The sequence below is a fragment of the Hirundo rustica genome, chromosome 15, assembly GCF_015227805.2.
Source record: "Hirundo rustica isolate bHirRus1 chromosome 15, bHirRus1.pri.v3, whole genome shotgun sequence".
In the NCBI taxonomy this organism is placed as follows: Eukaryota; Metazoa; Chordata; class Aves; order Passeriformes; family Hirundinidae; genus Hirundo; species Hirundo rustica.
The window spans coordinates 10,349,469-10,493,647 of NC_053464.1; the positions used below are offsets into that span (position 1 = coordinate 10,349,469).

The 144,179-nt window shown below is 44.4% G+C and overlaps 2 protein-coding genes across 3 annotated transcripts; both read left to right on the forward strand.

The window, feature by feature from the left end:
• The first annotated feature begins 47,425 nt into the window (after nt 1-47,425).
• Nucleotides 47,426-105,368, forward strand: FAM20C (FAM20C golgi associated secretory pathway kinase). The gene is given in 11 exon segments (XM_040079339.2): nt 47,426-48,877; nt 48,879-49,121; nt 50,846-51,021; nt 59,746-59,824; nt 92,147-92,239; nt 93,967-94,082; nt 100,916-101,096; nt 101,616-101,725; nt 103,204-103,285; nt 103,384-103,443; nt 104,205-105,368. Coding segments are annotated over 11 exon segments (1,671 nt in total). The 5' UTR covers nt 47,426-48,599; the 3' UTR covers nt 104,458-105,368.
• A 27,837-nt stretch (nt 105,369-133,205) lies between these two features.
• On the forward strand, nt 133,206-137,676 carry FOXL3 (forkhead box L3). 2 transcript variants are annotated; one of them, XM_040079251.2, is made up of 4 exons: nt 133,206-133,339; nt 133,468-133,596; nt 134,305-134,473; nt 134,826-137,676. In XM_040079251.2, the coding sequence occupies exons 2-4, from the start codon at nt 133,490-133,492 to the stop codon at nt 135,306-135,308; spliced, it is 759 nt and encodes a 252-aa protein (XP_039935185.1). In that variant the 5' UTR covers nt 133,206-133,339; nt 133,468-133,489; the 3' UTR covers nt 135,309-137,676. The 2 variants fall into 2 exon arrangements, with proteins under 2 accessions (XP_039935185.1, XP_039935186.1); XM_040079252.2 differs by having other exon boundaries at nt 134,407-134,473.
• The last annotated feature ends 6,503 nt before the right edge of the window (nt 137,677-144,179 follow it).

Genomic DNA, 144,179 nt, shown 5'->3' on the forward strand with positions numbered 1-144,179 from the left:
TTGTGAAGGTGATGCTGCTCCCTCAAATTTCCAGTCATGGGATGATGGCATCCCTCTGCAGACAAAGGATGACCCTGACCTTTGTTAGAGTTGTCTCTCTAACCTGCACTGCCATTTGGATCTCGTCCCACACACTCTGAAACCTGTCCCTAGCACCAGCAGCACAGACAAATAGCATTCCCAGCCTTCCAAGAGAAAGGGAATGAAGGACAAAAATGTCCCTTCATTTTTCTTTTGCATGCTGGGCCTTACTGCAGATTTATTAATGTCTGGGCACAATCATTAGCATTGTTTAAAAAGCCTAACTCTCCAGCCAAAATTAAAATTAATTTGATAAATTCTCCTTGACTCTCAGTTATTAGGTGAGTGCAGAAAATGCTCATAAACACGAAGGACCTTGACATTGCATTCTGAAAATTGCCCGCATAATAAATTAAAGATTACTAATATAATTTCTCATTGCACATTTTGCCCTGCTCCTTCTACCAAAGAAGGTTTTTGTATATATTTCAAGCTCCCTCACTTTGTCACAGTTGCGAGAACTTTTATGTGACTGAGCTGTGTATTTTGAAATCTTATCTTTGCCAAATAGTTCTAACAGCAAATGTGAAATAACAACGTGAGCGGCACTGCTCAGCATCACTTCAAGACTTCACAGTGTGCTACAGTTTGGTTCAGATGTTCACAAAGATATTCTAATTAAAAATCCCAGTGGATTTGCTTTCTAAGGAAAATACCATTTACATAATAATGTTTTATGTCTCAGCAAGAAACTGCACACAGGCACTGAAAAGAGAAAGAAAAGATGCCAGTGCTGCAAGGACATTTATATATGAAAACTGGGTCAGAAATAATTTACAAAGATTATAACTGTTTTAAATACTGTGTTTTCAGCTGGAAAATTTGGTTTATCCAACCGCTTTTTAATTCTGACGATGTGATTGGAAATCTGACTTTGTGACCTGAGAACGACATCCTTCAGTCCTTCCATTTCCATGCAAATGAGAAGAGAATTTAGCACCATGAGAGTGAGTTTGTCTTAAAAAGAAATGGAGGTTGTGGTCCAACATGAGACAGATCTGAGGGGGCAAAGCAGCATCTTGCTGGGCACAGAGATGAGATGTTGTCACTAATGTCATCCTGAGAGACATTTTCCTGAATTTAAAAGAAATTGCGCGGTGTAGCCACATGCATTTTACTAGATCATGCCAAAACCCCTATAAGCAGCTATTTTTTGTTTGTTTGTTTCTCTTTCTATGTATTATCCTTGGTGATAGCATCCATATGCCTCAATTGTAAGATAATTTTTCATACATTATTTTTTCTTTTTATAGATATTTAGATTCTCTCATTGTGCTGCTTCTTTTGTGTAAGTAACACGGTCTCTGTCTCACTGTTGATCACACTTTCACTGCTTGTAAATCTGCACAACATTTTCACACATCAGGTGAAAGTGATAAAATGCCTCTTTTACTGGTGTGGAGCACATTAATTCAATTTTTATTTTTTTTCCCCACAGATTTCAACAGCTAATAAATATCCATTTTTTCTTTAGAGAAACTAAATATTTGGCTTTCTCTGACAGTGCTCAAAGCCACCCTGAGATCTGCTGGCCTAGGTTGAGATACACCACTCTAACAACAGAAACCTGCTGCAAAAATCAACATTTCCTACAAATGCAGTACAATGAACTTAAAAGCTAAACAGGGAACCTTTTCTTTTACTGCCTTTTTTTACTGCACAGGCCATGCATAGGGATCCCAAATAATCACGGTGACCCACAGTCTTCCTACGGCTGACTTAGCAGCTGACAAAACACCCCAGGAAAAAGGCTTAAGCTTTCAGCTTGGACATCTATCATATAGTTTCATTACATTTTCAATGTTTTTTCCACAGTGAGGACTCATACTATGATGCTTTTGTCTTGGGCCATTTTAGCACAACCACTCTAAAACAAAATTGAATAACATATATTGACAGAAGTTCAACATACAGAAGTTCAGCGCATATATATATATATGTATGTATGTATGTATGTGAAAATTATCCTTTCTCCAGGATCTGCAGTCTTCAAAGTGCCTGAATTAGTTTAGTTCAAGTTGCCAGGAATACCTTTTCAGGCTCACAGAGAGCCTGTGCAACCGCAGGTGAAGTTTTGAGTGATGGCAGCAGGGGATTGGGACCAAAGTTGCTAAATAACCTCTGTGCTGGTGCTCCCACTGGGATTCCCCAGACAGCTGTATTGGAATGAGGGCCCAAAGCCCACACCTCCCTTGCTCCAGCAGTTCTTTGAAATCTGCAGAACTCAGAAAACAAATAGGAAAAATATTAGTCTGGTGACGCATTGTATGATTAATTGTTCTGTAATCGTGGTTACAGGGCTTTCCTCTCAGGTGACAGCAATTAGCAATTAATTCTTCTGCACAAATTTGTGATACCAGAGCAAATTCACTGCAATAGCACTGGAGAGGCCACATGCAATGCCCCTCTCTATCATCACCAAGCAAGCCCTAAAATCTATAATCAAACACATGGTTTATTGAAAAGAGGCATTGACTCAGTTTATGCAGTGTCTAAGCCCTAAGGAGATGGAGCCTCTCTGCCTGCACAACCAGAGGTCTGGGGGACAGAGGGAGTTAAACTGGTTACCCCAGTCATGTGTATCAGGCTACTAATGCAAGAAAACTAGAAGGGAGGAGGGTGAAGCAAAGCATGGGAAAGCACAAGGGAGAAAATAAAAAATAACCCAGACTATAACTGCTTAGTAAACATATTTTTTTTCTCACCCTGGGAAAACCCTGTTTTTCTGAATGCATTCTACACCATAATGGCACATGGAACAAATTAACTTGCAGTCATGACCTACATTAGGATCAGAAAGAGACTGTTCTAAAACAAAGTTGTGAGTTGATGTTGTCAAAATACTGAGCTGTTGTTTCCTTACAACAAAATACTGAGCTGTTTTTCTTCTTTAGGATGATCCCCTGCAGCAAAAGGCTTCAGTGCATTCAACAGCAAAGCTCTCTTAATAGTTTTCAACCATTTGAGTCCTCAAATCCCTGGGAAGCATGCCTATCCCTCAGTCATTAGCCTCATTTGATCTAAGGACAAGCACAAACAAGAGCAGAAACCAGGAACTGCAGGAGTGGAAACAGCATTTCCCAGCAACATTCAGTAGGTGTGAAATATTTGGAGTCCCCAGCACAACCACATCAAACCAGTGAGATGTATATGTACTTGGCACACCCCTACTAGCTTTGAAATTGCTTTAGCCCTTTTGGATCATATCCAAAGTGGGGGAAAGCCAGGAGAGCCTACTTTTCTGCAGAAGAGGCAAAGCAATGTTTGTTCAAGCAGCCCGTGCTCATAATGAGTGAAGCACACAGAATTTGCTGGTAGAAGGGCCAGATTCTGGCTTTGAAGCCGTATTTTTTGGGACCTGAAGAAGGCAGAGATGGGTTTCAACCGGGATGTTGGGCCCCAAGCCCTCAAGCAAGCCCAGAATCTTCCCCTTCCCCTGGCTGGTTTTAGTTTCTGTTTGCAGTCTGGCTCCTGCCTTTGCTCACATTCCCTGCGTCCCAAATTCAGGCTACACCCTGCATGTGGGAAGGAGCTTCTTGTGAAGGGCTCTGCAGAGCTCTCCCCTGACAAAAGCTCCAGGAGCTCTCCCTGCCACTGCACTCTCCGAGGCTTTGGGAGCACAGACTGACCCACGAGCAACCCTTGCCAAGGAGCTTGAATGTCAACTTGCAGTCGGGAGGCCGCAGTTGACAACGAGCGACACAGGGAAGTCTGACAAGACTGACAAGGCTGAAGGAGTGCCACAAAATGTCACCAAGCATTATCAACCCCTGTGGGGCCTGGAGCTTTCCTGGGGAAGGCTGCCAAGGAGGCAGGAGAGCACCACGGCCGCGACTCGGTGGCAAGCGGCCTCAGAGAGTGTGAGAGACCCAGAGCTGTCGTGTATAAATCTCTGCAGGGTGGTGGAAAACAGCTCATGAAAGCGAGCGAAACAGCAGGGAGAGAGCTCTGGAGGCAAATGTTGGAGCATCACTGAACCATATGCAACCCTACAAAGATAATGGCCCTAAATTACCCCTCAGTAGCCTTGGTTCATTAAGAATTTGATAGGGCTCTACCGGTGGCACTGGAAGCCTGCTCAGGGAGCCAAGCAGACTCTGGATCAGTCCCTAGGACTGGAAAATATATTAGGTCATGAAGTACTGCTACATATTTTATAAGGGAACAGCTATCAATGTCTGCTCCACCCGGAGAATGTACAAAAACCAGCTGGGAGCACAAACAGCTGTGCATGTCGCAGCCTCTCTTCAGCTGCAGCTTCTTTCAGATGGTCCTAAACTCATGTTAGAAAGACATTTCCACATCTCCCTGTCTCTAAAAGGACTCTTAAAACACGGAGAAAACAATTATGTTTGGTGACATATGTGAGTAAAGGTAATTATAGCATAAATAAGATATGCTTGACATTATTGTCAGTTATTTGAGCTAACCTCTGGGTATGCAAAATGGGGATGATGAGAGCTGTGTTTGCAGGCAGCTTTAACAAGTGCTCCCGATATCACAACTTTTCAGTCAAGATTTTGGCATTTGTTAGCCTCATTTAAAATGATTCTATGAATGCAGCCCAAATCAGAGCATCCATTGCTTGTGCATAAGATTCTTCCCAGAGCAACGGGCAAAAAGGGATATGTAGTGATTGGAGATACTGTTAATGAGACTACTACTTATTCCTGAGACAGAGATTTTTAAACCTGCTCTAAATTATCAGATTCCTTGGGAAATTCTTCACTTTCACTCAAAAATTTGGTTTTGATGGCACATTCTGTGCTACAGATCCATTTGCAATTCTACCACAGTGTCACTGGCACTTCCAAGAAGGAAGAGAATCTGTAGATGGATGGTTCCATGGTGAATCTGGACAATTTTGTGTTTAATTTTTTTTTTTTTTTTTTTTTTTGAGCCCAGATGGTGAATCTGGTATAATTTTCCTCCTCCTTTAGCCATATAAACAAGAATATGTGTTTCATTGAGCTGTCTTCTTGATTACTGGATCTAAATACCCAGCAACTGATGAAAAGATTGATTTACTTTTCTGGCATTATACCCCCAGCTTCATGAGAGTAACAGATGGGTATTTAATTGTTATAAGGACTTCTATTTATTTTCCTCGAGATAAATGATAAAAAAAGAATGCTGTACTTCACAGGGTGCCCTTAAAATATAATGTCTCTGAGTGGAAAGCTTGCCCGGAGTTTTCCATAACACACCAAATTAAATAGAAGCTCTGTTTGAAAGGCTCACAGAGTGCCTGGGGCTGTTTTTAGTGCTGCTCACATGGAAACGTCACAGCACAAGTCTCCACTGCAGCCCACGCAAGGCCAATATTGCTCCCCAGGAAGGCAGTCATGGCCAGTGCTGGTGGAGAGATGGATGTGGGTCTGCATGGATCACTGGGAGATTCCTGGTGGCTGAGCTCTCTGGAGTAAAGCTAGCCTCAGTACAGGACAGATTCGAGTGATTCACTGCCTCTGACTGTGGCACAACTGCAGAAATCCACATGCGGGAGATGACTTTTGGAGACTGCTGGATGCTACAGCTCGTGTATTTCACATACTCCATACTGGAGTTTCAGCTGAAATGCTTCTACCCTCGGATTTTATCCACACAATAAGAAGTAGAACCAAAACAATCACCCAATAACAACAGAAAAGCCCAAAGGTGCTAACATCTGCCAATTTAACGTGAAAGTTGCCATGATGTAGAGGAACTCCTGGGTGACGGTGCTGTGATGACAGTTCCCCCTCCCAACACTTATTAGGAAGGCTATTGCCTCTGGAGAGGAAGGGCACAGAGAACAGCAGTGACATTAAATGTCTGAGCCACAAAGATCGAGCCTGCTGAAATTAGTTGTAATAAATATGCTAACATGGAGGAAATTCCTGAAAAGTGGACGACAGCTCATGTGGTGCCAAGAGTCAAGTGGAGCTCAAGTGTGAGCCAGCTGGCCTGCATCAATGCCAGGCGAGGCAAAGCTGATAAAAACACCGATTAATAAAGATAATTAATTAAAATAATCTAGTATAGAAATATAATTAACGCCAGTAATCATGGCTTTATGGTAAACAGGCCTCATCATATAAATTTGATGTCACTGTCTGATGAGATTACAAATTTGCTTGATAAAGACAACCACAGAGATGCAACACGCGGAGTTTGGTGAGTCACAGGACCCAGCAGAACACAACATGCTGGTTATAAAACCAGAATGAAACATCTGTAAGATGTAAGAAAGGTTGTTTGTAGCACGACATGGTTGCAAGGCAACCACAGCCAGTGGTTGCAAAGCCCCAGCAATCTGACATGCAGGATGAACTTGAGAAAATAAGGGGTTAATCACGGAGGTTATCGTGCATTATTTATCAGTTTTGGGCACTGAAAACAAGGTATGTTTAATTCAACCAAATCCAAAGTTTCACAGCTGCCAGTGAGGAATGCAGGTCGTTGTGCAGGCAGCAAGGAGGACTGCAGGAAGCAGAGGGTTGGGAGAGAGTTAAGCAACTGAATGTGAGCCCTCATTCTAGAAAAGAGAAAAAAAAAAGGCAAATAAGCAAATCTGACCTTTGGATATTCTAAAAGAAGAGAATTGGGGGTGGATTCTTACCTCTGCACACAGCACCAGCAAAACTGTCCTGTTTTAGCGCTTGCATTTTTTTAAGGCTGCTGAAAACTTGAATAAGGAACGAGTCTAAAGTAATTTAGTAAAATGTCATATACTTTTTATGGAATTCAATCAATCTGGTTAAGCAGAAAACAATGGAAAGGTGATTGCAGTGTGTTTATACACACAAAAGGAGAAAAAACTGGAGGACCCTTTCATCTAAAGCAGCAAAGCATGACAAGAAGCAAGATCTGAAATGTGGAAGCAATTTTAAGGGAGCACATTTTAATTGGGAAAGTTATAAATTGCTCATAGAAAATACAGAGGAAAGGGTGGGTTCTGCAGTTCTCAGTCTATACAAGTCAAAACTGGACACTATTTGTGTTTCTGGAAAAAAAGTTAACCAAATATAGGTTTTCAGGCTAAATATAGGGGTAACTGGCCTTCATTAAACAAAATGCCAGAGTAAATGATCTAAAGGTCCTTTCTGGCCTTAAGCCAAATGAATCTGAAGTAACAGAGACTGCCTTTTCTTTAAAAAAAAAAATCACATGATGGCTTCTGGTTTTCAGCCATTTGAGACCATGCTCTAAATTTTTCAGAGTTTTGACTGTTTTTTCCATTCTGCCTTTAGTACTTCAAGCAGAGCAGCATAAATATTGATAAAATATTTCCCACCAAAAAGGAGATTGCTCAGTCAATAATTTCCATTGGCATTCATATATTCTTATATGTTTATGACTGGCTTTACAAAGTGCTGGATTCCTCTCAGCGTTTCTTGGTGCAAAACAAAACATTTTGTCATTTAAACATGCACACAATTTTGGTTTGTACTATTTCTCTTACTTACTAGCTACTATTCTTACAACTATTCTCTACATCTTTCTAGCACTACAGTCACAAAATAAAAAGAAAATTAATGTTTTGTGAGTAATCAACAGAGTGAATGAACTTGACATATGAAGTTGATGCTTATTCCTATCTTTGCAGCAGAGTTACATCAGTGCCATCTGGTAAAGTTTTTTATTTCTGTAGCACATGATAGGATCATGCTAAAGTAGAGCAGTTTCTCTCTGCAACCCTGTGTGTGGTGGGACATTATTTGCACATCTCCATTGCTGCACGACACATTGGATTAACAGACAACTGCACAGATTTGTGCAAACTTCAGATCCAAAAATAACAGAAAATACAGAAATTTAATTGGACCTAGTAGGATGTGACCTCAAGGGCCAGTTCTTCCCAGCACTTCTTATGGTGTGTCCTCCTAGTCTTTCCCACTGTTTTCCCACCATGCTGGGAAGGCCTCCTGTGCTGCTGGACCTCGTGGTGCTGATTCACTTGGTCCAAAGGGCTCAGCATAGCTCACACCCACGCAGCAGAGAGCTGAAGAAACAACATCCTTCTGTTACACCACCAAGATCAAGGCTGGTGATTTTTTTTTTTTTTTTTTTTTGAGTGATAAGACCAGTTATGAGTTGGTTCAGCTCATTGGGGAATTACACTTTGGGAAAACAAAAGATGAAGTGGAGTGTTCTAATGAAAAGCATACACTGCTGCAACCTACAGGCCGCAGCCAGAATGCATCTGCCAAGAAACACCTTCTTTTGGGTGGGAAGACACTTTTTCACTCTGTTTTCCTCTCAATGTTGTACTGACTGCCGTGGAGTTATCCCTAAATTGTACAATATCAACAAAATGAGAATTAGAACTCTGTTTCCAAAACTGGTCTCTAACAAGCACCAACATGTCTTCCATCCCTCCCCAACCCATGCCAGGTGTTTACAGCTATTCCTTTATCTTTCTAGCACTATAGTCACAAAGTAAAACAGATTAGATCCTGCTCCACACACTTGTTTAAGGTATATTTGAAGCACGCACACGGCAGAGTCTCAGTCAGAGCTGCGAACTGCACACCAGCCTCCCTCCAAGTGAAAGGAAGGACTCAGGGGGACTCAGTTTGGAGTAAACTTGGGCACCTTCCCTAGATTTTCCCCATCTACCAACTTTTGAGAGCATAGTTTGTCAAGCAGCTACATCTAACTCAACTCCTCTACTATAGACATGTGAAGGAGCAGTGGAAACACTTGGAAACATCTCCTCCTCCACCCACCGGGAGCTCACAGCCCCTCGGTTCTGCTGCTGACAGTCAAAACTGCTTCCACATTGCTGACCAAAGCTTGCTGTAATTACAATGTCATTCTGGGACGCCAAGGAGCACAATGCAGGCTTTGCCTGGCTGGTGGTGGTCGCACTCACCATCTGCTCTTCCCTTCGCATCATTTTCCTGCTGTAACCATCAAACCACAAAGTCAAAACCAAGGTGGCTGATTACACTCCACAAACAGTAAATAAATTACACTCCACAAAGAGTAAATTACCAAGTCCCCTAAAAGTTTGTACATATAGGACATGGATATTGAGCTTTTCCGGTCTTTCAGTGCTTTTTGTCACTCAGGAAGCACCTCCGTGCTTTAGAACATCTCCCTTTGGACAGGAACACTTCTGTGCTGTCAATGATTTGCTTGAATTATACACATTTCCAAATAACTACATGGTCTAGAAACTAATGGTAAGCTCAGAAACCAGCAGCAGTTTGTAAATCATTCACAGATCAACCAGGGAACAGAGCCTTGAAAGGACAATTCAAACAGCTATAATGTACTTAATAATATTGCAATAAAATTTTGGCACTTGGAAATCAATAGGTCTGACAGACTAAGTATAACTCTGTGGTCAAAAACAGGAGTTTAAGTAACTTCAGAAATACTGTCTATGCTGGATAAAGATGAACATTGGCCTTTCCCTTTAGTGAGGGAGGAGAACAAGGCTCTCCTTGGTCATGCAGAGATTTCAGCTCCCTGCTGCCGCACCACTCTCCTGATAAGAAGCTGTTTAATCTCCCTGACCCTGCGAACACCAATTCTACTGATTCTCCAAAAGAAGCCAGGACATACAACACGCCTTCATCTCACCCCAGACGTGTCTGGGGCCCTGAATGAGCAGCGTGACAGGGCATGCACCAGAGCTGCAGCGAGCCATGAGTCAGCCTCCTCCGGCCCGAGTCATTGCAAAACTCCCTCCCATTTAATCCAGCTGATCCTCTCCCCTGATTAATTTTGCAACGGCGCAGTTTTAAAAGAACTGTTATTCTCCCTGAAGAAGGTACGGAGTCTCTGGGGAGTCTTGCAGCAGTATTGCCAGCTCACATGATTTTTATCTTGAGTCTTATGGTTTCTGAGCGTTCTCCAGCCTTGGCTGCCAGAAGCATGCAATGACATGAGAAACTCCGCGAGCTCCTCTCTTAATTTTTATTAACAGTAATTTTCTAGACTTTATGGTTATACCCTAAAGACCCAGAAATCAGAACACAAAATGAAAAAGGGACCAATTTAGCCATTTAAACTGTGATTTTTAAGATTACTGTGTAATTCATGAAAACCTGACTCAATATATTTTTCTATTGAAGTTGGCAGCACGGTTTGCTTTTCATCCTTGCTAAACTGCCCTTTAATATTCTAATTTAACTGTCTAGATTATTAAAGAAATTGGGAATACAAACTCTGTATCTGGAGGCAGAACAGCAACCTGAGTAATTTTTTCAGGTAGAAAGGACTTGTTGGCACAGGATGAGAAACAGCCATGGGGATGGAGGGGAGGAGAAGGGAAGGAGATAGGTCCCAACTGGAAAGGAAGAGAGAGAAAGAGGAGTTTCCTTCCCTTAAGGAAATGCCCCTCCATGGATCCTCCCAGAGGAAGAACAGATCTTTGGCTGAGATGGGCTGGCAAGAAGCAAAGACATCCTCTGCACAACAGGTCCCCGAGCACATGGCTCATTGACTTCTCCTCTGATTCCCACAAGACTGCAACCAGAGCCAGCTCTGAGCCAAGGAAATGCTGTTCTTGGGACAAAGAGCAGCCTGTATTTAACGAGCCTTGAACCCAGAGGGGCAAATTTTACACATACATGATGCAATTGTTGCAGTTACCCTGCTCCCAAGCTGGGCTCCTCCTCTGCCTGTCCAGGTGCCAGGGGCCGTGTGTGCAGTGGGTGCCTCCACTGCTCTTCAACCCATCCAGGCTTGCAAAGGAACAGAGGGTTCCAGTTCCCCCCTCAAGCATTCAGAAAGGGTTTGCCGAGGTCTGCTGTGGCCAAGTGATGCTGCTGACAGTGCCAAAACCTCTCTGCTGCTCATGGAGCAGCCAAGCTCGCATGAAGGGGCGCTTTGTTGGGGACAGCTGTTGTGACGCTGAGGAGGCACATGACCCCCAGAGCTGCTGTGCTGCAGGGGGTGGGCAGGAGGTTGTGCACAAGCTCTGCCTCTCTAAGAAGGGCTGCTTTGACAGCAGTCAGACAATGGCTCTCTTGCTCCTGGAGGAAGTGCCTCTGCCCAAAAACACCGTGGCAGACGCTCTGTGGGTGAGTGTTCCCTTGCCGAGCTGTGGCGTGGTCACTCTCCGGTGGCCACAACACACCTCCTGTGTTGCTTGGCATCTTTATAAAAGTGTTACCTACTGGAAGCATTTAATTAGCTGATAATTTTAACCATCAAAACAAACAACTGTTTTCTCTGATGACTTTGGAGGAAACCTCAAAAACACAACCCGGGCATTCCCTGTAGGCACCAGAGGCAAGTGGAAAGGTTGCCAGAGTCTGTATTTTGCTTTCAGAGACTGTGGTTGTAAAGTCAACCTCCTGCTTTTAGAGAACCTGACATAATTTTTGCATGGGAGGAGCCAGTAACAGCTTCTCTGGGCATTATCTTCGAGAGAAAAATCATTTAGCAGATATTAACTATCTCTGGATAGTAATGGGCCAGTGAAGAAAAATGTGTTTTGCTTAAGTGTTCATTACCACTGCAAGTTTCACTTGCTTTGAAACAACTTGCATATTAAGTAGCAATAATGTAAGGCTCATTAGGGGCTTCCCATATGTCTGGCAGTGAAAGGATTCATAGCCCTGGTACTGTGAAAAAAAATCAAAGCTATTCCCAGCCTCTGGCAATCCCACCCTGCCACAATCCTGGGCTGACCTGCAGGCGTTCCTCCTCCCCTTTATGAATAGCTACTCACACATTTTCCCATCTGTTAAGAACTGCATTACCCTGTAAGTGCAAAATAGGTGATTGGTATGTCCATTACTCGACTGGACTGCTGGTGAAATAAATGGATATTCAAGGGAGATGAGTAAATGTATCAAAATGCAGCACTAAGGAAGCATTCATCCCACCACAAATGGAAAATTATGCTCAGCTGTGCTGAGCTTGGTCCCAGAGAGAGGAGGGAAGAGACCCGAAGCACTAAGCCTGATAATATATATGTTAATATCGATGGGGATAGGGCTTTGACAAATTGAACACTTAAATATGCAAATACGCATTTGTCTATTTGCAAATGTAAATTTGCACACAAAGACGTGGATTTCTAAGTGTAGTGAGCATTTTTGAAATGTGGAGATTTGACTCTCTCTGAGGGAAAAGAAAAAGAAAATTAACAAAGAATCAGGATTTTGTGTAGCAATAGCCAGACCCCACCAATAATGGAAGGATTTTACCCCAAACTGTAAGATGTCTTGTATTTTCAATCTATAGCACAAAATAACTAATTTCTTTGAAGAACTCATTTTTATTAAGTTAAAGGAATAAAAATTCTGGCTTTGAAACACAATCATATTTATAATAACAAATGACAAAATACATACAGTTCAGTTTATCATTGAGCCTCAGTTAGATGAGATTAGCTAATCAGGCAGTTTATTTTCTACCTATATGCTGCTATTGTTTGTTTGTTTGTTTGCAGTTCTGGCAGACAGGCTTTACAAGGATGCACAACATGATTAAGGATTTATTTACATTTTCCTAAACTATCAGCAGCATTATGCTATAAATGACACTTCTAATCACCAACACAATTCTGTGTTTATAATGCCCATAAATTTAGAGCACCGATTTGGTTTTTTTGACAAAACTTTGCTGCTTTTATGTACAGACCTCTGGAGCCTGATCTAACCCTCATTAAAGAATCAATGGCTCCCACAGACATCTGGGCATTCAACCAGGTCCCATCAGTACTTTTTCAATCACTGGCAATAACACAAGAGCAACAGAGAACTTGCAGCTTCACCTCAAAATATAGTCTGTGGTTTTAAAGCCAGTCCTTGGAGAGGCAGAGGTGAATGCACTCGCTTTTACAAAGAGCAGATCTCCTCTTGTGGGTGGCATTTTAGCAGTAGCTCTGAAATCCCTCAGTTTCAGCCAGGCAAACACCGTGTGAAGTTACTTGGTGCACCTGAGCACATCCACTGGCTGCCGTGGCTAAAGGTAAGAACCTTGCTCCCTCCTCCCCTCAGCCCCTGCTCCAGCCTCCTCCCTGCACAGCCTGGCCCTTGTGAGACATCCCACCGAGCCAGTCCCACCCCCTAAACCAGCAGGAAACCGTCCACGTTTCCCACCCAGCTGGCAATCTCACCACAGTTACCCCAAACCCACACTTCTGCACCCCTAAAGACAACTTACTGCCAGGGACTGCCACGATATTACCACAGCATTATGTGAAATGATCAGTGCCAAATGCCTCGAGCCTGATCTTAACCCCACACAAATCAAAAGGAAGCACCCTGGAGCGCGAAAGAGCCGCAGGTGAGGGGAGATTCAAGGCTTCAGGAGCCCTGGGTACCCCAAATTGCTCCTGCCTTTGTGGCTGCACCCAGGCTGCCCGCTCAGCACCTTGGATGCTGCCTCTGAGAGGGAAAAGAATCAAAGGCTCAGAACACAGAAGGTCATTCAGCAGCTGTTTCAATCCTATCTTTTAAGCACAGCTGCCAAATACTAAGAGCTGGAAAGGCTGAATAGGTCACCCTAGTCAACACTCTGTAGTATTTTCTTGAGGGCTTTTATCCAGTTTCTATTTAAATGATTTAAGCAATGGGGGTTCCACAATCGACCAGACTTTGCTGTTTGGAAAAAAGCACACTGCCAGCCAGCTTACATTTCCTTCTGCTCATTTTTCATCCCATCCCCACTTGCCATGCCTCCATCTACCAACCAACACAATTTTTCCTGTGCTTGCCCTGTCCCTGCCATGCTACGCTCAGGCTGGGATGAAGCAAAGGGAAAGGTTGAGTCGTGTAAAATGCAGCTTGAAGCACAATTTTTTCCTCAAGATCTTGGGAATATTTGCTCCTTGGCTGCTTGCATAAAGCACAGCAGTCCTGGGAATATCCTGAGAGATTTATGGCACAAACTGGTGATCTTAACAAACTAGATACCCTGCCCTGCCCTGCTGGCTGTCTCCAGTGTCACTATTGTTATCTGAATTACACCCCTCCCCTGAGCTTTCATTTAAGCACTCAGGGTTCCTTTCAGCATCCCTCTATGTAAAGCCCTCCCACCCCTCTGACATCCTTCCAATCTGTCCAAGGGACCCTTTGTTCTCCCGACACACTCCAGAGAAACTAGGCCCTTTACAAATTGCAGACTATCCCTTCAATTATATTTCTATAGCAATGCTGGCACATTAGTTCAACTTATCCTTGGTTAATAGTTCAGCTTATATTCAAAAAGCCATTAACATAAAATCAACACAGCAATTTTGTATGAATTCTCATATCATTAATCCATTTAAAGTGGATACACAGTTCACACTCCAAATTCACTTAATTATTGACTTAATAACATTTAAAGAGACCATGCTCTTTGGCTCCACTGGAATGCAATGTAGTTTTTATTCCTCTTTCCCTACTTTTATAGGTTTCCTGCAGAAGTTAGCTCTGCAAGATTTGAGTGGAGGTGTCTCACCTCACCTCACCTTTCTGTCAGAACTCCCCCCGCAACCACAGAGAGTTTCAGTCTCATGAGGAAGAGCCTGCTGGCTGGTTTGCTGGAGGAAAGAGGGAAAATGTCCATGATGGGATGCACAAAATGGGCCCCATCTGCCCAAACCCCTCTCAGATGGCAGCCCTGGGCATCCCAGCATGGAGCATCCTGGGGAAATTCCTTTCAACCTTCTCCATTGGCATGGATTGCACAAAGCCCTCAGGTTCCCCTGCTCCAGTGGCAGCCATGAGGAAGGGAAGAGAATTTCTCCTTCCTCAGTATTTGACATAACAAGTTTCCTAGCTCTGGCACGGGCAGTGAATATATCACGATAATTTCTAATCATACACATGAAATTAATAGTTTGATCAAGACTGTCTATAATGAAGCTGGTTTGCCTCCATAATTTGATTCAATACTTTTTTTTCTCACTTCTTCCCCATTCCTCTTTTCTTTCCTTGTCATCATCCATGGCAAATGATGTTGTTTGCGCTTCAGCTGCTGTTACAGGCCAAAAGCAATCAGCGAGCGGCGGGTCCTGCATTTCACTTTGAAAAATGTCAGGTTAGGACTTGTTTGAATCCTCACATAATTTGTGTCACTGTTGGAGGCCTTTCCCTGTGACTTGTTTTCCTCCAGCGGCTCTGGCGGGGTTTTGGAGCATGAACAAAGGTCTGGGGAGGATCAGAAAAGCATCTGGGAGCCATGGAGAAAACATTCATGGCTGACACAGACCACTGTCCCTTCCAGCCTATCCATGTAGCACTTCCCTGGGTGCCTCTGGTGCAGAGGAAAGTCCCAGCACCACAGGGTGCCCCAGCTGGATTGCACCTTGCTGTCACACAAAGCAGGACTATCAGTCTCAAGCCATAGGTAAGGACATCCATGCTGGATGTGCTGTTTGCCAGAAGTCCTTGAAAACCCCTTTGAGCCATCCCTGTGGGTACAGGAACTCATTGGATTACCTTAAAGGCACTTCTGCCTGCCCTGGCCATGTGGGGAGCTGCACCCCACAGCACAGACACATCCTGGACACCCTTTGTCCTCTCCAAGTCAGCAGGAGGAGCATCCCCACTGCTCATGGTACATTCACAGCACAATATTGGCAGGAAAATTCCACTATAATAGACTCAAGTAGAGCCTAATTGCATCAGGTTTTGTGCTGGAAATGGTCATTGGAGCCTATGAGGCTACTCTGCCTCTCCCAGCCTTTCACAGAGAAGTGAATTCTTGGAAGATCACACCGGTGGAAAGGAGCCAGATTTTACTAATGTACTCTTGCCACAGACACCAGCAAGAGCAGAATCATCAGATGCATGGTGCTGCAGGTGATAAGCAAACATTTTAGTCTGGATAGTGGAGTAGAAAAAGAGCAGAACCTCCCAGCACAGACAATAACCATAGTGTGTGGTTTCTCCTTCTCAATTGGGCCTTGGGGTGCTTCCAACATCTTCACCATACTTAACACTCTTTCCTCTCCATTCAGGCACGTGGGAATTTCCAGGTAGCATTTGCTTGGGATTGCCTTTAAAAAACTGCATTGGTACTTGATAAAGCTTAGTGCAACTTTGCATCCACAGTACTTGCTTGGTTATAGTTCTGAGAATGGATATGGTTTCCTATTTGAGATCCAAGATGTATCTGCACCACTAAAAACCATCCTGTCTTTGTTTAATATCTACTGCTGCATCTATTTATTTCATAAACTAACACTGCAACCCTGCTTTTACTATAAAATGCAATAAAAACATTGAAAGGAGTCACGAAACTGCCCCTGAAACTGTGACATTTCACAAACCCTGGCAGACATCCCCACGATGCCCTGCCTAAATTTGCCACAGACTTTCTAAACACTGAGCTTAGCAAACACAGCCCTAGAAAACTCCTCTGAACAAGATCCAGAGCCTGGCTCTGGGCATTCAGCAGATCAGTGCTCTCACTGCAGGCACCAACGTGTTCCTTGGGATCACAGCTGCCCCTGGGACTGCTGGGGAGATGAAGAAACTCAGCCCTTGCCTGTCCCTACCTGCACAGCCAGCAGGGATCACCACTCCTGGCAGTTTGGAGGGTATGACAGGACAGCAGGAATCTCCCACCACAGCTGGATTCAGGCTGGGATATCCATTATATCAGCCAGGTGGGGCAGAGCAGTGTGTGACCGCAGCAGGGGCTGGGCCCTGCAGTGGCCTCAAGCTCAGCCCGGTGCCTGTGGCACCTGGGACACCTGGGAGAGCCACGGGTTTTGGAACCACAACAGCCTTGTTTTCACACGGCATTTCTGAGGGAAAAACACCCTAAAAAGCTCATGTTGTTTGGGAGCAGCACAGGGATGGGTCAGGGTGCAGAGGGCACCCACAACCTGTCCCTGGCCAACGCCCATGCTGACAGAAGGGTCAGTGCACCTGCTGCTGGCTCAGGCAGCTGCTGGGCAGGCACTGATGGTGTCCCTGTGCTGCTGCTCGCACTCAAACACCCAGCCTGGGACGTGTCTGGACTAACAGGGCTGCTGAGCTGAGCTCTCACCTCGAGGCATCACGGGCTGAGCAGCAGGAGTGGAAAAATACCTCCTTTGCATGTGTACCCATCCATGTCCCTGGCTGCTGCCCCCTGTTCCACTCCATGGGACACACCAGTTAATCCAAAGCACCTTGGAGGGCTGCCCTGCTCTGGGGATTCACATCATGCTTCCTGTTGGGCGCCTCGCCACCCTGATAAATACGTGCTGGAATGATGGTCCTTGTTCCCAGAATAGATCACATCATAGTCAAATCTGGAGCAGTGTGGTTAAACATTGCTTACCGGGTCCAGATATTTGCTGTGGAAAATCACAACTGCAAGGGATAACTTAAGGTGAGGGGATCACAAATTTAACACACACACACTTTTCCATGAAGGAACTTCAGAGAAAGAAAGGAACTGAGTCACTCCTCTGGGGCATGTGCCAGCAATCCCCAGCTGGAGGGATGTACCTGTGGATGTCTCAGCTGGAGCCAACTCCCAGACACAGCTTCCCTCCTCCAAGGAGAGCTAGTTTCAGAAATAAGGCGAATTTCCAGATGTCTACATGCCCATTGACTTGGGGGATGAAGTGAAGGCTCAGAGCCCAGATGTGGGCCTGGAGATCATACACAGCTCTAAATCAGAGAATGAACACCAAGAATTGCCTTTACCTGTGGAAGCAATGCAGACACATTCTTACACCTGCCAAGAGCATTTGCACATGGCAGGCACTACACAGAAGATCTTACAGCAGGATCTGCTTTGTCTTACTTGCTGAAACAAGACAAAGAAAAGACAAACTTTGTTTAATTTCAATACTTGTATGAAAACAACATAATCCTGATTACTGTATATTCTTGTTGAAGGGTAGGATGCATCTATGCTCACATCTTTCTTCAGTACAGATGAAAGAAAAATGAGAAAACATGTTCATACCAGCCATTGAGGCAGATTAGGATTTTATTCAGTGTATGTTTTAGACAGATGGGCTTCTCTTAATGCCTTGCACTTCCCATCTCCACATATCTTGCAGTTAAATGCCCAGAAACCTATTGAGTATCTTTCTATCTGTGCTGAGCCCTACCCACTCCACAGAAAAAAAAAGAGTCCCACCCAAAAATCCCACGTCCAGCCCTGCTTCCCAGAGCAGAGGGTTCACCCTCATTTGTAGAATTCACCCATTATTTGTAGAATTATGTTTCTTTGGTAACTCAGCTCTACCTGAAATCTTTAGACCATCTCATGATTTTCATCTACAGCTCTATGATCTGCTGAGTCCTGATCATTTCTGCATAGATAAAAGGTGGAGGAAGACTGAACTATTTGAATATAATAAAGTCTATGATAATAAAAGGATTTAAGGCCACATCCACCAAATCCTTGATGGTGCTTAGACCACTGGAATTTTATCAGTTAGAGCATTTTAATGCAGTCCTGGGTCACAACTGTGCATCTTGTTTCATGGAGAATATGTTCAGATGAATTTCTCTTTCACATTATAACAGACCAACATTCCAAAATTCCTGGCAAAAGAAATTTTTTTTAGGAAATAGTTGCTTTGCGCTTATCAAAACATTTGGTTTCTGCATGAATTACTTCTTATTTTTGACAGTTTCTATGACAGTAAGAAAAATAAAATTTGAAATTCCCCAAAGGGAAATTGAAGTTTCTTGTTCTACCAGAAATGGTGACATAGACCATACCCATGTTGCTGTAATTTCCCTGTCTTTTCTTTTTTTTTTTTTTTTTTTTTTTTCCTTTTCTTTTCTTGTTTCTTTTCCAACAACAGCAACATTAAAATGACTAAACAACACAATTTCACAAGCAGTTTTGGTTCTGGCAGAATTCAGCACCCAACAGAAAGAGACTCAATGAGCATCCCTAGGAACAGTCCATTTGAGCTGTCAAAGGTACCAATCCACACCTGCAGCTGAGCAAGCAGGTTTTGCTCTGCCTTCTCTGCTTGCAGATGTGCCTGTATTCTTTCCCACAGTTTTTTTTTTCCTCCTTCCTGTGCTCCATCAACACAATCTTTCTGCAGCAAGGCAGGATGTAAAGTTTGAGTTGGCCAAGCTGCAGCTCACCACAGGACTCCACAAGTTCTGCTCTGGACTTCTCTGATCCTGAACAAGGATTTCAGATGAGAGATATTTGCTGTCATGTGAGGCAGACACAGTTTAAATTGATTTTTTGGAGACGATCAGGAACTTCTGTACCTCTTCAGGAAAAAAAGTCCATCTAAATTGTTACACCAGTTGTGCAAGGGGGTTTCACAAAACTCATCAACTACCTTGGGGAGGGTGGGGTGATTATTTTTTTTGCTCTGCATTAAGTACAAATTGCTGTTCATGTGGGGTTTTGCTTTAGGCTGCTACATATTTTGCTATTGTCTCTTCCTTCCCCCAAAGACATTGAGAATTCCTCCGCCTCATGTTTTATTTACAAGTTTTTGTGGTTTTTGTGCTTTATCAGCTTGAGTGGGTGGGAGAAGCTCAGTTTTATGGGTTTTTAATAGAAAAACAGAGAATAGCTCACCTCAAAATCTTACACTAATGGTTTGTAATGTGTCAGGCACTACCCTGCTTTCTGGAAGACAGACTGTATATTTCTCTGGTTTGGGTCCTGAACTGAAACAAACTTTCCTCTGAGGAGGCTCAAGCCTGAACACCACACAAAACAAAAGAGCACTCCAGTTCTGATCCCACAGTAATTTGAGGCTGACAGCTTTTTTTCCACTGTTGGTTTTGCTCGATTAACTGGATCAGGGTAAAGCTCCTCCTGTCTTACTCAGGCGTCAAAGATGGGAGGCAGATTTCTACCCTCAGAGGATCAGGATCCAAGGAAACAACAACTGTGTGAAAAAACATTGTACATGAAGGGCTTAGAAAACACGAAAGTGTGCAGAACTCTTCCCTTTTCCTGGAGTAAAGGTTGTGCATATCATGATTATTTCCTTTCTTGGTCCAATCCTTCTTATCAGAGACCATGGCTCCACCTTGGCACCAGGTGGATCTCTGAGTGATTCTTCCAAGAGGAACAGCCCTCCCTAATCAAAACATGGAAAAAAGCAGCTCTTTGACCCCTCATGGACTGGGAACAAGCAAGACTCAGAAACATTCACCTCTTGGAGCTAACAAGGGGAAGGGGTCTGCATGAAATATTCTGTTCGTGCAGGTGAACAAAAAAAGCGCCTTGCTCTAGCTGAGAATCCACCCATATTTTTTCAGCTGCATTCAATACAGTTTTATAATTGCATTTAAATCAGCACCCTTGGAGCAGGGTGGGGCCCAGGTTTGAAAGCCAAGAGTCATTTGAAAACATCTTTCTCTGTGAGCCAAACACTTCTCCTATTTGATAGGGCCAGAAGGATGGGAAAAGCTTTAAAGGGGCCTTGGAGAGGCGCTTGTTGTGAAGTGTCCTGTGAGTCAGAGTTCACAAAAAACACTCCTGCTCGACACCCTCTGCCCCTCTGGGTGTCCTCAGCAGCAGAAAGGCCCCTGTCCCTGTCCCTGTCCCTGTCCCTGTCCCTGTCCCTGTCCCTGTCCCTGTCCCTGTCCCTGTGCAATTTCTTGCCCCAAGCCTGGGACTGGCTTGCATTAGCAAGGATGTGCTGGTACAGCTCAGCTCCACACACCCCTGAGGGAAATACAGCTCACGCCCATAAAAGAATTCATCTGTCAGGATAGCTCGGGCTGGCTCTCTGAGCGAACCAGCTCTTGCAGAAAAAGGATGGTGTTGCTGCGTAAGCATGTCTCCATTAAGGCTTTTCTCCAAAATGAAAACAAAAGGATATGTAGAAAAATCATGCTTCTGTGAAGCGGTGAAGTGAGGGTCAGCATTTGGAAAATAAAAAAAAGACTGGTTTTGCAAAAACAAAGGTTTATAATCCTGATCATTTTTCATTGAAAGAAAACAGGGGTGGATACTCCTATGAAACAGGTTTAAAGAGAGGTCACAGAAAAATAATGGAAATTGGCTATTTAGAATTAGAGAGAAAAACTCATGGTTTTAGGTATGGCATGATTTTACTCAAGCAACTGAGATGGGTGATAAATATTAAATAAAACATAATAGCATTTTATTATTTATAATGCTTACTGCAAACATGAGGATTTGAAATAGAAAATGGAGCCAATTTTATAATTACTAGTGATAAAATGCTTTAACCTCTGCATTAGCTGGTACCCATACTGGACCTTTGATTCCACTAATCGATCTTAATTGATTAAATGAAAGCACTTCATCTTTGGATTTTATTGCCAGCATATTCTGCCACTTTCTATTTCAATCCATTTTGGAAGACACCTGATGATCCTGCTCTTCTCTTTTCTTCACACTTTCATCCTCTCATTAATTATCTGCTGGCGGCCCAGCTTTCTTGCAGCAAAGGACTCCGGCACAGACACACCTAAACTGCAGCACATCCAACACAACCAAGTACAAATAATCTTTTCTACTCAAGTCTCTGCCTCAGTCAAGCTTTACTCTGCACAGAAGAACCCTTCGGCTCATCTGTTTTTTTCCCTTGAAGGTTCTTTGGGCATTTTTTAACAAGGACTCGGTGTAGAGCTGCTTAACGAAGAGTTTTGTATGTGCCTCAGCATTCTGTTTAAATCTAGTTAATATGAAGGTGTTTTTCCTCTGAAATTTACCCAGGGTTTGAGGGTACGATTCTCCTCTAGAGAACCTGCAGTGTACCTAAGTGAAGGTGAGGGTAGTGGAGAAAACTCCACAAACTCAGATAACATGAAAATTGTAACTGTGTTTGTCAAGCTAAGGAATTTATTCACCTAGAAGGGAAATATTCCCTGAGCAAGCAGAGAGTGGAACACCTAAATTATATTTTGCATATCTTTAATCATGAAGGGATAGGTACTCAAGCACTCACAGATGAGAAGTGTACTACAACCAAGTTACTAGAGGAACACAGGCCTGTATTTGGGTTATTTGTCCCTAGGTGCTTCAGTCAGAGCTCATCAGGCAAACTCAGAATGTAATGTATAATCTGACCCATATATGCTATTAGAGCACTGGAAAAGCGCAGAGCAAGGGGAAATGTGTGAGCACAATCCCTGGAATCTTTATTCATGAGAGCCAGTGAGGTAGATAATGCGCTGCTGTGGTTTAACCCCAGACAGAAACTCATCCCCAAGCAGCTTCTCGCTCACTCTCCCCTCGTGGGATGGGGAGAGCAGCAGAAGGGTAAAATTAAAAAAAAAAAAAAAACAAAAAAAACACCAAAACCCACCTTAGACAGTTAATAGATAAAGCAAATTCCCCATCCACAAGAAAAGTAAAACAAGGAATTCTTTCACCATTTCCCATGGGCAGGAAGGTTCAGCCACCCCAGGGAAGCAGAGCTCCATCACCTGTAACAGTGACTTGGGAAGGCAAAAGCCATCATTCTGGTTGTGTCCCCCCTTTCTTTATTTCTTAGCTCAGCTTTAGACATGGAGCATGAAGCTCCGTGGTCTGGGATATCCCTTGGCTCGGTTGGGGTCACCTGTCCTGGCTGTGTCCCTTCCCAGCTCCTCAGGCACCCACATCCTCCTGGCTGCTCGGTGGGGTGAGGAGCAGGAAAGGCCTTGACTCTGCCTGGGCTCTGCCCTGCAATAGCTAAAACACTCCTGACTTACCAACAAATCCAAAACACAGCCTCAGACCAGCTACTGTGATGAGTATTAACTCTACCCCAGCCAAACCCAGCACACAGGCAGAAACCAGTGGTGCAGATAATTAGGAGAAAATGGAAATAAATTCTTCAAGGGGGAAAAAAAATTGGACAATTCCTCTTGCTCTGTCACTGCTTTGAAAAGGCAATGCTCCCAGAAGAGAAAAAAACCCTGCGTGATTTTGAGTTGTCCTAATGACTGGGAATGCTGCCACCACAGTGACTAGGTAAGGCTCAGGAATGATGACCCTGTAAAAGGCATTTTTCACCTCACTGTAAGAAGGAAATTCAAGAAATACTCATCCACATAAGACACAAGCCTTGCAGCCCACTAAGGTCAGCAGTTTTTGCAAATGATTGCCACGCATGTTAACGTGGCATGAAGGCTGTCTCTGAGCAAACTGAACTTCCCCAGCTCCAAAAACTCCAGAGGGGAGAATTACAACCTGCAGATGATGCCTTGGTTACAATCCAGTCTCCAACAGAAAATACACTGAGCCAACAACGAGGCTTTGCTTTTATTAGAATGCGGTACAAATCCATGCCTATTTTGTTTTTTATAAACCGATGCCTGCTAAGCTTTTTTCCTCCTAGAAAATGGCTCTTCCAAGTTCCTGCTGCACTTAAGTTTTATCTCATATATAGATATTTATCTTATCTACTGCCTGAGTCAAGTATGGGAGGAGGCTTTCTTATCTATCTTAGCCTACAGGGAAGAGCTTAATGAAAAAAATTTTATTGTTCCTCAGTGACAATCTGCTCCCAGCTCCCAGCCAGGCACTGATACCCGATGGAGATACACTGATACCCATCACACTGCTACAAACATTCCTTTAGATCCAAATCACACATCTGAGTTATCCTACAAGGGCCCAGATGGCATTTCACCATATTTTTTCCCCCTTCTTCCGGACGTCTGAGCGTGCAGGTGTTACTGGATTCCTCAGCTGGAAACTTGCTTCATGAATGTTAAAGATTGCAAAGTGTGATAGAGTTCACCGTGTTTATACCTGAAAGCTGCTTGGGATTAAAACAGCAGTCTGTAATGGTTGTTTCTCACTAACTCCTTGTGCAGACAGCTGTCGTTCCAAAACATCATCTCCAGGGCAGACCTTCATTTGGGGCATGTGTTTATTCAGAAGATTTCTGCTCTCCTCTCCAAGGAGAACTTGAAGGCCAATTAGTCTTCCTAAAGAAATGCATTAATGGGTGCAACACGTAAAGGAGCACCAACAAAAGTCTCTTCTGCTGAAGCATCCGGAAATATTTTAACTCTGCTGATTTATTCCTCCTAGGGAAAGCAAATAAACTGACCCAGCATATGTTGGTTTTTATGTTTTTAATAGTTTCACGCAGGCATTAATGCAGATATAAGATTCTCTTACCCTGTGTTAGGAACACAAGACACTCAATTCATCAGGTGTATAAAGGGCCGAAACCCTGACTGGTTTTGTTTTTCCTTACCAAAATGCAATTAAAATACAAATTCCACTTTCTCATTGCATCAAATTTGTGAAAAGGAGATATTTTCTTGCAATAAATGCCTAAAGATTTCGTTACATGAGCAGCAGAGCATAGTAGAAGTGCATAATAAATCAGCCTAAATTCTAGCTGTGTCTAAAAGGTTTATAGAAAGCTCTCTATCCGTTTTTCACACTCTAAAATCTGAATTATAATTAATTTCAGGAATCAACCAACCTACCCCTTACTTTAAAAACGTCAAGCTAAGGAGTGCATTATGTGAGATTACAATTAATCAGACGTGGAGGCGCGCACACACACACACGCACACGTCTTCCCACTTAAATTCTATGGCCAAAAAAATATTACAGCAGCCTTGACAGATACTAAATGATCTTTTCAAATAATACTCCCTGGTGATGAATGTTGCAGTTCCGCAGCCTTGTGCTAATACAGAGCTTTTTCGGCAGTGAGCAGGCATCATTTGACAACTCCTGCATTAACTCTAATGACATGCTGATGGCCCTGACACTCCTCTCAGCTCTCTGGGATGCACTACCCCATCTGGAAAGAACTCCAGGGATAGAAGAGCCCAGCGTGCTAAATTATATGAAAAGAATTATCAACGTTGGCAAAAACATTAGTGAAACATTACACATAACTGTTCCGTAGGACAGTGTTGTTATTTACTCATTTTCTTGCACAGATTAAAGGAGTTATTTATAGCTGCTGTCTTTGGCCCTGATAGTGCCTTCTAGTCTAATATTGCCCTGCTGTAAGGCAACAGGGCTTTCTCTGCCTAATCCTCTTTAAAATCTTGGGTAGCCTGGGCTGCAGTCACGATGCCCTCGAGAAACCCAAGTTCAGTTTTAGAGCAGAGCGCTGGTATTTTTCTCCATCCGTGGCAGGAGCACACCCAAGGGAAGGGCTGTGTGGGCACCCCCTGCTCTGGGCAGGGTCCTGCCCATGCCCTGGCTCTGCCCTGCAGAGGTTGAGCAGCCCTCATGCTTGGAGGGAGGACATCCAGGTCATGAACCCCACCCAGAGTTAGAGCAGACCAAAATATGAGCTCTCCCTGCCCTCCTCTGCAGCAGTACCTGACCTTCCCTCCTCTCCTGCCCTGCAATTCCACCAAGGGAAGGCAGCTCCCTTCCCTGCCTCAGCTCCTGAGCTGCTAATGAAAAGCTGGACAGAGCCTGTACAAGGCAATATCCCAAAAATATCATTTTGCTTTGCTGTCAGCAGCGAGGGGTGAGGAACAAAAATAACAGCTCCCTAATTTAATGTGGATTTCGAATAAAAACACTTCCCCTTCCATTTATCTACCTGTGGAGCTATTTTTGTCCAGTTCACTGGGAGGATTGCTGCATTCTGTTATGCCCAAAATATTTTGCTTCTTTAATCACTGCACAGGGTTCCCACCTGCAGTAAGTGGTCTGAGCAGAAAAGAGAAATTTATTTCAGCTACCAGCCAGAGATCAAATTCATCTCTCATCAATTATTTGGGACACTCTTGTTTCCAGCAGTTTCTCCTCTTAATAAAACTGATCACAGCTGAATGTTTGGCTGCTTCTGTGGAAAATGCCAAGACTTGTTATTTCATTATACATGTATTCTTCTTACCTGTATATTCTCTGGAAGGATTTTATATATAAGTGATGAGCATTGTCTGGTTGACAAAGTGTGACTAAAGTACAAGCCAAAGAGCTGGAAGATAAATTCGTCCTTGTAGTGCTGCTGCTGATTTTATATGCAAGAATTAATAAAAAGTGCTTTTCCTTCGCCCCTCTATCAGAGGCAGAGCTGGCAGTTTGGTGTTTTGGGGAAAGGAAAAATAATAATGCAGAAAAACATCTTGGCAAAGCCATCACCTGATCCAGCACTGAAAGGACAACACAAGGTTTGTACAGCCCACCAGGGAAGAGCTGACAGAGTACAGGATGGCCTTGCCCCTAAGAAAGCTCTTCCATAAGTTGGGAACAAAATGCTGGCATCAAGTGATACAGACTTAGAGACTATACTGCTTTTTTCTCTCTTGTAGGTCACAGGATATGGTCTCAAAAAAAAAAAAAAAAAAAAAAAAAAAAATCCCTTTGCAAATCCCAGCCCACCCCTACAGCAGCTCCAGAGAATGGGAAAGCAGAGTCAGATATTGCAGAGTCAAGGAGCAAAGAGGAGAGGAGACCAAGAGTGATGCAAAACCAGCCTGGGAAGGGCTGGAAGCACGGCAGGAGGTTCTGTCAGCTCCGGAGGGGCAGCAAAGCTCACCAGGAGCCACAGCTCTGCAGTGACACAACCCAGGGAGGAGAAAACCTCAGGCAAACCCTCCCCAGCCCTGCAGGGAGATCTGGGGAGGGTCTCTGCCATCCCAAGGGGCAGTCAGCCTGTCCCAGCACCCACCAGGGCAGATCACAGGATCCGTCACTGGAAACACAGAGGGCTCTCTTGGAGGAGCTGTGCTGACAGCTTCCCAGAACCAGGAGAGGACAGAGGCACACGGGGACATGAGCAAGGTGTCCCTGCCACCGTGGGCTTGGCACTGGAAAGGCAGCAGAGGGGGAGGTGCTGGGAACAGGCATGTTTCCCCGTGTCTCCCTTTGAGCATGGCACTGCCCCAGGAGGGATTAGAGTGAGAAGTCAGGGCTCCTTCCTTGGCCACCAGGAGCTCAGCACCTCATGAAAGAGACTCTGGCAGCTTTGGGGACCCTCAGCATGCAGGTCCAAAGCAAAAACCCTTCCTGCCCTTGAATAAAGGGCTTTCGACTGCTGCTGGAGGACTAAAAGCACATTCTCATTCCCCAGGATGAGAAAGCCAAGAGAAGGAACTGAGACCCCACAGAAGCACTGGAGAACAGAACAGGTTTCTGAGGATTTAAAGTCTTCAAGTTAGTGAAAACATCAGGAGAAATCCCTGCAAGGGTTGGGCACATCATGAGTGAAATCAGGAGAGAGAGGCCTGGTTGTGTCTCAAGGACTTTCCTCCTCCAGCCTTTGAAGATGTAAACACCAAGTGTCACTTGCTCTGGTTCAGAAGACCAGCTCCAAACCCACTAAATGAGTGGAGTCTTGCCATTCAGCACAAGGACTCTGGGATTGCCTCTTCTATCTTGCACAGGTCATTTCACCTTCCTTTTCTCTCGCTTTATCACTTTGGAAAGCAAGAATAATTCAATTCTGCTACTTGAGCCGATTACCCTTTGAGATCTCCCAGTTCACCTTTGAGGCCTCCCAGTGGGAATTGCCAGGCTGCTTTATCACAGCCAGAGTCTAAGACCAGTGCTGGCAAAGCACAACAGAAGACCTCAGCCTTGGATGTCTAATTAGAGCTCCAGGTTCTAGTGGGAACATGGTACTTACTCTAGAATATGAAGAAATTGTCTTGCTTCTACTAAAAGAATTGACTAAAGAGATAGAAAAAAAATTGAATGGCATAATGGCAAAGGTTAACAAACTCGAGGGAATCATTAGACAAACTTTGAGATGATCAGTTTTATAAAAGAGCAGAATCAAAGATAATGGAATTCAACTGTTTCAACTCAGCTTTCCTCATTTTCCTCAGCTGAGAAAACATCATAAACCCATGTCAAACACAAGTGTTAAATGGTAATTTCTACAACATTTCTCCTTGAGCATTGGGTTTAAATGAGGCTTTGTAAAGTAAAGGCTGGTGACTATTTAACCTGCTGTAGTGGAAAGGCATTTAAGGTATTAAACATGATTTAAAATTATTGTTATAACCCATCATTTTCTAATCCCTTAACTCTTCGGGAGGATTGAAAATAAATTATATAAGCTTTAGTAAACAAATAAATATACCATATAGAGAACAAAAATTGAAGAAGATTACCTGGGCGGAGACAGATGCACTGCAAGTGTGGTTTAAGGGAGTTTCCCAAAGTATCTTGATGAATTAAGAACCTAATTCTTATTTATGGAAACACTTAGGAGCTATGATAAAGGACAGATTTTCTTCAGCAAAATTTTTAACTAAAAATACATGACAGAAGTACTTACTTCATGATTTTTATGACAACAAAAATACAGTGCCAAAAGGCTCCTGGAGCTCCTGATTGCTTTCATTTCATTTCTCACCGCAAAAGTGAAACAAGAGAACGAAGGGGAGATTATATTGCCAGCTTTCTCATTATTAATGGCAGAGGAAATAGCTGCCTTAATGCATTTGATTACATCTTAATAATCACAGTCACCCAGCTCCCTTTTAAACACGCCAGATTCTGTAACAGAAAAATATCTTTACGCCGACCACAAACCGTTCAGCCCCGACCACTGACAAGTTGTGACAACTGCACTGAGCCTGCTGGGAGAGTGTAAATATAACTGGCTTTGCACCCCCGTGAGTATCATCTGTCACCAGGGGAGCATTATCAGGGCTCAGCGAAGGCAGGGTTGGGCGCTGCACAAGTTTCCTGAGGTGCTTCAGGAATCCTAAAAAGAGCAGCGCTCCAGCACATGGAAGGAAAGGCTGCTCTGTAAGTATGCCCAAAGCCAGAGCTGCCCTCTGAATTCCTGATCAGGGATGTTCCTGGGGGAAAAAAATTGTTTAATACTGGTAGAGCTGTCCGAGGAAAAAAATTCTGCACCTGAAGTGTGCCCAAATGCTGAGATAAGGTTATCGAGTGTGCCAAGCTGTTAAGAAAATCTGATCTTTAGCAGAGAAGTAAAAATCAATCACTGGAATGTAACTGAAACTTCCCAAGCCTGAAATAGTTTTTCTTGGATTTGAGCTAAAGAGGTGCAGAAGGCTTTCAGGAGTTGCTTGACTTCTTTTTTCCTGTTTCACACCTCCCTGCAAGGTCCTGGTCTCTTCCTGAAAGCTGACCAGCCAAAGCTTGCAGAAATTGCAGCGTGGCTCATAAACTGCATCAGCCTTGGCCTTTTGTCCGGTGCCCAGCAGAACCAGAAGTCAGAACTGAGCCTCCTTTGTGAGAAGAGAGTCAGCAGTCACCCAGAAAGAGCAGGAATGCAAATCCACCACCCAAGGGAAACACAGACCTGTCAGTGACAGCTGCCTCTGACCACAGCTTTGTGTTCTCCTTCATTTGCTGTGAAGTGAAAGAAATTAGAAGTTTGATAATTAGATGTTTCTCTAATTAAAAAAAAAAAAAAAAAGAAATCTAAATAATCACATGCATCAGCTCATGTAGTGGGACCCTGCACTAGGATAAGCAGGTGAGATCCAGCAAGGCAGAGATGCACGATTTTTTCTACCCACCAGACTTTCCTGTTGCCTAAAACCCCAGGAGCATGGTCTCAGCTCCTTCCTTAGTCCCTCACAGGTGGTTGTCCAGAGCGAGATCCTAGAGGGATGGAAATGAGAGAAGTGTGAAAATGGAAAAAAAAATAAAGCAATCAGGAAGAATCACAGGAGGAACAGTAGTTCAGCACTGCCCTGAGACTGCTGTAAAAGGATGCTGCATATGGGAAGGGAATAATCTATTCTTCACGTGCACGGTAGGTTAGACAAGAAATAATGAGATAAAATTACAGCTAGGGAAATTCAATTCAGACATCAGGAAATACTTTCTAATGGTAAGGACTGTTATGTCCTGAAGCAGATAGCTTAGGGACACTGGGGAACAGACGGGTGTTGGTGTTTTAAAGAGGCAGATGAACTAAATGAACTCCTCAGGTCTCCTCCAAGCCCATTTGCTTTAATTTAGGGTAAATCAGATCAAATTTTTCCATAGAGTCTTGCATCTCTACGACCCCTAAATTAGCAGGCATGGTGGATGTGCTTAATTCTGAGTTAACAGTGCCTAGGGATTTTTTTTTTTTTTTTTTTTTTAAGAAGAGCATACAAACCTCGTGGTTATAATTATAGTATTTTATGATATATTTTTATCACAATTACACACAGACTATAGCTCCATTTAATCCAAGAATGTCATTAGACATCTGGCTACATGGCCTTCACTCTGTCAAGAACATCAGCCATTTCAAATAATGGTTTTCAACTGCTCCCAAAAAAATCATTCACTTGTTACAAGGCATCAGGTCTCTGGATTTAACTACCTCAAACACTTCGGTGTTGCTCCCTGGAATGGCTCAGTTTAGCAGTACTCTGCCTGGACAGTTTCTGATAGAGTGCATTGTAAAAATTCTGCGAGAGAAGCACTTTTTGGGGGGTGATTTATTTAGTGTTGCCACTTATTTTTATCAAAATCACAAGCTAGACAGCTGACCTAATGAGGCAATAAAGGAAACCTTACAGTTCCCCTGCATGCAAAAACCAAAGAAAGACTGTGGTGGTGGTCACTGAAAATCTGATCTTGCCACCCATTGCACGCACTGGCTTCAACCCAGCAAAGCACTTAAGTGCATGCTTAATTTTAAGCATACAGGTAGAGCCATTTAAACTAATGGAATCATTTAAGTGCTTTGCTGGATCAGGGCCAGCCTGCTCAGCATCTTGCAGTGTCAAGTACGCAGAGCAAGGGCTTCATCTAATTGCATCAGGCTTTAATTGACAAAAATCAAAGTACTGCAGCATTCAGACCGAGCCCATCTCTCTCAGGCTGCTATTCTAATCACAGTGAGTAGCACAGGGTTTGCTCATGCTGTCCCAGTGCCTCAAGTGTCCTGTTGGATTTGATCCACCGTGCCTCATCTCTGGCATAAGCTCTTTCCCAGCACCTCTTGTCTAAGTTTTCCATCCAGCTCACTCTCATCGAAACACCCCATTTGTTCACCTGCCCCAATGATCACACAACATGATTATGCAGTCTTTCATACCAAGTGTGTTCTATTACCTGCTATTTTCTCCCTCTGACAAACATTTAAGATTAGGCTGTGTACTCCTTTAGAAAGTGATTTTACTTACTTTTTACAATTTTTCATGCATCTGTGAAAGTACAAAAAAATTAATTGGGAGAAATGTTTTGATGCTGCAGCAGCTGAAGAGAGAAGATCACACAATGGAAAAACCTAAAACCTCCATAACCTGAACTGTCCTCCCCTTACATTTATAACTTATTATTCAACTGCAAGCAAAAGAATACTGTGCCCACAATGACACAATAGTTCTCACCTCTATTTAAGCTCTTACTTTGCAGTTCTGAAACAGAACATTTGAGGGGGGGGAGAAGCGAACCAACACAACTAATTTAGCGCGGATGTAAAATTAACTTCTCGCCACAGTGTGTTCCTTTAAGCATAGTTATGAAAGGGGGAAAAAAATGGCATGTCTGGGAATTTGTCAGACTATTGCATTGAGTTAATGCAATTACTGAAAAGGGGTGATTGAGAGCTGTGAGGGGAGTGTGGGCAGAGTACAGTGAGTGAACTGAGAGTCCTCTGCATCTGTACAGCCCCACTCACACGAGCAAGGCCTTTGCCTCAACTGCTTTCATCCAAGCATGAAACAAGTGCAGGGCTGAGCCACAAGCCAGAAACAGAAGATACAGCTAACAAAAGAGCAACTAAGAAAGATGGGAAGAAGTTTCCAGAAATACAAGTGGAGTTTGAAACACCTTTTGTCATTATATTTTTCCACAGTCACGGCTAGAAATTAATCATATTTAATCTATTGTTTATGAGCAGACCTAGGTCTGAAAGGCAAATTTTCCTAGCAAATAGGGAAATAGTAAGAAATACTAAAGAAATATTAAGAGGGAGGTGGGAAGAGTCACGTAGTTGAACCTTGCAATGGCAATATTTCTCTAGTAGTTCTCTGAAATGTAACTGTGCCTTCAGAAATGCAACCACATTTTCCTGTGCTTTCTGCAGGAAGCAAAATTCTGCAGTTAATTGCTCAGGAAACAGCTTTTTGCAACACCTAGAAACAAAATGCCACTGAACAGTGACCAACCTCCCAGCAGCTGAGGGAAGCAAAATCCCCCAGGACTGTTTGTCTCCCTCTTTGTGTTCTGGTAAAACCTGTGCTGAAACCATCCCATAACACAGGCAGGGAAGCAGGAATAATTCAAACACGGATAATATTTAACATATCAACACATTTTAGCTTGCAAACAGGATTCATCATCTTGCAGTCTGAAGAAACATAAGCATGGCAGAAATGGTGTTGGGTTTCTAACCTCTTTCAAAAGGAGGCAGGAGTGTGTAAGACACGTGCAGCAACTTGAATGAAGCAAAATTTCAAAACCAACCTGAAATGGGTCTTTCTGAAGAAAGATTTTATCTTTCAGGAGCTCTGTAAATCTTTGATTTCTGTGATGCCCTCTTAGAATTTGAGCCTTTGTACACGCTTATAAAACAGGTAAAAATTAGTGAGCCTCAACGCAGACACTGAACTGAACACGGATTTGGATACAGCAGCAATTTTGAAGCTCTAGACTGCAGGTACACCTGCACATCCCACTGATAACACAAAGTCATCAGCACACTTCTGGACTGGATTATTCCTGGGGGTGAACTCTGAATGAACATGTGAGGTTTCCAATTGCCCTTTGCAACTACCTCACACATAAGGCTCGCTTTCTAAAATGACAAATACGATGACATAAAAATCAGTTCAATGAAAAACTAATTTTAAAATGTCAACAAGACCATCTCTTAGCATTTACTCAGATCTCATGTCCAGTCCTGCAACTCCACAGTGGCTGTCTCTACCAAGGTGTTTTCCCTAAAAAACCCACTTTTTAGCTATAAAAGAAATCAAACACCTTCTTCTTCTTTTTTTGTGACTGTCCCATGGAAAAGGACTATTCATTATTAACTTGAAATTTAGCCTTTAATCATATCTGCTCAGCACAGGGCTGAAGCCGTCATGCAATGCACAGCTTTCCTGCACAGCATATGGTATTTGAAAAGCGAGTAGAAGGGAAAAATGACAGACAGGAAAAGGTTCAGACTTCTGTAGCCTTGGTTTTGCACTGTGTGGTAATTATACTGAAGAATTCATGACTCACTTTGGTGCACTACTGTGCGCTGCTAAATTAGAATTTTGGCAAGGACACCAGACAAATGATGAAATATATAATATTGGTTTCTCTAGCATAGCTCATCACTATAGTTCTCATGGTGTTTCAAAGGGCTTTTTTTAGCACTCTGGGAAAACAAGGTCTTTTTTAAACAAGAAAAACATACTGAATCAAAAAAGTGCTGTACAGAAGTCAGCAGAAATAGATAAAATTCCTCTTTAAAAAAACCAGCCTTTCAGGTAGTTTGAGTAATTGCTCTCTAAGACTTATTTCTGAGTCTACACAGAGCATCTGACATGGAGACTACTAAAAGCTGTTGTGCATTAAGGCATAAGTGTGATGTGGAGATGAAGCTCTTCCACCATATAACATTCATAAGAAAATGTTTTCTTTACACCAGCTCACAAATGTGCATTATCAAAATGATTTACATAAAGGCTCCCCAGTCGTATGACAACTGCAATGAGGCCAGGCACATTGGAAGACGTACACATTGGGACAGCACTTAAGTTAACTCTTAAAGGCAAATTCTTTTCTCCCAAGGACTGCAGTCAGTCTGGAGTTATGCAGCACGTTGGAATTAATCCAGTGTTGCCAGGTGCAGCCAATTCCCCATGTAATGCTGCACTAGTTATTCTGATTTGTAATGAGAAAGAAGTGGCACCAGTCGTAAGAAAGAGGCACCACCATTAAAAATATTTTGCTGCGTGACCCAGAATTAACACCTCAATTTATCCAGATTAAGTAAAAATACCCAGCTCCGCACTAGGGCAGGGATGGGAACCAACTCCAGTTGGGCTTTCTGTATCTTTTCACAAATTTACTGCAACATGCAGGTGGTCATAAAGAGTTTCACAGCAGCCAGAGGGTTTGACCATGGAGAGAGTTAAGATGTTAGCAGAAATCCTGTCTGTGAAACTTGCCATTAACTTCAAGACCTCCCTGCACAAAGCTGGCAAACTCTCAGAAATATCGGATGTTAAAGTCTCCATATGCTAAAGCACCACTGCTCTATACCAAGTATTTTGTTTAAGGGCAAGCAGAGAGATTGCAAACAGCTATTTTTAACTCTTTTCAGTGTACAGTACATCTGTTGTGTTTCTGATTTCCATTAAAAATGAGAGTCATTTACTGATCTGGCCGTTATCCAGATTTCTACATGAAACACATGGGCTAAGCACAAAATAACACTGTTTTATGTGCATGGGTGCATGTATTGTATCTATTATCTACTACAGCGATCAGAAGTACCGTTAAAAATGCTGTGGGGACTTTGAAGGAACAGACGATCGCACTTATCTTATTTCCTCGAAGTCTCTGGACTCAAAACCATCAAGAGCAAGGCTGTGAAACCTTTCTTTATGTTTACATGCTGCTGCTGAGACCAAAAAAAGAACCCCATTGACTTTGCTGACTGGAGAAGAGGATGGTGAGGCTGGGGACACAGCTCGGGTGTAGCAGATACCTTCAGCGCAGCTGCAGAGAACACCCATGGAGAAAAGCCTCCGACAATAACGAGCTACTGAAGGATCTGCCAACATGGACCTCAGCCAGTAAGCCAAGCAAATTAAAAGCTGCAATCACTTCCCTGACAATTCTCCAGCAAAACTTGTCCCAAGCTTTGCTTCCCTGGTGGAAAACAGAAGATGATCAGCACACACCAGAGGTCAGTAGGTTCACACTATCTGAGACCAGCAAAGGGACGAAATTAAAACGCTGCGAGGGCATCACTGAGTGCCCTGCCAAGCAGACTTTTACCAGCTCACTCCAAAGCCTGCTGAAGTCAACTGGACTCTCTTTGTAAATGCCACCAACTTTAGGTCACATCTCAGTGCAATGCAGGGCTCCACTGCCCTTCTCTCTGCTGATTTCAGAGGCAGCAATGCAGCATTGGAGAAAAGAGGGACGCTTTCAAATAGGCATAGAGTTAGGGCTAGAGGGGTCACACAACACAGCACTGCTTTTATGGAAACTTTAAGCAGAGAAAATATAAAGATATTCACTCAAATTTGAAAATTAATTCCGAGGTCACTGTCTGGGCAACCTTTCAGCATTTGTTTTCCATGCTTGCATGCACAGAAAACCTTTTTCTAACCAGGACCCCTATGAAATCAGCAGGCCTGAAACGTGAACAGCCAGATGTTCAGAAAAAGGTGAAATCCAAACGGTATATTTGATTTCTGATGCGATTACATAACCTGTCCTGGAGGAGAGGAGCCGACACCCCGAGCTTACACAAGTGACCCAGATGGAGCCGTGCTCGTAGGGCAATTCCTGTTATTATTAGCAGAGGCACATCTGGCCAGCCAGGCCAGCCCAGGCACAGCCAGCCCCCAGCACTCCCAGGTCCCAGACCATCACCATGATGGAACTCCAGCAACCCAGGGAGCTACAGGGCTCGTCCACCTTCTGTGGCAGATCCCCAGGGATGCCGCTGGTGATGCTTCCCTCACCTCAAGCAGGGCAAGCACTCACCACGTGCCCACTCACCCATCAGGCAAACAACAAAATAAAGTCACTTCGGATGTGCACATTCCCAAAAGTTCTCCTCTTTCAGGACAATGTGATCTTCCCTCACTGTGATTTATTCATCCTTGGCCCTTATGTGCTGGCTACATATGGTACTAATTTCACAGCCATTTTCAGATGATGCAATGAGATTAAATGACATGGCCATAGTCACAAAGGGATGGCAACATTAATGCAGACTCTGGGAAAAGCTCCTTGTTTTTAGTTCTAAATAGGGGTGTACCATTTCTTTCATATTGTGTTACTCTCTGTGGTTGCCAGACTTGCCAGACTGACAATACCATCTTATGTTACAAAACCTACTGTTTAATTTTACTTCAGTGTACTTCAGAGGTTAAATTTCCATGGGAAATTACTTCTAGAGAAATATGGCTTGCATATGTTTGTGCCAAAAAGCCATTTCTGCTGCTTTTCTTCACAACTGTGATCTGTGCATATTTTATTTTTTGAATCATGACTCAGACTAAATAAAAGTTCAGCTTGGGTTTCAAGAATGCAAATGTGAATATTCAGCATCCAGGGTAACTTTTCCCACTATTGGCATTGGCCTGCCCAAGCTGAAAGAACTCTGGAGGATCCAGCTGGCAGCAGTCAGCCCCTGCCCTCTGAACGCTGGGGTCTGGAGAGCAAAGGAAAAGGGAAAATGATTTTCTGTTAAAAGACTTCAGAAGTGACTGCCACTGCTGTGTCTCTCACCTCTTTAAGGCTCAGTCCTTTTTTCTCTCCTCACTCTCCTTTACTGCAGTTTGTTCCTCAGCCCTTCTTGGCTGTCAGCAAGTGAAGAACAAAATTACTGGAGATGGCCCCTCCTGTGGGGCACAACCAGGAGCACATTTGCTGTCTTCCCCCATCTCCTGCTGCCACGGCAAGAGCAGATGAGCTGCTGCACCAGAGCATGGCCTCGATAAATTTAATGCTGGAAAAGAGGCTCCAGGGCATTTAAACTGCCAGCATCTCCCCCTGGGGTAGGGTTATATATTCATTTTGCATGGCGAGGTTTGGGTAGATGCGGGGGCTACAGGGGTGGCTTCAGTGAGAAGCTGCCAGAAGCTTCCCCTGTGCCCAGCGGAGCCAATGCCAGCCAGCTCCAAGAGGGACCTGCCACCAAGCCCATCAGCAGTAGGACATCTCTGGGATATCTGTTTAATGAGGGGAGTAACCCCACAAAACTTCACAACTGCAGGCAGGAGAGAAGAGGCTATACAAGAGCAACAACTCTGCAGGCACCCAGGCTGGTGAGGGAGAGTAAAGGGTGCTCCAAATGTCAGAGCAGAGTCTTCCCTGCATTCCCTGTACCCCTGTGCCACTTTGGGGGCAGCAAGTAGAGAAAACACAAGCAAAGTTGAGCCTGGGAAAAAATGAACCAAAAGAAGGCTTTTTTAATACTTCATTTCTTTTCTCATTATCCTCCTCTGATTTGACTGGCAAAAAATTACACTTGTTTACCCAAGCTGAGACTTCTTTGCCTGTAACAGTAATTGTTGATTAATCTCTCCCTGCCCTTGTCTCAACCCTCAAGCTTCTTGTTTTTGTCTCCCTGGTCCAGCTGAGGATAGAGCAGTTCTGGTGAGTACCTGGTGTCCATCTAGGGTCAATTCACCACAGACTATTTGTATTTTAGTGCAAATAAAACTGAACTCTGAACTGTTTTGCAGCAATGCCAATGTCTCCCTTCTGAGGAGAGACCAAAATGCCAGATCCAGTGTGGAGGGGAAGGTTCCTTTACAAGAGAAATGGTTTGGGTCTAGCTGGACCCGTGAGACACAATGGCCACTTCACTCCCATTTTGCCAAAGGTTAGTAATACCAAACAGGTGGAAAATTGAGTAATTAAGCTCTGAAACTTTTGTGCTTTCTCTGTAATGGGATCACCCTGGAGTGTGCTTGGGCATCTGCTACAGCCCCAGAGCAGCCTCAGCCCTTGCCCAGGGCTGCTGTGCCCTGAGCACCAGTGCAGGGGGGCATGTGGGGACCTTCTGACCCTAATTTACATGCTGATCTCCATATCGAGTTTCCAAACAACAGCTACATGCAAGACTCTGGAAAATGTCATCTTCCTCAGTGCATAAAGTACCCTGTGGACTGCAGAAGTACTTCATGTTCCTGTGCACCACTCCATAGGCAGCAGATGGGACCAGTCACACATTGTCAGACCTCCATCAAAGACTCCTCCCCAGCCTCCACAAGCCTTCACCCCACTGTCAGGAACACCCCCAAGTCCTACTCAAACTCCAGCACTTTCTAGTGCTCTGCCCTTTGCCATCTGCAACCCCCACCCACTTCTGCCAGGGTTACACAGCAAAGCATCCAAGCAGGCCTGGACTACCCACAGCGCTGTTTCTGCAGATCCCAGGGGCAGAAGGCACAGCCTACCTGGAATTATTATTGGAAGGAACTTATAATTTTCTTTTCTGGGCTGAGAAACAATAAAAGAATAGAAAATCAAAATTACAAAGGAAGTGTTCATATTGGACTACGAACACCTATGCAAACGATGCTCAAAGCTGCATCTCACCATTTGCTATTCCCTTGTTTCATTATTTTTCTGTCCTTCATTTTCGGTCCCTCTGTATATGACATTTTGCTCTTTTGCTTCACAATTTTGTTCTTTAATTTATTTATCCCTATTTCCTTTTGTTCTTCCTTTGATTTTTATCCTTTTAACTTTGTTGTTTTGGTTTTTTTTTTTTTTTTCCCAAACTTTTTTTGTAAACTATGACAATTTCACTGTGCTCTCTTTGATGCATTCCTGAATTTGCTGCTACTTTGTTCCTCATGTGACTTTTATTTTTCCTTTTGGTTTATTTATCTGTGGGACAGGAGCAATCAGATCCTGTGTTTGTATCGCTGCACACTGTGACTACTACATTTAATTTTCACTTTATTACCCCTAAAACCTGACTTGCCCACCTCAACTCCATTTGTAGACTGGAATTCTAAAGTGGCCTAACAAGAAAAACACATCCATGGCTTTACATGAAGTTCTCCACTATCATCCATTTGAGTCTTGCAGAATTTAGTCCAGCAAAACAGTGATCATGAGTGGGTTGGGAAGGAACTCTGCTCACATTTATGGGGTTATTCACTCTGAGCTGAGCAGGAGCTCTGTTCCCGCTGATGGAATAATGTGCAAGGGCTCCACCAGCCTCTCACTTCAACCTGTTCAGTCCTTGAATGTCAAACTTCTGTTGATTTCAGTGAACAAATGAGGAGGCCAGGCAGGTTTTGCTGGCTCACCTCAAGCTGAGGGAACCCAATCCAACTGAAGAAAGCCTCTTGCTGTCACATCAAGGCAGAAAGCTTTGAGCCATGGCACTACCCCTTCCGGGATCTCAAGCATTAAACCTTTTTCAGAGCTACACCAGTGCTGAATGGAGTAACACCTATGTAAAATGCACAGAAAAGTCCCATCCCACCCTGGCTAACCCGCCAGAAGGGCACAACCTGTATTTGAAAAGAGCTGGAGAAGAGAAAGGGAGCTGCACACCTTTGCGCCACAAAATGTGAGCAGAGCAGAGCTTTGCAGCCACTGTCACTACAAAGCCCATGTGCTCCAGTGCCAAGAGCAGATACACCTCCTGAAGTTGGATTCAGAAATGTGAGCCAGCACATTAGCATTTTATGTACGGCAGTCATGTCTGAAGGGTTCCAGGTGAGATCTGGGCTATCCTAGCCCTGCCCTAGCTGGCTGTGCTAGGGTGTCTTGTAAAATATTTCAGAAAACAGCCATTGCATTGGCTTTTACTTCTTCTGCATCTTTTCCTATGAGAAAGGACAGAAATCAGAGCAGACAGCCACGTACAGAGTGCTAATCCAAAAGATAATGGGAAGAAACTTTGCAAGGAGAGAATTCAATTCACTTTATAACAAGAAAATGTTCATTTCTCACAGTGACATCCAGAATGAGCAATGCTGGGTTCCTGCCGGCTCAGCTCTTTGTATAAAGGTTGTGATATTTTGTCAGCAAGGAAAACAAAGGTGCTGAGATGGGCTGGTCAATAATTGACTGAGCCTTGTTACTCACTGCAATCACTATCTTGTCACCATGTCTCTGTCTCAAAGTTTCAGTTAAAACTAGTGAATCACCACACCGAAAAAGACTTCTTACCTTGAAAAAAAAAAAAAAAAAACGGAAATTACCATCACTGACAACAACAACAAAGACTTCCTATCCGGCTTTGTCAAAGGTCACTCAGCAGTTAAGTCCATTTACACTGTGACTTCTATCAGCTGTGAAGAACACAGAACAAAGCCAACACCAATATTCGCTCCTCCGGCTTCAAAAATTTCCATGGAAACCTTTTTTTTTCCCCTTTCTTTTTAGGTTACCTCAATCTTCAAAGAACCCGACAAGGACAAAGCCTGCACTCGAAACCACTTTCACTTTGCACGTCTGACATTCCTGTTTCCAGCCCACCTGAGGGTCATAACCTTGACACACTTCTTGGCAACTGCCCGGAGTTTTGTCTTCCACCAGTGAAGGTAAGTGAGCACTCCTCTCCACTGGATTACAGGTTTGTGTGTGGATATTATCCCCATTCTCCTTCCAACCTGTGTTTCACCTGAGGACAGCTCGCTTGCTGTAGGCTCTGTACAAACTCAGAACACAGAACCCTGGCCCAAGGCACCCATCTCTGAAGAGACAGAGCAGATAAATCAAATCAAATTACTCCAACCCATACGTGGAAAACCGTGCTGTTCTCTCAAGTAAGTGACAAACCCAAAGGCAATTAGGTCAGATTTACAAGGGAGTCCATGGCAATTATGCCTCCAGCTCAGGCACCTAAGTTGTCTCCGTTGTTTTTGAACCCATGCCTTGGAGAAGCCCAAGGTCTGACAGGAAAAAATGGATACAGAAAACAAACTTGCCCCCAGCACCCTGACACATTCCCAAACTCAGAGAACGTCCCTCCCCCATAACAGCAAAGCTGCTTTACCACGAGGGTTACACACCTCCAACCTTCAACAACAAATGCAGAATAGCCACATCTAATCACTAAAATTTACTATCGCAACATAGCAAAAAGAACAATCCTGAAAGTGAGGCAGTATTAAACAAAGCCCTTAGGGAAAAAAAAGCAGATTAGCACTAGAGGAGCCGAAATCGCTGGCAACAAAACCCTTCCAGGAAAGTTCATCCTGCTGATGGGAAGGGAGGGAGAGACCCCAAGACCTCACCACCTCCCTTGGCAAAATAACAGCAGACTCCCCACATCTTCTTAGAGGCCAAACCAGCCCTGGGTCCATCCTAATTCAGCCTGGAAGGGGTTAATTCTGAGCTCAGGGCTGTGTAGCAGGATCTGCACACCCTGGGACTGCAGCAGCTGCTTCAGCAGGGTGACAGCAGCAGTGTCAGCTGGCAGAGGGGGGCAAGGAGAGCCCCAAACCACAGGGCAAGGGAAAATTTACCAGAAAGGGAGCTCCCACCAAGCCAAGAAATAGTGAATGTAAACTTGGACTCTGCCAGGTTTAAGGGGTTTCATGACTCCAGGACTCACCCCAAGTCCCAGTGTTTCAGACCTTCCTGTCAAGAATATTTTCAGGATTCGGAATTTCTCATGGGGTTAAAGTCAGGAGTATGAATTATTCTCCAAAGAGGCAAGACCTAAAATATCACCATTTCCCTCCTGTTGTAGCTTTTATTAACAGATCTCAAAATTCTCCAGGGCAAACAGACAAGCAGAATCACATTGGCAAGGAGCATCCAAGCTGGGGAGAACCCTGGTGTCTCCCAGGAGCAGAGTAACTCACAGCCTATTAGGATACACTGCCTAGTTGTAGGACTCGCCCATGAGGGTTTCTATTAGTATTTTAATTTCTATTTCAGGCTGTCACATGCTTAAAATATCTTGTGGTTTGCTCTGTTTCTCAGGTGTTTTGTTGGTTTTTTTTAAATGATTTGATTGAAAAATTAGCCATCCAAGAGGACAAAAAGCCCAAGTTGAGATGTCAAAACATCCATACAAATAAAAATTAGACTAAAATATAAAAAAGAATCCCCAGAAGAGATTCTTCAGTATACAGTTAGGCTGTTCATGGTTTTGTATGCACTCAAATAGGTCTCTGTGTGACTGCACACTGCAGCAGTAGAAGCTTTCTGTGTGCATGTGTAGCTACACCTTGTTTTAGCATCAGGATGAATTTTTTTCCTGGCATAAATCAGGTAGCTTCCTTAATTTCACTGAAAGCAAATTTATTTTATGTGTAATTTAGCAAGCCATGTTTTCTACGCTTTACAAAGATTCATGCACTAACTCAGGAAGTCCACAAGGAGCACAGGTTATTTGATCACAATTATTTTTAGAGGAATTTGTTGCTATAAGAAGATGAAATTACGATAACTCAAGCAGTGCATGCTCTTATGTCATGCACATCAAGATAATTTGTTTTGACTTGGTCTCAGGGATAATTTTTAGATAAGACAACCTCCTAACAACTAATTTTCTTTATAACATCCTACCACTTAGGAAGGTAATTTCTCAGCCCCTCTGTAGTGTAGCTATATGCAAGATCACTACTCCACTTGAATGCCTCCAGTAAATGTAATCCCTCCAGAGGCCCAACCCCATCACTCCAGCAACAAGAAGAATTTTGTTCTCGCATAGCCAGGCAGCTCTTTGTTCCAAACAGTGGAAGAATTAAGCATTGTGGTCCAGATCCTCAGCTGATATAATTAGATGGCATTTCATTGAAACCAGGGCTGGCTGATACCAGCTGAGGAGCCAACCCTTGATCTGCAGCAGCAACAGCTGAGGAGTGACAAACAGGCAGGGAAAAGAACTTCCTGTTCCACTGTCTGAGTAGAATGACCAGCTCAGTGCTTTCAACAGGTTGATCAAGAAAACCCTGGGGGTTTAAATCATCCAGAATATTGTATCCCAAATTAAAGAATGGGAACGCTCAAAAGCAAAAGGCTGGAGCTGGAAGCTTTATCTTTCTGAAATCAGCTGGGGCTGGTGATGTGTTTCCACACAGAGTCCCCCTTTGCCCAGTCCTGATGATCTGATAGGACCAGTCCCTCCTTTCAGCACCATTTAGCTCCAGCTTGCAGCTCAGTGTCCCTTCAGGCAACTTTAGCAAAGCCACCACGGGAAGGAGCGGGTGATCACACTGCCTCTGTGATTTGGGAGTGGAGATCCAGTCAAGATTCATTCAAAAAAATACCAAATACTTAACAAAACCCTGGGCCAGAAGACAGCCAAAAGAACATTAGAATGTATTATTGAAAAAATATCAGCAGACCACTTGAAACATGCCTTGCTGATTCTTCACGAGCAGAAAAAGCTGACAGTGAAATCAAGCTTATGGAATCACCTCCTGTTCAGGAATACCAAGTGTATTCCTCAGCAATGGAAGTGATTTTGGCAGGTTGGGAGGTTAACATGCAGCACCCATTAGAGTGCCAGTGTCATCTGTGTTGATAAGGCAAAGCACCAATAAATCAGGTCAGCACATGAATCCTCAGAGGGAGAGCAGGGAGAGGACCCTGGGCAGCGTGGCCACAGGGGTCAGGCAGGGCATGTGATGCCCTCAGGACTTCCAGCATCATAGACTGAGGCTCTCAGGAAGCAAAATCCATTTTTCCATTAGAAGTCACAATAAAAATATTACACTGATTCAAAATGTGCAATCAGGCCTGACTTATAGCTTGCCCTGCTGCATTCAAGCCTTACATCAGAAAGCTGTAAACCGTTATAACAGAAAATAATAGCTGGGTATGTTTACTCACCCCAAACCATGCTTCATTTATTTACCTGAATACACTATCACGTACACTGACCATTGTCGCTGCTCAGTGAGGCAGGCAGACAAAAGTGGGGGAAATAAACATCTACACAGATTTCAGCAGCAGATAAGCTACTAATTAATGCACTAAACAATGAAGAAATTCCAAGACGTACGACAGTAGCCCCTCCTGAATTCTTGATTGTATTATTAAATAAAAGCAAAGGTAGAACATGCAAAGAAGTGCTGAGTGCCAATTTGTAATACCAAATTAAAAAGCCTGTTAGAGCCAAAGCAATCCTGGCTTGTGATTGTAGCAATCCAATGTGAAATTCCCAATAACATTCAAGTACTTCAATAAAAAAAAGATTTTAATTCGCTGACCAAAAATAAAATAAAAAGTTGATGTAAGTGACTTGATTTCATTTATATTCTTGAAATGAGCTGTATGCAATGACTTATTGATGTCATAATATTCCATTAAGTACTGATTATTTTCTTGTTTACATAATGCCAGCAATTACAGGGGTAATGCTGGTCCCACACACAACACAGCAGAAATAAAAAGCTCTTTGACACTTATTGGAATTCCACATGAGGGGTGTAGAGTTTAGTTCAGGAGAAACATTTAACTGTTCCTTACTAAGACCAAGTTAACTTGGAAAGTTAAATAATAAACAACTATCTTCTGCTTCTAACTCACAACTGTCCAAATTAGGCACCATTACAAAGACCCTGTGGCTCTATGCTAACAAGTTTGGTACTTAAAAACCTGCTTGAACAATAATCAACAGTTATCACAAATGCTGGGGTTTTTATCAAGTCTTGAGGGCAAATGTTTGAAGCCAGAGGAGGTAATTTGCATGCAAATATTGCACTGAAAGGGATGGGGCAGGGCCTCACCGTACATGTACAGGGATGTAGGGCTCATGGACACAAATCTCCATTTCCTTCCTTGCAGCAGAAAAAGGGATCCCTTCCCTAGCAGGGTGGATCACACAACCCCCAGATCCCAGGACAAGCACAAACTCTCTTGCACCAAGCTCACTCTTGCCCAGGGCCAGCAATGAAATTGTTCTGGGAAGCTGCACCAGCCTTGGAATACCTTACACCCAGTCCCTGAGCCTGCCTGCTGCCTGCCACACAATTTCCAGACTATCCTGACCTGCAGCCCAGCTCCTGACCTCTCCCAGTGTTTTCACACATCAACAATCCCTGGCTTCCTGACCACAAGCCACCTCATCCCTCCCAGCCCAGCAGATCCTCCAGTCCCCATCTCCCTGGCCAGAACACCAGGCTCCCTGCCAGCCCCACGGGGTCACCAGCAGGAACGCAAATGTGAGATTGGCAGTGATTTTGTGTTGCCAAAGAGATGATCAGAGAGGGGAGAGGGGTCCCTTCACTCACACCCAAGGCACAGGGACTGCAGGACAGGAGCAGGACTCTTGCTCACGGGAAAGGTTGATAGGAAAGCAGGTAGGCTGGTATCCTTGTGTGGTGAGCTACAGGGGGAGCCCACAGGAATTTGGGAAGAGCCAGTCGAGCTCTGGCTTCATTCTTTTGGCTTCACCAATCACCACAGAACAGAGGCACAGAGGGGCTGTAGCACACGGCTGGTGCTGACCATTACCAGTCTTCAGGACAGAGGAAGAAGCCTCAGGAAACAGGGAATTATGCATTTTCCTTAATCCAAAGCAAAGCTGCAAGCTCATTCTCTGCCAGAGTTCACCAACTGGCCAGTGCATCCTGCATCACAGATGACCAGTGGCTAAAGGCATTTGTGGATACTGAAGCTGAGAAATAAATGCAGAGACAACTCTCTTTTATTCACATCTCTGGGGAACTTTGGTCCAGGCAAAACTTGTCCAAAAAGGTCAGTTACAGAAGAGGATACAGTACATCTACAAATCTCACACCCTTAGATAAAACTCAAACGTTTAAAAGACTCAAGGAATAAACAGCTCCTGGAAGACAGGGAGGTTCAGTTTACAGGCAGACACAATTTAGATGAAGCCATACCTTACTAATTAGACAATATGCACTAAAGGTCACACTGATGAAAACAAAAACTTGTAGTTTCAAGGAATTAGTTACTTGTTCGTAATGCGGTCATTTTCACCCCTTGAAAGTCATGTAATTAGCTGCATCTTGTTGCCTGCGTTATATTTCAAAGCCAGTCTCCCTTTCATTATGTAACTCTTACACACTGAATTGAAAACCTTTGACACAATGTTCTTTTACTGCAAAGTAAATTCAAACAACTTTAAGTTAAAGACCTCTCTTAAGCAATTTGTAACTTTCTCCTCAGACTTGCTCAGTTTCACCTCCATCTAACATCATGGACTTCGGCTTTAGTAGGGTAAACACTAAGGAAAACAAAACAAAACAAAAACTTCCATGTAGCTAAAATTTGCAAATTCTACTGTGCCTCGCTAAAGGAGATAATTATCTCTCCTCACTTGAAGTGCTACAAACAGCTTCCCCAGAACTCTTTAAAGACCCGTGGCAGAGTGTAACAAAAGTGATACCCAGGGAACCAAGTACCCTGCACTCAGCCCTCACCGGCTTCTGCTGCCCTCCTCCATCAGCCATGCAGTCAGCTGTCCAGACAGCTTGTCCAGGCTGATCTTAGTGAAAAAAAGTGGGAATAGACAGAAAGCCTAGCTTCTGGCTCTGTAGTAAAACGTTCTTCTGTGACTAAGTACACCAATACTTGGAGGATCCAGATGAACCTCTGAACCCTGGGACTACAAGGCAGCCCTAGGGCAGCAAGCTTTGTCCCTCTGCAAAGGTACAGAGCAGTCCATCTGACCATGGTCCTGTTAGGTGTTTTTTCTTGTGTGTGTTTTTGTTTGTTTGTTTTGTGTTTGTTTGTTTGGGGTTGTGGTTTTTGTGTTGTTGTTGTTGGTTTTTGGGGGGTTTTTTTGTTTTGGTTTTTTGTTGTTTTTGTTTGTTTGTTTGTTTTTGTTCATCAGTCCTTTATTTTTTTCCTGCTGGAAAATCAGTGATTTCCCTTGTGCAAACCATGGTGCCACTGTAATACTGCACGGATGTGCTTCAGAGGAGTGCAGAGCACAGGGCTCTGCAGAAGTGACAGTAAGGGAACGGTGCTGGATGGAGCCTGGTGGATGCAGGAAGACTTTTTGAGGAAAAGAAGTACTTTAATGTGGCTTAAGGCAGAGGAAAAAAAAAACAAAAACAACCCCCCCCCCAAAAAAAAAACCGCAAACAAACAAAAAAAAACCCACAAAAACAAAACAAAACAAACAAAAAAACACAACAAAAAACCCCACCAAAACAAAAAGGACCACCACATTCAGCACTGAGGTGATTATGTGGAAAGGCGGTGGTGGGTCGGAGTAAGCACTTTACCTTTCTCACTCCTCCTACAGCCCAACTCAACAGCTGTTGGAGCCCTGCTATGGGCCAGAGAATCCAGGGGAACTCTGCCCAAAGACAGAAATCAGCAGCTCTGAGCATCCCTGCCTGGTCACCCGAAGAACCGGGAGCAGCTCGTTCCTTCCCGCAGAGTGCCCCCGCTCTCAGCCAGCCGCCAGCAGCACTCGGAGCTGCGCTGGCCCCAGGACCACCGCTTCCACTGGCCTATGGGCCACCCGGACACGGAGCCAGCTGCCCGGGGAAGGCGGCAGGACGGAGGGCAGCGCCCTGACAGGTTGTCACAGCCCCAGGGGTCTCGGATTAGACTCAAGAGCTGCTCCCGGGGGAAGCGGAGCCCGCGGCTCCCGAGCTGACCTTGCCGGGCTGGGGGCGAGCGCAGCGGGCATTGCGCCGCTTGCCAGCCCGGGCAGTGACGGAGCAGAACCGCCGATCCCAGCCCGGGCACACTCCGAGCTGCTGCTTCGCAATGCTGCTAGTACAGATTTTCTTCTTCTTTTTTTTTTTTTTTTTTTTAATCCTTTATATATTTTTTTTCCCAAACCTTTGTGGAACAGACGCCCTCTCCTTGCCCCAGTTGGAGCTGCAGTAGAATGAAAAGGGGGGGTGGGAAGGAGGGAGGAGAGGAGGGAAAAAAAAACCTCTTTTGGTTGAGGTTTTCCTGTTACTATCACTGTAGCGTTTATTTAGCCAATCTCCTAACTATGACGTGAGGAAGGCAGGAATCATGGCTCGCTCATAATATTTAACACACCCACTGAAAGCTGGAGCTGCAGAGCTACTAGTCCAACCAGTCTCCAGAATTCAGTGTAGCTGAAAGAGGTTTTCACTCTGCACCTGCCAAAGATCTCTCCCCGCTTTTCCCTTCTCTCCCCCTTCTCTCTTCCTTTCTCTCTCTCTTTAAAAGATCTGTAAGACCCAGCAGAGATCAAAGACCTCTACGCTAAAAAGAACCTCTACTGATTCATATTAGTTTCTTTTCTCTAATCCTTCCTTCTCTCCGCTCTTTTTTTTTTTTTTTTTTTTTTTTTTTTTTTTTTTTTTTTTTTTTCCTTCCCTGTGCCATATTTAACCTTTATGTTGCAGTTGTGCCATCTGACAGTTTTGCAGCCAAAAAAAACCAACCCAAGCCAAAGCACAAGCCCAGCTCGGATACAGCAGCCACCCAGACTCGATCTCAGTTGAACATACTAATCTCTCCCAAGCACTGGACGCGATGGATGAAGAAACTGGAACCGCTCTAAGAAAATGATTTTCCGGCCAATGTTCTTAAAGAGTCTGAGAGAAGAGAGGGAGCAAGAGCGAGCGGGGAGCGCTTCTGCTGCATCACTGCTCAAATCCAAGAGAAGGGAGTCAGCGTTTCCAGCACAGCCAAATATTATGGATGATTTTTTTTCTTCTGTCGCCTTACCGCGCAGGTTTTCTTAATATTTTTCTTTCCCCCCTCCTCTTCCCCTTATTTTTTTTTTTTTAATTTTATTTAATCAGCGCCTGTGTCTGATGTCTGTTTCTCTCCGAGAGCCGGTTCTCCCTGTTTGTTGTGATCCCCGTAATAAAAAGAGGGAGAAATCGTGAACAGATGGCTTTCTATATTACCATGCCGCTGGCATTGTTTTCCTGTTGATTTTAAAGGCTCGGTCCGGAGCTCCTTTTTTTAAAAAAAAAATTTTTTTTTTCCTTTTTATTTTTTTTCCCCTCCCCCTCCCAAGTTCTTGATGATACTGAGACATGAGGACCTATCGGGTTTAGCCTGTTTATTTCTCGGCGCCTATGGAGGTAACTTTATTGACTTGATCGCTCTCTTCCCGACCCGAGAGGAGCACGCCGGAGCCCCGGGGGGGGCCCGGCAGCCCCGCGCCCGCCCGGGCTCTGTCCGCCGCCTCCCCTCCCTCCCCCTCCCCCGGTAATTCATCAGCCGCCCCGGCCATGAAAATGCTCCTGGTCCGCAAGTTCCGGGTGCTGATCCTCATGGTGTTCCTCGTCGCCTGCACCATGCACATCATGATCGACCTGCTGCCGCGCCTGGAGCGCCGGGGCCCCGAGGGCCGCCCGGGCTGCTCCTGCCCTCCGCCCGCCGCCGCGCCGCCCCGCGCCGCCGCTCCGCGCTGGCCCGGCAAGCACACGCTGCGGATCCTGCAGGACTTCAGCGCCGAGCCGGCCTCCAACCTCTCGTCGCAGTCGCGGGAGGCGGCGGAGCGGGCGGCGGGCGGCGGCGGCGGCGCGGGCGGCGGGGGGCGCGGCGGCGGCGGCGGCGGGGAGGGCGCGGCGCTTGATCGGCCCCGGGGCGCCGCGCCCGCCGCCCCCCGCCGGCAACGCCGCCCCGCTGGCCGCGCTCTTCCAGCACCCGCTGTACCGAGCGGCCCTGCCCCCGCTGGCCGACGGCGACCTCCTCTTCAATGTCAACAGCGACATCAGGTTCAACCCGCGGGCGGCCGAGCAGCCCGAGTGGTGAGTGGCCATGGAGCGGGGGGGGGGGACGCGGGGAGGGGTGGGGACGTGGCGTGTGTCCCCCGGGTCGCTGCCCTTCGGGGGTAACGCGGGCTTGGGGGTGTCGTGGCTGGGTGGAAGCGGGAGGAAGGTTGAGCGGAGCTTTTCGGGGTCACTGGGAAAAAGAGGAGCCGTTCTCAGGCTCGCCCGGTCGTGTTGCTTCGGAAAATTAATGCTCTGAAATACAGAATAAACGCGGGAGCACGAGAAAGGCCGGAGCGCTGGGGCCGAGGGGGTCGGTCTGCCCCATCTCCAGCTGCAGCCGAGGTAGATGCTGCCAGAAGAACGGTGTGAGGAAGAGGCTGAGCTCAGGGTGAGCCTTCCTCTCCAGCACCTTCCCAGTCTCTCAGCCAAAGGTGAAGGGGCTGAGCAGTGAGGCCAGGCAGTAATACATTAACTTTTCTCAAAAGCAAGGTCTAGTACCACAAAGGCATTCATCCTGGCAGGTACTGCCGCTTTCAGGATCTGATCTGTGCTACATTTTTCATCCTCAATTAATTCCCAGTGCCCTGCACCTCCGCTGCTCTCCAGCCTTCAAAGCAGTCAGTTGCCTCTGTGAATCGTATGCCCTGTTGGCTCCTAAGAAATGCTGAGAAATTCAATGACTGAAAAATCAAAAGGGTTGTCTAATACAACAGCACCCTCTTCCAAACACAGTGACATTGTAATGTTTAAACAGCTGCATTGTACCGTGCAAAAGCTCTGTCAAGCTGCAGAGCAGCCAGCATGATCTAAACCCTTAGAAAAAGAGTATAAATAATTCTGATTTCCGCCCCATGAGCATGTGAATTGTCCAGGCCCCTTCCATCTAATAATCCTAACTGACTGTGAAGGGAAATAACCTGGAAAGTTTTGGGTTCTCTGAAAGAAAAAGAAGAAGAAGAAAAAAAAAGCCCGAACATCTGGAGATGAGTGTAAACACAGAGAACTCTGCATCAAAAATATGGGTTAGTCTGTTCAGTAGGTGAAGAGTGAAATCAGCCCTAATATCCACAATGCAGCTGCCAGTTGTACATATTTTTTTTAGTGGTTGCAGCCAAAGTTTGCAGAACCAAAGTGAAATTCAGAAGGTAATGGTCATTTAAATTAATTCCCTGCTACAGTATGTTCCTACTGCTCGAGAAGGGGCAAGACCAGCCAGTTCTTCTTTAGTAACCAGTTCAGAGTGATGCAGTTCCTCTCGTTCTCCCTCTCTAGGGAAGAGGGAGTGGGAGCATTGGGCACCACAGGTCAGGTTCTGCTGCACTCTTGGTTTCCTGCCCCATGTCCCTGTTAAATTAAGGTTCAGGATGATGCTGTTGTTCGAGTCAGACCTGTAAAACTGCGTGCAGCATTATGCAACTTAAACACAAGGTAAAACTTGTGATCGGAGGTTCTGCTATAGAGGGGCCAGTGCTCAGTGATGCCACTCTCAGTTTTGCTCCTGACTTCCATGGATGTTAAATCAGGCAGGATGGGGGGAAGTGAGAATCATCTCCCCATTAGCTCCAGGTTGGAGCAGGCTCCTGGTTCAGGGAGGAACCTGGGACCTCCCTCCCTTCTGTGGCACTTTGCCTTTCCAAGTTGGCACATTTTGAAGCCCTGTTTCTTGATGCTTGTTACAAACTGTAACATTATTTCTTTCTCCTCACCTTTGGGTTTTTGTTGTATCATTCTTTTTTTTCTTCTTCTTTTTTCGGTGGTAGGCAAAATGAAGATCATCAAGAAGAGTTTTTGCCAACTGGAGAAACCTCCATAGACTCCTACCCAAACTGGTTAAAATTCCACATTGGCATTAATCGGTACGAGTTGTATTCCCGACATAATCCTGCAATTGAGGCTTTACTACAAGACCTTGTCTCCCAAAAGATAACCAGTGTTGGTATGTTTGATATATGTTATTTTTTTATCGTCATTTGCTCTTTGTTCAGGACATCACTGCTGTTTGAGTATTAATATTTTGCATGGCTTCTCTCCAGCATCCCTGCAACTTTGCTTTCCAACTTCCCTGCTCGTTTTCCCTGCTAAACATAAAGATATATTGCCAGCTCTGTATTACCTGAATAATTGCCAAGTCTGCCAGCAAGGCAAACCCCATTCGTGTCAGAGATCCTTTAGCCACAATCAGGCTGAAAGTGCCCTGCTCAGTTATTTAAAATAAATACACTGACAAAAAAAAAAAAAAAAAAAAAAAAAAAAAGGGGCGGCAGAAAGCAGACAGCACCTTGCACGAGCTAGATTAGCATCACTGGCTGATGATTATTTCAAAGGCTGTGCCTGGCAGCGCCTGCCTTGCCAAGGAAGGAGAGGCTGCCCTGCAGCCCTGCTGCGGCGGCTGCGGGAGCATCCGGCACCGCGGGCTCTGCGGCTGCAGGAGCTGCAGCTCCCCCAGGCACGGCAGGGAGCTCCAGGCAAGCCAGCAGGGCTCAGCTCTGTTTACTCTGCCTGTAAATCCACAACAGGGATGTGCCCATGTCAGCCTTTGGCTCTGGTTAAACAAGGTGACACCGTTCAGGGCTTTTCTCCAGGGCTGTTAAATGGCAACGCGTGTCTTCTTGAATTTAGCTGCGTAGCTGCAGGGGGAAAGAAATGTCACAACCTTAGCTGAAAGCCCTGGGATACCAAACAAGTGCACACCCCGTGGTTTCCACAGGGAGGGAGTTGCAGCACAGGCGGTGGTTTCCATCCACCAGGCAGAAAATGGAGTTACTTGTGCTGACCACAAAGTTGCAAAGCCCCTTTCAGAGGGATGAAATTGCAGGAGCTCTGTGGAAGTGCTGATGGTGTGCTGGCACTGTGGGATGAGGTCAGCAGGTCTTTAACCCTGCAAGGCAAAAATTCCCCTGGCTTCAGCAGGAAATGGCCTGGGCAAGAATAGCTCAAGCAGCCCTAAGGTTTACATTTTCCATTGTGTGAATCACGGCGGCTGCTGAGCAGGAACAAAGGAGATCCTTGGCCATCAGGAGTGGGCTGATTTAGCTGGTTGGGATGGAGTAGGTGTAAAATGCAGGATGCCACAGGAGACCTTCAGCTCAGTGAATCTCGCTGTGCACTGGCTGTGCTCAGTGCACTGTTCTGCTGGAGCAGCACTTTGAATAAAGCAGTTTGTGGAACCCAGGTGCCATCCCACGTGTTGGATTCAAGGGTCCAGTGGACTTGCAGCTCAGGAAGGATGACAAACATGGGCTTGTTCATTAACCTGTGATGGGTTTCCTGTCCCCAAAAGTCTGGATTGGGGTGATTCATCCAGGGGGTCATGTTTGCCCTTTAAGCCATGTGTTTTCCCTTCCCCAGCTCAGAGGTGACACTGCAGGTGGCAGCAGACTGCCCATGTTCCTCTGGTCTGCACTGAGGGTGACGAGGGCCCTGTATGGACACAGCCTGGGTGATTTTCTCCCTGATAAATCCCTTGCCTCTCCTGACCTCACTCCTCAATACCCACCAATTTTTGGAATATTAGTGGCATGTGCAAATGGGGATTGAGCCAGCACAGTGTAACAGGTGTGTGAACATTGCTCCTTGGGCACATCCCCTGAGGAGGGACAGACGCAGTCTGTGCCCATCGCTGTCCCTGCAGAGAGCAGCAGTGCCCAGGCAGTGGCCAGGCTGTCCCCAGAGGGATAGAGGTGATGCCCAACCCAGCCACGTCCTGGCCCATCTCTTGAGGTTGCACAAAGTGCAGTGGCTGTAGCAGTTTGTACCACATGGCTGCTGAGAATTGATGTTTACTCACCTCCCCAACGCTCCAGAGCTCAGCTGCATTGTCTGTGCAGGAGGAGAGCAGTGTCTGCAGTGCTCAGCAGTGCTCCAGCCATGGGGTTTGTGCCTTCTGCAGAGCAGGGAGATGGCTGAGGTGGATTAGGGACATGGAAGCTGGTGGGAGAAGAAGGGAGACAGGAGTATGAAATAGAAGTTTAGTGCTCACCCCTCACTTGATCTTCTGGGCTTGGTGCTCACTTGTGCTTCACCTGTCTCTGCTTCAGCTGGCCTAGCAGCAAAAAAATCATAAAGAATGGGAGTGAAATCCTGACCCTGGTAACGTCAGTGCAAGTTTTTGTCACTTACTTCCCCGGGGCCATGATTTCACCTAATGTGTCATACAGATGTATCATGGGGTTTCCATTAATTCTGATTTTGATGGAGCTTTCAGATCAACAAGGGGAAAGGGCCATGGGACCACAGAGGAGGATTTATGGTTGCTATTAGCGATTCCCTTTGGGATTGTCTCTGTTAATGTTTGAACAAAGCTCTTAAGGGCATGGTAGGGGCTCTTATGCCTCTTAACAAAAACACAGAGCCATGGTTTCTAGCAATGAATCAGGATCATTTCCATAAATTAAACCATGAGGTGTATTTGGTGTTGTTGTTGGCCTCTATGGGAACTGACAGGGAATGTTTCCTACACATAAATACCAGTTGAAAATCAAGTATATGAAAATGGAAGGAGACTTTTGCCAAAATAGAGATGCCAGGATCTGAATTTTGGTGTTAGCATTCACTGCCTGACCCTGTAGGGATTCAGGAGCTTTGTCAGCTTGCAAAGAAAGAAAGAGCATATTGCTAATATGCTTCTTAAAATTATTTTTTGTACAATGCAACTTCTCTTATTTTGTGTTGCAAATTCTTTGGATGTTTAAAAATACATATTTCAAAGTAATTCCTGCCAGTTTTCAGCTTTACTGCAGAGCAGCAGAAGGATTCAAAAACATGTAAGCTGATTAATAAAGAGTAATATATTTGACCAAAGGACATTTATAGGGCTATTACATTCTTTGCATATTCCTGCTTATCTTCTAATTAGCCTTGGTTTTTTCCTTATGGTCAATTTTTGCTGCATTTCTGTTGTTGTTGTTGTTGGGGTTTGTTGTTGTTGTTGTTTTTTGGGGTTTGTTGTTGTTGTTGTTTTGGTTTGTTTGTTTGTTTGTTTTTCTTTTATTTTCTTTTTCTCTTTCTTTTTAAGGCAGCTGGAAAGATGTCAGGTTAGGAGTATAAAATAAATTGAGATCTTGATAATGCCTAGTCTTCAGGCTTCTTTTAGCAAGAAAGACAATTAAATATACAGGGCTACATGCATTAGATGAAATGGGATATGGCTTTACTCAGTTTCTTCCCAGTGCTCAGATTTACTTTGGCTCTAATAGAATTCTATGATTTGCCTGATACCAACAGTATGCAAAGCAGCATTCTTGGGCACACTGTGATTTCTCTGCTCACCCTGCATTATTTATGGATGAGAGTGGGGACCAGACTGATCCCCCACATCTGCTAGAACCACTCACACGACTCTGCAATGTGCAGTGGTATTTTAAAATGAAAACGGTGACAGAAGCAATTCCCAAGAGCAGGGAGCACCAAGGTGACATTTCCTTGATGTTAAAGTTTAAATGGAACAAACCCACGGATGGGAAGGAGCATCCCATCCCACAGTGACACCTAGAGCTGGCCTGGAAAAGGGCAGGGTTACCCAGGCTCGGGCTGGGGACGTTTCTGTGCCCTGCATCTATATACACACGTATTTCCTATTCATTTTGTTCAGCATAAAGGGATAGCTCTTAATTTGATTTAATTCACTGAAAATTTCCTCTTGCCATAAATAGGAGCCTAGAGAGAACTGTTTTTCCACTGAGCACTGAAGCCTGGTTTTCAGAAGCACATGCACAGGCAATTTCCTTTGCCTTTCATAGCTGCTTATTGCATGCATAAATAACCACAGTTAGCTGTTTTCTTGCATATTTACAAGATGTCTGTGCATAATTGTGGCAGCACTATCAGCAGTTTAACACCAGCTCTGGCATGGTGCGTTGGAGGGGCACTGTGGCCTTGGTCTTGCTGTCCAGATGAGATTCCCTGTAAGCAGAACAGACTTTGTAATTCCCCTGAGCAGTTGGGACTTATTTTTTGATTCTTTAAGTTCTCTGGTTGTGAAGGTTTGGAAACATTACCTGACAGAGGTAATTTGTGAATCTGTGATGCCTTCAGTTTGTACAGGCAGTAATTAGAAAGCAAGTGTGTGAGATTACTCACAGTGAGAATAAAAGCTGCAATTACCTGAGGTGGACTCTGCTTCAAGGCAGGGAAAGAAAAGAGAAAAGGGAAAGACAAGACTCTAGATATTGAACATAAATTCTGGCTCTAAAGAAAATCAGGAAAATTTTGTCCAAAGGAAAGGAAGAAGTGCTTTTGAGAACTTGTGAAAAAAAAATGAAATGTATCATCTTTGACATACTGTGTAAGGAAACAATGAATCTGCCAAGAGTCAACAGATTGATTTAATGTACAATTCCAGATGAAAGGAGGGGACTTAAAATGTGCAGCAAAGCCTTAGAATAATTTTGCAGATCTCTTTCCTTGCTTGCTTTTCCTTTTACTTGCTTGACTAAATCAAAAAGTCCTTTAAAAACAAGTTACCAGAGTTGGGTGAACAATGACAAACTAAGAGATGATGAGGGCTTGAATTTATTTTAAAATATGTTCTTTACAGCTCGTACAGAGCCATGTCTCCAGCCTGGGGCAGAGCATTATTTGTTAAAGCCAATCAACATGTTTATGTTAGATTTAAGCTTGATCTATAAATAGGAGTCCAAAATGGATCTGAGCATCCTCTGTTTCAGATGTTAACTGCATCCCAGGCCGTGACTGTGTCTCACTTCTCAGGCATTAGCACTGCATAATTAAATACATTTTAAAATGTTTGTTGGATGCTGACCAAAAGAAACATAAAAAGTTCAGAGATCCTGTTGGGACTCTCTCTCCATCAGAAAACCATATGGTTTAGACAGGCTGGTAGGATAAGGGCTGTCATGGAGAAAAACAGAGGAGCTGGAAAGCCAGACCAGTTGGAATTCCAAATCCCTTTCGGTCAAACCCCTCTGGGCAGCATTGTCAGTAGCAGACAGCAGCCAGGAACCCCGTAGCATCCAGCTTGAAAAGATGACTGAGAGATGATAGCTGGGACTATCTTTTGTACTTTTGGGAGGGCTCTGTGGCTCGGGGAGGGAATTCAGGGTTTGTGTTGGTGACGTGATAAGGTGGGGAAGTAGCAGACGTGGCAGGTGGCCATGACAGCAGGCTCAGAGATGTAAATGGAGGGGGGATTTTTGCAGGCTTGATCCCGTCTGTCAGAGAAAACAGGAGGAATCCCACCAATTTCACTAATCTTTGGACAAGACTCTAATCCCAAACGTTCAAGCAAAAAGATATCTCAGGGAATTTTTTGCAAAGCCTCCTGAAGTTAGGAAGATTTCTCATCACACCCTAGAGCACTTACACTGGGTTAACAGCAAAGGTTAATGCTGCTTTCCATTTCCTTCTGCTTTGGAGGGAAAAGAGAGGCTTTGGATTGCCTGAAGATGAAAAGTAATGATGGCATTGGGATTTGTTTTTAGCAGTGTGCCAGTACATCCAGGAGCTGTGTGAGACTTGATTTGAAGTACCTGCTGTGAGCTAGCAGGTTTATAAAGCCTTTACAGAGCTGTTTGTGACCTGTGGTGTTACAGTATATTAAAATCCTTAAAAAAATAAAAGGTGAATTTAGAGTGTGACTAGTGGTTGCTTCGGAGTCAGCACAGCCTTGTGTTTCAAAGCTTTTGTAAAATTCCCCAAACCTGCTGATCACTGATGTGACAGATTGCAGCATCCTCCACTCCTTGGAAAATTGGATGTGCTGCCCCTGGGTGTTACACATTCTTTAGGAAGGGGACTGTGGGCAGCAGAGGAAGGCACGAGGAAGTCTCCAGATGAGCACACAACATTTGTTTGGGACAAAGCCCTGGAAGGTGACAGGCCACAATGGCCAGAGGGACATGTTTAACTGAGGCTGGGCAGGAAAGGGAGTTCCTAGAGGGGCACAGCTCAGGAAAGGAGAGGGGAGCCAGTGTGCAAGTGTGGTGCCAAGTTAGGACTGGGGGAGTGATGTGACCTAGAGTGGAACATCTCCAGTGAGATCTGCTCTTCTCTGGCAGTGCCACCCCCAAAATTTGGCACCCTGGACTGTTCCAAGGCTGCTTAGTTTGCAGGTACAGCAAGGTCTTTGTTCTTGTTGAGCTCAAAAGAAGAGTGCAAGCTTAGGTGTTTCCATCTCTGCAGGGATGAGAGTGTCAGGCTCTACCCAGCCTGGATTTGAAGGGTGGCCTGGCATCACCCCCAGGCTGGCCAGCACACCCCTGGCACTGGAAGAGCAGACAAAGTGGGAGTAGCCGCACGTGAGTCTGGACAACGGGGGGAAGCCAAGGTGGAGCTCTGGCACTGGGTTGTTATCTGTGATCCATGTGGGCTCCACCGTGCCCTGCCCTAAAGCACAATGGGACACAATTCCCACCAGGGTCCCCCTCTGGTTTTCAGAGTTCCAAAGTTTGCTCCCAGCAGCAGTGGAGGGACTTGTGCCAGGAAAACTTGTGTTGGGGTGAGGCTGCTGGTGCAACCAATTAAGGCAATACAATAAGATGGATCTGAAAAGACGAGGGAGATGCTTTTGTCTCACTTCAGCTCAGTTCCTTCTGACAGGAAGGACAAAACCAGGCTTTTGTGTCTTATGGAAGAATTATTCTGGATTGTTAATCTTCTTCATACATTCCCCTGCTTGGTGATGACATCCTTGCTGTTGAGTTTGGCTGCTAACAAAATCATTATCTGTCGAGTGGCCTCAATTAGCTGAGAAACCAGTCCTTTTAGCATCTGAAACTCTGTGCTTAGAGAAGGGTGTGCTGAGACGTCCTTCTTTTTTTTTTTTTTTTTCCTCTTTGCATTGCTGTGATGACAGGGGGGTTGGATTAGTGCATCTTTAAGGTTCTTTCCAAGTCAGCCCCTTCTGTGATCCCATGTTTTTTTTGCAATGCCAGGCCTGTGGCAGTGGCTGGGCAGGGAAGGTGGTGGGGACTGCCCTGTGCCTGTCCCTGTGTCCTGTGGGCATGGGGCAAGGGCAGCTCCAGCTGCCCACACTAACCAGGGCTGCTAACAGGGTGCACAGAAGGTTCCGGGGCACCACAGGTGGGTTTGGACTGGGCGGTTTCTGCTTCTCATTGTCCTCAGGCTCTGAGCTGGGCATGAAAAAGCCTTGTGCTCCTCCTGCCCTCAGGTGCAGATAAAATGACCTGACCTGCACAGGGGAGGGAGTTTAATCCAGGAAAGCCCCTCTTCTTCTGCTTTACCTGGTCAGTGCAAATTGCTTAATGCCCTTTAATTTGTATTTATTTATTTGCTCCTTTGGGATAAAGTGGAAAGGCAAGAGAAGGCTGGGATCAGCAAAACAGCAGGGCAGGAGGGATTTTATTCTAGCAGGAGTGTAATTACGCTGACCAGATTTGCATAGAATTTTGTTGCAAAAATATAGGTTACAAGTACTGAAAGAGAGCTGATGACCTGCCAGTGATAAGGCACAGAGAAGTGTAATTAAAAAGATGTGCAGCTAATGGCATTGGTTAGAGAAAAAAAAACATGTACAAGCTGTATAGGTGGATCGAGGGCAACTCAGCCAGAATTTACAGAGCAAGATAACTTGACATTTATGTAGTTCTCCAGTTGACATGGCTTTTTTTCAGAACTGCAAAGAAAGGGATTGATTATCTGATGACTCCTAGAAAACATTTTTAAAAGACTGACTCATCCAGCCCTACTGGCCATGGCCCGCCTTCCCAACACGGAGGTGCATTTAGGAGTCAGGCTATAGGTCTTTTCATTTATTAGGATGCTTTTGATTGAGGCAGCAGAAAAGTAGCTGTTTTCTGAAATATATGTTTATCTTTTTTTAGGTAGCCTTATCATCAAGTAAAATGCTTTTTTTTTAAATTCTTAAATACATTTTTAAAAATCCTAATATTAAAACCATTATAATCTGGCTGTTACTGTGACATTGTCCAAGTTTTTCAGAATTGTCTGAATGAGTACGAGTCTTAAATTCCTGTTAGCTCCCAGCTGGGACATGAGCAAAGCCACTGTCCTTGTCACCCTCACTGTCCTCTTCTGCCCTCCCCAGCCAGGCCAGGCTGTTCTGCACAGCTCTGCTCTCATGTATGAACCACCTTGGGGTCCTTGGAAGTTAATGCCTGGGCTTGGATGCATATCCAGTGTGCATAGATGAGGTGAATTTACATATCTCCACTGCTCAGAAACAGTTATTAAAATCGCAGCAGAGATCAGAGATTGCTACAGTATCTGCTCACACTTTTAATTAAGGAGCTGTCTGCTGTGCACGGGGCTGTGCATCCCAGCTGCAGCTGTCTTTGAAAGCACCCCCATCTCCTTTTCCAGCATGAGTCTCTTGTTAAAAGGGACTCCAAGAGCAATGAGAGATGGAGAAAACTGGACTCCAATGGTCTGCTCCTATAGGCACTGTTCATCTGGGGTGCTCGTGGAGCCCATGGTGGCCATAAAAAGGCAAAAGAGTGCCAGGAAATACAATCCATGTTTAGTCCTGGTGAGCAGCTCAAAGCCCTTCCCTGCACTCTGCTGAATAATCTGTTGTCCAGTTGGGATCACCCTGCTTGATGCTCTGATACCACAGTGCTGAGCTGACACAGAGAAAAACAGATATGATTTGGTTTCAAGGAAACTGAGTGTAAGTAGATCCACATGTCTCATCTAAAAGCTGTTTTGTGTTTTTCCCCCACAGCAATGAAATCAGGAGGCACCCAGCTGAAGCTGATCATGACATTCCAGAACTATGGACAAGCATTGTTTAAACCAATGAAGTAAGTAAAACAAGCCTGTGATTAGAAGTGGAATTGTGGTGGAGTAGCTGTTTTCTAAGCTGTTAAAAATTTGCTGTAGGATTGATCTCCTGAGGTTAATGTGTCTGTTTCCTGAGCCTTGCTGCTGAGCCTGGAGCTTCAGGGTCTGGTGATCCCTTGTTCTGCTAGACTGGTCTGTGGAAGAGATGCTGAGGAGGCTTCAGAGACACTACAGTCTTCTCAGGAGTGTTATTCACTCTGATTTCTGTGAAATCTCCCATCATAAATACAGGATGTTTTCAGCATTTCTATCTTATGTAAACTTATTCCACAGGCCTGAGCTTTATCTAGTGTCAATGCTCCTCTGGAACATGGCCAGACAAGAGAGATGATTCAGAACATCTTTGGAAGAGCTAAAGAGTATTTGTCTGATATATTAGAATTTAATCGGTTGATTTATTGTTGTTTGTATTAAAGAGTTGTATTAGTCATTTGGCTGGGTCTATACTGGGTCTGTGAAAATGAGTTTATCCAAGACTGGCACTGCAAGGTAATGACTCTGGAGAGGAAGGGAAGGACTAGGATTGTGCAGCCTTGATTTGTGCCTGCCTGGATCCCATTGAGATGAGAACAGTTATTCAGATACAAAACAGACTCCTGAATCATGACCTGTGTGTTTGTGTTGTGAGAAGGAAAATGACTCTGTGTTCATTGCAGAGGGTTCAGCAAAGACACTTGAGGCTGCAAAATGTTTAATGGAGCTATTCAGTATCTGTGTCAAGGGTACCACTGGAATCATAAATTCATTTCCTTATTTTGTTCACACTGTAGGGAAGTTCAGTTAATTTCCTCTAAGATGGTCCATGGAAGACTGAAGTAGCTGAGGATGGGTGGTTTGGAATATGTGTTGACACTGTGCTAGAGCTGCAGCAGGGAGCACAGCTCAAGGAGGAAGCTGCTGGCTGGAGACTGAGAGATTCCCTGTTTCACTACAGATTTTCCTGTAGGTTGCCTTCAGACAAGTACAGATTTGAGTTAATTTTATTAGACTGTGTCTTGGTTTGAAACTTAACCCCCAACACACTGCCAGAAGGGTCAAAAAATTGCTCTGACCTTCCTTCAACCCAAGTCTGAGCAGGAACCCTCTCTATGTGTCTCTATCCTGGGAATCACATGAAAATTCTATGAACTTCCAGAGAGCACAAGGCATTTGTGCAAAGGCATCTGTGTCAGTTCCCAAATTGCACACAAATTTCTACACGTTTCTAGCGAATCACTGGCGGCCTGGGAGAGGTTGGAGGAAGCACAGACGATACTGACAACTCAGAGGGAAGGTGGTACCAGAGAGAATCTGCTCCAGCACATGCCCTTCCTCTCCGTGCTCTCTCCCTGAGGGTTTAGATCACCAGTGAATGAGCCCATCCCCTTCATCTGCAGGCTGGATATATAAAGGCACAATTCCTAATCATGTCTTGTCCCACATGCAAAATCAAGAGCCAGGGGGATTCAGGCAGGCTTTGAGTATTTGGCAGAGTCGTGGTTCCGCTGTTGGCTTTTCACACAGTGTGTGATCTGCTCCTTCTGCATGTCCTCAGGTGCAGATAATCTCAGCCTTTGTCATTGGTATGACATTGTAATTCTGGGAGTGCTAATGAGGTCAAATCAAAGTGCTGTACAATGCACAGCCTCAGCAAGATGATGGATGACAACAGAGGTGTAGCCACATTCCTGTGTAGAAGCAATTACTACCACCCACTAGAACAATAACAGAAAATGATGATGTCTTAATCATTCCCCTGGCTTGATTTGAGGGGCAGCAACACCTTATTTTCTCCCTGCTCTTTGCACTGCATAAACCCCCGGAAGAAGCATTCTTCCAGGCAACACACCTTCCAGGAGCAGCACTGCTGCAGCTGTGCTGAGTGTGGCTGAACACATTCGTGATTTGGAATAAGGGTGTTTGCAAGCATTTGTCTTCTCTCTGATAACAGGGAACAGGGAGCCAGATGCTCAGCATGCATGAATCTTCCTAGCTCCTTTGGCATCTGGTCCCACTGGCCTCTTTCTCCACCTTATGGACTGTGGTTGATGAAGTTCTTGGAGAGGTTTGCAGCGTCATTTCTTTATACTGAAATAAGCAACCTAGAAAGAAATTTTAAAAAACCCAAAAAACAACAACAACAACCAAAAAAACCACAAAAACCCACACAAAACCAAAAAAAGCCCAAACAAACAAACAAACAAACAAACAACACCACACACAACCAAAAAACCCCCAAACCCCCCACAACCAGGCTTTAAATATATGAGATTTACACTTGTAGGATCTTCTTAAGGCCCTTGACATCTTCCATGATGTTCCTTGTGCTTCCCCTTTTCTCTAGGGCACCCTTTTTATCCAGGGCTCACAAAGCTGGATGTTCCTTCCCAGGAACAGGAGGCTGTAGGCAGCTCAGAGAGGTTTCTGCTCATCAGAGCAGAATTTTTTCCTAAGTAGTTCAATTTGAGAGCCATAAAATGTCATCCTGGTGGTTCCTTCTGAGATGAGCTCGTTGAAGGAAGTCCTTGGTGGGTAGTCAGGTTGTTTCCACCTGGTGCATCCTGTGTTTCACTATGTTCCTGTATTATCAGCTCCGTGGCTTTTCAAAGAAGCAGAAATTACACTTTTTTTCCCTCATGACTTGATAAGCCTTTTCAGACAAGCAACCTCTTTCATGAACCCCAGGTAACATGACTGTTAGATAGGGCTGAGTGTAGGATTTCAGGCCTGAACCCAAGGAATATTGATAATCCAGAGTTTCCCATCCTGTCTGGGGTCTCAAATGCTGAAAGCTGCATGATGTGAGGTACACAGAGGGTATCATGTAGACATGAGGTCAGTCCCAGGCTCTTCTTGCATTTGATTCACTGGAATTGCCTGGAAAGCTGTTTTTTGCCACACATAGCTGTACTCAGCATCTTCCAAACTGAATTAATACCTGTTTGAGTGGGATTGCAGCAGACAGTGGAGACCATGCCAGTGCTTCTCTGACACAGCTGGGCATCTGCTCATGGGAGGGGAGCTCTCCAGACCTTTGGCAGTAATTTCTACAGGGCAGCCACAGCAAAATGTGCTCCCTGGAAAACTGCTGAACACACTGCAGAACTCATCTGACTGGCTCTGCCCTTTTCCAACCTCCCAATTCCACACTGAATTTATCCAGGGAGCAAGCCAGCTCCGGAAAAGCCCAGGCAGAATTTGGAAATGGGGAGATGAGAATCAGCCTTTGGCATCTTTTGTGCTCTGTGTTTGACATTAACTGACAGCTCTTCATCTGGTCATTGATTCAGGCTAGTGGAGCAAATGAGAGAAGGGTAGCAGTCAGGGAAATGTGATAGCAGTAAATAAAGCCTGATCAGCTGCAATTATTTTATTTATCCATGGCTCTGCATCTTCATTTCTGAAATAATTGCCCATAAAGTATTGCAGAGGAAGCCAAATCTATTTATAAATCCTATGGCCCAGTGTAGATTCCTTTACTAATTCCAAATGCATGATAGAAAAAGCACGTATTTGCTAAAACTCCAGGGAAGATTTTATGCAATTGCAATGTATCTTACAGTTAATGTGCACTTTTATTTGGCTCTTAACAGTTCAATCATACAAAATTATTACCATATGGGACAGGAAAAAAATAGCAACCTCCCCTCCTCCCATGATTTGTGTATCTAACTGTACTAGTATTGTACATACAACATAATAAATTTTATTTATGTGATTGCTGATATCTGCAGTTACAGTTTTCTGTATGACTTATCAGGTAGGGATGGGTAGAGCCATAAATGTCAAAAGAGTTTTGGCTCACTTGTCCAAAAGGAGCCTTTGTAGCTTTGTAGTTTTATTTGGTTTCCCTTTGTTTCTGCTGGCTCGTGGAGTTAAATAGCTGGCTCAGCCACAAAACCAACACGCTATTTTTTTCCTCCCAAGGCTTTATTCTTGAAGAGGGAAATTCTGTTCCAGCAGAGCCAGCATTAGGATTCCTATTGCACGCACTGGTGCCAAGATTTTGAGAGAGGTCTTTACAGTTCCTTATGGAAAAGCCAAATAGGATCAGATAGAAAATTATACCTTGTTATTGGAGTTGTGAGAAAAGTGTCCTGTGGTCTGTGTTTAGAAACAACATCTCTCATCCCCATTTTTATAGACTGCATTGTACAAATGTGTGCAAGGGGTATTCATTATGAAATCTTTGAGTTTTATTTGTTCCATTCAAAGAAATACTACTGTATCTAGTGAACTCAGTTTTGACTGAACAGATAAAAGCCAGTTCTGTTCCTACTTTAGATTTTACTTGATATTTTTAACATCTTTCTTTTCCTCTGATTTTACAAGTTGCAGTACAGGATTAGAAAGAGCCACATGACTGTTTCTTTCAGTAGATGAAGTTTGCAGTTAAAGTCTTAAAGTAGAGCCAATTAGTATCAGGGGGATACCAGGCCAGAAGAGATTTTGGGGTTGTGAAATCCAGTCCCCTTGAATGATGGGCATTCATTAACTGGTCAAACACTGCTGACCATGTTATTTGTAACTTTGGCTGTTGCTGTCCCTCCTGAAACTTGCTGCTGTGGAAATAATGCTGCCCATGGGAGCATCTCCATGTTCCTGCAGCCTGCAGTGCCCTGATCCCTCCCAGTGCCAGCCACAAAACTGGCTGGTAGTCACAGTCTGGGGCAAACTGCTTCTCTGCAGGACGGAAACAAGCACACCCACCGTTTGGTGTCCGTAGTGCTCCTGTAGCTGTCTCATGGCTCAAAGACACAGGTGCTGTTGACTGGGCTGAGATCAGGCAGCCAAGGTCATAGGAAAGCTAATACTGGCCCTCAGGGATGTGGATGTGACTCCTGGGGACATGGTTTAGTGGCCAGCACCTTGTGCTGGGTGTTGAGTCGGGAGTTGGGCTTGGCAGAGCTGCATTAGTGGTTGCACTCAATGATCTCAGGGGTCTTTCCCAATTTAAATGAATATTTGATTCTCTGAGTTTTCTTTCAATTGGCAAGGCACAGCTTTTCACTGGCTTTTAGATATCATGCTCAGAGTGACAAAGGATTAGCAACGTTCTTCACGTTTCTCTTTGATTTGCTTTTAGGACTGTTCAACAAATAATGCGTCTTTTGATAGGGATATTAAATAGTCCAAACAATTCCTGCAATACAAACAATTGTTAATCACTTTCATTTCCTACAGTTATATTCCCATTCTGAAGTTGTGGCTGTTGTACCTGGCAAGTGCAGCCTCCAGGCTTCATTATCATATCAATTAGTGTGGTGCAAACCTCCTGCACTGGTGGCACTGCTTCCCTGTCAGAGGAGTTGAAATGAGTTCCAGAATGGAGGCTTGCTGAAAGATTGCTTTCCTTATTACATCCCATCTCATGCTGTTTTGAGGAAATACGTTTTGCCAACCTGTTACATGTGAGCTGGCAGGCATCCAGTATAAACATACTGTTATAAGTCAACATGGCAATTAAATCAAATTGCAATGTTTTCTCTGAGCAGCTAGAGAAGTGAGATGTGCATCCAGTAGCTGCTGATCCTGCTAGGAGCCTTCCAGGATTAGCACTTTGGCACTCTGTAATGTGCAGAGTCGCTGGTCAAAGTACAGCCCAAGCACTGAGGTTTGTCCCTTGGCCTAAGCAGTGGTACTGTGCCAGTCACTGGTTCTGTGCAAGGTGGGTTACTGGGACCTAAGGTTGAATAAACTGCTTGGAAAGGTGAAACTGGCAATCCCAGCATTCGGTTTATGTAGGAGTATTTTAAAATTGTAAGGAATGCTCTCATTGTCTCACAAAGAAGTGCTTTCATTGCTGCTGGAAGGAATAATCAGTAATCAGATATTCTATGGACCTCATCTATGAGATTTGTGGCTTTTTAAGGGCATTCAAATCCCTGCCAACCAAATCCCTGCTGAAATGTTTACCTGAATGAGACTGATAGGCACATTTGATTGTACTTATATCAGGAATAAATCTGGAGTTAACTGGATGAATTATATCCTTTGATATTTAAAGTGCATGAGATCTGAATGTGGTCCTAAATAAGGACAGTGGAGGATGCTGTGTAGTATTTTAGCTCTTTAACTTTTGGTATATTATGCATGAACTGTTTTTCTCTTTTATAACTAATCCTGTTCATCAGATCAGAGTTCTTCAGTATTTCAGTGCAAATTGTGTTTCAGGACTCAGCAGTGTCTCTGGTCCAAATCTCATTTATGCAGATTGGAAAATTTGTGGTGACTTCAAGGGGAGCTGGATCAGGATTGAGGCTGACTGATGGCCCTGGACAGCAGTGAAATCCAGTCTCTGTCCACCACTGTGCTCTGCATTTCCCCTTGCCGCAGCTCAGCAGCTGCTGGTTGGAATATTGATCAATCCCATCCAGCTCAGGAGCAATTTGCTCTCAAATTCTGCGAACGTGTTTATGGAATGACCCCAGAGTCAATGTCTCCAGGTAACTCAAAAATTGTCCATTCAGATTAGGATCTGCAGGGATCTGTGACAGCAGATTTCACTGTGCCAGCAGCCAGGAAGGGAAGATAAATCTCCTTCGCTCTCTGGGCAGCAGCTCTGTTGTGCTGTCCCAAGCTGAGCTGCCCTGGATTATCCCCCGCTGGAGCAGGGCAGGATCAGCCCTAAGCCAGGACTGGACAGTGTGAGTCCCAGTGGTGGGAGGGACCAAATCTTCTTCCAACAAAGCAGGGCTGTTTTGCTGGCTATCTCCATCTCCATGGGGTTCAGCTCCAGCCCACCACTGCAGGTGAATTATCCCCAAAATCCCTCTCTCCTGACTTCCCCATGGCATCTTCAGCTCCTGACAGAGAAGACTTTGCTCTGCAGCTCACAGAAATGCCAACCCCACAATCTCTCTCATTGGGGTTTCTTGCACAGCCTTCCAGCCTTGCATTTTTCCCTCAGCTCATTTGCTGGGCTGTTTTTGCTGGATGAGAACAGAATGCTCAGTATCTATTTTTGTTCTTGTCTTACACCAACACAAATGGGTACAGGTGCTGCCTGTACCTGCCCCTTATCACTGTTTGAAGGGAGACCTGAGTCTGCAGCCACATTTTACAGTACAGAATTGTCTCGGCTTGATTTGCTGCCTTCTAGGTACTTATAGAATCTTGCTAATTAGTCTTTGGGAACAAAGACATGCTGGTGTTTATTTTTTATTTAAAAGCCTGTTATTGCAGCAAACTCCTTTTTTTTTAATTTTTTTTTTATTTTTTTTTACATTACCACAGTATATTAGGAAAGAACCATCTTCAGCGTCTGATTTTAATCAAGCCACTTCTTCGCTTTAATTTTCTGCCTACCAAGAAGTGCAGTCCTGTGGCTTTGTCTTTTAATCAGAGAGGTACTTTAGCTCCTCAGTTCCTTATGTCACACAGTTTACCATGTATCAACGGTGCAGAAAAGTGAAGAGCTGGCATGAAATGCATAGTCTGTAATTTACTGCTGAGTAACAGGGCTTGGCACACAGGGGACTGGTGAAGCACTGAAGTAAGATGTCCTAGTAAATCTAAGCAAAAAAAAAAAGTGTCCACAGTGTTTTCACTGGGAAATGCAGATGCTGCTACCCTGAAACATTCCATGGGAATTTGTCTCTGTTTCTCTACAATTTATAATCCTTAAACGAGGCTCCAGAGGCTGAAATTCAGGGAGGGGAAAATGATTTGTGCAAGACTTGTGGCATAAAGCACAGGCTGAGGCTGTTTTCTCTCTGGAGCAGCACACACGGCTTTGTCCTGAGGATGAGTTGCACCGTACTCATCTTGCCCCTTGGGAGGAGTTATTTTTGGATGTTTTATGGAGCTAAATTGCTCTTTCTCTGCCCCTGGTCTTTATCTCACACAGAGATAGCTCTGAGGATCACCACCGCTCTGGAGAAGGCAGGTGGGGATTTGAGCACTTGCACCAAGGTTTGTTTGAAGTTTATCAGCTCGTTTAAGCCCTCAGCATTTCTACACGTTTTTGAGTTAGGGCTGCTGGCCATCCAAAGGGGCAGGAGATAAGCAGCAGTGAAATGGATCTGATGAAACAGCAAGTGTAGGACTGAGGACCTGTGTCCAGCTTCTCCAGAGGTCGCCAGTCAGGCAGCACAGTTCTATGCTCAGTGACAATGCAAAAATCTTGTGACATTTAGTTAGGACAGACCCACAGCCAAAGTAACAGTGGCTTGCAGATCGAGACAGGGAGGTTTCGGCAAAGCTTAGGAGAGAGGGCACAGCACAAATCCAAAATACGCCCTTGGCATGGTGCTGTGGGTGACTCACCGCTGTAAGCCAACAAAAAAATTGTGTTTCAAATAGCTATAATAGCTGTTAATAACACAGATTTAGGGCACGCTGAACGTTCCTGAGTTTTTATTTTTTTTCCTTTTCAGTGTCTAGTTCAATAGTCTTAGTACTTTTCTTCTTAATTTATAGTTTTTCACCCTGCTGTAGTGTTCTGCACATGGGTAAATAAAAGTGAGAAAGCCTGAAAGATTCATTTGCATGTGAAGAAGTAGCAGAAGCACAGAGTAAGTAGCATCTGCAAATGAGTGGGAGCGGGAGAGTAGCAGGGGGACAGCAAAACTGTTGTAAATAGAAGCAGCTTAAAGTGCAGGATTATGTGCTATGGATAATAAAACACCCCAAGCCAGCACATAAGCCAGATACTGTTCTCAGCAGCAGCGACCAGCTGATCCTGTTAGCACTTCAAGGCCCTTTTGTGAACCTTGCTAATTGGTAGTCCAAATTCTTCGTGCCAGGGTGTTCACCTGGCCAGAGGACACATATGGCTGGCCATGGAGACCTGTAATAGCAGAAATATTGCACACAGACCTCAGCTACACACAGGCTGTATAGGGATCTTAAACTGCTTTGATTAGCTGGCAGCAAGCAGCAAAAGAAATGGAGGTGTTAAATAACTCTGTAGGTTTAATTAGAAATCTGGCAATAATTGGTATAATTTTCTTTGGTTTCCAGTATGACTGACTTGTATTTAGTTTGAGTTTATCTCATGATACGTAAGAAAGGAATTTTAACCCAGCATATTTGTGTTTCCCTGTATTCTGTGTCTATTCGAATCACCACTCTAAGATAACCCAGCCAAAATTTTCAAACAAACCTCTTTTGCCTCTGATTTTTTAGGGGGTTTATTAGGAAGAAAATCTGATTCCCAGGGCATAAAACCCAGAGATTTTCCAGCCTTTCATGTTGTAAGCCCAGGTTTTGTGTCAGAGCCCTGAGTGAGCCCCAGCCAAGAGGAGGGAGAGCAGCTCTGTAGTTCCAGCACCAGCTCTGCCTTCTGGGCTGATGATGGCAGATGATGGACAGCAAAATCCTGGTTTCCTCCATAGGACTGAAATGTGGGGCTAGAGGTTGTTGGGAGAAGGATGGGGTTCAGCAAGAAGCATTTGTGCCAGCCCTGGAAAAGGTGGGGAGAGTAACTATCCCTTCAGCTTGACCCAGTGCCACCAGGAGGGCAGAGTCTGCTTTTCCCATTGCCTGCTTAATTTTCCTATTCTCAGAGCCAGCTCCAATTTATTTATTTTTTTTTTTTTCAGCCTCTCAGGTACAGGAGCTGTGTAACTGGGATTTTAGCCCAAAACATGCTTTTTTATGCTCTGCCTGACCTACTTGTGACTGCCCATGGGGAGCCGTGGGGGTTTCTGCTCCGCTTGTGCTTTGCTTCCAAGAGTCAGGCTTTTGTGCCCAGTGGTATCAGGGTGCCTTGAGGTTACCTTGGCGTGCACTGGGTATTTTGGTACAGAAGCTGGTTTTTCTGTGCTTCAGTAACACTCAGGGTGCTGCTGTTCTGCCCGAAGCGTGGCAAAGCTTTGGTGTAGCAGCGCGGAGAGGCAGCGCCAGCCCCGAGCCAGCCCGCGGCCCCGGGCCTGCGAGCACAGACAGGCCCTGCTCTGTTAGCAGTCAGCGAGAGGAGATGGATTTTTGCAGCATATCCAGGCCACCTATTCGAGCCCAGGTTCTTCTGGCACCCGTGAAATTGTCTGACAACTTGTGAGCGGGCAGCGAGCCACGCGAGCAGATGGGCCGGCTGTCCTGGCAGCCAAGAGCCTGCGAGGCCCAGCTGGCAGAGGGGAAGGGGAGCAGAGCTCCTCGCTGCTCCTGTCCAAATGCCTGTCCCTCCTGAAGTTACCCGGGGACGAGTGGGCACGGGGGGTGTCTGGCATGGGCACGGGGTGTTTCTCAGCAGAGGTGATACCCCCACATTCTGCCCTGGCCTCCTGCTGCTCCATCACCGAGGACAGTTTCTGAGACGCGTTCGGCCCGGCTCCCCACTGGGGGCAGCTGGTGCCTGCCACCATCCTGTGTCCTCCAGAGACTCACCTTGAAGGCAACAGCATGGCGATTATTTTTTTAACTGCCTCTGCTAGGTGGTTTCCTTTGAGGAGTGAATCCCGAGATAAAGGGATTAAAACATCCTCCTCGAGGCTTCGGAAGTTGTCACAAGCACTTTCTCCAGGGAAGGCCTTAATGCTCGTCACCCTGAGGGGCAGCTTTCCTCACACAGGCATGCACTGCAAGGTGATTGACACATCATTAATTAACTGTTATTAATTAACCCCATAATCTGAAGGGATGGGGAAGGAATTCCTTGCAGGGCTGGATCCTGTCATTGCTTTGAATGCTGGAGTCCCCTGCTCTGCTGCATTCCCACACCCATCTGGCTTTGGGACTGAAGAAGCTCATAAAGAAGGCAGGACTAATGAACAGCCTTTTACAGGTCCCCATCAACTGCCTTCATTTCCTGGCAGCCACAGTTCAAACAAGTTTTGCAGGAGAGCAGCTATTTGTATCTATTACTCAGAGTTTATAGGAAAAAAAAAAAAAAAAAAAGAATTGGTTGTTGTCTTTCAGGCTCCCCTTGCTCCCTGCTGTGTAGGGTGTGATGCTGTGAAGGACAAAGGATCTGTCCCTGATGTAACACAGGTTCCACATGTTCCATCCCTCCTACATAAACCCAGAATCAGGACAGGAAAGCAGTCCTGCCTCTCCTTGTTTACTCCATCGTGACTCCCTCCTTCCCCACGACTCTCCAGCCCCAAACTGTGCTGAAGGGCCCAGATGCACCCAGAACAGCAGCACAAGGGACAGTTCTTCTCCTGCTGACCTCAGCTGGGCTTTGCTGGTGTCCTTGAAGACTTTATTTTGCTCTCACCATCTTGAGCCAGCCCATCTCTTGCGCCAGTTCTGCCTAGTGACCGCTAACAACCTCCCCTGTCAGGTTGCGGCCTGATTACAGCTTTATTTCACTAATTCTGTCTGCATTTGCTTTTCAAGGAGCAACAATGCAGTGATTCTGTAGTCTAAACGTGGCCTAAGGACAGAAACTGCCCTGTTTGCCCACAAACACCAGATTCTTGGGGCGATGCCAGTCTCAGTAAGACATCAGTGGTGCAGATAAGCCAACAGTCATAATCACCGATCAGTGCTTTGCTCTGGCAAGGTTCTGTGTCCAATATTGTTGACCCCACACTTTTGCTATTGTGTGCTGCATCCTTTGGCAGGAGAAAGAGCTTCTCAGTGATCAGAATGGTACCTGGACTGCAGGAGGTGCCCAGACCCCCATTATTCCTGGCGTGGCTGGCTCCTTTTATTCGGGGCTGTAAATCAGTGCTCATCCCTCCAAAGCAATTGCAGGCCCAGCAGTATCAATCCTGCCATTTTGTGTCTCTGCAATTGGGAACGGCCTCCTGTTGCTGACATCTGAATTACATTTTTAACAACAATTTCCTTTGTTATACAAAATGATGCCAAAGCAAACACTGCTGTTGGAGGCTCACTATCTGGTTTAAATAACACAGACCTTTAAATGGATGAGGACTGTGAATCATTTTTATGTAGATACTGAGTTTGTGTTGTTTACTTGCTTGTTTTTGAAGGATTTTTTTTTCTTTATTTTCCATGGCAATGTAAGCCTGTGACTCTTGCAGTAGGACAGTTTGGAAAAGCTCCCTGATCCCTCTTAGCTAATTGTACCCTTATTATGTTACTGGATTCTCCCATCTCACCCTTCTCCTAAAAAATGTATCAAATTGCCTGATACTGCACCAATTCTTTATTGCAATATCTTCTAAATTTAAAAGTTATATTTATTGAAAGAATTTTGATGTTACCAAAGCTATTTAATATCTGTGAACTTAAGGAATGTATTTTCTGGCAGTCAGCAGTGACTCCAAAGCCCCCAAAAATTACACTCAACAGCCCTGAATTTCAAAGCCTGACATCACTGTGAGCAAGGAATACAAATCTATCAACAGGAGCAGGATTTTAATTGCTTTTGAATGATTCTATAGAAATCTAAAATTACTTTGTGTGATGAAAAAAAAATCCCCACTTTTGTCTGTGAAGAAGTTTTAATTCTGGCGAATAAGATAAGTGGTTGCTGGAATAATACAAGATTTTTCCCCTCTGACTGTGTAGCTGTCCCTACAGCCCTGCCTGCTGGGATTTTATCCTTGAGCAGTGAGACATCAGAGTTCATCAGATATTATATGTAGCAATTGCCAAGCCAGGAGAGGCTGTTTGGTGGCTGGAAGATTTGTGCTTCTATTGCATTCACTGTTAAAAAATGAGACCACCTGCATTCTTTTGCAATGTGACCTTCTCTAGCTGGTCATATGCTGTGTTTTCTTTGTGAACTGATCTGATTTTAAGGTTAATCAAAAGACCAACAGTGCTTTAAAACCCAATAATACCTTGACTCTTCTTTTACAGTTTTCCTTTCTTTTTTTCTTTCCCTCTCTCTCTCTCTCTCTCTTTTTTTTTTTTTTTTTTTTTTTTTTTTTTTTTTTTTTTTTTTTTTTTTTTTAATGAAAGGAATGAAAACCTTTGCAGATGATGCTACATCTGGCTCAGCTTCTAGTTAAATGCGTCCTCAGGGAGGGCTGGAAAATATTACTTCTCCTGTTTAGAAGAGAAGTAAATGAGTCATATTTTCCAAAATAGCTTTCAAGGAAAGGGATATCAGAAGTTGTTTGTATTTTCCTGTTTAATAGATTTAGTGAATACTGAAAATTTGGTCTGCATCACGAGAGAAGCGACACCAGGGTGTGAGTGGTTCCTTTGCCTTGGCAAAAGGCAGAATCCTGCCCAGCTGGCAGAATCCATGGCTGAAGCCCCCAGGGATGGGGCAGCCCGAGGCCCCTTCCCTGTCCCACCCCCTTCTTATGTGTGGGGTCAAATGCTGTGGCCCTCCTGGCCTGCAGAGGAAATAAAATCTGGTCTCTCATCTCATCCCAGCATTTCTGTGTGTTAATCAGCTGGAGGAATCCCCTTTCCCTACCTAAAATGTTTAGGATGTCCAAAGGTATCCAGGACACCCAAACTGGGAACCTGTCCCACCTTCTGCCTCTCCACATGACTCCTCGGCAGAGGAGGCTTTGCTGAGACCCTGAACAAGCCTCAGCCCAGTCCAGGGCACAAAAAAGTTACCAAATTCCCCATGTCCCGCCAAAGCAAATCACTGATGAGCTAAACCTTCTCAAAGGTGCTCAAGGACACCAACAGACATCACTCGAGTGGGGCCATAGCAGCATCTAATGCAGCAATAACATTTCCCTGACCAGGTATGGAAAATACTGCTGGGCTTGTTTCAGGGAAAACAAGACAAGACAATCCAGTATTTTATATTTTATTTAGCGTTACACTTACAAAAATAGTGTTTTGTGGCAGCATCTGGCATTCCTCCCTGGTATTTTCCTGGCATTTGAAGCGTGCCGATGCTGATATGTATTAAAGCACAGAAAACCTTCCTATTAAGGGCCTTTAAATATTTTTAATTGTTTTCAGAAACAAAACCAGCCATTATTGTATTTTTGAAACACAGTCATTTTGTCCTTTCTCGCCTAACCGCATATCTTAAAAATACTTTTTAAACAATTATTTTTAAATCGTTTTTCCCTTAAATTGACCATAACAAGCCAGACAGATCTCTTCAGGATTAATTTTCCACCTAGCTGAAGAAATTAGCTCTTGCTTTCTCCCTCCCTCCCACCTTGAAGCCGTGCTAGGATGGTTACCTGGATACCCTGCCTGTAAAGGATGTATGTGCCGAGGCAATTTAAATAGCCTGATTTGTCATCTAACTGCAGACATCATTAGCAAAGCATTATTTGGCTGGAACACTGTAGGCTGAACGTGGCTAACTCCTCTGTGTTGAGGAAAGATTTCATTTAACCACCTGGTGACCAAACATTGTCTGTCTTTAACGCAGAGCTGCAGCAAGGCTGGTGTGAGGAATACAAGCGGTATCTGGGTGGGAAACTATTTTCCTGTGGTGTATAAATGTTGGGAATTTATTCTGCATCAGGAGGAGGACAGCTGCTTTTAAATTTGTTGGTTCAGAATCTACTGGTTAGTTTATTTTGGGGCAAGGAATTAGTTTTTGTGTCAAGGAGAAGAAGAAGGGAGGAAAATATGAGCCTGGCTTTTCCTTTTTGCGGTGTAAATATTCTTCTTTTCACAGTCCCCATTTCAATTTATTTCCCTGGTTATCGTCTGGTTTTAAAATGGCAATTCCATCAGGATGGAAGGGCCCTTATAAGCAGGTTTTTAAAAACAAGCTGGTGAAGTTACAGTGATGTTTTGAATTATGGGACAGAGTGTAAAGCAGAAAACAGTGGCCTTCTCTGACAAGACCTGCATGTCAAAAAGCAGAAATTGGCATTTCCTTGGAATCTGACTGTGGAGCGTGGTCAGGGATGTAGTCTGGGTATAACAATAAGGAACATGTGAAAACAAATCTGAGTTTTAGGAGAAGGGTTCTTTTTTTAGTTCTCAGGCGACTTTTTAGTTTATGATTGAATGTAACATAACCATTTTAAGGCTCTAACCAAAATCAGATCATTTATTATTGAATTCAGTATGATTTGGACAGCTCAGCTGGAGTCCAGTGGTCTGTCAGGTTCCACAGGCCTCCCATTGAAGGTAATTCTGCAGCTACAGCTGAATTGCAGAAGCACCACAGTGGCAGAGCTGCCAATTATATATTCCTGAACATTCTTCTTGGGAAATCAACTCCCAAATCATGTTCAGAAATCATAGTCTTAAATGAAGCACGGCTGCAAAATATTCTGCTGATCTATGGTGCAAGTCCTTTTCCTTTAGTCATAATTGATGTTACAAAATATTTTATGGCTTCTGTCATTAGTATTCCCGGTTGGTTCAATCTACAATTTATCTCATGCTGTAAAAATGTTAAAAATTTTCTACTGATTAGCCGCAACAGTAGGGTATGTTTCTACATTTATCCACATGGGGTATTTTTGGGTGGGTAAAGAGTCTTTTGTCTTTGAATTATAATGTGTCTAGACATTCTATTTTTGTTAGAAATTTAGCAAAATGAAGATGCTTTTCAGGTAGTAATTAAATTCTTTCAGTGACATAAAGACTACTGTGCACAAGGCTTCAGGATAATGAATATATTTATTTCCAGGAAATCTACAGGATTTTCCTTGCCATTTGTAGGACTCAGCACATAAATAATGCAGGCCATGCTGTGCTGATTTTCAGTTCATCCCAGGAAATTATGCCATTAAAAATGCCGCAGTTCTTTCAGGCACACACAGACACAGCAGGTAACGGGAATATTCATGTGATGAACAGTGACAGAAGCACCATTAGGTAATGCATAACCTTGCAAAGCACCCCTCAGACAATGAAATTGTTTGCAGTAATTAGAGTGTGGAAAGAGTCTGTTGTTTAACTTAACACCATGGCAGCCAAACTGTGATCCATCAAAGTGGCCCTGAATTTGTAACCCTGGGTTAGGACTTGGAAGTGCAAAATAAGGTGAAGGGAAATGAAGAGCTCTGGATTCTCCCCCTCCACCCCAGACACACACAGATGATGAGCATGGTAAAAATTGGACTTCTTTTAAGCAGTTCTGGAGATGTAAGGGCCCCATAAATTCCTCAGAGCCTTGCTTTTGTCTGTGAGCACAAGCTGCTTTTTGAAATCTGCAATTCTGGTGTTAAAATCTCCCCTCTACAAAACCAGCAGTGGCTCTTGCAGTGCTCAGACAGCAAAGATCACACGTGTGAAAGAGCAGCATCGTGTCCCTGCTCAGAAAGGTGAAAGGTTTGTGTGTTTCAGAAGAAAAACTTACCATCTCCCATTCGTAGGCATTACTTATGCATAAGCAGAGCTTTAGTACGTGTTGCAAATGGAAATCAAGTACATGATGTGCCTGGAAGGAGTTCATCCGACTATTTATGGGCTGATCACATTTGGAGCTAGAACTGCCTTGGTTATTTTTAGTTGAATAGTGTTACAGTAGTAGTGGCATTTATAAAGAAGTGAGAAAACTCTCCTGCAATTCACAGACCTTTCTCGCTGGATCTCCTTTCCAGCCTCAGTGTCCCCACACTCGTGTCCCAGAGGAGAAGCTGAGTGCCACATGCCAGGGGCTGCCTGTGTGATTGCAGGTCAAGGAGTCACAGCTTAGACACAGATTTAAACTCCCACAAAGCAGCTTTGTGGGTCTTTGTGCCTTTCCTCCTTCCCTCCCAGCTCTGTGGAGCACACTCTGACAAGCTTTTACTGCCTGAAGCCACATGCTCTGCTCTGGAAGTTGGACCATGACTGTTCTTTGGCAATCCAGGATAAGTTTTCCCATCCCTCTGAGGTGGTAACTGCATGGAGTGCATGTTTTTGCCTGGTGGTGCTGGAGGAAATCAGTTTTCAGAGCTGGAGCTGGGTGGACCTGGCACAAAGGGGCTTTGTGCAGGACGGAATTCAGTTGGGCACGAGGCTCGCTGTGAAAGGTTTTGGCTGGATCTCTCAGAATAGCTCAGAAAAAAGAAAAATCTCACTGTCTTTGGAAAGAAAAAAAAAAAAAAAGCCTCAATCTTATTCCTCATCTTTATTTTCATGATAACAATCAACAATTTCAAGCTATTGGTCTTTGATGTGCCTCTAGGAAGAAATCCCAATAATTTTAAAGACGCAGATATGATACATAGGTCCACCATTAGCATGAGTCATTGTTCCTTCTTCCTTACAAAGAAAAGGAATTGAAAACCATTAAAATCATGAAATAATAAAGCAGAAGCATATACTTTAATATGTTCATCTATTAAAAATGCACATTGTGCATAAATAATCAGACATATCAGCAGGGGATCCACAGCCATCTAACAACTAAGTTGCTTTGCAATTGCCATCTGACCTGTAGATAAGTGGAAACAACATCTTCATTAAGCTCACAGAACTGAATATTAATCATTAGCAAAACCAGCACTGCAAGATGAAGGGGAAGTCTTGTCCCTGGGAGCTGTGTGCATGTACCTAATGGCAGGATCTAACTATTAAGGTCATATCAAAAATACATCTGTTGTTTGTCCACGGGGCTTACTGGTCTGTTACAAAAGCAATCAGATTTAGGACATCATTTAAGATTTATTGCATGTTCTGGGAAGAAAAGGTGTAGCTGGAAATATGCCCTAAAAGACTTGACATTTTCTGACTTGTCCTCTTATTTTTTCCTCTGGGTGAAAAAGATTAAGAACAGCTGAGTGTTTAATTGTTATAGGATTTTATGAAAACAGTGGTGGTTTTTTGTTTGTTTTCAATGTCCCCACTGCTCTGGCCTCTGCCCCTGCCAGAGCTGGGTGGTGGGAGCCGGAGGTGTTCCCTGACATTCCTGGTACACCTCGTCCCATGCTCTCAGACTGCACTGTATGTAGATGAAATCCCTAATTTGGAGAATGTGACAGTGTGACATTGAAGCACCAGCCTGTGTGATGCTGGAAATCAAAAAGTGGAGCTAATATTTCTAAAGAGGTGACTAAAAAGATCTGTATATGTATAAAAAGTGGACTGTCAAACTTAACCTTCTTTGCTTTTGGGTCGTTTTCCTCATTTTCTCGGAGGTGAGCAAGGAACCCACTTTATTTTGTTTGTTTTGGTTTCCTTTCCCACCTGCTTGAACCATTAAGCCGATTCAGTCTGGAGGTGCTCTGGCTGTCTGTAACTAATCCTGTAATACTTTCCTGATATTCATATTCATGTTGAGAAGTTCTGTCAATGCAATCACTCCCTGTGAGCTGCATAGAAAACTGCACCGGGAAGGAAAAAGAAAAAGAACAGGCTTAATTCTTGTCAATATTTGTGATTAAATGAAGATCTTCACTCAACTTTATTGGAATTTACTCAGGCATCTGGTAATAGCAGCCTACTGGAGATTGCTTAAGGAGGGAACTCAAGGGACCTGTAATACAATGCAGAAAGATGGTTTGTGTATTCTTTGCTATCCAAGATCTGAGGTCCTGAAAGTGTCAGACACACAGTGTGCTCCAGGCAGAGTTGAAATTCCAATATTAATTTAAGATTCTTCAACTCCTGCTCTTGCTTAATCCTGCATTATCCGCCTCAATATTGGCAAGAGCTGTGGAGGATATCATGGATGTGTTCCAACTAAATGCTAAAACCAGAGGTTATGTCTTCTGTCCCCCTCATCCAGGCATGGACGAGGACAGGGTGTTTGTTGTCACAGGTGGCTCATTGAGTTATTTGTTCCACAATCCTCTGGAGTCAACAGGGAGCTTTTCCCATTAATTCACTGCCTTTTAAATGTGAGTACAGGCAGGTCAGGCCCCTGTTTATGAACTGGCTCTGTCTTTCCTGATCTAGTTCACCTTGAACTCATGGGAAACCTTTCACTGAGTAAAAGGAAAGCTGGATAAAACCCAGGGGAAAAACAATAAGTGCTGCAGGAATGGGACAATGAAGTCCAATGGTTAAAGCACACAATGGCTTTACTCTGCCATTTACTTATCCTCACAGGAGGAAAACTGAAATACGAGTGTCCTTGGCTTTGGGAAAAACATCATTCTGTCTTTGAAACTAAGCTGCTGTGGGCTGTGCACACACACAGCTATCACACTGTACATATAGCAGATAAGCTTCACATTTTGTAGACATTTAAACACGGTTAAAAATTCAAGGAGAGGTAACCAGACATTCACTGTCAGAGAAAAGCAGCTGCATGTCATAAATCAGCTCCACAAAAAAACCCCAAACAAACAAAACCCCCACCCAACAACAACAAAAAACCTAGCAGCAATATCATTTCACTAAAGCTTTTACTGTGCATCTTTTGAATAATTTTCCTCCCCTCTCTTGTCCTCTACCCTTGCCTCTTTGTTTTTCCTAAGCCCTGCTTTTTTATCAACCCTCTTGCACTTTATTGAAATGTCCCCTTATCTTACCAAACATCCTCAACGTAGATAGACTTTAAAGTTTAAATTAGCTGAAACCAACGTCTAAGAGTGGGGCAGGGGATCACACCTGCTTCACATTGAGCACTGGCTCAGCACAGCCAGAGAAAAGTGTTCCCTGTGTCTGCCTGCACACACACACCACACACAGATCCCTTTCTCTATCTCCACTCCAGCTCTGAGTGGGTGCATTTTTGCAGCCCACCAAGCGTGAATATTCCTCTGCACCTCGAGCGTGGGAGATCACCGAACGATTGCACTTGATGGGAGATGTTTATATAAAACAGTGATTGCCCTGAGCAGCCAAGCCAGCCACAGCCTCCCTTCCCTTGCACTGCCAAGGAGTTCTTCCCCTAACATCCTTTTGCTCTTTATCTTGTCATATGCAATATTTTACAGAGATTTCAATTGGTCCTTTTTTTTTATTATTATTATTATTTTTTAATTTTTATTTTTATTTGAGAGGAGCATTTTAGGCCAATGCTGAGCCCTTTTGAAATCCTGCACCCATCGTCATTTTAAGTGATTCTCTTCCACCTGCTCCTCCATTTTTTCCCTAAAATGCTGTGTCTATAGCTGGGATAAAAGGAGAGGGATGATGCTCTGTGGCAAGCAGGGACTGTATTTGCAGCTCCCCAACAGCAGGGCTCACATGGAGGCCAGGAGGTTAAAATCCTCCTTCTCAGTGGAGGTGGAGAAGAGGGAAGAGATACTAATACGGCTGGATATTCCCCTGGGAATAACCCAGTGACTCCCTATGGGCTGCAGAGCGTGAACCCACCCTTCATGCAGACGGTTGTAAGCTTAAAGGACCCTGATGTGTAATTTCCAGTGTAATTTGTGACTCATGTGGTGCCCTTAATATAAAGTGTGGATTAGCAGGGAAGGTTTCCAGCTGGAAAAAGGAGAAGTTTAGAGAGAAAGGAAAGGGTTTTGTTTTATAGGTTTGTAAAACAGCATGATTATTCTGTGAAATGGCTACTAAAAAAAGCTTCCAACCCAGAACACTCTTCCTCGTGCAATAAATGAAAACCAAGGCTGAGGAAGACAGAGTTAACTAACTCAAATTTAGCCAAGAAGTGAAACATTTGAGTTAATACTAAAATAATTCAGGTCTGTGTTCTAGTTGAGAAATCAAGGCATCCTCTGACTGAGGCTAAGGAACGCTGTTTCCAAGCTGGTGAGAGGTTCAGGAGCACCCAGAAGTATTTGTGCTTGTAAGTCACCTCGGCAGCCTCCGGGCAGTAACTCTGTGAGAAATGCCCAGAGTGGTGATATCAGCACATTCCCGAACATGTAACCCTCTGCTGATGGAAATAATCCAGGTGGGAGGTGTGAGTGAGGGGAAATCAGCCTCAGAGGTGGACTGATCACCTGCAGGGCTTTGCAGTGGGATGGTGCCAGTGCCAGAGCTCAGCTGGGGAATGGCCAGCAGGAAAGAGCTGCTCCATATTCCTTGTTTAGGGCAAAATTCTGCTTGGGAAGAAAACAGGTGAGGAAATGAGGGGTTACCCATGAACTGCAGAACCAGCTTAGGACAAAGAATAAGATTGTGTTTGCTTCACAGAGATTGTGTTTGCTGATAGGAGTGATAATGAGGCAGGAGTTAAAATAAAATAAACGAGGAAACAGAGAGGTTGCATACTTTGCTTTATTAGAGCAATGAAATAACCACACCATATCAAAGCAGTTCCCTTTTCTTTTGTAGCCATGAAGCAGTCTGAGGCAGGCAATTACACCTCCTTTCCAGCTCCGAGAGGCACATCACCCTTTGCCACGAGTTAAGGAATGTTAACAGCAGCAGGAAGGCGAGTTCAGGGGTGTGTGTGCTTTACTGGGAAATCACACCTCCAAAGAATTAGAAACACTCAGTCCTGGGGAGCAATTATCTCACAATAACCGCTTGCCCGCTGTCCTCAGTGGCATAATTATGGACAATTCTCAGGGTCTGGTATTGAAGCAAGCTTGAAAAGCAAAACTTGTGGTTCTCTGGGTGAAAGTCCCCTCTGATGGGCAGAAGGATGGGGCACCAGTGCATCCTCTGCCCCCTCTGAACATCCTCAGGGGAAATGACGTGTGGGGGCTAGGGCTGAGCTGTTTGCTGGCACTCAGAAGGTCTGGGGTTTGCAGGAGGAAGTGTCACAAGGTGCTCTGAGCCCCTATTTCTCATTTTGTACTTAAACTTTGATATGCACAGGTGGAAAAGCAGTTCCACAAATAAGAATGTCATGCTTTATTTTTTTTTTTTTTAATATTGGTCCACGCACTGTAGTCTCTGTCCCATTAATGATTGTGATGGTAATGATTTGTCTGCAAAGTCTGAGGCACCTAGCTCAGTAAAGTTCAGGATCCAGTAGCTCTTGAATGGTAAACTGGAAATATAAAGCCAGAAGTGTTTGAACTTTGCATGGGCAGATGGGAGAGTGTTCTTAGTACGGTCTTCGTTCCTTGGTTCCATGGTTTTGGGGCCTTGGGAAAGCACAGCTCTCCTATACAGATGCAGGTGTAGAGGTCAGCCATGACACAAACCAGTAAAATCACAAAGGATTTTTCACTTTTATAGCTGGAGCCTGAGCATCCTTTTATTTATCTTCCAAGCCATAGGTTTTATTCCTGTTACATGATCTTAAGAACTGTAACAACTGCAACACTTCATGAGTGAGAGAGAGGGAGGCACAGGGTGCAGAAATTCAAACTCTCAACCGCGAATTGCAAGAGGGAGCCTGAGCCAAATGTGCTGAATAGAGAGTGCAAACACTGTGCTGCTTCTAGTGGTGTCAATACAAAGTTCAGACAAATTCTGGCCTGGAGAGGAGAATGTTTGGTACATTGTGCTCATATGGGTTGCTCATATTGCCCTGTGGCCCCCCAGCACATTCCTCTACCTGACACAGCTCAAAAGGCATTTCAGGAACACCAGAGCTCACAAAAGTTGTCTGAGCCTCTCAAGATCTCTTTGTACTTGCCTGTGTGGGGCAAGAGTCACACTGAAAGGCAGAATTTGAGCCTCACTTCCTTTATAAGGAGTCCTGATCACACCAAGGAACCGCAGGCCTCAGAGTCAAACAGAAAGGGGACATTTGGGACCTACCAAAGCCTGTGGCCAAACTGACCCCGGCTTTTGGCAAAAAGCTTTTTTGGCAAATGATTTTTTCCCAAGAAGTTGTTGTTGTCATGGGTGGAAGAAAGAAGAAGGAGAAGGAGAAGGAGAAGGAGAAGGAGAAGGAGAAGGAGAAGGAGAAGGAGAAGGAGAAAGAGAAAGAGAAGGAGAAGGAGCTCCTAGTCTGGCAATGGCCAGGGTGAGTGTCCAGAGCTGCTGCTGGGATCTGGTGCTGATCTCTGGCTCGTTCTTGTGAAGCACTGAGCACAAAACAGCTCCCAGGAAGGATTCAGTCTGTGCTGGACTGTCAAGGACGCACATAGTTCACTGGTTATATGTGTGCCCAAAGTTAAGCATGTGCTTAATGAGGCTCGAGTGCGTTGCTCAGGGCAGAGCTGAATCCTTAATAGCTCCATGTTTTTGCAGCTTTTGCTGAAAAATGGGGCTAATACTTTCCTGCTTCCTGGGAGATTTTGAGGACAAACTTAGTAGCATCCATGGTTCTCGTAATGATAGCAAGGAAACTCATGAATAAAAAGCAAGAAATTATGTATCAATGCATCAGACTCACAGTAATTACTTTTTCCAACCTATAAACCTATCATGAACCCAGGAATTTCAATGGGCACATATATCACGTACAGTGAGAAGAAAAAATCCAAAAAGCTGAAAGAAATTTGAGCTCTTCTATGCTTCTAATATGTTTAATGTTATTGTTCCATTAAATCCCTGCCCTTAAAGACCCCAGACATATTAAATAACATTCTCAGGGCTGAAGAAATGCTTCAGACTTCTAATTTTACACATATTTTTTCCTCCTGTGCTCTCAGACCTCTAGAAGTGTTGTATATTAAAAAACCTCTGTAGAAAATACTCTGCAGCCTTTTTTCCTGAAGGGAGGCTGCAGGTAACTGGGCTCACATGGAGCTCTGTTTGCTCCTGACAGCTTTTCAAAAATAGTTTTTGCAGCTGTATCATTTTTCATGTTTGCAATTTGTGGCGAGCAGACAATGTACAGTGGAGCCTCAAAGGGATAAATCAAGGGGAAAGATGACAGATATCGTGGGCTTGGCATGGCAAAAATGCTCACACCGCTTGCTTAAGAGCACAAAGGAATCTAGGCCATGCAAGGACAGAAAATATTCATGGTGATACAATTTCTTAATGAAGATGTCTCTAAAAAGACACAAAATATCACTGCAACACCTCATTAATGACGTTTCCTGCTTTTTTAATTGCTGTGAGGCTTTTTTCTCCCTACTGTGACAACAGCATTGACCACATTAACATTGGCACTGGGAACTCTTTTGTTGCGCTGTCAAGTACCTTTTAATCTTTCAGCTCCTGTGTGTCAAGTCAGGTTTCTCTCTCAAGGATGAACCAAACCTTATTTCTGGGTCAAGAATTTTTTTTTTTTTTTTTCCTTAATCTGCAGAGTAAATTAGTGACAGGAGCTTCCCAGAGCTTTCCTTTCTTTTCATACCGTGACTCATTGTGTGCAAGCCCCACTTGTTCTGGATGACGGGAAAACATTCCTACCCAACAAGCACTGCCACTCAGCCGCGGTGTCATCAGGGTTCGTCTGTTCTCTACATTGCCTCTTCCCACCAGCATCTCGAGGAGGGAGACAAAGATGAGTTTGCAGCCAGAGTCCCACCTTTGCACCCCTGGAATTTCTGGGGTTGTGTACTGCCTCCTATGCAATCAGCGCTCCGTGGATTGTAAACCTCATGCTGAGCTCCCTGGGCAGGGAGAGCCTTCTCTAAATCAGGCTATGAAGACCTGAGCTTCTGATTCTGGAAATACATACTTCAGTCCCCACTGCTGGCCCTAAAGCAGCTGTGAATGTCAATTCTTACAGCAGAAGAAGCCCTGGACAGAGCTCACTGCAGCAGTTGGAAAAGCATCTTTATTTCCCTTACCCCAGCATCCAGGGGGGCTGCTTTTCCATTATAACTCAGCTCAGCCTCATAATGTTGGAAAAACTCATCTTACCTCAAATGTTTTTTACATTTGTGTGCTTTCTAATACTATGCCTGCCTTTTAAATTTGAAGATTCCTTAAAGAAAGGGAGGAAAAATTGCTCTAGCACCTCACAAGTGTTTGCAGGGTGCAGGGGAAATACAGGCAAATGTTACAAAGAATGATCCTGCTTGTCTGGTCACATCATGTCCAAACCACAGCAGGCAGTGTTAGATATTGCTGTATGTGCTGGATTATACATTAAATACCTCTCTGTACATCTGAGTAGCACTGGAGCTCACCTCTCTGCTTTTGTAGGGCTTACCTGCTCTGTAACAGCATTTCATTTGGCTTTCTTTACAGCCACCTCCTAAATAATAACAACAAGAACAAGAATGAGAATATGAATAAAAATAAGAATAAATAAGAATAAATAAGAATAAAGAATAAGAATAAGAATAAGAATAAGAATAAGAATAAGAAAGAATAAGAGAATAAGAATGACAACAGCCTGTGAATCTGAGCTGTGGCCAGGCTGAGAGCTCAGCACCCAGCACACCTCATCTCCTCACATTCCCAGGGGACAGGAAGGGGACCAGTGGCTGTCACACCAAAAAAGCACAGATGGGGAACTCATCCTGACAAATGTGCTTACAGTAATAGATTTTTTTCCATTTGCTTTTCCTGTGGTGACAATCAGCTACTTACTGGGCAGAGCTGGAAGTAATATTCTGAATTGCTGAAGGAAATGTTCCCAGTTGATCAAACTCTTACGCGTTTTGTGCTGATCAAAGATTCTCCTCACGTCTTATGCATTTGAAAGCACAAAAGAATGAATGAAAAAAGAGCTATTCTTCTGAGCTGGTAGACAATGAAATGATGATTGGTAAGATTATGCCTTGACTTTACTGTCAGCACAATGTCAGTAAAAGCAACAGTATAGAGAAGGTGCATTTTGAGACATTAATACCACTAAAAGAAACAGAAAAGCCCCCCAAAAGAGGAAAATGTCTGGGTGTATTTTTATTTTCATAATTTAGTGGAGAATAAAATGAATTTTTCATATTCTTGGATCATATTATTTGCCCTGATTATTCATCCCTTCATGTCTTAACTGCTTGTGTACGCAGGAGTGGCGACTCAATGTTTTGCTCAGGTGAAAATCTGCTTATATATATTTATATGTGTAGACATCTAGTGCATGGGATGGTGGGAACCTTCCACTGGTGCTGCTCCTAGCAAGGGACTGACTTTTCACAACATTTTCACAAATGCCCTGACCTGTGGAGAGGAAATAGAGATTGCTTCTTTGTCATCAAGCAATGGTGCTGGTTTTAATGGCAAAGCCTAAAATAAGCTTTCAGGGCTCTGGGTTGGTTGGATTTTTAATGAATTACAAATAAATTAATTATGCTTAGTAAAGAAGATTCTTCTGAGCTGAGGAATCTGCAGTCTCGAGGCATTAAGGCTTTGTTCCCAGGCCTTGGCTTGGAGATGCTCTTTTCAGGAATGGGAGCCAGTTGCTCTGTTGTGTTTGTCACATGTCCCCCTCGGAAAGACACTCACATCAACTGCAGCAGGTGTCTCTGGGATGGTTTTGCCCTGATCATGGAATGAGGAGAAGGAGCAAGGCTGGAAATAAGGAGGGGAGGAAGGCCAGCACACTAGGATGGGAGGGCTGTGGCTGTGGGAGCAAAAAAGTGCATTTTGAAGATCATGTTAGAGCAGCGTCTGTCAAGCATTGTTTAGTTCTATCTGATCTCACCCTGGGGCCAGGGAATGGGCTAGGTCACCTCCTGAGCCTCCTTTTGCTTTTCCACTGGAAACAGAAAGAAAACCCACCTCAGTACGTTGTTTCCCCTTGGATTTTCTCTCCCTCTTCCCTCCACTGTCCTTCTGTGCCAGGTAACGAGGTATTTATGCACACAAATGTGCTTTAAGAAGAGTATTGTTATTCTCTGCATAAGAAGTTTATGATTTATATTAAGCTAACTGGTCCTTGAGCATGTGCTGTTGTCAAGGTCTCTCCGTCTGCTCAGGAGAAAACCATTCGGGGGCTGGCACGCAAGAGCATGATCTGGGTATTTATCCTTTTGGCAGTTTGCTAATTATTCCTATTGCTACCACATCCCTGAGCAAATTTCTCTATCTCTGCCACGGTAAATATTCTCTCGTTTTTTTCGAGCTGCAGAGCTGCTACTTTAACTGGAGAAGCCTGAATATCCTGCAGGGGCCCATATTGTCATTTGGTTGATAGCAGTGAAACGGGCCAAACATCCTTTCTGTACCACTCAAATTGCATGTCTTTGCATTCCTGCATTGGCCACTCGTTTTCTGGCTCACATTCTGCTCTTGTAAACAGCTCCTATCGTCCCTGGGAGTGCTCTTTGTAGCACAATGCTTTGATAAAGCCAGAGCCATCAGCTGCCAAGACTCCATAAGGAGTCAGGAGTAGGCTCCAGATATCTCTGCTCCTGTAGATGTAGCTGGCATTAACAGTATCATTTCTCTTCCTAAGGACTTACTAAGGCATTAAAATGTATTATAAAATTAAATGGCGTTTTTTCCACCTGTTCTAACTGGTGCCAAGTGTATTGAAAACCCTCCCAGATGGTACAACCCTGCATGCAAAATCTCAGTACCCTCCTAAGGACTGCAGCTGCACAATCCAATTTGACATAAGTGCTCCATGGAGGGGAGGGAGGGAGAAAATCTTGCATGTGGACACCGGACTTTCAGTCTGAGTTTTCCACTAGTACAAAGAAGAAGTTCATCAGTGAGGGCTTGGGAGATTTCATGCCTGCCTGTGTTGGAAGAAAGTCTCTCTGGAACTGATGGAGCATCTGTGCCTCAGTGGTGTGCTGAATCAAGGGGCTGCCTGTGGAGCTTCCAAATGCAAAAAATTCTCAAGTCCATTCCAGGCCATAAAATCATTGAAAACGCTGAGTGGCCACCTTTTAGTCTTGCATTAACTATCCTTTTAGTCTTGTACTAGCTATATTTTATCATTTAGTTAACGTTGTGTATGAACAGTTGAGCCTGCAACTGGGCTTCAGGACAGGTATTTAAATACCTTAAGTGCTCCACAGGATGAGAGGAAAGCTGCTTTCCAAAGGAGAAGAATAGCAACCTATAGCTGTAGACCCAGTTAATCTCCTCTTATCTGTTCCGATAGCCAAATTATGTTTTTATCAGTGTTAGTCCTGTCCCTGCCAATGCAATTACAAAGCCTCACAGGTTTATAGCTCTCAGTGAGTTTGCTGTTGCCCAATTCCCCTGGCTGGGTCAGGCAGGGGCTCTCTCTGCAAAATGGCCTGACCCAAGCAAACCTGCTCCCTGCTGCAGCAAAGCTCCTCGCTGTGCTCCCTAATCATCCCTAATCCCGGCGGCTGATTCCCCTGATTATGTGTCAGAACACGAGGGTAACCTATTTAAAAGGAGCTCTTTTCCAACCACCACATCCTCTCATTAGTTCAGGGATGTGGGTCTGACACAAGAGGTGTCTCGGAGACGTCTCTGGACTGCAGCATGGGAGGACAGCAGGTGTCTGTCAGGATAGCACTTAGCTCACATTGGGCTCTTTGCCCTATTTTCTAACTTTCTGGCTGCTGTACAGATAATAGGACCCCTCCAGAGCACAGGAAGTCTGGCACTGAGCAGGATTCTTTCGAGTAATGCATGGCCCTGGTGGGTATTAATCACGGTACTTTAGGCAGATGTATGCAAGGGATCCCGGAAACTGAATACAGATTTTGATGGCAAAGGTTTAGTTTTCATAATACTGTTTTCTGAAATACCAGAGAGTCTGCAAAGCCTGCAGTCACCCTGTGGTGATTTGGTTCATGAGCAGCCAGAAAAGAAAATTCCTGAGAAGTTATTAATTTTGAGGCTGGGGGACCAAGTAATTGGGGAAAAAAAAAAAAATTACAGAAACATTGAAGAGAAACTTAAGACTTTACAATTATTTCTGAACACAAACCACTATGTTGATTTATCCAAATACCACTGAACACCAAACCAGGTCCCAACCATAGCTAGAATGGAGCTGACTCACCAGATTTATTCATGACTGTTCATTTATCAGAGCAGCTTTCTCTCTTCTGTTTGTAAGCATGACTCACTTTTATAGCCACCAGATCAGATCACAGTTGCATCTTGTCTTGTGTCAACACAATCGTGTCCCTGTCCTGTTTAAAATCATTCTTTGCTTCCTACTTTTTTTTTTTTTTTTTTTTTTTTCTGAGTTGTACCATGGTGGGAAAATCTTCACAGGCTTTGATTTCCCCTTAGTTCTTATTTCTTCCCTACACGTGTTACCGTGCTGATTTGTCTTTTCCTCATGCTGTAATTGGGCTGGTGCCACTGTGTAATTTTTAACTGTGTGCAGTATCAACAGACCTCCATCTGTCTCTCCTCCAGAGCTTCCCAGCCTGCCGTTATAAATATCTGCCAAATCCTTCTCCAAAGAGAGGATCACCAGATTCCAACTGTTTGCAAAATAAGAGCCACTGCCAGAAATCCTCTCCCACCGTCTGCAACCTGTGCAGAACCTGTCCCTGCTCGGTGTGGGATGGCGCTGCTGGCACTGGGGAGCTCACACTGGAATTCGTGTTCCCCCAGAAGCGTGTGCTGCTGCAGAGGGCTCAGCATGTTGGTCTCTCTGCTCAAGTATCTCATTATATGTGTCATTTTATTAGATAATAACCTTCAATAACCATCAGGTGATAAAACCAAACTAACTGGTAGGTAGGGGTGGGGTTTTTTTCCTTTCTAAAATGCAATTCTGATTTAAAACCTGCTGTGGGGTGGATCAGTTCCAGGGTTGTTTTAAAGATGTTTTACTTCACTTGGAAGGGTCTGGGAGTTCATTCCCCTTTTCCTGCCTGCCACTTAGGGGTTGAAGACCAGTTACCATGATCTAAAGATGGAGTAACTGATTGGACTTGCTGAGAGCAGTTTGATCTTCCACCTCTCTATGCTTTTACATCAGAAAAGACCATTAGAAGAATTAGCAACAAATAAACTTGATTAGATTGTGTGCAAATTAAAAAAAAAAAAAAAGGCAATTTTTAACATTGATAAAATAAAATTATGTATTAATGAAATTGGATGAAGTAAAAATTCTAATTATGATTAATTTGCTCCTTGACACTTAAAGATATTCTCATATGAGCCTGTTAATGGCATTGGTTCAGAGCTCTGTTAGACTCATGTGGCTTTATAAATTCAGTTGTGTATCCTGGGCTATGATCCACAGGTATTAGTATTTGCTGGTGGTATGACTGCTTGCTCTGGCTGGGGAATTCCCAAGGAACCTCTTCAGGTACTGCTGCAGACATCAAATTAAAAATAATTGTATGCTTGAATAAAAATCTGTCTAGTTAATGTCAGATCCAAGGAGCCAGGTTTCTGTTATATCTGTGGAATATTGGAGTAAGTCAGCACAAAGGATATTTCAAGGTAATTTCAGGAGAGGGTTTCATGTTTGGATCTGCTACGTCTTAGGTCTGGAGAGCTCTGCCAGGGCATATAAAGGATGTAAAGCATCTTGGGGGCTTGATAAATCCTCCTTCCAGTCTACTTTCTGAATAACACAGTATTTTCAAGAGTCAGAGGAGTGGGTACAGTGTGTTGGACATGCACATGGACATGGACATAGACATGGACATGGACCATGTGAAAAGTGGCTGGAGAGTGGTTTCTGTAGAGGGAAGCACCTCAAGCACTGAAGAAACTCGGGATTTTTTTCATGATGTGTCATCAGTTTCAAAAAATACTGGTATTTCCATTGTCTAGATGGCACCGTGCGTTTGGTGTCCGTTTTTGAAGGGTTCAGGGCAATCAGTTTCATGATTTTCTTAGGAGATTGTGCTGCCACTTAATAATACATTATGACAGCAGAAAAATATGTACAAACAAGCCTGAGCCTGCAGGACAGCTGTACTTACTCCCAAGTGAAAAATATCCACAGCCATTGCTGGGGGTGGCAAGGACCACGGGGAACAGTGAGAGGGAGCTGGGCTGGGGCAGGGCTGTGCTTGCAAGACTAAGATCCAGCCCTCAGTTAAGTCTGATTTTTCTGGACCAAGATTTTCTCAGAAAGGAACAGCCGTGGGTTTTTTTAAAGCGTCCAGGAGATAAAAAGCAGATGGCATTGATTAGCTAATTAGGAATATTTTCTGCACCTTATCAGTTATGCTTGATGTGCGTAAAGTTTGTGAAATCTTGGGGTAAAGACTTGTTGAAGAAATCAACTCTTTTAAAATCTGGAGAGGAGGGAAGGTTACATACAACGGTGTAATTTTATGTCCAGCAGAAATAGGTGAATCTTTTTCTCTTTGAATTCATATTCAGGGCTCATTCCTTCATTTTTTAGGGGAATATGCACAATGAGGTTGCAGCTCTCCTAACTCTTGTCTTGACTGCTTAGTGCATTGTGTGATGTGCCAGAGGTTCTGCTCTCCCCTATTCCTCTTTGTGGGTGTACTTCTTACCCTTCTGCATTTCTTATGGAGACAAAGTAAAATACTACTTTTTATTTTATGCCCGACTTGCTTTCAGTTTGTATCCTTGTGAACCCTTTGTGGCCACAGCATCTCCCTTGCAGGACTTCTGCCAAGTGTGGCCACCCCATGACCTCTGCTGTGGCCAGTGCTGTTTTGTCAGAGCACCACTGGAGTGTTTAAGGGCACTCTGACCTGGAGTTCTATTGGACACGAGACAAATACTTTGATTTTGTTCATCATTTAGGGCAAGGTGGAGTACCTTGCCAAGATGTTCATATAAAAAGGAATGTCTGAGAAAGCATATCAAGCTTTTAAACCCTGTTGGGTGCACAGAAAGTCTTCTTGCAGCCAAAAACCACAAGACTTGTCTGGTTTCTCCAGCAACTTGGAGAGCCCCGGGTGTGTCTGTGGGCAGACACCAGCTCTGGTAGTCGCAGTGGTGGGTGGACACAGCTTCATGTCCCCAACAAACCCAAAATCAGGGCTCCAGTGGAAGTTTGAGCTCTGCACCAGCACCACCCCAAAGCCTCTCACGCACCAAGGTCCCCCTGCAGAAGCTGTAATTTACTTGCCAGCAGGCAGCACAGGTGACACATGAGCTGTCAGCTGGGCCACCTGTGACAGCAGGGAGTGAGACAGAGCTTTGTTTTCCTCTTCTGGAGAGCTGTCCTCCCTTGCAGATGCTCTGCAGGCAGCTTTGCTGTACTTGTCTCCTTCTGAGGACTTAAAAACAGGTTGAGGTGGGATCCAAACCTTGCACTGGTCAGCTGCTTGAGTTGTGCTCCTTCCAAAAGAACTGGAAGTAGCCTGAAGTGAGACAGAAATTTGCTCCTCTCTTACACAGAGCTTTGTATTTTCCGTGAACTGTGGTGTGGAAGCTTTAACCTTCCCATTTCCAGACTTCCTATCAGAATGACATTTTTTATGGGTTCTTAAACTGAAGAAACAACAAATTCTGCATACTCTCTCAAGCACAGTCTCGTTAATGTTCTTTGAAACATGACAAGTGTCGTGGCCATCAAACTGCAATGATCCCATTCCTCCTGAAATGAGAAAAACATGTCACTTTTGGCTCCAAGTAATACAAAAGGAGAGGCATATTCTAGATGGGAGCTGCATGGCTGCCAAAGATGAAAGAAAAATGTTATTACTTTTGGAAATTTCATAATTACAGTTAATGATAATTTAATGAAATGACATTGTCTTCACCGCTATCACTAATGAAATGTTTGAGAGTGATAAAACAGATCTTGTTAAATAGAGCGAGAGTTTTGAGTGGAACAGCTTTGTGACAGCACACTGCCTGCACAAATCTTCAATTCCTATTTTTTTTTTAGTTTAAAAAAGACGATAAAATGAAGGCTGCACGGCAAATAATGCACAAATTAGGTATTTAAAGGTCTTCTATTAAGCAAACAATACTGAACTCCTGAGCAGCATGCTGATGAGTGAACACTGTTCCTTAGGAATGCTAAGCCTTCATTAAAACACTTCCCTTGTTTTCCTTTACAGGCAAACCAGAGAACAAGAAACCCCACCTGACTTTTTTTACTTCTCAGACTATGAGAGACATAATGCAGAAATAGCAGCATTCCATCTGGACAGGCAAGTAGAATGGATTTGCATTCAAAGAAAAGGGGAAATACTGTGATAAGTTTCTGCACTTGGCCATTCTTGTAACTGAATTATTTTTTAAAAGGGGAAAGTGGAATGAAGGTGGGCAAATGCCATGAATAAATGAAATGGCAGATGATGAAAGAGTAAGTTAATAATTAGGAAATGAGACTTACTCTGGGAATGAGAAACCTGGCAATAAGTAATTCTCAAAGAGAAAGAGAAGTTGTATTGAAGAGGAGCTGAGAAATTAGTTTCCCCTCTGATCTTGAACTCCAAGTGGAGATGACCCATCTCCCAGGGAATGTGTCACGCTGGTGTGATGGGAGGCTGACTCACCCCAATTAGCTCCAGGGCACAGAGATCCAAAGGAAGCATGGGGTATGGTGTGAGTATTCAGAGAGGAGTAACTGAGATGGAGGGGAATTCTGGTTTCACAGCAAAAAGCAGGGCCTGCCCCACGTCAGGAGCACAAGTCAGTGGGAAGGAGAGGACAGTGGTGGTCATCTCATGCTCCTGTTGCTGAAAATATCCCCCCTCCAGAGTTAGTGCAGGGAATGGTGGATACCCCAAGACTGCAGCCTGCCCTGCCTGCCCAGATTAGGGGTGGGAATTACTAATTAGTGATTAACAGCGTGTCTGGAAACAATGGCGTTTCACTGAAGCATCTTTCCCACTGTGAAAGGCCAAGAAACATAATTTCAAAAGCACAAAGCTTCGAGGCCACAAATTATTTGGAGGTTGGTGTAGCATTGCTGCCTTCTGGGATGATGGCTGGGGTATGGGAACGTGTCGGTGGGTGGCATAGATAGGTTTGCCAGTCAGAGCCAATCCTGATCAGATCCCTCAAGGATCTTCTCCGTTTTATTGTTGTTGACCTTGGTGTTGATCCCTTCTGCTTTATATTTGATACCGCTGTTTTAAACAGATGGTGCTGTAGAAAAAAATATCATCAGCGGAGGTCCTATGGGGGCTATGTTAAATATCCACACAATAAGCAGGAAAAGCAGTTGCTGCCCAATGTAGAAAATCTGAACAGCAGACAGTGGATATAAAAATCCTGCCTATGGGGAGACTTTGTATGGGGCCTTTGCTCTTTTACTGTATCTAATAGCAGTGCTTCATAGGGAGGTTTTTATGATGTATGGAGATGGGGGAGTTTGGGCTAGGGAGAGGCTCATCTCCCAGCCTTTGCCTGTGGGAAGATTTTTGGTCTCAGGGAGACTGTTTAGGTTGGCATAAGGGTATTAAAACAGAGAGGAGCAGAAGGAAATAAATCAAATGCATACTAAGGCTGTCAGAAAAAGAATTACATGGTGTTTATGGAAGAAAGAGGCTGGAATCCCATTCCCCAAGTCACTTAAAAAAGTGGTGAGCAAAATGAGTGTCATAACAACCATGAAGTAAAAAAAAATAAACTTTTGCTGTCTCTGGTTTTTTGAACCCTATGTATTTTCATTTTTATCAAGGAACAATGCCCTCCATACTTTTCCTGTACTTTACTCCATACTACGTAGGCGATGTGGAGCTCATCGTATTCAGGGCATATTTTGTGATACATTATATGAGGAATTATCCAGTTTAAAGTTGATGGGCTTCATACTCCTTAAAGACCACAGATAAATGTGCCTTCGGAGTGTGATGAAGCTTCCCAAAGCCTGTAACTCTCATTACATTTTAATCCTTTCCATAAGCGATGTCCTTGCTCCCTCTCGCAGGATCCTGGATTTCCGGCGCGTGCCCCCGGTGGCGGGCAGACTGGTTAACATGACGAGAGAAATACGAGATGTTACTCGTGACAAGAAGCTGTGGAGAACGTTTTTCATCTCACCAGGTAGTCCTGGAAATAACACTCTCTTCTCCTTATGCCGCTGAACACGTACTTAAGGAAACGATGTGTAGATTGCTTAATTGCTCAGATATTTCTAATAAAACTGTCTTCTAGACCTTTGAATAAAAATAAATGCGGAGACATAGCTTACAAAGAAGACTTTATTGTGTTGAGTTGAGTGCCTTTTCCCCTTGACAAATTATCTGCAGAGAGAGGCTTTTATGTTTGCCAAAGCAATGTATTCAACAAATGTTTTATGTAGAACAATTTCTAAGGCAATTTTTTCTGGTACTTTTAGTTTACCCAAAACCTTATTATCCAGCCCATTAGTTATTCAGGGCTTTTTTTCCCACTGCAATGTGATCTGTCATTTCTGTTGGTCAGGTGCATTTATTTCTGGGTTTCACTGGAGGACCAAACCTAATTTCTCAGAGACATTCAGGTTTTATTACAACAGGAGTTTGGACAAAACATCAGGAAAGAGATGTGTAATATATCCTTCTTCCAGCTCAAATTCTCTGTGGGGCTAGAAGCAACCTGAATTGTTCCCAGTCCTCACTCTTGCTTCAAGGGCTGTCCCAGAAGCTGATTCCACTCTCTCTTTCTCTTCAGTCTTTCACAACATTTTGTGGACCTAGTTAAGAATGGAGCTCCACAGGGTGGGAATTTTACAACACAGGATAAAACCCTGTCCTACTCACCAGAATATACAGCTGGAATAGAGAATAATGGACAAAAGGTGGGAAAAAGTGGCAGCATCTCTGTTTAACATCAGGGATGCTGAGATGGAGAAATTAGGGCTGTGAGTTAAGGCACAGAACTAATGTTTAAGTTTGTTCTTGCATATAGAATTTATAGGTTATAGGTTCAATTTAAGGCACAGTGCCATGTTCCAGTAGCTTAGCTCATATTGTTTCAGCTGTGTGCAAGTGTGCTTTGCTGTGACTTGTGTAAGAGGCAATCTGGAGCAGAAACCTCTGGAGATCTCTCCCTTGCTCTGTGTGTGATTGGCCAGAAGCTGTTTATCCCAGATCCCTAAAGTCGAGATCCAAAGACTTAATTACAGTTTCTCCCAATGTAACTGTAATTATTGCTGTTAGCTAGAAACCAGAGCCCTGTCATTGCCAAGCTTTTGCTCCTAAAATCTTTATCACACTTTTCTGATCACCAATAAAGTCATTATTACGGCCGTTATTTTTAGCTTTGTATTTATGTTCAGCTCTGTAGGACACATTTGAGCAGACAGTTATTTATTCCAGGAGCTTCACTTGTAAAATACATTACATAATTGCAGCAGGTTTCATTTTACCCAGTGTTATGAGCACTCCAATTTTACATGCACAGTTATGGTGACAATAACATGTTCACCAAACCTGGTGGACACACGTTTCTGCATTTGCCTTAGTTGCTTTTCTTCCCTCTTTGTCTCTCTAGACTTTTTTTTTTCCTTTTTGCTTGATTTTTTTGTAGGTAAATATGTGGAAAAAATGGCAAAAAAATCTTTTGACTGTGTGACTGTGCACAGGGTGCTTTGGCTTGCTTTAAACATAAGACATTTTATTCCTATTTCGGCAAGTAAGATGTGTATTCGTAGATTTGCTTGATTTTTAGTCTTCTTAAGTTTATATTTCAAGACTTAGGGGTGAACTTGAATGATTTCTGAGAATGACAAAACTGTTCTCAAGTACTGAGCAGCTTAGAGCAGTCAGAGAAGGGAAACACAGAGTTAAGGCTGCCAGTTCAGATGAAGATCTTTATCTTGCCATTATGAAATTCCAAACATCCAAGCCTAATCCTTTATTCAAATTTATTTAGAGGTCTCAGATAAATTCAATTAAAATATTCGATTAACTGTGAATCAGGCTTTTCTGGAGAATAAAATGCTTAAGCAATTAATTTTTCTTTCTCTTTTACATTTCCTGAATCAATATACTTTGGTTAAATCATGTTGGTTATTTGTCAGAGTTCTTCCCTACAAGTCCCCAGTTTAATTAGTCAGATTCTCATTAACATACGCCCAACCTCTGTCTTGTACTTCATACTGACCTTAAAAGGCAGACATTAATTAACGCTTAATGAAAAAAATAACAAAGATTCTAAATTAGGCTTTTAGAAATAACTTCCACAAGCCCAGCAGGCAGCTCGGGCAGCAGATTGAGGGCAGGGAAGGAAGAGAACAGGGAAGTGCCGGGGTGAGACTCGTGGTCTGGGGGTGAGGATGAAGAGGGAACAGGGAGCCTGGGGAAGGCTCAGGGGCAGATGAAGGGCAGCTGAGCCAGCTGGCTTTGAGGAGAGCTCTCTCCAAAGGTGAGGAATTGAGGTGTGACCTCCTGGTGCACGCACAAACCAGGCTGGACACCAGCACAAGCCCACAGAGGACCCTCTGGGACTCCTGTTTGGGTGGCTCTGTCACTGCATCTCCATCCCCAGCAGTGCTCAGTGACCATTAATGGGCACGGGAACACTCGGTGCCTGCTGGCAAAACATCCCTCTCCATGCACACACACACAGCTCTTAAAATCAAACGAGCACTAGGTGGAATTGATTTTGTAGGAAGATGTTTGCACCCTCAGAGGGTGATTATTGACGATGCTTATCAGCCACAGGATGATGGGATAAACTGAGTTGGAAGGGGCTCATCAGGCCCATCAAGCCCAGCTCCTGGCCCTGCACAGGACACCCCAAGGATCCCACCAGGAGCATTGTCCAAGCATGTGTTATCTCCCAGAGCAGTGTGGGGATGTGTTGGAACAGACCTCACTGCATTTCCACTCCTGGGCCACCTCCCCTGTCCCATCAGGCGTGGAAATCAGGGCCAGGGAGCCGCAGGCAGCTCCAGAGCACAGCGCTGAGCATCATCCCTGCTCCCATGGAAAAGTGACAATGCCTGCGAGCAGGCAGGTCAGGGGATGCATTAGGCTGCACTCAGAGAAAGCAGATTGCAGAAAAGTGCACTTTCAGGCAGCTTGGACTTAAACATGAGAAATGGAATTAGGTCAGTAATTATTTAAATTAATTTTACATCCTTTGCAGCGGGGCAGACTGCAGTAGCCCTGCTACTCTTACAAATGAATGGTAATTTGCTAGGAAAAAAAGAGACATATTAATGATGTCAGCCTTCATTTTGGAAGTAATTGAGGCAGCAGCTTAAAGAAATCAATGTTACACAGCTAGTAAGCACTATGGTTTTGTTCATATTAACCAATTCCAGGGGATTATGGATTTTTTTCCCTCTCAGCTTACAATAGCAGTTCTGAATTACCTATTATTTTGAGCAGGTAAATGAAAGAACTTTTCATGCATTGCTGTAGTAAATATTCAGGATTTTTTTTTCCAGTACTCCAATTGCACAGGCTTGCTAAATGTTCTCTATTAAGAGTCATGCAAAGCTGAATAAAAGAATTGCTCTGCCAAGCAATTTGCTTTAAGGTAACCCCCCTTGTTCCTTTCCTTTTCTTCCTGAGAAGAATTATTGTTCAGATATCAGGAGGATGCAGAGAATGTGCAGATGAGTACACAGACACTCTGGTTCTTAATTGTAATTAGCTGGAGTTTCGATCACCAGACCATGATTTTTGCCTGTATTTCATTACAAATCACATCCATTCCTCCTCAGGTAACGAAAATCAGCCACTGCAACGTGGGGTTCTCTTGCCTTTCTGGTGCTTTGGGGAAACAATTTTGGTTTATAGCGAAGAAGGGTTTTGCATGTTGCAAATGCACAGCATTTGAGCATTCCAGCATGGATAAACATCCCTCCCTGTCTGGTTTGCCAGCACTGCTGCTGTTGCCATTCCTGCCCACCCTGCAGGAGCACAAATTCCTGGCTGTTGCTCCTTTTGCAGGTGTACTTATGCAGAAACGCCTTTATCTGGCGAGAGGAACATATGGTTTGGGTGATTTTAATGAGAGGAGAAGGACTGTGCTCCAGTAGGGAGCTCATCTCCCCTTTCTCTCTTATTTTCAGAAAGCCAAACCCTGCTCTCAGCATGGGATTGCCATGAAGCGCTGGGCTTGTGTCTCTAGCTGGAATTTCACCCTCAGCCTGCTGTGCAGAATGTGGGTCACCTACTTAGGTTTCAAAGAGCCTTGCTACAGCACCTTGAAGTCTTAAATGAGAACGGTGGTTTTCTATATTTGGTGCCTCTTTTTTCCCTTACATTTTTAAGAAACCTTAAAAATGAATGTTTCCCCTGATAATTCAGGCTGCTTCATCTTACTGCCGGTATGTAAGGACTAGGGCAGGCATAATAAGATGTCTATTCTGTATTAATCAAGGCAGTTAATTCCTTTAGCTGTAGCCTGAGATCCAGCATCCTTTCACCTCCCCTATCCCCGGAAATTGAACAGGAGCTGCGGGGAGTGGGTACCATGGGTCTGAACCCATGGGGGGAATAACTGCTGGCAGGAAAAAAGATTTGCCATTGATTGTAACTTGTCGGTGAGAAATATACTTGTGGTTTTACTGCAAATTCACTGTCTTAATGACACATCTGGCTCTTGCTTAGGGCACTGGATGCTGGAGCAGGCAGTGGGGTTCCGTGGAGGATCAGTAGCTGGAGGGTCCTGGCAGGGATGAGCAGGATGAGTGGCTGGCGTGGTGCAGGCAGCACACCTGCTCCCTGCTCAGCCCTGCAGCAGCAAACACCAGCTCTGGCAGAGCCCCCAGCTCTCCTCAAGGTTTACCTGCATACCAGCGTGTGATTACTGTCGAGTGATTAGCCCCAGTTGCTTTCGTTGACAATACAGAGCAGGGTTTCATTGTTCCCGAAGTTGAATACAGAAGCAAACTATTAAACAGCATATTTATCTTCCCACTGAGTAAAATGCTGTGTTTAATACAACTCCTTTTTCTTGAAAGGTCAGATTTACATAGCGAGCAGCGGAGGCTCTGATGGCGTAGGGGGCATTTGCTGGGCTTTTTGCTCTTTACAAAACTGATCCGGCAGGAGATAAACGAGCACTGGCTTCCTGCTGCCAGGTGGAAGTCAGGTCACAGAAACCCTGGAAGATAAGTTCTCTCAGGCAGTCAAGATAAATCTGCATCCTTCCCTCCCTCCACAGATGAGGGGGTGATGCTGAGACAGCTGAATTGAAGCCCAAGCCCCACTGCAGCTTCAAATCAGCAACACTTAAATTGCAAACTCAGAAATGCAGATATGTTGAGTGATCCCTTCCTTCTTTTTTGTAATTTCTATTCTTCCTTTTCTCTCCCCTGAAGTACTCTTCTTTCCCTTGAGAAACTCTCAACAAGCTTTTTGGCCACAGAGTAAATATTTCTGGACTTATCCAGGATGTATTTAACTGCTGTAATCCAACCCTGTGAATATAAATATACAGATTGGTTAATTTTTCCTGGGCATGGATGGATGGGTGGCCCTTGTGGGTCAGTCACAGCAGAGATGCAAAAAGGGCTGTCTTAGAGTTAAGTAATCATGACTTCATGGACAAATCGGGTGACCATAACACAGAAAGCTGGGACATCAGTGGGAAGCTGGGACAGATTGTTAAGTAGCAGCACATCAGCCTTATATGATGATTATTCGGAATAATTCCACAGTTTAACAGCTAGCCCCCGATAACGCAGCTAATTAATCAAAAGCATCACGAGATGTTTTTGCTGTTCCATGTTCTCCTACTTCTCCTTCCTCAAACACAGCTCCTTGCTCTGTTCCTCCCTCTCTCCTGTCATCCCCAGGGCTGTCCCCTGTCCTCCTGACTCCCCGTCTCCCACTGGCAGTGCCCCGTCTCCACTGGCACTCTGCTGGATGCAGGTTTGGGCTGGAGGATGTCACAGTGACGTGCAGGGCCCTGTGCTGCAGGGCATCACTGCCGTGCCAACCCACTCTTACCTTACTGTGCCCGGCAGAAAATCACCTCCTGCTGCTCCCAGCCCTTCCTGCCTCATTTGCGCTGAGCCTGCCCAGAGGGGGAGGAGCTCAGAAACAATATTTGAATTTAGAAGCCTTGTGGGGAATTGGGAAGCAATGTGACCTCTCAGCTTCATGCATTACCATGAGGAAAGGGCGCAGTCTTCATCTAATGACGTTTTTTGTGCATAAAGCAATGTCACAGGAGTTGTAGCACGCTGGCAAGAGCAGCAGTGTGCTCCTGTTCACAGTCCAGCACTGGTGGGCTTTGGGGATGAGCTGTACTCCCTCACCTTCAGTGAGTAGGTGGTGGCAGTTCTGCGGGGGGTTAAGGTAACACACAGCCCAAAACCTGCTGCAGATCCTTTTTCTGTGGTTGTTGGAGTAACGTGAGGTGTGGAGGAAGGAATTTGTGTTTGAGATGTGTGCTGACAGCGTCATGTCCGTGCTATTTCCACCTTCCACGCACACCCCCACAGGACTCTTGATGGTAAATAATTCTCCTTGAAAAAACTGCCTGTTCTTCTCATACCAGCAAGGAAATGAATGAAATATTCTCTGTTCTTAAAGAAATGAGCCAAGATTTTGAGAAGTGACATAATTTTGGGTGCATGCCACTTGTTCAGCTGTGGGGTTTGGGGTTCCAGCCTGGGGTAGCAAATAGCTCCCAAGGAATGTATCAGTCTGGGGAAATGAAAGGAGAAAGGACAGGATTTTAAAAAAAAAAAAAAAAAAAAAAAAAGGTTTGGGGAGTATAAACAGGCTGGAAATAGTCACAAAGAGCTTAGCACAGGATGTGATCCCAGCCACTGAAATCAATGTCTTTCTAGTGGTTTCAGTGGAGGAAAACTATGTGTGGTAACAGGGGTTTGGATTTATTTCTGCTCTTACATACATCAGTGCTTCCATAAATTCTCAATACTAATTCAAGGGCAGGCTTTAAAGCTCTTTTCCTTTCTTTGCCAGCCAACAACATCTGCTTCTATGGGGAATGCTCCTACTACTGCTCAACAGAGCACGCCCTGTGTGGGAAACCAGATCAGATCGAAGGGTCCTTGGCTGCTTTCCTGCCTGATTTGTCATTAGCAAAAAGGAAAACCTGGAGAAACCCTTGGAGGCGTTCCTACCACAAGCGCAAGAAAGCAGAGTGAGTAGTGGTGAGCAAACTGCACAGGGTGGCAGGGAAACAACCCAGTCCTTGGCACCAGGAGAGCAGCTGGGTTTTCCCAGCCCCTGGGAAGGGACAGGGCACTCCAGTTTATGGTCCTGAACCCAAAAGGACCTTCAGTGGCACAATTCCCTCATGGGACAGACACTTCCAGTGGCATTGACAGGATGCAAGGGGACCTATTTAAGTCCTGTCAGAGAGGGAAAGATTCACTGCTCTCAGCAGCCCTAAACAAGCCTCAGATGTTTGCACCATATGACTGATGGTGCAGCTCATCTCCTAAATCCTGAAGCTACTGGCCAGATAGTTTTGTGACATTCTTCCTTTTTCATCAGTCACAATATTCCTTGCTTGCCTGCATTGCTGGAATTTGCTGCCTCTACCTGACCCTGCCCTCCATCGAACATGATAAAAGTAGATCCTTGCAAAATAACATTTTTTGTCATTTTCAGTAAGCTTTGTATGTCACATAAAATATCAAAATATTGCCTTTTCCAGATGGGAAGTTGATCCAGATTATTGTGAAGAGGTTAAACAAACACCCCCATATGACAGTGGGACCAGAATTCTGGATATAATGGATATGACAGTTTTTGATTTCCTAATGGGTATGTTTCATCTTTTATCAAAAATTAAATGCAACATTTGATTAGAATAAGAAGCATTTCTTCTTGCACTGCTCTGCATAGCTCAGCAGTTTGCTAAAGCGTGCCTGAAGCTGCATTTACTGTGTGTGCTGTTCTAGATGATGATGAGAAAATGCAGATTTACATGGTTATGTATTCCCATCAGTGCAGATTAAAGGAACAAAGATGTTCAGAAATGCAGAGTGGTGATGAATGCAGGTCAGGCCAGTCTCCTTCACAGCGGTGAAGGGCTTCACAGTTTGCTTTAGTGAGTGCTTTACCCTGGAATATATGGCTCCTGGATGCACATGCAAGGACTGCTCATTACTGGTGCTTTGTTTTCATCCTGCAGGAGTGTTCTCTGCTGCTTCTCTATAAAATGTCAGGGTAGGGGGGAAGAGGAATTTCTTTGTCACAGAGGCAGCTGTGGATTGCATCAGGAATTTTTCTGTTTGTGTAACCTAATCTCAATAAAATAATTTTTACAACTGAGTAACCGTGACCCATTCCAAGCCTAATACTCATTCTCATGTGAAGCTTTGCCTGCTGCAGGTAATACACCTCTAAATTGCCAGCCTACATCCTTGATCCTTGGGCACATGCCAGCATGGACACATCTTGTGCCGTTGCCCCCGCTGAGATTCTAGCACTAGGCTGCAGCAGGAGAGGCCAGGTGACAGCTCAGGAGCCATATGTGGCATCTATAAGTAGCTCAAGACCCCTGCCATGGAGACAAAATTCATAGCTTGGCAGAAGTGCTCTGCACATTGACTTTGAAAAGCAGCTTGCCCAGGGAGAGCTGTGCGGACCAGCACCCTCCTGATCCATATCCTACAGCCACGGGGCTGTTCTCCCTTCCCAGGCAGTCAGCAACTGCGGCAAAGCTCTTACCAGAGGAGAGCCAGGATGTTTGGTCGGGGTTCAGGAAGCTGAATGCAGTATTAACAAAGTGATCAGGATTAACACCCCTGCTCAAAGCGGGCATTGTCCCCTCCCTGAGCGAAGCCTTGCACATGTCACATGTACCAAGTGTCCTTCACACTGGCCCCAGGCTGCAGCAGCAGGGCTCCTCGCCACCAGGGAGGGAAGCTCTGGTGGCTCAGGACACAGCCACCCTGCAGGTGACCAGGCTTCCCAGAGAGCTGAGGTGCTGCTGTGCTGGAGAGGGATTTCCTGCTGTACCCTGGACGGTGGGAAGGTTGGCTTTCTCTCCTGTGGGCCCTTTAGAGCTTAAGTGTAAAAGCCATAGAGAACTTGAAAAGCTGCCAGAGGCTTAGCAACCCTTCCAGTATCACACACTTTGGGATACCCACAGTAGGAGCAAATGAGCTCCACAGCTTCTCTGCTTTCTCTGCTCCACCCAGCCATGGTTTTTGGGGAGCACAGGGCTCTTGCATTGCCCTGACCTGCAGGCTCAAGCCAGAGTGAGAATGGTCTTTTTTCTTCTCTTTGTTCCATAGGTAACATGGATCGACATCACTACGAGACCTTTGAGAAGTTTGGAAATGAAACTTTTATTATCCACTTAGATAATGGAAGAGGGTAAACACCTTTAATAATCTTTCTGGGGTTAAAGGAAAAAGAAAAAAATCAGTCTTTGAAACAACCTTTGTTACATTCTTGCTCTTACCTTTAAATAGGTTTGGAAAATATTCCCATGATGAACTTTCCATATTGGTGCCTTTAAACCAGTGCTGCAGGTATGTTTTCCCTCTGGAGAGGTTTCCTGGTTTGTGCCATTGTTTCCACTAACAGGACTGAAAATGTCCAAGTGAATCTTTCATTGCACACTGTGGAGAGCAGAGGATGGTGTGATCCTGCCCAGCTAGCCCTGAGCATTGGCACTGCCACATTAAATGCCCTGTTGGGATCAGAACCTTGCAGGAACACGGCTGTTGGGACAGAAGCTTTAAGACAAAATGCCGTGGAAGTCAAGTGACAAAATCCCAGTTCGTTCATGTGCTTCTCACAGTTTCCCTCGGTCCCATGGCCGGGGTTTTCAGAGGTGACAGTGAGAGTTCCAGCTCTGCAGGGCGAGCTCTGTGTCTGTGGGGCTCTGAGCAGCCCTGCAGGTGAGCCTGAGGAGCCTCTGCTGCTGTCACACGTGTCCCTGCCCAGTGCCACGTGTGTCACACTTGTCTCTGCCAAGGTGGACATGGCCTATGAATGCTGCACCAGCTCCACTTGGTGCTTTTCCAGGTAGGGGATGTGATGGCTGCCAGCACTGCCCCACAGATCTGTGCTCCAGAGCCTCTGCACCTCCAGGGGCCCCAGAAGATCAGCGGCTTGGTGACAATGCCAGCTGCTCGTTAGGACGGTGACAGTGCCTGGTTCTTGTCATTTCAGATCACAGAATAAGGCTCATTATTGTATTTCTGGATATAAACCTTTTAGCCCTGTCGAGATCAACAGTGATGGAAATAACTGATTTGCATTTTTTTTTTCCTCCTTCTCCTCTCAGAATCAGGAAGTCTACCTATCTGCGATTACAGCTGTTAGCCAAGGAGGAGTACAAACTCAGTCTCCTGATGAAGGAATCTTTGCTGAAAGATAAAATAGCTCCAATCCTCTACCAGCCTCACTTGGAGGCGATGGACAGGCGGCTGCGGATCGTCCTCAAGGCTGTCAGTGACTGCATAGAGAAGGATGGGTATGACAACGTGGTTGAAAATGACTTTAACACGGATGTTAACACTGTTGCCACCGAGAGGTAGTGAAATGGCAAGACTACGTTTTTACCAGCCGACTCAAGAAGATTCAAAGGAGAAATGAAACAGCAACAACAACAAGTCTTGCAAAAGACTGTGTATGCCACTTTGTGAATTCAGTGAATTCAGAAATGAAATATAAATGTTCCCAAAGTAGGTAAAGTGTAGACTCTGCAAAGGATTAGCTCATTAAGAAAAATAAGTCTAATGTGATGCTTTTCATTAGTTCCTGAAGAGAGATTATGAAAAGATTCAGAAAATACTCAATCACTGACAGACAACAGTCTGATAGCAAAACACCTCCTGTCCTTTTTGTATAGAAAGGAGGCCTTTACTTAATATTTTGTATTTATATATGGTATATCTATGAAACCCCAGACCTACCTTCCAAATTTAACTAAGAGGGACGGCATAGTTTTGTGAATCACACTTTATTTGTGGTGACAGTCCACTTAGTATTTTGTGTTAACCCTTTAAGTGCTCTAATCCACTGTATCTTATTTAAATTGAATGCTTATTTTCCCCCCAGCTACTCAGCATTTAAAGGGTTAAGGCATTATGAATTTTTAAAAGGAAAAAAATAATAATAATTATAATAATAATGATAATAAATACAGGGGTTACCAGAAGGGAATTTCACTAATCGTGCTTTGACGGGAATACTTGAATGTTGGTTTTACAAAGTGATGTAAAATGACAAGTTGTATTATTTGTCCATAAGGAGGTGGCAGCTCTTATCTTTCTAGACTATCATAGCTGAGCTGCTACTTTTCAACTTTGCTTTTGATAGTTTTGTGTAAATATATACATATATGGGTAAAAAGCTGCTTTCAGCAGCTCTAGGCTTACTTTTGCAGCATTTTTGTGGAATTGTTTGCAACGTGGTAAAAGTGCAATAAAGATATGCAAAATGTGTAGCCATCTTGTGTGAATGCATTCATTGATGTTGCTCAGAGCAAAGCTCTGTGCAGCAGCCCAGTGTCCCAGAAGTGGTTGTTTGAGTTGTCATCCCCTTTTGTAGCAGCAGCAAATGGAGCTGGAGCAGGGAATTGGTGATTAATACACTCTGCAATGCCAGTAAAGGCCAGGGTGTTGAGAAGGGTTCATCTTTCCCATGAAAACATTGTTTTGACTGTCATTTCAGCATCCCTTCCTCTTGCAGTTACAGCTGTAGAAACAAGCTGTGGAACAACACCTCTCAAAGATTATGGCTTGGCCCAGAGGATTTAGAAACACCAGTGCTTCCGACTTGGGCTGCAAAAGCCCTTGCACAGCCTGGAAAATCTCAGCCTAAATCGGCTGGAAATGTGCCATTCTTATCCAAATAGCTTTGAATCATGCTCAGCTGCATTAATTTAAGATCTGTGGAGACTTTCAGTCCAAAAGCAAGCTATAAATTGAGCACGTGGCTGTATTTGACTTGTGAAAACATGGTGTGGTACAGCAGGAATCCCTCATCTCTCCTCTGGGTGAGGAGAGAATTTATTATGACAATGTTCGTCACAACTATAATTCAAAGCTGCCACTTATTTAATTTGATGTCTTTTTTTCCCAGGGATTCATAACCATATACTTTAAAAGCCAGGTAGACTAAAATGTAGGCATTTCAGTATATTAAAATTATGAATGAGAGGAAAAGCTGCTCTATGGGCTCATTCACTTCTTAGGTTGATATATTATTACTAAAACCATGTCTTTTATATTTTATTGCCCATTTTGAATTCCCATGGCTCTCACATACATGGCATACAAAGACAACAGAATATCTGAAATTGTATAACTGCTCATGAACTTGGAAAATTTCTGTTTTATCCCATGGCTTTTTTTCACTTTTGAAGACCCACCTATGGTGGCAAGGATTCCTCTGCAACACAGCACTGGAACTGCAGCGTTCTCTTCCTGTTAGCAAAAAAAAACACCCCAAAAACAAAGCATGGATTATGAAAAGGTGAAATGGGTGGTATTATCCTTGGTCTGTCTCCAGTGCCTGCCTGTGGTTTTCCTGCAGGTGCAGCTTTTTCTCACCATGAAATTGTGCCAGGACATCAGAGAAGCTAGAGAAACACCTTCCCAGGGCAGCTCTGCTTTCTGCTTCTGGGATCAGGTCAGAAAACCTGGCTTGCTTCTGGAAAGTAGCACTTGGCTGCCTCTTTGTCCGAAGAGGATCAGATCAGTGGAGGTCTTGGCTCTTTTGGGGCTGGGTGGTTCAAGCTGAAGATCTCTGCAGCCTGGTGCTGCCAGGGATATGAAATTACTGTGATGGGTCTGATTCTGAATTTCTATAAACAAAATTAGCAGTGTTTTTATAGGTTAAGTGTTGCTTAGTATGGAATAGGTAGAGTTTGTATAGGGTTTAAAGAACTAAAGGTCATTAATCCTTGCCACATTATAGAATTCTGAGGGACTCCAACTTCCTTCTTCTCCTGGACTTTGCTCCTTCCCCTTGTGCTACAGCTTTCTAGACTAATAAAAATCCTCATTTCTAGTCTTAAGTTAGGCATACAGAAAAGCTGAAGGAGAAGCTTTTCTTTGGCATGAGACATGCACCTTGGGTACCTTGGAAGGATGCAGACTCTGGCTCACACGCTGGACAGGTTTCCTTTGCTCAGTGCCACCCTCTGATGGGAAGCTGGGGTGAATGAGCCCCACGTGAGCAAGGAAAGTCCAGACTCACTGCAGGGTGCTCAGGAGATGGATGACAAGAGCTGAGTCCAGACCCCACCTGAGGTCAGGGTAGCTGAGGACACGGCTGGTCTGGAGGATATTGCAGGGGTGGAAGGGATGATTAATTAAACAGGCTGTGAAGTTACTTCTGAGTATCTGGTGCTCCTGGTGTGTTTGCATTCCTGCTGCCAGGCAGCTGGAGCTTTGACTCATGCTCCTTTTCTACGTTTTTGGGAAGGGAAAAGAGTTATTGCCTTGTTCTGCTGTTCCTTTTATATGTGGGCAGAGGTGAGTGGGCACGAAAGACAGGAAACAGGAGCCAGGGAGTGAAACTCGTGGCTCTGCCTTTCAATTCTTGGGGTAACACAGCCCTGAAGATGGCTCTGTACAGCCCAGGGAGGGGCAAACCCCTCTTTTGGGGTGCATCTGCTTTGCCCTGAGACACAGCTGGTCTGAATTCCTTCTGGAAACCTCGTGGGTTTACTTTTAGACAAAGGATGTTGCAATGTGAGCACTGAAAGGGCTGTCATTGTGTTTGGTCAGCAATCCAGGAACTGAGGAGGATTAGTGTGACGTGGTGTAGCATCTCTTTAGGAGCCCTACATACTTAACAGGCAAAAATGTTCGCTCTAGGAAGATAAATAAATGTCAGAATTCAATTGGTTTGTCTCTGAATCTCAAAAGTGGGTGTAGCAGCAGGGCCCAGACAATTAACACACTGAGAAATCTGTGGTAGCCTGTCAGGGGCATAATGTGTTCAGCACAATAAATACAGTGTGCACAATAAATAACAGATAAAAAGAGATAATATATTTCTAAAAACACCTAATTACAACAGTATCTGACAGTGCAGAATAGCTTACCATATTCTCCTGAGTAATTCAGAGGAGAGCCTCATTTGTTTTTGTGGTTTTTCTGTTATTTAAGCAGCAAAGGGAAATCACAGGCAAAAAGCTCTCATTGTTTGAAGTAGGTATCACTATTGTGATCAGCAGAGCAGTGATGTACACACAGCCTGGGAGCCTGAAGCAGATTGCAGTGTAAGCAGCAGCAAGATGTGTTGTGTAGGAGGAGGGAAACTGGGATTTCAGCCTGCCTGCTGCCCTTGGGCACTGAACTGAAAATGAACTTCTCTTACGTGGGCGTTACAGGGAGGAGCATCCAAAGGGTGTTCTGGTTCCATCTAGCGGGGCTGTACCTGGTGTAGGTCCAAGGGGACACCTTGCCATGCACAGCAGCGGTGGCACTGTCCCCTTTGTCCCCTTGGCACATCCAGGCCCCACCTAATGACTGCCAGCAAAGATCTTGTGTCCCCAGCCTGAAAGTGCTGAGTGTCCAGCTTGGAGCTGGGTACACACTAGAGCATTGATAATTTGCATCCTGAGGGAGCAAACTTTCCTCCTTGCACCGAGTGTAAAACCACAAGGTTCATCTTCCAGAAATTATTCCAGCTATCAGTTGTTTCTATGGAGTTTCCTACCCCTGGTTGTCTATTTGGGGCTGAATACATAGAAAAAATTGTACACTAGGAAAATTCTTTTGAAATTGAGTGTTTGGAGGAAATTTTGAGTGTTGTGGGATGAGTTTTCACATGGAATTTCAAGTTATTACCATTTGGAAGCTGCTGGATTTCTTGAGAATAACATTTTTATGCTAAAAGTCTTCATAGGTAGCCTCCAGCCATAACTCTGCCTGACCAGATCAAACTCAATTATCTGCTCCCGTCTACATTTGCATCAGTAAAGCACCACTTCAATGCTTTTGGGGGCTGGTTAGAAAAAAATTAAAAGCTATTCAATTTGGTGGGTCAAAAGGCTTGAGAATTGAGGTCAGACAAGTTCTGGCCATGGTTAGAAATGAAGTATCAGCAAAAAGGAGGCTGTTGATTTGGCAGTACCAATTCCTCTTCCTCCAAAGCAAGGACAGAGCAAAGGTCTGTGTCTTGAAAAGAGCTGCTGGAATACCTGCTGCTCCACCTTTTTGGACATATTAAACACTTTCCAAGGCTTTCCATTTATGTGATTCTGATGTAATTACTATGATCAGCTAAGCGGTTTTGAGCAGGATGGGGGAAATGCTCATATTTGTATCCAATCTTCTCCGTGGGGATTTAGGTGCTGGGAGAGGAGCTCCTCTCTTTCAAATGACCTTACTACACTCTCCCCTGTTACAAGTAACTGTTGTTATGAATCTCTCTCAGGTATGGGCCCAAACCCAGCAGCTTGCAGATGGAATCGGCAGCTGGAACCAAAGCAGAACATCTCAGCATTGGAGATGTCAGATCAGAGCACTCTCCACTTCCATGAATGTGGGAAACTGGGACACGTTGTGCCTTGGCCATAGTAATGAATTGCATTAGGATCTCATCACAAATTCCTCTGACACTTCTGGAAAGGTGCAGACACGTGCACAAAACCACCTACGGCACGTGCTGGTTGACCTTGGCATAACTTTAAAACACGTCCCAGGGGGACTTAAGACAGACAGTTTAAAATCTCAGCCCCCCAGCTGCTGGGACTGTGCTAGCACCAGCTTTGTGTCACTCCAGAGTGGTGCTGGAGCCTGCTGGAACACGGTGACCCCCTTACACCCGCTGTGCTCACTGGAGCACCTGGGCACCTGCAGAAGGTGCCACAAGTCAAGGCAGGACAACAACCTGCCTGCATCTTCTGAATCCTCAGGCACACATAAACAAGAAATGAGAGCTAAAGCTGCAAGCAAAATGTAAGCAATGCTGCTGAGGAAGCTGAGGGAAAGAAACAACCCAAAAATGACAGAGGCAAGATGATGGTCAAATCCATTCTTAGAAATACCAATGCCTAAGCCAGGAGCTGCACTTATTGCTCTGATCACAGGCTGAGCTTTGGAGATGGAGGACAAATCTGACCTGTAAAGTAAGCAAAGCTATCCAAAACTGCAAAGTGCTCTCCTTGACTTTTCTCCAGGAAAAGTCCTGGTAGTCCTTCACCATAACAATTTATGCACCAGGAATCTTTGCCACAGGTAGCATTTATAAACAGTGATGATAAAAGGCATTTCTGGTTTGTCCATTGAGTGAAGTTTGTGTTGTTTTCTACGTCTAATCAGAACCCTTTCTGCTGATTTTTAAGCAACTCCTTCCTAATCAGTGAAGTCAATGAGAATTTTACAGAATTTAGGTGCATTATCTTCTTCTGCTGCCCCATTTACAGATGAACTTTCTCTCTGATGTTCCCATGGCTTTCTTAGTTATGAAGTTTAATAATTTATTATTATTGTTTATGTTTTCTCTCTATTTTTGTTTATCTTTTCTCTCCATTTCTAGATGTTTGTTTCACTGATTTGCACTGGATTTCCATTTTTAATAGTTATGGGGTTTTTTGCCTGAATAAACACCAACATTCATTATTTATATCTCGAGGCATCTGTAGCCAACTCTTTGCATTGTAATTAGGGCTTTTTTTAATGCTGGAAGTGAACTTTAGTTTTGCAACCAGTTTCCTTACACTGGTTGCGCCTTCAGAGCCCTCACTTTGTGACATCTGAAAAAGGAGCTAGTGTAATAATCTCTGGAAGCGTTCCAGGCCAGGTTGGATGGGACTTTAGGAACCTGGTCTGGGAGAATGTTATCTGGGGACATTGGAATGAGATCATCTTGGACATCCCTCCCAACCCAAATGATTCCAGGATTCTGTAGTTCCTGTGAAATCGCTATTCCTTCTTAAATTTACCGGGAAGGATTGTAAATGTTGGCACAAGCAACCCCCTTGTCTGGTCTAAGAAATAACCCAATCTCACTGATTCAGCACCTGTAGATCCTCCTGACTCCAGCTGTTATCTTGACACTTGCACTGAACCCAGTGTTTTTAACTTCCAGTGCTGCTCAAACACCAGAGGGTTTTGTGGGGCGTTCCCCCTGGTTCCTTGCTGTCCTGAAGGCTCCTACAGCTGTTCAGAGCAGGGCAAGCAAGGGGAGCCTGCTGGTAGTGTTCAGGTTTGGAGCAGGAAGTGGAAGGAAGCATTTTTTTCAGGGGAAGCTCAGATAAGGTTAGAAAATGTGTCATAACTCATGTTTCAGTGATAGTCAAGCACTGGAACAGGCTGTCCAGGCCAGTGGCTGAATCACCATCCCTAGAGGGATTTAATGATGGGGCTCTGAGGGACATGATTTAGCACTGAACTTGGCAATGCTGGATTAATGGCTGGGCTCGATGATCTTAGAGGTCCTTTCCAACTTAAACATTCCTACGATTCTATAGCTCTAGTGGAAAGATTGGTTTGGTAGTGGTCAGATGTGTGGTCCCCACAGTGCATTTTTTCACCTCTTAGAGAGGCAACGGCAGAGCCATCCAATGAAGCCTGAAATTAGGAGTATTTTCCTGTTACAGGACCCAGTCTAGTGAAGTTAATGAAAACCTTCTCAGATGTTTCAATTTTCTTTGGATCCAGCCTACAGCAGCTGCAGAGATACAGAGCTGCTCACCTGAGCTTCTGAGAAACACCCTGGAAATAAGGAAGTTAAAAATTACAAGTGCTTTATTTGACCTGGTGGTGGTGCATGTGGTTCCTGGTTAAAGAGTAATGCCTTAGCTGTTTACATGGGTTTCAGTTTTGCAATAGAAGAAAACAGACATTCCCTACCAAGGAGAGAGGGTAAGCAGTCAAAAGAAAAATAAATGGGCTACACCATCCTGTGCAGTCCCAAACCAGCTTGCAGGCTGCTGCATATTTATGACAACATCCCACATATCCTCACCTTTATTAGAGCATCCTTCCTCAAGCCTGTGATGGTTGATTAGCATTTTGAGAGGTTCAGACACCTTTTCTCCAGGTCTCCACACTTTGCACCCCTGACTGAATGATTCCGACGTGGAGTGCTGGCAATCTGCAGGGATGTTGCCTGCCTGACAGCATCCCACAGCAGCCTGAGGGCGCTTTACAGTCCCCTGTGGTGCTAGGAATGCTGGTGAACTGACTGGTTAGACAGACACCAAGATTCTTATTCATTCATCAACCCCAAGCCCCTTTGCAGCAGTTCCACCAAACCAGCACAACACGGAGCTGTGGGTTGTCTGTGCTCCTTGGCCATCTGAGACACCTTCAGAGCAAAGCTGTAGGGGCACTGGTCTCCCACTGCCACAAAGGCTATGGCAGCTGCCCAGGGTAATTCAGGACCCAAATAAATTTCCAGAGTTATGTAAAACAAGGAAACATGCCTGAATAGGAGGAATATTTAAATGAAGGCAGCAATGTGCCAGTATCAGTGAGTTTTAGAGAGCACCTCCTACCTCCACAGCTCCCGTGCTGCATCAGCACGCTTGGCACACCCTGCTCCCCTATTCCCAGGCACACGTGGGTGTCCAGCTTTGGCTGGAAGGGAAGTCAATAGAAGGACTGCAGCAATTATTCTGGTTATGAATCACGCCTTACGAACGTCACTCGGAGGAAAATATCGTCTCCGTCAACCTGTTAGCAAGACTGGTGGTACAAACACGTCAAAAACCCAAGAGATGGGGATATTTTTTCCTGGAAACCTCTTAATCACAGCATTTGGAGGTGTTGGTGCACATCCTGCAGCTGTGGAGCAGGTCTGTGGGAATTACATGGGTCACTTACTATGGACCCAAGTACAGGAATATCCTGTAGGTGCTCTTCTGATGGGTTTCTAGCATCTGAATTACTCTGGGGATTCATATATTTTTAGAACTACCCTCCAAGTCATTAAAAGAGGAAATAAAAGCTCATTATTTGGTTCACTTGAGCAAGAGAAGTTGCTTTTCTTTGAGGGAAGGATCATGCCTGAGCTCAGGGTACATCCTGGAGTGGAGGCTGGTGTAGATTGTCCATGTCTTCCACCGTGCTTTGGACTTGGCTCGGTCTATGAAACCAGGACACGGCAAAACATATTTAGAAGTGCAGCTAATGGCCCCTTCCCTTGCTGCAGCGTGGATCTGGGGGTGACTACATAAACTCTCTTCCCTGCATTTCTCAAGGCATGTGTCCAAAAGCATTTTTTTCTCTCTCCCTGCCTCTTTCAGGGAATATACTACGGGGGTGCTGCATTTACTTCTTTCTCTGCAACATGTTCTAATTTATAGGATGAGATTTGTGATAATTGAGTTCAGAGCTGAATGCTGAGCCTTCTCCATATCCCCTGGGGTTTTCCTGGGAACAAGATGGATTGCCCAGTATGCTTCACACACACACAGAAAAGAGAATGAATAAATAAATAAATACATGAATAACAGCATGCCTCATTTGGCCTATATCTTAGCAAGAGGGAAAACTAATTCTTTAAGTATCAGGAATGTGCTCATTATGCAAAAATGACAGAGCAGATGCACATATTCAAAATAAGTATATTAAAAATCCCATTTTAGCCCCTGGAGGACAAGTGCAAGTGCAAAATTGGGTGCAATTATATTTCTCTTCCCACCTATGGTGTGTTCTCATTTGAATACGTATTTGTTTGAGCTGGTTGCATCTAGATGCATGGAATTTCCTGTGATTGAAAAAGCAAATTATTATTATCGCTACCAGCTTGTGATACATCAGAGCCTGGCTCCAAGGTTGTCTGAAGTCACTACAAAGGCTCTTTTTGCGTCCAGCTGGCTCTGCATGCAGGCAAGGGTCGGTCTCTTGTGCAGCCAGTGCTAGGCATGTGTTAATAGCCACACAAAAGACCAGAGGACACAATCCAAGTGGGGCTGTTCATCATAACTATCATTTAATCAAAATAAAATGATGAACTGATAATTGGATGTCCTTGAGATCACTGCGCAGAGCCAGAGCCCTGGGTATGGTCCCTTTCATACACACAAATAAATCAGACAAGGAGTCTGCTGTGGGCAAAGAGATTAATCTTTGGCATGAGCATGAGCAACAGTGAAAATAAGTGTTGCTCATGAGACCATCGCTCTGTGTCTGACTGCAGAAATATGCTTGGTGCTTGCCAGTGAAAGGAGCTGCTCTTCCCTACCCCTACAGCAGCATTAAAGATTGTCAAAGTTCTGCATGCCCAGATTTATGGAAAGGCTCTGATGGGGAAAACCTGCCTGGGTCTAAGGCAGTTGCTTTAAAAACATACACTCTTCCACATAAAACAGAGGTGGAGATGTAAGACTGAACCCAAACAAGGACAGGGACGTTGGGAAGAGGCCTGGAGAATGGAGCCACCCAGGCAAGGAAGATGGACAAAGCCTTCCATGGAAATTTAGCTGCAGGAATTATCCTTCAGAACTTTTTTCAACTGACAGTGAAAGTAGGATTTATCTCCCTAAATGCCAATTCTAAACTACCTGGAAAAGCCTAACCTTTTTTTAAACTTAATGTAGATATGAGAAGCAGGCCTTTGAAGACCAAAAGCCAGATGAACTGTAAGGAAAAAAAGATTTTTTTTCACTGGGGAAAAATTAATAAGAACAAGAATGTGATGCTGAAAATGCTCATTAACAGAACTGCTTCCTGACGCGTGGCCTTACAATATTTTAACTGAAAACTGTGTTCAGTCCTGCCCAGCCTGCTCAGCTGTGGTGCCCTGGCAGCGATGGGGTGTTTGGGTGAGGTGCTGGGGTGTTTGGGCTCCCTCTGGTACCACCCTGTGTGTGACATCTGACCTCACATCCCGCCCTGCACCCTGCACTGAGCAAAGCGCAGATGTTGTCTGCGGGTTTATTCCTGATTTAACTGATCCCATCACCCCCATCCCACTGCCCAGGCAGAGCCTCAGAAGCAGCTCTGCCCTGTCAGGATCAAAGCCACAAACAGCCTGGCCTCCCACAGATCCTTCTGCGTGACCTGGGGAGCTCTGGCTCCTGCACAGATCACTTCTGCTCTTGCAGAACTGTTTTGCCAGAGGAAGGGAGCTGCTGCCTGCCTAGTCAAGGTGCTGTGTAATTCATATCAGCTGCAAATCTGCTTTTCAAGCTCTGGTGAGCCAGGATTAATTGCAGTTTGGCGTTGCAGGTTCCCACTTGGCTCCATTTTTTCAGTCACGTATTATGTGTAATCTGAAGCCAGAGATTTTTTCTCCCATTTCTTTTGCTGTACCAACAATAATTCTCTTACCTTTTCTCTCTCTCCCTCAAGCAAACAAGTTAATAACTACGTTTGCTGTTAATTATCCCTAAAATAAGTGCAGCTCCATAATTTGAGAGTTGGGATGTCTTTAATTTAATAACTGCAAAGTTAAAAGAAAGAAGCAGACCAAACAAAATGTAGCATTTTGAATAGTACAATGTTCAGCATCTATGTCTCTAATTTTATATCTGAAATGAGTGTTGAAACCAGGGTGATGGATACCAGTGAGGCAGTGCAGCAAGAATGCTGGTTAATTATGTGAAGAGAAGAATCTCTGTCAGATTATTCTGGGGTTAACGTAAATATATCCAGCAATAACAGAAGACAAAATTAGCTGCAATTGTTAACAGAGAAACCTGTGTGGAATAGGAAAAAAAAAAAAAAAAAAAAAAAAAAAAAAAAAAAAAAAAAAAAAAAGCTGTGCTTCTGGGACTATTTTTATTTCTATAAAGAAGACTTTTACAAGATCTTTCATCCTCACCATCATACAAGAGGAAGGTTGTCTGCTTTCCAAGGTTTAACGAGCAACACTTTTGAATACTGCTGTGGACTCAGAGACCTTCTAATGAATATGGTGCCAGTGGAAAGCCGCCGTCGTCCAAACTGAAAGAAAATATGGCTTAAATAACAGAAAATCCAATGTTCAAGACTGTGTCTGGGAAAATACAAGGGCCCAGCCCCATCATAGGACCGTGAGGCTGACACAGACTGCAACTTCAAGGTATTTAACTGGGGCTGGTTCTGCCCCATAAGGTGCCTGATGATTTGGGCCAGGCCCTGTGTCTGGTTCCTGATGGGGCTGCTCTTGGTTTGTACCCGGGCACAAATGCAGAGGGGATTTGTCAGAGGGGAGAGGTCACGGTGGCAGAAAGCTGAAGCAGTCTGCTCTCCTTCACGAAGGGTGAAAGGAGGAGGCAAGAGTACGGCCGAAATCAGTTTTCTAAAAGAAAATAAACCAAGATAGGTTTTCGGGTTTGTTTTTTGCAATCTATTCTTGATTTCCTTAATTAGTTGGTACCAATGGCAGCAACACAAATAGAGAGCGTGGCATTTAGCTGGACAAAAAGCAAGATGGACTACACTTCTAATTAGACCTCCTGTATGAAGACAAATGATATTTTCCAAAATAGCTAAATAGTGTACTTTCATCCATAATTAGGGCAGGATATTACCCCAGAGGATCATGAAGTTAAGAAGACATAGACAGGGAGAGAGGTTTTTTATAGCTGGGGTTTTTTAAGAGATTGTTAAAATTGTCACTAGAACTTTACTGAAAAAGACAAGTTTGTGGGCAGAAGAACCAGAGAATGAGGGGAAAAAATGCCACAGGAAGGAAGAAGAGTAATTCTAGGAGTAAACAGCTACTTTTAGAAAATACCATCTGTCCTGAATATGAATTTGCCATATACTATGACTCAAAAGATTTTTCCATTGAATCCCCAGCTTGGTCTTTGTTCAAAGTTGAAAATCTTAACCTGACTTAGATAAGGTCACATCCCATCATTAATGCATCCCTTCATCTGGAGCCAAGGGTCACTGGGGAGGAAAATCTCCATTTCCAGAGTTCATCTCGACTGCTCCTGTGGTCTGGTGGTGTCACTGGGGTTTCTCACCTCCATTTGCCCACCTCTGGAAAGCAGCAGGACTGTATCCCCCAGGGAGGGTGGGGGTTAGCCTGGTCCCACCTGCTGATGCGCGTGGACGATACAGCAGCACGTAAACACCAGGAGTCATCTCACAGCAGAGGCTAAAAATATGATATTGCCTGCAGCCACAGCTGGCAGAACATGGGCAAGAGGCAGAGAGGGAGTGACCTTTGCCTTTTGCGTGGAACAGATCCTGGGATGTCCAAAATGCACAGAGAAATGGACTATTTTAGGCAATGGTAAGAAAAATACGTTAATAAGCAGTCTCATGGGCCATTTATATTCAATCTTCTAATTATCCACAAACACTGGAGGTGGGAAGTTGTCTTCTGAAATATGTTATTCTCCATCAAAGATGGTTTTCTTCAGGGTTTTCTGTGATATCAGTAGGAAATCAGAAAATGAGAGGAAAAACAATTAATAGATATAAACATCAATCAAGTCGGAAAACAGTCCTAATGGATTTGATCCTTTGAGGGAACGAGGCAGGCTTTCATCCCTAAGTCCCAGGCAACTCTTAAAGGATGAAGAACAGAGCAGTGAAGAAAAAAAAAGCCAGACCCTGTCGAGGGTCACATGGGAACAAGCTTAGACAGAGATTGTCCCCAAATGGCCTTGTTAGGGACAGAGACTTTTCCCCTACATTTTCCCTGGGAAGAATTCCCTTTGAGTAATACAATTGAGTTAGGGACAAAACCAAGCAGGAACAAAGAGTTGCCTCGGGTGCAGCCAGTGGAAGTTCCCCACGTCCTTCCAGAGGCAAGGAGGGGACTGTCACTGTCCCACCCTCCACGTCTGGAGTGGCCCAGACTGCTGATGCCTCTTGTCACCCACCCAAGCCAGCCCCAAAGAGAAGGGCAAGAGTGCCTAAGAAGGGTGTGCCACATCAAAAGCCTCTTGTAGTTAATCCTGGCTTAATGTGGTTTTTAATAGTGCCCTTTTTATCTGAACATGAGGGGGGACAATGGATCCATGAGCAGAAACAGAGAATGTGGATGAAAATGCTGATTTTGGCTGGTAAATAAAGCATCAGGTGCTGTTCCACAGTGTTTGAGGTAGAAGTGAAGTTGTCTGGAGATTGCTGATTGTGGTGTAGCACATCTGGGACATTGGGCTTGGCTGATTCCTTTAACTCTGGTTTCACTGTGCTGGAACTTCAGCGTCTTCCATGGATTTCCCACCTAATTTATCCAGACAGATTCGTGATTACAGTTTTTTCTTCATTTCTTTGTGTCAACTCAGCAAGTCCTGCTCTGGAGCTCTGCTGCTGAGCAGCACTTTTCCCCACCAGTGGCTTTCTGGCTTTAAGAGGATTATTAGTGGAAAAAAAAAAAAAAAAAAATCCTCCCTACATTGATGTCATGGGCATTGCAACACAACCTTGATGAGTTTTCCAACACCAGCTGCAAACACTTTTTATGCTGGTGGCCACTCATTTGGACATTCAAAGTCAGATGTCCATGGGAATTCTCCAGCTGCTTCCTATGAGCCACACCTGCTTCCCTCTTCCTGCAGGACTGCAATAGGGATGCCCAGGACTCCCCCTGTGGTGTGGCTGTGGGCAGGGGCACTCAGCACACACACCTGGGACATATTTTATATAAACACTGTCCCTCCTCCAAACCCCTCTCAGCAGAGGAGTCCAACCACAGCCTGCTCCTGAACACCAGCACAAAGAGCAGATGCTCTTTCAGCACGGACAGAAAGAGGGAGGGAACTTGAGGGAGCCAGCTGCTCTCAATTAGCAGTTATCTCCAGCAGCTCGTCTGGTTAATGGCTGCACCGCACACTGTGCCTGTGTGGAAGGTGCAGGGAAGGTGCAGGGAAGGTGCAGGGAAGGTGCTTTGCCCCCATAATTACTGTGGAGACTGCAACAGTGGAGATCTCTTGTCAGAGTGAACACCTCAGTCCTTCCCCCAGCTCAGCTCTGTGCAAGCACCACAGATGTCCACAGGTGCTGGGAGCTGGTTTGGGTACTGGGACACGCTGGTGCAGATCCAGGCTGGACCAGTCTGCTGGACTGGGCTCAGCAGTGCGGGGCTTGGGCACAGCAGGGAGATGTGAGTTGAAAATTGTGTCCCCTCCTCCACGGATCTTCAGGGATAAAGGTGCAGGTAAAAACAGTCACCAGCCACAAATTTGGAGATCTTGTCCAAAAAGCTGCTCCACCAGCCCCAAACATGCCATTGCTATGAACAGGAAGGCAACGACATTTCCCTATCAAAGCCGAATTACGTGAAAATCACAATCATTTCATGGCTATTGGGGCAACTCTATTCTAAACCTCTCTTCCCTCTCCTTTTCAGTAAGTTCGCTTAATTGCACATTCACTGCAAAGTAAAGAAAGGTTTCAAAGTACATTTACCTTGTAAAAATATCAAATCTTCTTTAGAAATGAGCACTGGTGAATTATGAATGAAGGCATGCAGTGCTGAAAGTCCCTGCTTATACATTTTTAAATGTAGCCTTTCACTTCTGATAATACTTTTAAAAACCCACTGGACTGGAGCTTACATTCTGTTGTGAAAAACAACCACGTTATTTGCCACCACGTTCCCTGATCTGGGGGAGTCTCAGCTGCTCCAGTCCTGCTGTCCCCATTGCAACCTGGAGAAGAGGCCAGCAGGTCTGAGCAAAGGTCACTTCAAAGGGCAGGAGAGGGAGAATTCATTGGAAATAGCAATTGCAAACTGAGAAGAAAAAGTAAAGATTTCAAAATAAAAAATTAAAACCCCACAAAAATTAATTCAGACAAAGCTGGGCAGGATGGTTGCTGGTGTGGGCATGCACAACCCTTACCAAGCTTGAGATAAGAAGCAGGTAAATTCAAATTACATGAACAAGGGGTACATGAAAACTTCCAGCTTTTCCTCTCCTCTTGTGCAATGTTGCTATTAATCTTTCTTCAGAGAGATTTTCATCACTCCAGAATTAAAGGCCAGGAGGGGACTTGAGACCAGATCTAAACCAGATCTAAACCTGATCTAAACCTTCCTTCTCTCAGCATTTCACCCAGCATCCCCAGGCTGACCCCATAATTACATGACCAAAGCAGTTACCTGAAAGGCAGCTACAGTTGGTTTGAAACCACAAGGAAATGACAAAGTGATTTGGCCGTTCTCCTGATGCTCTCCATCCAACACCAGCGCCTGAATGTGTCACTCTTCTGCTGTGCCCCTTCTCACCATGGTTTATATATCCTGCAGTCACGTCCCCTTGCAGCTTTCCGTTCAGCTCAGCTTTTTCACTTCGGCAGTGCCAGTCTCTGCTGAGCTCCTGCCAGCCCTCCCAAACCCCTCCATGCATGAACAGCCCCATCACAGGCATTTATCAAAAACAAACCAGCTCCTGTCTGCCTCCTCTCCAGTCAGATCCCACCTAGGAAATTACCAGCTTTGTAAATTTAGGCCTTATCTAGGAAATTTGTTTTCTAATTGATTGGCATTAATTATAGTCCTGTCCCTGCGTTTTATCTTCAAAGGTTTCACTCTTCACCTCTTGGATAACAAAAAGCACAAAAAGGAGCAGGAAAGGCTGGCCTGATTCTAATACTGGTGTAGCAGCAGCATCCTTGTAGCCCTGGACAGTTCAAGCTATTCAAGCTACCCAAAAATGATTTCTCATGGGACAGAGATCTCCTTGGCCACTTCCTCCAAGATGCTTAGTGGTGACAATAATTAAATCTGATTTTTCCTCTAGCAGATGACGCCTAATGTTTTCCTAGCTGGATGGACCAGGAGGTAACAGCCAAGGCTGTGTGAGAAGAGAGTGGCTTTCCAAACACAGAAAGTATCTTCTGGATATCTCTTCCGTTCTCCTGCCTGTGTCAGCTTCAGTATCTCCACTTAATATTAGGCCAGTGGTGTTGCTAGGATATGTTTTTGCTTGAAAACTAGTATCTCTTTTGTCTTCCTTAACCCTTCCTGCGCTAGATTTTTGGATATATATCTCCACCTCGTTCATTTTCTATACTAAACAGCTTTCAGTTTGCTGCCCATCCCTACACACACATTTTGTTTTGGTTTTCCAATCAGTTCCACTTGACAGTGATCAGCTTAGTGAAATATCTCCTTTGCAGCACAACATATACACTACTGGGTTTGTTCACTAAAAATTTGCAGTCAGCAGCCTGTGCTTCCAAGGTACAAATAACCCAAACAATTAAACCAATTTCCTGCATGGGTCTGTGATTTTTTCCCAGTCTGACCTCCAAAACACATTACATTTCCTTACACAGACTCCTGGTTTAAAGGAAAAAAATATATTAAAAAATGTTCATATAGAACAGTATAGGTAGAAACTTAAAGTGCAAAATGTCTCAAGGCACAATACAGTACAATGTACCAGCTTTTACAAAATATGCAAAACCAGGTGGATCAGGCTCCCATCCCTGCACTTAAGGGAATTACCAGCAGTGCGGTGCTCCAGTTCCCAGCCATTGGCAATATACCCTCCTGAAAATGCAATTAAAAATCTCTGCCCAGGAAAAAAAAAAAAAAAAAAAAAAAAAAAAAAAAAAATCGAAGCACATCTTTTCTCAAATTTTTTATCGGACTGCACCATCTAGAGGGCTGCAGCGGCAGCATCACCCAGCTCGAGAGGGTACCGCTGATGGAGACGTTGCTCTGTCCCACCGCACGGAAAATTCTCCCATATCCCTGCTGTAATCAGGGCAGCTCTGCGGGAACACAAGTCGCTGAAAAAGATTGTCTTTGTGTGAATTGCTGTCAAGGTGAGCAAAGGACATGACCCTGGCCCGTGGCCTGCCACCTGGAGCCAGCAGCTGTGTGTGTGCTCTTATTAAATTCACATTAAGCTTGGTAGTGACCTCTTATTTGGCAGGGGAAGTATTTCCTGGTTTGCAGTGTGACATCTGATATATCAAGCCATTAATCTGTTTATTAGCAGGTTTTTAATGACCATAGCTCAGCACCAGGTCCTGCATTGGGGTCACAACAACCCCTGCAGTGCCCCAGGGCTGGGCAGAGAACTTGGAAAGCTGCCCAGGGGGAAAGGACCTGGGTGCTGGTCCACAGGGAATGAACATGAGCCAGGGGTGTCCAGGTGGCCAAGAAGGCCAATGGCACCTGGCCTGGATCAATGGTGTGGCCAGCAGGAGCAGGGCAGGGATTGTCCCTCTGTGCTGGAAACTGGTGCGGCCACACCCCAAATCCTGGATTGAGTTTGGGGCCCCCCACGACAAGAAAGGCATTGATGTGCTGGAGCACGTCCAGGAAGCAGGGAAGCTTGGCAAATCCACTGATCTCTGCCTCCAAAATGCAGGTCAGTGTGATGTCTCAGCCAGTAAGTGATGTGTCCAAATTCAGCTTTCCCATCAGCTAATAAAGAAATCATCAATAATATTAATTCCATAACAGTCTCAACTGCTACAAGAACTGTTTGAAACAAGCCTAGAGACTGAGGAAAGAAACTTCCTGATGCACAGACAGACCATGTCTTCGTGCAATTCTCATTACTCATGCAACGGTGAATGGTTGGGAGAAGAACGAAAATACAAAAATAAATGGCTAGAACAGTGTTAATTACCTTCATTTTACAGTTCAATAATTTTTTGCAACATTCTCATACTTGCAGGACCTTGATCCTTCCCTTCTCCCCAGGGACTACAGCACAGAAGCTGAGTTAAATCTTTTAATGGGTTTTACACAAAAAGCTTCTGGCTTTTTACACAAAGTTGTTTCTTGGCTGTCCAGGGGGGAAGAGTTATGAATAAGCACCATGAGGCTCTTTAAGCAGCTGTGCTAGGAAAAGGGCTCTCTAATGGTTTCAGTTCTGCTCCTGTGTAATGAAACTGAGCAAGCAGAATGTGGGGTCTTTCCCTCCAAGGGATTAAGAGGGATTTGATCCTGAGCAGTGAACAGCAGCTGACCTGAAGCAATATCCACTGAGGGACCCTCTGCTCTTGCTCAGCATGATAAGCACAGAGTAGGAGAAAGCTGGAAGGGAGCCCTGCCTGCACAGGGCAGAGAGGGGCAGTGGGCTCTGCACTCCCTCAGCAGCTCCCCACTCCCTGCCAGATCCCAGTGCTCCCCTGGGAGCATCCTGATGCCATGGCCTGAACCCTTTCTGGGGATATTTTTGTGGGGACAACCTGTTCCTGTGTCACAGTGCTGCCAGATCCTGAATGCAAGTTGATGTTACAACTTGAAACCAAACTGCTTCTGATGACATCGTGCAATGCAGGTTTTTAGGATGATTTCATTAGCCCCACTGGATCAGCTTCCTCAGAATGGACATGTTGGTTATTTCTTCTGAATGCTGAGCATTTACAGCAGTCCAGCCCCTTTGAGTTGTGTAAAATAACCCCCAAATGGACAATCAGGTGTCACTAATTGCAGTGTTGTTCCCATTCCAGCATGTCCTCATTTCCCTTCCCATCGCCCTAACACAGCTTGTGCCACGTGAGCGCCAGGACATGGGGGAGCTGATGCCAGAGTAGGGGAACAGGATGAGGAATTTATTCAGCTGAGTGCTCTTCCCCAAAAGTGTTGTCACCTTTTTCTTTGACACCTCCAGGAAATTCAGAGGTTTCCCAATCTACTTCTCATCTGGTAGCAAAATACACTGACAAGCTGCAGGATAGATCTTTGTAAGACTCAGATTGGTGCAAGATGGAGAGGTTTGTAAGAGTCAGATGTCTCAAATAGCTCTACACTGTCCTGAGGAAAACTGGGGACATCCCTTCAAACTGGGGAATGGTTGCTCTTCTTTGCTTCCAAATAAAGATTAAGTTCTAAACTGCCCAAATCAGATATGAATGCACTGGGGTTGGAGCCAGGCGAAAAGCTTCAGATCCAGACTTCAGCAACCAAAAATAACCTTGGGAAACAATCTTCTTCACTCCAAGATTTAATTAAGAACATGTCCATCCCCACTCGTATTCCAGGGGAATGAATCTAAATACATCTCTGGCTCTCTGCTCAATGCTGTTCAGCCCTGTACCAAACAAACATAAAAAGCTGCAATGCGCTTTTTTTTTTTTTTTTTTTTTTTTTAGGAGATTCTTTACCCACAAAAGATAGAGATATATTGGCCATTAACCACAAAAAACTGAGATGAATTCTGCATGCTCCAAATTTAGAGGGTTTTGGGATCCAGGATTTCTACTGAGTTCTATTTAAAAATGGAAATAAGAGTTCATGATCCACATAGCCTTTCTACAATCTTCTCATCCTGGTGTCTGATTTTTACTTACAGGATAAAATGAACAAAAAGACGTGTTCCATCCCAAGCTAAGTTAGTGCAGAATAGTTCCAAGTGCATTGTGTGACCCAGTAAAGTCCCATGCTCCAGTTTTCCCAACTACCAGGGCACTGCCAGCAGATCTCTCTGCAGCACGTGCCAGAATAGGATTCTCTGCTTCTTTTAAGTGAAAATTTGTCTTCTTTCTCTCCTGCTTCCCAGAAACCCTTTTCCCACCCCGGTGTCCTTTGTCAGTACCAATGCATCTGAGCAATTTTCAAGATTGTTTCTGTTTGTAGGCTGCTGCCACAGCATGAAAAGCCTTTAGCAGCTCAGGACCCCATCTCAGGTAGCAAATGGGGAGCTTCAAGTCTCCCCCAAACTTGCTGAGTAAGTCACACGAGAGCCACCAAGCCCAGGAAAGCCAAGAGCTCTGCTGTTGGATTCTCTTGGAAAAAGCAGCTTGCAGAGTGGGGTCAGTTGTCCTGCAGATCACTGCTTATCATGCTAGCATGGGCAGAGTGTTTTGGGTGGAATAGAACAAGAGAGATGAGGTAAAATAACCAGGGCTGTCTTGTCCCATTGCTTCCTTTCAATGGATGCAGGGTATTGGGCAGTGGCAATGCATGGTTTGGACAGTCATTACACTCTTCATCAGTGTCTGAGCATTGAAAATCCTGTTTTATGATTTTGACTATCTTTTTGTTTTCCAAATTGACTGGTATTTAACAACAACAAAAACAACAACAACCAAACCAAACAAACAAACAAAAAACCCACAAAAGCAAAACAAAACAAACAAAAAAAAGGGTAAAAGGTCAGTTTGTCAAGACTCCCGAACAGCTTTAAAGAAAAGATGGTTGAAATAATCCCAGTGTCTCACCTCCACCCACTGATCACCCTGCTGAGGAGCAGCCTACAAATGGTAACCCCAAAGTTCCTCCTCCAGACTATCATTAACAACAGCATCTGCCATTAAATATCGACACATCCCTTGTTGTTTCCTGGCTGGTGTCAGTGCCTTTGTCACCACCCACACAACTCCTGCTGGGCTCCCACTCACCCCAGCAGCTGCCGTGGTGTCAATGCTCTCAGCTCCTCTGGGGCTCTGTTTTCCAAGTGCAGCTTTGGGATATTTGGGTGCCCTTGGAGTTGTGGCTGCAGGCTGTGATGTGGGCAGCAGAAGGGGCACAAAATAGCTCTGTTGCTGGTGGAGCTTCATGCCGCAAAATACCTCGTAAAATGCCAATTTCACCGCAGAGCTGGGTGTCAGCTCTAAGAAGAGACTGTGGGCTTTCTTTGCTTTGGGGGCTACTTACCACTATTGGAGCGGGTGAGCGCAGAAGATGTTTGATTTAGGAATATCTTTCACGTGGTGAAAGTGCTGACTTGACTATCCTGTGATTTCCCAGATCCTATTTTCTTAGTTTTGGATCTCACACAGCCAAATACTGAGTCCCTGAATCCTTGAAGTTTCATAAATTGCTGTTTGCCTGGAAATTCACACCAGCAGTAAAATACTATAAATCATCTTCTATTATTTCCCTAAAAGCATTCTAACCAGAGCTCAAGAATTAGGACCATAATTTCTAAATTCAGAGGTTCTTGAGAATTATTCATAAGAATCAGAGAAGAACTTGGAAAATAAGGAAAACACTAAAGGAAAATAAACTACTCTCACAAATACTCATTAACAGAGAGATGTGCTTGTGAATAAGCAATCCCTCACTTGCACGCAGCCAAATGAGCTGCTGCAGAAACAGGTTAGTCAGAAAATACACAGGATTTGACTCTCAAATAACAACATGTACTCTTAATCAAGACATGTGGTTTACTGAGAACTTGCTTATATATTCCTAAAAGTGTCATGCACCAGATTAATGGGAAGAAGCTGAGCTTCCATTAAAGTACTTGGCTTCTTGAAGGTCCCATTTTGTCAAATTCAGTTGCCTAAACACACTGAAAATAAGAAACTTTTAGTCCTACAAGTTGGCTTCAGCCACTTTTAAGTCCCAAAGATACTTCAAACTGAATATCTGAAGAAGAAAAATAATCTAAGCTCAAAACTTAATGAGAAGAAGCAGAAACAAAGCTGCTTTATATTTAAATGGAGAGCCTTTTTATTACAGTTAAGCAGCTCAAACATCAACCATGACTTCACGAATAGGCAGAGAGCAAAGCTCCCAGCCTCGCTGAGGACAGCGGCACCGAGGACTAGCGCTACTCTTCAAATATTTTCACCTGAAACTACTGATGGTGAGGATGCACTTGAGGTGGCAGGGATCAAAGCTTTTTTCTCCTTAGACTCTGCTGTGGGCATCAAAAAGCCTCTCATAAGATGAAAAGGATGGAAAAAGCAAGAAGCGAGTTTACAGGTCTTTAAGGCGCCATCAGCAGTAACCTCAGAATACAATGTTAACTCTGGTTCTCTGCTGCGAGTGGCTTTCATGTGATGGAAAGCCAAATACTTGAAGGATGATAAATGATGAACTGTGAATGATAATTCTAATTCAGAGGAAGAGAAGGTAGTTTATGTCTGGCTTTGAGGAAAATGTAATCCCATGTCCCTGACACATTAACCATCAAGTGTTTATCCTGGAAGGAAGCTGAATAGTTTAACTGGTATTATCAAAACATGAACTTTTTTTTTTTTTTTTTTTTTTTCCCCCAGAATGAAGAAAACCCTTGATAACTGAATTTACTTACAGGGAGAAATATATCAAACCAGAATTATGCATGAGGAAGGGTGAGTTATGTAAGGAAAGAAATCATATTGGTAATGGTGAAATATTATTATCACTTGGTAATTAAGACTCGGGAATCAGATTACAAAGTGTGATCCTATTATAAAGGTGGGTATTGTGGAAAACTGGACTATCCTGGGAGGTTTGTGCAGCCACAGGATGCACCTTATGGAGAAATTTGAAGGCATTATACCTGAAGAGGAACCAGTACATTGAGAACCTGGGGGGAGGTAATCCTACAGCTCAGTTCTGAAGGAAGGTGGTGTTCCTGCCTGCCATGCCCTTCCTCTAAAGAAATAGCAGCACTTGCTTAGGGGCCAATTTCCAGTTGCTTTTGCCCTGCCAGTTTGATCTGCATTGTTTTGGGATTGTTCATGCAGCTCCCAGAAAACCTCTGCGTGGGAGAGAGCTGTGAGTAAGTGAACTGGAATGAATTACTACTTTCAAAGGAAAATAAAATCAGCAAAACACAAGAGCCCTGCCTCTCCCTGTCCCTCCTGCTCCCTGAGGTGCAGGGTTTTTAACAGTTGAAAGTGTCAGCAGGGCACAGAAGGAGGCAGTGGGTTCCCAGCCCCTGCTCAGCCAGGGCCAGCACCCACCACAGAGTGTCCCTGGCTGGGCCAAGGGACCCATCACGGGATCCTTGGATCAAACTGCCCACTCAGCCTTGATTCAAACAGCCCCTGCTGGGTCACAGCTGTTCCCAGGGACCACCTCTGCTGGCTGGAGATACAGGCACTGCTGTGCATCTGCTCCAGCTGCTCAGAGCCCGCTCCCATCCATGCAGAGGCCATCAGACAGCGTCACCCTGGGGCAGTTACCTTTGCCCTTGCAGGACCACGTGTGTCCAGCCAGCTTGGGCACAGCTTGTGCTCCTTGCATTTGTTTGCCTTGTATTTGTCCATTTTGTCCATATCAGATAATAAAAACTCCCAGATCCTATGAAATGTGTGCAGGGCAGATGGGAAGAGCAGTTTTGATTGAGTTCAGATCTGCTGTGTTTTGGATCTGTCAGGTGCTTGTGTGACCCCAGAAAATCCCTTAAGCCAACGACCGTGTGGTAGAGAGCTGATAAAGCCCCACAGAGCCAGGTCTGGCTCTCCAGACCTAAATATTGCAATTTGTGTGTGAGCACCATTGAGCCTGATGGCCCTAGGAAAGGCACGCTGCCTGTGGGACAGCTGATAGGAATCTCTGAGGGATGCTGGTACCACAAGAGCAGACCTTTGTTCGGCTGGGAATCTGCTCCTTTGCTCCTCCACACCCGGCTGACTCTTGCCCTTTCTCCTCTGGAATCATTATGATGGCTGGAAATAAATGTGTGGGACAACTCATGCCAGTTTCCACAATTTAGCAGCACATGGACATTTGTGTGGAAGTGTGAGCCAGGATGTTTCTAATTCTCCTAATTCTCTTGACAAAATGGTTTTGTAAATAATCAGGCCTTAATTGTGTGATTCCAGTTAATGCAGAGGGAGTTAATTAACATCTGGAACAAGTTTCCTGGCCGGAGTTATTAGCTGTGTCTGGTGCAGAATTCAAACAATGTATGAAGGGAGGCTTATGGCCAAATGATTCTGGTCAGCTGGGATGAGAAATGACCAAAGAAGCACGAGGTGAGGCAGCTGTGCCAGGCTCGTGTCTGTTTGTGGTGAACAAGCTGCAGAGCCAGGGTGTGAATGTTGCACCAAGAGGAGCTCAACGTGACCAAGAATGGGCATCATCTCTCAACTTACCTTCATTTCAAACCCTCCAGCTCTTCCTTCCTGACTCCAAAAGCCCCATGGATCAGGGTTTTGGAAGCTTTCACAGCTGAGGCAGGGAAAATCCCACTAACATAGAGGATAGACTAAAAATTAAAAAAAATTCCTCCCTGTGAGGGTGCTGAGGCCCTGGCACAGGGTGGCCAGAGAAGCTGTGGTTGCTCCATCCCTGGAAGTGTCCAAGGCCAGTTTGGATGGGGCTTGGAGCACCCTGGGACAGTGCAAGGTGTCCCTGCCCATGGCAGGGGGTGGAATGGCATGAGCTTTATGGTCCTTTCCGACCCAAACCACTCTGTGATTCCTGGGCAGGTCTCTGGTGCAAGCTTGCACATCCCTCCTGTGTTTCTATCTGCAATCTCAGAGAGAGGGATTTAATTGTGTGCTGCTAAGAAGGAGAAGAATGCCAAATCACAAGCACACAAACTCTGAACCTCTGCCTCACGTATCCATGTCAAAGAGAGAAGCAGGGATGTGTCCTTTTAACCAACATCCCTCTAGCAGAAAGGTGCTGGGCACACCAAGGACAGAATATAAAATTTTAATTGTCCTTTTGAGTCAACTCAAACAATTTTGTCCAGCCAAAAGTGATTCTTTATTTTCCAATTATTTATAAATCTTTTAAAATATTTTTCTGTAACATCAAAGTAAACATGGGTTTAAGTAGAAAATGTGTTTAAAATATTCCAGAATTTCACTTAATAAGTGTCTAAAAGCAGAGGCTTGTCCACATTCTCCCTCCAGTGTCTCTGAAGCCAGGAATTCCTGAGAGCAAATGAGTCACAACACGAGAATAGGTAGGAGAACTGACTTTTCACCCTGGAAATCCTCCTTTTCCTATTTTTTCACTGTCAAAACACAACTGAGAATCTCCAGAACTGGATTTTCTTATATGCCTTATGAATCTCCTTATCCAGCTAGGGCAGGGATAACATTTCCAAGTCTCTGCAGTTGCTCACTTATTTACCACCTCTGATGTGATGGATTGTCACTGAAGGTTCCTTATCCACATTCCTGTTTTGGTAGAAACACGTGCTGTGTTTTATGCATGAGTTTTACTCTGCTGCAGCTAGAAGGCATGCAGATGAGGAATGCTTCTCCAAATAACCCCCTAGCTAGGAAATATAAACAGTTCTCACTGAACTCCAGGAGAAAACCACAAATTGTGGTGGAAATTTTATTTCCACGAAGCTCTGTATGTGAACACAAAGGAGATGCAGAAGGGAAAGGAATTCAGCTGATGGATGTGGGTGAAGCAGAGAGAAATTGAGGGTGAAATTCAGGTGGACTGTATGGAAAGCCCCATCCTTCTCCTAGGAAAAAGGGTCACCAAGTGGAATGCCATGAGATCTCTGAAGGGAGAGGCAAATACCCATCCGAGTTTGGGGAAGCCTCCTTCCCTTGCCTCATATCAAAATAACTGGGACAAAAAGTAAGAACCTGCATTCCCCCATTCTCTTCTTCTCCAGAGAGACAGATCTTGTACGAAAAAGTGCTAAAATGAAAGCAGTTTACTGGTGGTGTGGGTGGTTGAGGGATTCAAACCTGCTGAAGGACACCGCTGGCTTTTAAACTGAAAGAGAGTAGATTTAGGTTGAACAGAAGAAAGAAGCTCTTCCCTGTGAGGGTGGGGAGGCCCTGGCACAGGGTGCCCAGAGAAGCTGTCCCACCCCTGGGAGTGTCCAAGGTCAGGCTGGACGGGGTTTGGAGCAACGTGGGATAGTGGAAGTTGTCCCTGCCCATGGCAGGGGGGTGGAATGAGATGATCTTAAAATGTCCCCTCCATTCCAAATAATTCTATGATTATATGAAAAATTTAAAGGGTTTGGAATAAAGTCCTAAACTGCAGCCAAGTCTGAGAAACAGCAGAAGGAGTTGTGCTGCTGGGAAACACCAGTCTACACCAGTAAGAAGATGGAATATCAGCATTCAGTCCTAAACACTGAGGTGCTCCCTGTTATTCTATTGTCCCATAATGAGCAGTAATTCCTGTTTGGATTTATGACTTGTCTGAATTTCATGCACAACTTTCATAATCTCTGTCATGATTACAAAAATTGCAAATAACTTTTTAATATCAATGTTTAAAAACTTCGTCAAATCTTTCACTTTTATTGCCTATTTACTATCTCAAATCAAATGGTTTACAACTTTGTGTTCTGAAAATATACAACGTAAGAAAACACTAGCCTGGCAAAATTATGCTTTTATGATAATGACAGAGGTGAGTTATAATTGCTCTAGTTAAACTGTAATGGCTGCACAGATGCTGGGAAAAAAACTATTGTACAACATGTTCTGCCACCATAAGCATGGCACCTGCTCACTCCACCATGGTACATACAAGAGCATGTTTGCATTTCTTTATGAATATTCTTTTCAAGGATTATAATTGGACCATAAACACTCACTTGGGGATAAAATATCTGCATGCAGGCTTTAAAAATTACCCTGAGAAATATTCCACCAGTTTTGCATATATGGATTTGAGAAGCAAGTTTATGAGAGATCGTATATCATTTGTTTCTGATGTTGTAGGACTCAGAAATGGTTTGTGTTCTTCTTAGGGTCTGTATGAATTTGCGGCAGGTGAATGCAGTGATATTTACAGAGCCAGAAACCAAATCCTCCAGCCCTCAGGAAGTGATAACATCTATCCCCAGATGATGTGTGACACAAATGGCAGTGGCAGGAGCTTCCCATGTCCTGCCAAGCTGCCCCTGCACCACCCACCCAAGGTCCCACTCACTCCTGAGGTGATGCCCAAGGACTCCAACCCATGATCTGACTCCTGCTCAATTTAGCCTCACAGACAAACTGCTGAGATGGAAATTTAACCCAGGTGTATTTCCCACTGGAATGGGTGAGGAATAGTGTGTCCATGAGCTGTAACGCACATTGATAGAGATGGACAAGTGGGTTATGCTCACTCGTGCTAGAAAATACTGGAATAAAGATATTGAACATTACCACATATATGACACTACAGTCATTTGCTCTAATTCCCATTACAGAAAACGTTACCTATTAAACACTGTCAGTAAATATGTGAGGATTTTGGTAAAAGTGTGTTGTCTGACTTTTCATAAGCCAGTTTTCATAAACAGAATACAAAGAACTGAAAAAAAGGCTGCTTACAGATTGGGTAAGAGCAGTCAAGCAACCCAGTTCAGATTTTTGAAATTGTTATAAATAAGAAACAAGATTTTTTTACTCTTTACTCTGAGTTACTGGAATTTTAGTGAGGTAAAATACCTCCAAAGAGAAAAACCGCTGCTAAAAATCAAAGTGGACATCTACTTTTGTCCCAAGGATCATGGGTTTTAGTGAGGGAGAATCTTTTCAAATCTGTGACACGGCTTCTTCTTTACTTTAAACCTTCTAGTCCAGCTGGACAGAGTACAAATGAAGATCAGACATCATATATTTCACTTTCCTCCACTGAATCTCCTCTGTCTTACTCAGTATTAAAGCCCAGCTAATGCCTAAGGCAGCAGTAGCTGACCCTTTGAATTAACACCTCCTCTGCAGTGGATGCCTCATGCATATGCCTATTGATGTATTTTAGAGCTGAGATAATTTTTATTTTGGCTATCTGCTCTGGTTTAATATTCCCAAGGAAATTCCTCATCTATATGTTTTTTCTCATGCCATGTATTTCCCCCTATGCCCTGTTATGTTCCACAGGAAAAGCCTTCTTATGTCCGTCTTTGTCAGAACTCTAGGAGCCACTAAAGCATCATTTTAAAGGGCTCCTTATCACTCAGATGAATTTTCCCCTAATTGTATCCTTTAACTCCAAAAGGGGTTTGGGGACATACTTTGTAGGAAAGGTGCTACAGAAAACAAAAGTTGCATTGCTAGTGGTTCTGCTTTTATATTTCCATCCGGGGAAACTCTCTGCACACCGGTTTGCTTTCTCTTTTCCAAAACCCATTTCCTCCTGGGGCTGTTTCCTGGGACAGAGCTGTCTTCAAATAATTTAATTATCATGTGGCACACACCTTTTAAGTCCCCCCTGAAATGGTGCGTGATGCCTTTGGTTTACATCACTTGTTGGAAAACACTCCAAAGCATTGAAAAACTATTAAATTGTTACAGTATTGGATGCCAACACACAGGGCTATTAGTCTAATTCATCCTTCAGATCAAAGCCCACACAGGCAGCTCTCCTGCCTACAGCTATTTTCCTTTTACTTTCCTGCTTGACAGTAGTCCCTCATATCCCTCTGTTCTACTTTCTTTGAACATACAGATTTTCCTTTAGTCATGGAAATATAATTTACGTCCATTATACTGCATTATAGATTGCAGATCAGGACAAGCGCGCATTACTGCCTGGAACGTCTGCTTATCGTACGTCGGATTTCTAAAAATAAATAAATCAGAAATCCACCCTGCTCCGCCGGGGAGGCAAAAAAATACAGAGGGGCGGCACTCGGGGGCTCTGGGGAGCCGCGCTCCGTTCTCAAAGTTTAATTCCCAAGCAGAGACCTTGAAGCGCGATTTATTAACATCAGGCTCGCTCTCCTTTGTCACGTCGCGGATGCGGCGGGGGGGGAGCGCTGGCCGCTCTCCAGCGCGGACCACCCAGCGAGCGCAGCGGCTACCGGCACGGCGCAGCCCGCTCCGCGCTCCGCGCAGCCCCGGCCGCCCCCGAGCCGGCCCCGGCCGCCCCGCTGGGCGAAACGGCGAGAACGGCAATGACAACACCCCCCCCAAAAATAATACCCCAACAGACGGGCTGTCTGGGACGCGAGAATTGCAAACAAAAAAAAAAACAAAAACCAATCGCCACCCCACCGCGGAGAGTGTGTGTGCACGGAGGAGAGGGAGCGTGGGGAGGGGGGAGAGAGGGAATGAGACAGACAGAGGGGAGGGAAGAAGGGAGGAGGGAGTCCAAGCTCTGAGAAACATCACTCCATCTCTCTCACTCCACAGGAGCTGAGCAAGGAGCAGGACGATGTTTGACAACACGCAGTACCCCTATAACTGCTTCAATTATGATGGGGATGATTATCCTACCTGTAGTTCTGACGAAGAGAAAAAATTCACCAGACCGGCGTACAGGTAAGATGAAGTTTTTCCAAGTCCCCCTATCTCTGGTGAGGTTTCTGAGCCCCGGGCTGGGATCACAGCTCTCAGGGGAGCAGGGGGCCAGGTGTGTGCCATGGGTCTGGCCCTGCAGCGGGCAGATTTCCCCCCTTTCTGCGTGTGAAGTGTTCATGATTTGTTTCCTCCCATGAGGGGTCACAACGACTCTGGTGTGCCTTTAAGCCTCCAGATCTCAGACAGTCTCCAGGACCCCTGGGAGAAGGGAATTAAATGTTTCACTCTGCCAGCGGGTGAATTGGATGCGGAAAGCCCCGGTGTGGTGGGAAGCGGCGCGGTGTCGATGTCCACAGGGACACCCAAGGTCCTTTCCTTGAGCAGGGTTGGTCTCCAGTGACAGTGATTGAGCCTGCTCCGTCTCACTGCAGCCCTCCTGCTCAGGGAAACTTTTCAGAGAGATCTGGAGAGGTTTGTGATCCTGCCCTCTGCTCTGCGGGCAGCCCTGGGCACTCACTGCCTGGCAGTGACCCCTCCGTGTCACCCGGGGCTCCTGGAGGACAGGCGGTGACCACACTCAGGACTTCTCCCTGGGACTCCTCGGGTCAGGGCACAGATCCACCAGGGGCATTTTGGAAGCAGGATATAGGCACACACGTACCCCTGTGGTCCTGAAAGCTGAGTCTGTGAGTAGGGCGATGGTGTAACAGCAAGTTTTCCTTTTTCCAGCTACATTGCCTTAATTGCAATGGCCATCCAGCAAAGCCCTTCAAATAAAGTCACCCTCTCTGGCATTTATGACTTTATAATGAAGAAATTTCCTTACTACAGATCAAATCAAAGAGCCTGGCAGAACTCCATCCGACATAACTTATCGCTTAACAGTTGCTTTGTGAAGGTAAGATCAGTTACTGTGTATTTACATACACATTGTGCGTGGCTAAAAAAATACAAGCAGCAATAATCTCATCACTGGGAGAGAAGGGAAACAAACAGCTGAGCTGCAAATCACTTAAAATCTCTCTGAGTTGTCAATTACAGAGATAAGGAATATATCCTTGTCTGATGTATGCTAATAGATAACAAATTGAAGAGGATGGGGCTTACATCTTACTCATACAATGACAGAGAATAGGCTTAAAAATCTTGTCATGTATGTTTACACCGCTCTTAAATGTAAATGAATGCAGATGCTAAACAGCAGCATCTGTAACACATACAAACACTGAACTGCCTTTAAATAAATACAGGTTCCCAGAACAGAAGGGAATGAGAAGGGGAAAGGAAACTACTGGAGCTTTGCAACAGGATGCGAATCCATGCTGGATCTCTTTGAAAATGGGAATTACAGGAGAAGACGGAGGAGGAGGAACGTGAAAAGAGAACACAAGGAGCAGAGGCCAAGCAGTGTGAGAAGTCCTTTGTCCCCCAATATCTCTTCAGTGGACTCTGCTTTGAACAACATTTCCTCTTCTGAAAGTAAACATGAAAGAATTGAACCGGGCCCAAAACTTGTGGAGCCCTGTGGGTTTGCTCCAAACAGCGTGCCCAACAGGCAGAGCCTCAGCAACTCCTCCTTAGCAAAATCGGATTCTGAAATCAAATTTAGCATCGATTACATCCTTTCAGCCCCTGACCCTTTGCCTGTCCTGAGATCTCAATATAACATGCAAGAAAATAAATATCACCTACTGGAGGCCCCGCATATTAATCTCCAGTTCTGGACAATGTGATGTTATTTATTTGTGGTAACAAAGTCTGTGTCACGGTGTGTTCAGCAGCCTCAAGTCACTGAAAATCAGCTGCCTGCCTCCTCGTTTTCCTCCCAAGCAGTGCTCAGAAAGGGTTACAGGCTCACCAGCTGATGCTCTGTCTGTACCCAAAGAACTTTGCTAAGATTAAAGCATAAATAACTGTTACCAATATCTTTTTTCACCATGCTGAAATTTATGAAATTCTAGCTTTATTTTCTAAACTGTCTTGGATGTCATTTAGCACCACAAAGAATTTCCTCTCTCAAGCAGAATCCGACAGAGAAGAGACTTGCTTATCATCCACTGCTTTATTAAAGACAAAAGTGAATTTGATCCCACTTTCAGTGGTGGAAATTAGGATTAACTCCACTGGGGTATATAGGTCAGAACTTAAGCTGATCTAAAACAGTGTAATTCTGTCGACTTACACTGGCTGGGAATGTAGGGGGCGGAGGGTGGAAATTTGTTTCTAAAAGCAATTATAGAAAATCTCCCTGTCTTTCACAATTTTTTATTTTGACATCATGTTTCTAACTGTTTTGCAGCTTTAATTCATTGTTCATTAGGAAAAGTAGTTATTGATAAGTATGTCAAATATATTTTTGTTTATATTCGGGGCAGATTTGTTTAAATTGTTGAAATGAAGTTGTATTCAAAATAATTCCAAGAGACCTAATTGCAAGGATGCTGAACTCTGGTAGACTTTGATAGGTAATGTGACAGTCAAAGAGTCTCTTAATGCCTTGGCTAAAAAAACCCCAATACTTCTTCCCTTGTCCTATCAGAAATCTTCCTGAGATGCTGCAGAAAAGTCCTTGATCATATTTCATTTGGCAAGTGTGAAGGGAAACCTGGCACTGCAAAATCTGTGTCGAGTGTCAAGCAAAGCTAAAATTCCACCTACCTGCTCTGAGACAAGTTGTATATTCCCATTAAACAGATTTTTATTGATCCTTCTTGCAAGCAATTACCAAAGTGGTGCTTGATATGATTTCAGCTAAACTGGTGAGATTTATAATTTCCAGATATCAATGTTAGCTCATGAGCTCCATTTCTGAGAAAGCCACTTCATTACCATTTACATGCAATGGGAGATTTTGGAACAGAACCTGATGGACAATGATGAACTGTAATGAGCTTTGAAGAAGATGCTTTTATACAACATGTTCACAATTAATTGCTTCCCAGAACATAAACAGTGTTAGCAAAGGCTCCACAAAATCCTGGTTTTGACTTGGCTACTACAGTCCACCTACTGCAGATAAAAGGAAAAAAAGACAAGAATTCTGATGGTTTTAAGCAATTAAATACAGAGATAAAACTATCTTTGCAGCAGGAACTAAAGGTAAATGAAGGTATATGAGATAAGGTTCAGCATAGTGGTATGCTCAGGCATGACTTGAATTTTTATGCAGAAGCTTTGACACTTCACTAAGTTATTTTACATTGTGTCTAATATATACTGTACATTTATACTATATATTCTTATATATTGTTATTGAGAAAGGGAGCAATATCACTGCACTTATATGTTGTAAAAATGCATGATGTATGTTGTCATGATGCTGAAACTCCTGCCATATACTTAAAATTTACCATCAGTAGTATTTCACACTGATTGGTAATAAATGCCCATTTTTTGGAAAACTATAAAACTTGTTACCTTCAGGCATTTCTACAGCATGCAAAAGTCTTTGCTTCTTCTTCAGAAAGGAGAAAATGTAAAAATTATGTCCATTACAACACTGCATGTCTTCCAAACTTTGAAGGGATGATTTCTTGAGACCAAGTTCTGCCTTTGAATGGGACCTTTCAATTCTCTGTGAATCAACAATTATTCTGGGTGAAAATCTGAAAGCAAAAATTGACTTTATTTAGACCTGATTGATCTTCTGTTTACATTGATACTAGAAAAAGAAGAAAACCTCTGGGAGGACTGGACAGATGGATGCTCATTTGAAGAGGGAAGAGAATTTTCTCCTTTAGTGTTTATGCTCAGTAGTAAATAGGTGTGGGAAGAGCATGTCCTCATTTAGTGCTTCAGTGTTTGCATGCACTCATAGTGGGTGGGTACTTGTGAACCTCTGGGATCCTGCCTACAGATAAATATTTTTGTTTTATACACAAATTCTTTCTCCTGATTGTTTTAAACATGGCAATGCTGCTGTTGGGCTGATAGTTACGGTACGCACCTGGAGTATATTTGAAATACATATTTTCTGCTGTGAAACATGCAAATATGATCATTACTATCTGTTCTTGGTTGATGCTGTTAACAAGAGATAATTCAGTGGCAGCAAAGGTTCCTCCTGAGCAACACCTGGGTAAGGTGAACGCTGTGGGCTGCTGAGACCAGCGGAGAAGCAGTTTATGGCTATTAATCAATGCAGAATTAATGCATTAGGAAAGGCAGAAATACACCCAAGTGGATTTACAGCAGAGATCCAGAGTAATTTTCTGTAAGATAAATTAATATTCACAAATAGCCACGTCCTTTGCTCACGGTAAAGTGCCTGCTAGGAGAGACTGTCATACTTTAGTTCCCCTAACATATAATCAAAGAAATTTGTGTACAAATAGGTGTTAACATTTGTTTTGCAAAGGATATCAATCATATTTCGAAAAATGAAGGGACATATTTCAATTTACCCAGTATATTATATTCTGACGACTCCAGAAAGGTTTCCAGCAGTTAAAGTGAATGGCATTTAATATAGAACAACATAACAGGGGTGAGGGCTAGACGTGACCTTATTCAAATGTCGTAGCCATTACAAAGCCATTCCCAATGTAATTATAATTAAATACTTTATGCCTTTCTTGCAAATCCTCTGATCGATCATTGATATTAACATTAATATTGTATTACCCCCGAGCAAATATCTCCCACACAAGTGTTATGGATCACCAGGTTTCCATTAACAAAGTTGTGAGCTATTGCCGTGTGCTGGTCGTGGATAAATTTACGTAAATTACTTTTTCTCAGGGAAAGGGGGAAAATGTCCGGTTTTCTTTCTTCTCTGAATCCAGAGCTATTTCTTCAGCTCCACCACAGCCTGCCAGCCACTTGCATGAAGCAAAAAAATAAAATCTCGCAGGAGCATCCCTCTTTTCCCTGTGTCCAAGCGGGTGAATATTCTCCCGTTTGGCACTGGGGTTCAAAGCTGAGCAGAAGCCAGGGATGAGCAGTGCAGGGCAAGGCTCTGCACCCTCCAAGCCCCTCACTGGGATGGGCAGGCTGGGAGAAGGTGTTTGACTCCATTCCTCATCTCCTGGCAGTTTCCTGGCTGCAGAGAGAGTCCCAGAATGGGCCATGGATTTCCTTGCCCAGCCCCACGTGGGGCTGACGCTGTCCCAAGGCTGGGCTGGGGCAGGAGGAGGGTGTGGGACAGCAGCTCCTGCTGCTGGGCTGGGGAACAGGGAGGGGAACAAGCCTTTGGACCTCTCCCTTCAGGATCATAAATACCTTTGCAGAGGAAAGAGGAGAGATTTCTTTCTGGGGAGAGGCAAGGCTTGGCCTCACTGAGGGACCCTGGAGGTGGGTTGTTTGTTTATCCTTCCAAAGGAAGTCTTCCCACGACAAAGTAAAGATTTTGATGGAGCCGTGCCAGGTTATTATGCAGCAATTTCACTTCCACTGATTTAATTTCTTAGGCTTTTGCCATTGGTGTCAGAGAAGTGTCTTTTTGCACAGGGAAATGATGATCAGCCTCAGAATGAAGTTCAAAGTACTTGGGCAAGGATGCAAGGATGGATCCTCACTCCCCCAGTGAGGAGAGGGCAGCTAACACCCAAGGCAGGCTAGCAGCTGACCTCACTCACAGGGACCTCTGCCTCAGCAGAACCTCCTGCACATTATGGGAGCATTAATGCAGACTAGGAGAGCTGGAAACAAACCTTTTCATTATCAGTAAAGCCAAGTTCCCCTATTTTTCTGCCAATCAGAATGATCTTATCCGTCTCTCTTCGCTGAGACCCAGTAACTTCTCAAATAAAGAGAGGCTGTGCTCAAGGAGCCTTTGAAGGTCGACTCACACTGGAGAGCTGGCTCTGCCCATGCCTTTGTTTTTCTGTGCTCCATCCTACGGCCTGGATTGCCACAGCACTCCTCAGCCACTCAGCAGGTTGGTTTCTCCCTCAAAACCAAATCAAGGTTTCTGCACTGTTTTCTGGTCACAGAGGGTTTCTCTTTTGGCCACCACTTGCCTGCTCAGGTCTAAATGTTGTGAATCTTTCCCACTCTCTAGCAACTGAGAGGACACTGGGAGGAGAAGGGGTTTGGAGGGACGAACCTTGGGGGAAAAACTTTGCTCCACATCTTCCAGCAGTACAGGGCTGACATCTCAAGGGCTCTCGGGGTTGTGTGTCACATCTCTGCTGTAGATTGAGGGCAGCAATACCCTGTGCCCAACTGCACTCGAGCTCAGGGAAAAGAGGGAATCTCTACTACATGCCCCTGAGCACACAGGGACCTGAACCCTCAGCTCTGCCAGCGCAACACAAATCCCTGCCTGTGATCAGCCCTTCAGAGCCCGAAGTGAAGACAGGGAAATCCTGTGCTGCTCATTCCAGCTGGCCTCTCCCCTCTCTGTCTCTTCTGGGCCATGTTCTCCTCCCTGCTGTGAGGGTGTAAATCCTTGCAAATCCATTAACTTTGGTATAATTACCTCTGGAATTGAAACAGCACGTGTGAAGCCGACCTTTGCATATCATACCAAACATCTCTCCTCACACAGTCTGCAACACTGTGCCAGCACCTCCTCTCCCAGATGGAATTCTCAGAGCAACAAAGGGTCCTAACCCCTTTATTTTGCATCAGCATCAGCTTCTAATTGCTTCCTCCAGAACGTGGGTACCATCTGCACCGCTCTGCACAAAGAACCTAGTCTCTGTCTCTGTTTTACTGGGAATGTCTTTCTTTTTGCACTTAGGGTCATTAAATTAAAGAACAGGGTAGGTCCAAGTCCTATGGAACTTGTACTGGGATCTTTTTTTTACCCGGAGAGCAAACATAAAATAACAAAGTAAGTTGTGCTCCCTCCCACCCTTGCTACAGTGGTTGGAGGCAAATCCAACTGTGAGAATTTTGCCTGAGAAAGAACTGCCGGATTTCTCCCACTGTGAAATCCAGCTGTTAATTCAAACAGAAGGGATGGACCTGACCAGATAGGCCAACTGGCTTGTTTCCATCCTAAAGTCCATTGTGTTCTGCAAGTTCCTAAATTTATGGTCATGAAGGTCTTCCAAGCCCTGTAATGAAGTATGGCATGCAATGTTTTTGTTATGGAATGTGGGCTGCAAAGGGAAAAAAAGAAGGTTTGAATTTATCTTTCAAATGAAGATCCTGGAATCTCTCAGGATAAACAAGCTAAATTAGGAATCAAAATACACCATGTTTCTCACCATAACCAAGGAACTGAAAATAGCACTTCCAGAGCACTGACAGAAGAAGAAAGCTCAAAGATGGAGTAAGCCCAAACCAAACTCCTTTTTGTTGTGCTCCTCTGTGTGTCCACTGCCCTTTGTAGCAGCGAACGAACCTTGCTGTGCCAGCAACAGGAGCCCCTTTTCGTCTTTTGGGAGTGGTTCTTCTGACAGAGCATTTCAGAAAAAAAGACTTCACACTGCAAAATTGAGCTGCTGGTCTCTATCATCAGCATTTGCACTGGGCACACATCACCTTGTCTTGCTCTGAGCAGGTTGAAAATAAGGTACAGAAACACTCTTTGACTTGTCAGCCTGCGTGGTGCAGCTCAGGGCAGCTCTCTCAGTGCTCCAGCTCCACAGACTAAATGTTCTGCACAAAAGCTGCTCCCTCTTAGGTCTTTATTGGAGTCAGGATAAAGAATTAATGGCCTTGAAAGTTTGTTCTGTTTCCACGCTGATATCAGTGGTTCTAAATAAAACACAACTGAAACCAAATGAGGCTTCCCGAAATTCTCACAGTAAAGGACTCTGCTCTGTCCCACAGCCATTAAACCCTTTTGTCAGCCCTGCACTGGCCCCAGCAGCCCCACTCTGGATCCAGCTGCCCCTCAAAGCTTTCCACAGCTGCTGCTGGTGGAATGCTGTCATGTTCTCCTTGTGCAGGGAAAGCCATTAGGGTGGAACCAACTTCCCTCTTGGGCCCGAAGGTCCCGCTGACCATTAGCCATCTGTCTCAAGCAAGATCTGCTCTGGCTGAAAATGCTGTTGGAGGATTCATGCCACAGATATTTAACCCTACGACACAACTGCTCCCCATCTTCCCCTCTTTGCTCGAGGCGCTGCTGTCTGCTGGTGTTGACTCCATCCATTCCCCTCTGCTGCCGTCCCCTCCCTCCAGCACGGCCTCTGACTGCGGGAAAGGAGCAGCACTTCCCATAAAAGTGAGTGTGGAAAATAACAGGTGCAATGAGCTGTGTTTCATGATTAATCTGTCTCAAGCTTTTCCGAGGCTGAGAGCTGTATGAGCAATTATCAAACCCTGGGAGGCACTTCAGCACTAATCAGCCCATAACATTTTTCTGCATTGGAGCATCTGGGATTGGCTACATGGCTTGAATCCTGACTCTCGTGAAATGAATGAGAGTTTTGCCATTAGGTTCGAGGGATCAAAACTTCATCTTCTCTTGCCAGGGCCAGGGATTAATCAGATTAAAGGCCATGTGGACTGCAGAGAAAATTAAATACCTTCTAGCAGTTACTTGGTGTCTTCTCAAGACAAAATAGCAGCTTCCTTCCACAGGTTTCTCTGGCTCTGTCTTTCAGCCAGACAAAATACTTCTTGAATTCAAAGGGAAATGTGTCCAAATAGGGAGTAAGCTCCCCTAAGCCCAAGGGCTGAACACAACAGAACCAGATGTTGGTATCTGGGGTGAGATTCCTGGTGCAAAGACGTTTGTACGGTCTTTGAGAGCACCTCTGTTCTGGGGCTGGTGTACACACTCAAATAAACAAGTCACACTAGCTAATAGCCAGACTCGGCATCTCAAATTTTCTTTCAACAGGAAACTGTCCTAAGATCCGCTACAGTTTGGCAAAGGCATGACACTGAATTACTTTCCATTTGGTTTTGCTGTTGTTGAAATTATAGGAAAATAAATATTTTTTAGATGAGACATTGTATATCCCTCATAAATACCAAGGGCATTTAATATAAACTATGGACACATGGTTTGCTTTGTTTTTGTAAGTAACTATTTCCTTTCAGCCAAATGAAAAGCCAGTTGTGCTGTGATGCTGCAGATTATAAATTAGCAGCTCTCATATGGTTTTGTGCAATTGTTTCTCAAAGAGCTTTAGGCTACTTCAGACAAAAATTTCAAATAAAATGTGAATTCATTGAACTGTAACTAGTGGTATTAGCTTTATAATAAACAAAGGTAGGTCACATAATCATATCATGAAAAACAACATTTTAAAATTCAAGAAGCAACATTTTAATCAGTTTGGGGTTCTGATCCTGAAATCGAGAAGAAGCTTGGCTCTTTCTGCTTCCCAGTGCATGAAACCCAGACAAGCCTGTCCTGGGAGGAGAGCACCCAGCCAGGTTAGCTGGGGGTGGGAGGAGACCAGACAGATTTTGATGTCACCCAGAGAAGAAACAGCCCAAAGGCAGCAGCAGCCTGTTCCCACGTCTGACCAGGACAGTGGGTCAGCCCCAGAGAGGAGCGGGGCCTGATCAGATCCTGCCCCCACCGCTGCCTCAGCCCTGCTGGGGGGAACAGCTGGACAACAGCTGGAAGCCAGGCTGGCTGCAGGGGGAGGGCAGGGAGCCCCCAGGGGCTGCAGACAGGAGGGACCCGCCCGGCTCCCAGCCTCAGCCTCACCAAGCACTGATGTCAAAGTATCTGCCAGGGCACACTGACCTTGGCGTGGCAGAGCTGAAGCTGCTCCCTAGAAAAGCTCCCACTTGCCTTTAAGGGATCTTCAGTTTTGGGCTGGGGAACACAGATTTTCCACAGGCATCCTGTGCAGTTTTATAGAGAGCCTTGGGACAATCTCTGCCACATGGGATGTGTATCTCAAGGACCATCTCAGCCTCGCCTCACCTGAATTATCTCCCAGCAGTGGAGGGAAGGGACAAGCCACAGGAATTGCTCCTATGCAACCTCAGCTCCCAGAACTTTGTTCTCTCTGCTGTCCCTTCCCTTCAGGTGACAGCAAAAGGAACACAGGGCTCCTTTTGAAGGAGCTGTCCCCCAAGCCCTGGGGACAGACACCAGGGTACCACCAGCAGGCCCTCCAGACTCACTGGCAGAGGAGGTTCTGTAGCAAAGCCCTCTCACCTGAATCACGCCTTGTTTGACAGATGTTTTTTTGAGAGGAGCCTCAGCTTTTATTTAGTGGATATTTTCCAAAATAAAAAGGAACATGTCAGCTCTGTGCTACAGCATCATAAAGCTGTAGCCTGTAACCTAACAACAGACAGAGAGAAAAATTAATATATCTGAATATAATTTTTTTTTTCTTTACTTTTAAGCCTGCCTGAATTGGAACCATTTATACCATGACAACAGCATAAGCTGAATTTGGAGAGGGAAGACAATACTGGAGCTATAAATCCAACGGAATTTTTTTCCCTGTCAGGAATATTGCTACCAGCACAAGTCAGTTTTCTGTGCCCTGGCTCTACGTGGGCATGTGCACAGCACATATGAAATTGATATCTCTGTCTTGATTCAGGGTTGCAATTACTGTAGCTGGAGTCTAAATTTTTCCAACCACCAAACTCCTGAGCCAAATGACTGTACAGCTACTGAAATTGATTATCAGGCTTCCTGTTTCCTCGCTTGTGACCCAGTAATATTGACATAAGGTACAAGGAAATTGCAGTCAGAACTACTAGTAGCAATAGCTGGAGGCAAT

What these genes read in the sequence shown, in the direction of transcription:
- FOXL3 (XM_040079251.2), top strand. Translation starts at nt 133,490, where the DNA reads ATGTTTGACAACACGCAGTACCCCTATAACTGCTTCAATTATGATGGG. An exon ending in TTCACCAGACCGGCGTACAG is followed by an intron (nt 133,597 to 134,304) that starts GTAAGATGAAGT and finishes TCCTTTTTCCAG; the next exon opens with CTACATTGCCTTAATTGCAA. An exon ending in TTAACAGTTGCTTTGTGAAG is followed by an intron (nt 134,474 to 134,825) that starts GTAAGATCAGTT and finishes AAATAAATACAG; the next exon opens with GTTCCCAGAACAGAAGGGAA.